This window comes from Prionailurus bengalensis, chromosome C1 (assembly GCF_016509475.1).
Source record: "Prionailurus bengalensis isolate Pbe53 chromosome C1, Fcat_Pben_1.1_paternal_pri, whole genome shotgun sequence".
Lineage (NCBI taxonomy): Eukaryota > Metazoa > Chordata > Mammalia > Carnivora > Felidae > Prionailurus > Prionailurus bengalensis.
The window spans coordinates 151,276,280-151,420,458 of NC_057345.1; the positions used below are offsets into that span (position 1 = coordinate 151,276,280).

The window sequence follows — 144,179 nt, forward strand, 5'->3', positions numbered from 1 at the left end:
GCCAACCACACTTACGTGGCAAAGACATCAACACTTTTCTCATCTCTAAATTCTAGGGCGGAGCACAATTCTATTGTTCCAAGACCATTTTCTTTTGCGAGACATTCTTTGTTGATTAAAGCATGGCTCGGGGCGCCTGGGTGGCGCAGCCGGTTAAGCGTCCGACTTCAGCCAGGTCACAATCTTGCCGTCCGTGAGTTCGAGCCCCGCGTCGGGCTCTGGGCTGATGGCTCAGAGCCTGGAGCCTGTTTCCGATTCTGTGGATCCCTCTCTCTCTGCCCTTCCCCCGTTCATGCTCTGTCTCTCTCTGTCCCAAAAATAAATAAACGTTGAAAAAAAAAAATTTTTTTTTTAAATAAATAAATAAATAAAAATAAAGCATGGCTCAAATGGAAAAGCACAATCCATTTTACAAAAACCCACTTTTATCTTTGATTCACAGGAGGCATTATGATGAGAAACAGTTTTCTGTATAAATACACAGGTAAGTACAATCTGGAGCAGTATATGCTATGGAGCATTGACCTGAAATGGCAAATACACCAAATACATCGCCACCACAAATATGTCCACTACTTCTCTTTCAGATTCCTTGGCAGATATCAATGACCATTCATAACATTCTATTTCTTTGAGCCCATGTTTAGCCTTAGAATTGTTCCAGAGCAGTGACCTACCCAATATCCAATATTGGCATCCCTGATAGGGATATAACATAATGGGAGTTCAGAGGAGGAAACCATGGGCTCCAAGTAGGGGCATTTCCTAAAGGGAGCTGATTTTGTTCAGCCTTGACAGATAATTCAATAGCATCTCTTTCTTTGTGACACTAACCAATCAGTGATGATAAACTAGTGTTTTTAAGTGCTCACACACTTATGATAACATTAACTATTCATTTTATCTGTAACTATAAAATCATAATTTGTACTTTATCAATACTTCTTATAAAATCTTTGTTGTCTTCCTGATTTACTGTTAATAATAAGAAAACAACATTTTCAAATGGTATTCAGAAATAGCATTGATAGGAAACCCCATAGGTGACATTTATGACAGGCTCAGCACCTGCTGCTGACTTAGGGAATTGGGTCTGAAATTTGATGCCATTTTTGTCCCACACTCTGTTTGCCACCATCCAAAGAACATGGTCTCTTCCTGATTAGGTTTCCTGTTTCTTTGTCAAGGGTATTTCACTAGATAGTGTTGTGGCTTATCTCAAAACTTCCAGAATGTTTCAATTTTATAAACTAGTAATATTTTCAAAAACATTTTGGGGACCAATATAAGGTTGTTAATCTTTAATTTGCTAAGCAAAGATATAAAAACAAAGAACTGCTATTCACTCTGTTGTTTTATTTTTAAAAAAAAACACATATTGATACCAAAAAAATAAACTAAGAGAGAACAAATCTCAGAATAAAAAGCAGTTCCTTAAAATAAATAAATTTAGGTTTAAAGAAAAATCACTACATTATCCTTCTCATTTCATATGGCCTGGTTAAAACTTTATTATAGACAACTGTCCTTTGGGTACTATAGTCCTAAGTGACTGGAACTTTTGACATCAGGTAATGTTTTTCTCATCAATGACACAGACTAGGGTCTTTGCTCAAGGCATGAGTAGGCTCTTTCTGAACCAGGTTTGAAAATAAATACCTGCCCAAACCACTCATGTGCATATCGTGCTTTTTGTGCTCTGTGTGGTCGACACCAAGCTGGTCCTGGAGGTCCACTTTCTATGTTTTTCCCAACTCCACTGCCTTCTCCCATCTGCTTGTCCATATTGATAAGTTCTATCACGTCCAAGCCATGGCAATCTTCTAACTATTGAGGAAATGCCAGGTTATGGACAAAAAGAGCTTTTTCCTTTTTTCAGTTTTTCCAGGAGTAGAATCTCTGATTTCCATTAAGTTGCTGCAGACTGTTTTACACTTTTGGGCTGCATTTATGAGCCCATTTATGATCAGCTCACACAGTATAAGTACCTAGAAGAGGGACAACAGTCTGAGTCTCTGTCAGGATTTAATTTTCTCATCATTTTTCAAAACTTACATTGTCTTTGAAGAGAAGGCAAACCTATGTCTTCTCCCATCTTTTAAAAATGACTTCAATAATAATAAAGATGAAATCGAAGAAAAGGCTTTTGGAATTAGATATATTAACCTTTGAAATCTTTATTAGTTAGCAAACTGTGAAAGCACTGGCAGGATCTTTCCTTCTGCGTCGTGACAACAAGATGAATCATAGTGAAGCAAATTCAAAGCCCCAGACACCAGATCCCAAGCAAAGGAGAAGCAGAAATCAGGCCCAGGTTGTAATCAAGAGTAAAGCAGAAATAGCACAGGAACACAGGTTGTTTGAGTCTGGTGGTCATGCCAAAATTCAGAATACAGTAGATCAGAATTAGGCCATTAGTTGAGGATCAGGAACACAAAAGATCAGACATCAATGGATGCTAAGTGAAGCCTCTTCATTCCAGCTTTCTGGGAAAGACGCCTAAGAGACCTTAAACAGGGCTTCTGGAAATGGTCTCCTTGTGAACTGTAGCCTGCAAAATAACTCCAATGTGCTCAGTCTATCCATTTGCCTGTATGGAGGGAACCACCCCGAAAGAATGATGAAAGGATCTGAGACTAATCCACACCCTAAACTGGTCCAACCATATTGACGGAAGCAATACTCTGAGAAGACAGGTCCGGAAATTAAGCCATCTTGTTCTGTTTTAGATGTACACTACGTCTAAACTTTGTGTTTAAATGATCTCAATAGTAAAATTACTGACTTATATAGCAGTATAAGTAGGCGTGTTCCTGTTGCCTCTGATTCTCCTCTAAAGCCCCAGAGCAGAGAACACTATGAAGAGCCACATTACCTATATTTTGCTTTGGGGTCACCCAAAAAAGTTGATCTAGAAACTCAATCCCAAAAATAAAAGGAGGCAAAGTGATGAATAGTGGAGAGTTGTTCAGAGAGAGTAGTCAGCACGTAGTGCATTCTCTCTACCCATCTCATGGTAGAATTCAGAAAAGTATTCACAAACACACAACCCTTCAAGCTAGATAAGGAGGAGAGCTTCCAGAGAATCTGTCAGGGGCCTGGCTTGTATCCACCAAAGTTAATGGGGTACAGAGACTCTTACCTGGAAAAGTTTAGAAGCAAGAGGCCAACCTGGACCTGGCCTTGAAAACAGAGCAAGGAGAGAGGATCATTGTGGATCCTAGAGTTGAGCAGAGCAATGATGGTCCAAGTGGGCACTGTGGGAGGTAATGAGGTTAAGTCAAGGTCCCAAAACAGAGTCTCTGTAGGATGTACTGTTGAAGCAGGGACTGAGGAGTCATAGTAACAAGGCAGATAGAGATTGAATTTTTCACACCTGGGACATGACAAATGTCTCAAGACAACCGGGTATCTGTCTTACAAGAGGCACCCAGAGTCAAATGATCACTCCAGCCAACCAGTAGTACGTCTTCTGTCCCATACCTCTCCTCCCTCCTCACAACCCTGCACCCATGTCTGGAAGATGCAGAGGTAACATAGACAGGAGACTGGGAAATGAAAGAGCAAGACAAGAAAATAATGAAGAGGTCTACATGTCCTCTTTTGCCCCTTTTCTTACTGCAGGTCCTGAACTAAAGCTGGGAGAAAAGTTTGTTGTTGCTGTTGTTTATATAGAATAATACTATTTATTTATTTATTTATTTATTTATTTATTTATTTATTTATTTTTATTTTTGAGAGAGAGCACAAGTTAGGGAGAAGGCCAAAGGGTGAGAGAATCTCAAGCAGGCTCCATGCTCAGCATGGAGCCAGATGCAGGACTTGATCCCATAACCCTGGGATCATGATATAAGCTGAAATCAAGAGTCAGATGCTCAACCAACTGAGCCATCCAGGCACCCCCTAGAAAAAGAACTTTTAAAACCTAAAAGAAGACTTTGCATTAAATATGGCAAGGGGACTGGATACATTTTAGGACTTACCCAGACTTCATCAAGGGTCAGAGAAAAATTCAAATAAGTACAGATAAAAAGCAGTGGTGGGAAAAGAAATTAAGTTCAGTTCATATAATGTTATTAGCTATATTATGTCCCATCAAATTCATATGTTGAAGCCCTCATCCCCAGTACCTCAAAATGTAACTGTATTTGGAGAGAGGGACTTTAAAGAGGCGACTAAGTTAATATGAGGCTCTTTGGGAAAACCCTAAGTCAACCTGACTGGTATTTTTATAAAAAGAGGACATTTGGACACAAGTCAGGGGCATGTCTGCATAGAGAGACCACTGTGGGAAGAGGGCAGCCATCTACAAGCCAAGAAGAGAAATCTAGAACAGTTTTCTCCCTTATGGCCCTCAGAGGAAACCATCTCTGCCAGCATCTAGATCTCCATCTTTCAGGTTTTCTCCAGAACTATGAGAAAATAACTTTATTATTTAAGCCACCTAGCCTCTGGTATTTTGTTTTGGCAGTCCTAGTAGATTAACATCTCTAAAATACCAGCTGGTGGAGGGAAAAAGTTCTTCTGCTTACTAACTTAAATGCTGTAGGTCTTGTAGCCACACAAAACTTCTGAACCACACCTCTAATCAAATTTAAAATTAACCTAAAAAATCAAGTTAAAATTCAGTTCCCTATCTTTTTAAGAAATTTTACCATCTTGCTAGAAAAAGGAAATAAAATTCTCTATCTTCAAATCTTCACATTCCATAATATCTGAAATATTGCAGCCTCATACTGCTTCTTATCATGTGTCAGAAAAATAAACACTTACCCCCACATAAAATAAGTGAACTTTTCTCATTAACATAAGTGCATGTTTAGAAAGGAGTACTACTTGTGAGGCTTTAATTGTGTTTCTGAAGCTAGAGAAGAAGAGAGACTATTGAAAGCTCAGTCTCATACCATTTGTAGAAAAGTTGCAAAAGAGAATGGTGATTAAAGATACAGAGCTTCAGTTAAAGTCTCCTCCTCAGCCTCTTGGTAGGACTTACCTCGTTAATACTCAGTGGGTGGATGGAAATCCTGATAGATCTCATGCCCTACTACTTACTGGATATCTCCACACAAATGCTCTACTCACTGCTGAATAGCCATGTCTATAAAACTGAACATCTCTTCTCTGCCACCATGATCCTGTTCTCTCTACATCTTTTCATCTGGGTTCTGGCATGGTTGGGAAGATTCTGCAAAATGACATATTTGTGTGTGGCAGCTAAAATGGTGCTTGGACAGCAGCTACACTCACAGTCACGGGCATTACCAACTTCCCAATCACCCTGCTGGAAATCCAGTAGCCTTATCAACGACTCCCTTTCCCTGGTTTCCCACATTTAGTCAGTCCCCATACTCTGCCAATTTTACAGTCAGCTAATTATTCCTAACTGATCTTGCCTCTAATCTGTCTCCTCTCCACTAGATTCAATTATGTTATTCCTCTCTGTATCTCACATAGTAGTACAACATGATTTGCTCTATTCAATTAGAGCTTTCAGCTATTAACAAACCATTCGCGCTAAAGCCTCAGAAATAGTGTTGTCTACACAAGGTGCCTCCTCTAGTTGACAAATATAAAAATATAATGGGAAATTCCAAGAAATAAATATTTAAGTTACTTTTATCTTCAAAAATTTACCAAGCTCCAGAGCTAGATGAGCTGTGACACTACCTGTTTCCAAACCACACCCCCTCCCTCTGGCAAGGAGCACCCCACTGGAGAAAGTACCAGCTCACTGCCCCCAAAACCTGCTGGGCCACCAACTGGACTAAGACTGTGGCTCTTACCTAGGCAGTTTCCTTGACAAGCTCCCACTCTATTCCAGCCAATCTCATTCAAAGCTACAAACCCAATCCCCACGGAAATGTTACCTGCTTTTATGTTTTTTAAATGCCTATTTACTGAGGGAGGAGCCAAGATGGAGGAACAGCATGAAAGTTGTTTTGTGTCTCGCATCCATGAAATACAGCCAGACTGACACTAACCATCCTGCACACCTAGAAAACTGACCTGAGGATTAACGCAACAATCTGCACAACCTGAACCACAGAATTCAGCAGGTAGGTGGGGTGGAGAAGTGAACTGGGGGAGGGAGAAGCCACGGAGGGCAGGGAACCATTTTTGCTTGCAGACAGAGAGAACGGAGACAGGGGTAGGGGGGAGAATACAGGAAAAGCACCCCCCCAAAAGCAGCTGGAGAGAAAGTGGACAAGTGGAAACATCTGCAGGGACTGAACTAAAAAGGAGAAAGGAGAAAGGAGAGGGTTTAAATTCCATTAAGACTCGATAAACAGGGAGAGTGCAGAGTCTCAAACTCCGCGGCTCGATACCTGGCAGTGCTCTGGTGAGCGCGAACCCCCAGGAGCAGAGTGAAATCCGGAGGTCTTTGGGCCACGCGGGGAGAGCTGGTGGTGGGAGGACACCTAGTTGAGGCTGTGTGGGTCCCCCAAAGGCAAGGCCCTAGTGGACCCAGGAGAACAATCACTTTTGCTGGTGCTGGAACAAGGTCGCTGGGGGTGAAGCCTGGTGCCAGATGTGTGTTGCGATTTTCCATAATTCCTGAAACGCTGCTGCTACTCGGTCGCGTGAACTTTTTCTGGAGCGGGCTGGCACCCGCAGTCTCTGGAAGTGGGCACCAGCGTGGTTCCGCACACATTACCGGATGAGGCCAGCACCCAGCCATTGCTCCGTGAGACCCTTCCGCAGAGGGGCTAAACGGGTCAAAGCCATAGTACCTCAGAAATAGGAGGTCAGGAAAAACAGCTGCATCTGAGATAAAGCCCAGGAGGGAGGTTCTGCCTGGGGCTTGGTCACAGACAGTGTAAAAGCAGGGAGTGGACGGAAGCTGAATACAAAGGACAGGTGCGCAGTTGCTGATGGGGCAGATCAGAGTCCTGATACTAGAGACTGGATAGATGGGTAACTCCATTTTCATCACTCCTGCGCATGCACACACATCTACAAGGGCCAGAACAATCCACCCCAGTAAGCTAAGCAGCGCCATCTAGTGGAGAATGGAGCCATTACACTAAGCCCCGCGCAACTGGGCCAACCTTGCTCTTCAGGAACACAAGTCTCTCCGCTTGCTTAGTTGATGGACTATAAAGAGCTTCATAGTATGACTTCTAGGGGAAAACGAAGTAATTTCAGTCGTATTTCAGTCTGTTCACCAGTCCATCTATTCAATTTTCTTTATTTTTTTCCTTTTTCTCTTTTTTGTTTCTTTTCTTTTTCTTGAATACAGAAAGAGAAAAAAATTCATTTTTATTTTCAACTTTTATTAAAAATATTTTCTTTAATTTTTTCTACCATATTTTTTACTTTTGTGTAATTTTTTTCAAAGTCTATTTTACTTCCATCATTTGATTTTAATCTACTTCAGTGTATTCACTTTTTCAAATTTTCAAATGATTTCCTTTTTTTTCTCTCTTTCCCCTTTTTTCTCTAATCTATCAAGCCCCTTTCAACACCCAAGCCAACACACATCTAGGATCTAGCATCATTTATTCAATTTTGTGTGTGTGTTTGTTTTTAATTTTTTAATTGTAATATTTTTTTAATTGTAATATTTTTTTAATTTTAAGGTTTTAACCTCATTAATTCCTTTTCTCCCTTCAAAATGATGAAATGAAGGAATTTACCCCAAAAGAAAGAGCAGGAAGAAACGACTGCCAGGAACTTAACCAACACAGATACAAGAAAGATGTCTGAGCCAGAATTTAGAATCATGATAACAAGAATACTAGCTGGAGTCGAAAATAGATTAGGATCCCTTGCTGTGGAGATAAAAGAAGTAAAAGCTAGCCCGAATGAAATAAAAAAATGCTATAACTGAGCTGCAATCTCGAATGGGTGCCAGGGCAGCAAGGATGGATGAGGCAGAACAGAGAATCAGTGATATAGAGGACAAACTTATGGAGAATAATGAAGCAGAAAAAAAAGAGGGAGATTAAGGCAAAAGAGCACAATTTAAAAATTTGAGAAATCAGTGACTCATTAAAAAGGAACAACATCAGAATCATAGGGGTCCCAGAAGAGAAAGAGAGAGAAATAGGGGGAAAAGGATTATGTGAGCAAATCATAGTGGAAAACTTTCCTAACGTGGGGAGAGATACAGACAAAGACACAGATCCAGGAAGCTCAGAGGACTCCCATGATATTCAACAAAAATTGACCATCGACAAGGCATACCATAGTCAAATTCATAAAATACTCAGGCAAGGAAAGAATCATGAAAGCAGCAAGGGAAAAAAAGTTCGTAACTTACAAGGGAAGACAGATCAGGTTTGCAGCACACCTATCCACAGAAACTTGGCAGGCCAGAAAGGAGTGGCAGGATATATTCAATGTGCTGAATCAGAAAAATATGCAGCCAAGAATTCTTTATCCAGCAAGGCTGTCATTCAAAACAGAAGGAGAGATAAAAAGTTTCCCAGACAAACAAAAATTAAGGGAGTTTGTGACCATTAAACCAGACCTGCAAGAAATTTTAAGAGGGACTCTCTGAGAGGAGAAAAGATAAAAACAACAACAACAACAACAACAAATAAATAAAGACCAAAAGCAACAAAGACTAGAAAGGACCATAGAACACCACCAGAAACTTCAACTCTGCAAGCAACATAATGGCAATAAATTCCTATCTTTCAGTACTCACTCTAAACGTCAATGAACTAAATGCTCCAATCAAAAGACATAGGGTAACAGAATGGATAAGAAAACACAATCCATCTATATGCTATTTACAAGAGACCCACTTTAGACCTAAAGACACCTTCAGATTGAAAGTAAGGGGACGGAGAACCATCTATCATTCTTATGGTCAACAAAAGAAAGCCAGAGTAGCCATACTTATATCAGACAATCTAGAGTTTAAAATAAAGACTATATCAAGAGATGAAGAAGGGCATTATATCATAATCAAGGAGTCTATCCACCAAGACCTAACAATTGTAAACATTCATGTGCCAAATTTAGAAGCAACCAAATATATAAATCAATTAATCACAAACATAAAGAAACTCATTGATAATAATACTATGATAGTAGGGGACTCCAACACCCCACTTAGAGCAGTGGACAGATCATCTAATCAAAAAATCAACAAGGAAACAATGACTATGAATGACACACTGGACCAGATGGACTAAACAGATATATTCAGAACATTTCATCCTAAAGCAGCAGCATATGCATTCTCCAGTGCACATGGAACATTCTCCACAATAGACCACATACTGGGACACAAATCAGCCCTCAACAAGTACAAAAAGATTGAGATCATACTGTGCATATTTTCAGACCACAACGCTATGAAACTCAAAATCAACCACAAGAAAAAATTTGGAAAGGTAACAAATACTTGGAGACTAAAGAACATCTTACTAAAGAATGAATGGGCCAACCAAGAAGTTAAAGAGGAAATTAAAAAGTTCATGGAAGCCAATGAAAATGATAATACCACAACCCAAAACCTCTGGGACACAGCAAAGGCAGTCATAAGAGGAAACTATATAGCAATCCAGGCCTTGCTAAAGAAGGAAGAAAGATCTCAGATATACAACCTAACCTTACACCTTAAAGAGCTGGAAAAAGAACAGCAAATAAAACCCAAACCCAGCAGAAGACAGGAAATTATGAAGATTAGAGGAGAAATTAATGCTATCAAAAACAAACAAACAAACAAACAAACAAACAAAACAGTAGAACAGATCAATGAAACCAGAAGCTGGTTCTTTGAGAGAATTAACAAAATTGAGGGGCACCTGGGTGGCTCAGTCGGTTAAGTGTCTGACTTCAGCTCAGGTCATGATCTCACGGTCCGTGAGTTCAAGCCCCGCGTCGGGCTCTGTGCTGACAGCTCAGAGCCTGGAGCCTGCTTCAGATTCTGTGTCTCCCTCTCTCTCTGACCCTCCCCCATTCATGCTCTGTCTCTCTCTGTCTCAAAAATAAATAAAACATTAAAAAAAAGAATTAACAAAATTGATAAACCACTAGCCAGTTTGATCAAAAAGAAAAAGGAAAGGACCCAAGTAAATAAAATCAAGAATAAAAGAATAGAGATCACAACCAACACAGCAGAAATAACAACAATAATAAAAGAATATTATGAGCAATTATATGTCAATAAAATGGACAATCTGGAAGAAATTGACAAGTTCCTAGAAATATATACACTACCGAAACTGAAATAGGAAGAAATAGAAAATTTGAACAGACCCATAACCAGTAAAGAAATTGAATTAGCAATCAAAAATCCGCCAGAAAACAAGAGTCCAGGGCCAAATGGCTTTCCAGGGGAATTCTACCAAACATTTAAAGAAGGGTTAACACCTATTCTCCTGAGCTGTTCCAAAAAATAGAAGTGGAAGGAAAATTTCCAAACTCTTTCTATGAAGCCAGCATTACCTTGATTCCAAAACCAGACAGAAACCCCACTAAAAAGGAGAACTATAGACCAATTTCCTTGATGAACATGGATGCAAAAATCCTCAACAAGATATTAGCCAACCGGATCTAACAATACATTAAAAAAATTATCCACCACAACCAAATGGGATTTATAGCTGGGATGCAGGGCTGCTTCAATATCTGCAAAACAATCAATATGATTCACCACATCAATAAAAGAAAGGACAAGAACCATATGATCCTCTCGGTAGATGCAGAGAAAGCATTTGACAAAATACAGCATCCTTTCTTGATAAAAACCCTCAAGAAAGTAGGGATAGAAGGATCACACCTTAAGATCATAAAAGCCATATGTGAAAGACCCAACACTAATGTCATCCTCAATGGGAAAAAACTGGGAGCTTTCCCCCTAAGGTCAGGAGCAAGACAGGGATGTCCACTCTTGCCACTGTTTTCCAATATAGTATTAGAAGTCTTAGCCTCTACAATCAGACAAAGATATAAAAGGCATCCAAATCGGCCAGGAGGAGGTCAAACTTTCACTCTTCGCAGATGACATGATATTCTATATGGAAAACCCAAAAGATTCCACCAAAAAACTGCTAGAACTGATTCATGAATTCAGCAAAGTTGCAGGATATAAAATCAAGGCACAGAAATCGGTTGCATTCCTATATACCAACAACGAAGCAACAGAAAGAGAAATCAAGGAATTGATCCCATTTACAATTGCACCAAAACCCATAAAATACCTATGAATAAATCTAACCAAAGAGGTGAAAAATCTATACACCAAAAACTATAGAAAGCTTATGAAAGAAATTGAAGAAGACACAAAAAAAAAATGGAAAAATATTCCATGCACCTGGATAGGAAGAACAAATATTGTTAAAATAATGATACTACCCAAAGCAATCTACATATTCAATGCAATATGTATCAAAATAACACCAGCATTCTTCACAGAGCTAGAATAAATAATCCTAAAATTTGTATGGAACTAGAAAAGACCCCAAATACTCAAAGCCACCTTGAAAAAGAAAACCAAAGCAGGAGGCATCACAATCCCAGACTTCAAGCTGTACTACAAAGCTGTAATCATCAAGACAGTATAGTACTGGCACAAGAACAGACACTCAGATCAATGGAACAGAATAGAGAACCCAGAAATGGACCCACAAACGTATGGTCAACTAATCTTTGAAAAAGCAGGAAAGAATATCCAATGGAATAAAGACAGTCTCTTCAGCAAATGGTGCTGGGAAAACTGGACAGCGACATACAGAAAAATGAACCTGGACCACTTTCTTACACCATATACAAAAATAAACTCAAAATGGATGAAAGACCTCAATGCAAGACAGGAAGCCTTCAAAATCCTCGAAGAAAGCAAGCAAAAACCTCTTTGATCTTGGTGGCAGCAACTTCTTACCCAACACGTCTCCAGAGACAAGGGAAACAAAAACAAAAATGAACTACTAGAACCTCATCAAAATAAAAAGCTTCTTCACAGTGAAGGAAACAATCAACAAAACTAAAAGGCAACCAATGGAATGGGAGAAAATATTTGCAAATGGCATATCAGATAAAGGGTTAATATCCAAAATCTATAAAGAACTTATCAAACTCAACACCCAAAAAACAAATAATCCAGTGAAAAAAATGGGCAAAAGACATGAATAGACACTTCTCCAAAGAAGACATACAGATGGCCAACCGACACATGAAAAAATGCTCAACATCATCAGGGAAATCAAAACCACAATGTGATACCACTTCACACCTATCAGAATGGCTGACATTAACAACTCAGGCAACAACAGATGTTGGCGAGGATGAGGATGCAGAGAAAGAGGATCTCTTTTGCACTGCTGGTGGGAATGCAAACTGGTGCAGCCACTCTGGAAAACAGTATGAAGTTTCCTCAAAACATTAAAAATAGAACTACCCTACAACCTAGCAATTGCACTACTGGGCATTTATCCAAAGGATACAGGTATGCTGTTTCAAAGGGGCACATGCACCCCCCATGTTTATAGCAGCACTATCAACAATAGCCAAAGTATGGAAAGAGCCCAAATGTCCATCGATGGGTGAATGGATAAAGAAGATGTGGTATATTCCTGTGTGTGTGTGTGTGTGTGTGTGTGTGTGTGTGTATGCGTGTGTGTGGAGTATTACTCCACAATCAAAAAGAATGAAATCTCGCCATTTGCAACTATGTGGATGGAACTAGAGGGTATTATGCTAAGTGAAATTTGTTAGTCAGAGAAAGACAAATATCATATGACTTCACTCATACAAGGACTTTAAGACACAGAACAGATGAACACAAGAGAAGGGAAGCAAAAATAATAGAAAAACAGGGAGGGGGACAAAACATAAGAGACTTAAATATGGAGAACAAACTGAGGGTTACTGGAGGGGTTGTGGGAGGGGGGATGGGCTAAATGGTAGGGGGCATTAAAGAATCTACTCCTGAAATCATTGTTGCACTATATGCTAACTAATTTGGATGTAAATTAAAAAAATAAAATTTAAATTTTAAAAAAAATGCCTATTTATTTTGAGAGAGAGAGTAGGGGCGGGGCAGAAACAGAGGGAGAGAAAGAGAATCCCAAGCAGGCTCTGTACTGTCAGCGCAGAGCTTGACGCAGGGCTCGAACTCACGAACCACGAGATCATGACCTGAGCCAAAATCAAGAGTCCGACATTTAACCAACTGAGCCACCCAGGCACCCCTGTTACCTGCTTTTAGAGGATACCCATGTCATGGGCCTAACGTATGTCCATTTTCTACTGATTCTGATTATTAAAGATTCTCTTCTTAAGAGACACCGCGTCATGTGGTGGTAACAGCATAGGTTCCAGAGTTGGACCAGACTTGATTCTAATCCTGGTTCCAGATTAGTAGCTATATGACTCTTGTACCTCTGTTTTCTCATCTGCAGAATGAGAATAATATTTACTTCATGGTATGGTTGAGATGACTCAGTAAGGTAATGTATTTGTATATTGCCACCAATGTGGTAGCTGGCATAATGAAGTTACTTAATAAATATGTTTATTTATATTCTTTATTAATTTATTTTTGGCTCTCTCATCATATACCTTAAATTACATTGAGGATCTTGGAAGAAAGCCTGGAGTCCTGCCAGCAATGACTTCACCTTATACTAAGTATTGTCATAAATTTCTTTGTTTAATGTCTTGTACTATAATTCTTATAAGTGGGTTGGGCCAAGGTATTCAATTGGGTAGTTTCCTCAAGTTTCTGGGTAGAAATCAACTCAAGAGAGGAGTAAATGAAATCCGTTAACTTCTTATTTCTTTGAATTAGAGTCTTGCTACCATAAAAAGTTTTTCTTAATGTATAATGCCAAAGAGGAAATTCTTCCTTCAGTAATATAAACTCATTCTGTGTGACCACCCATTCAGCAGTAATAAAGAATGTCAGGTTGCAAACCCAGTCTTATATTTCTCTATGCCCCAGATATATCATGGACTATCAAGTGCCTAGCAAAGGCATAGCACTTCTAGCAGTTTGTGAGGGTACAAAATACACACAAGTCATGGCCTCTGCTCTCAAAATACATAGGACAGTTATAACAATGAAGGAATGTATAAAATAAGCTAACCTATATGCCTCAGAGTCTCAGTGCTAGAAAAGTTCAGAAGAGAAAGGAAAGTTTTCTGACTAATGGTAGGGGAAAGTTTCACCTTTGGGCAAAAAGGACAGCTAATTCAATTAAATAGAATGTCCCAAATGAATGTGCCATCAAACACTAAATACATTGTATTTGTTTCTGGATAGCTTCACTTTTTTCTTCTTAAAAACCCTACCTCCTCCTTTCATACTGCAAGAATGCAAGGAACCCTCTCTGTGCAGCCATCCTGAACACAGCCATCCTTCACATTCTTCCTTCTCACGCCCTCACCCTCACTTTACCTGCTTTTCTTCTCTATTATCTCCTGTGTCCTATCCCCTAATAAACAAGCTCTGTGTAAGAAACTCAATCCTGCCAGGGGATAGAATCAGGAAGTATTGGTATGTTAGAGTTGATTGACATTTGAGGCACTGGAGAGTTACTCTTCCCTTCATTCACTGTATGCAGCCAAGGACTTTCCATCTTCTGGTATCATTCAGTCATTTATTCTTTCACTTAAGAGGATACAAGCCACCCTATCATATACAAAGTTCCCAGTAACCGTATTTCTGCCAAATTTCCCTTATTCTTAAAAATCATATCCTCTGCCTCATTTCCATGTAATCAGTTTAGACAAAATCAAGAAATGGGTAAAACTATCTTTTGTACTCATAGACTCCTCATTCTTCGCCATGTTCCTCTTCAGTGATCACCTCCAACCTAGTTGCTCAAATATTTCTCATTGTCCTTATCAATAGTTAGCATTAGAGTCTCAGCCACCTTCAGGTTTAATGGCCCACAACAGTATAATGGTTCTCCTTAATGGATAGATTTAATTGGGTTCAAAGTCTTGTATTGTAAATAAAGGTCAAACCTATTTCAGACATCACTCAAGGACGATTTGGTGAGCCCCAAGATTTTGGTGGGGACCACGCCTGAAGAGACATTTTGTAGTTAACACTGTTTTACCTACCTTCAAGTAATATAGATAATATGCTTAGTAAAAGCTACTGTTAAATATTGACATAACAGAATATAATGAAAACAAATCCCTTACATTCAAAAGTGTGCCAGCTAAAAATATTTTGTCTCCCAGTTCCAAAGCCACGCTTTATTGTCTACTCTGAAAAAAATGGAGCTAAAATATTGAAACAATTCTCCTTTTCAGTGAAGATGATGGTAACCTTTGTCAGTACAGGGATCTGGAGAGACATTATGAGAGAAATAGGGCTTCACTTTCTGAGTCTGGTGTTTCCTATTTGCTTCTTCTGATTCCTATCTCACTGCTTCCAGCTTTACGTTTGGGGTTCACCCAGTGGCACACACCCCCATTGAGTTTCAGTGGCAAACATATGGATGGCTTCCCATCAAGTCTCAGTAACATCTCTATTGACAGTTTCCCAATGAGTCTCATTTGTGTCAGAAGTCAGCATCCCAGTCTTGGCCCACCTACATTTAGGAGGAGTGTTTCAACCTCTTTCCTCAGCATCTGTGGATCAGGTCTGGCAGGGCAACCAAGCAAAATTCTCTGTAATCCAGTGATGTGAAGCCACATCCTTTCCAATGTGGCCAGAATTTCAGCCTTGGAGAGGAAGGCTCTTTTCCACGTTGTTCCTTCCTTAGGTACTCTGCGTCCTAGGGTTTTGTTTTGTTTTTAGTTGTCTTTACCTCTTTATAGATCATCAGCTGCTATAGTTAATAATTCTTTATATTAAACTTTTCCTATTCAAACTACTGTATGTTTTCTGTTTCCTGATTGGACCTTGATTGATATAAGAGGGAGGATAAGAGATGTTTGTCCCTAAAAAAATAAAGGTTCAAAGAATTTGTCTAAAGGGCACCTGGATGGCTCAGTCAACTGAACATCTGACTCTTGTTTTCAGCTCAGATCATGATCTCATGGTTCGGGGGTTTCAAGCCCTTTGTCAGGCTCTGTACCAGTACTGCACTACTGGTGTTTGGGATTCTCTCTCTCTCTCCCTCTCTATCTGCCCCACCTCTGCTCACCTGCACTCTCTCTCAAAATAAATAAATAAACAAACAAACAAACAAACATTTTTAAAAATTTATCTGTGGGAATAGGGAAGAGGGACCCTGGCCAATTAGGTTTCTAAATTGAGGTATAATTGACATATAACATTATACTAGATTCAGGTGTACAACATAATGATTCAAGATTTGTATATATTGAAAAATGACCACCACAATAAGTTTAGTTAATATCCATCACCATATATAGTTACAGTTTTTTTCAATGATGAGAATTTTTAGGAGCTACTCTCTTAGCAACTTTCAAGTATGCAATACAGTATTAACTATAGTCACCATGTTGTACATTACATCTCCGTGACTGATTGATTTTATAACTAGAAGTTTTTACTTTTTGACTCTATTCACCCACTTCACCCACCCTTGACCCCCCACTTCTGGCAGCCACCAATCTGTTCGCTATATCAATAAGCTCAGTTTTTGTTTGTTTCTTTGTTTGTTTGTTTTTAGGTTCCACATATAAGTGAGATTATACGGTATTTGCTTTTTTCTGTCTGGCTTATTTTACTTAGCGTAATGCCCTTGAAGTCAATCAATCCATGTTGTTGCAAATGGCAAAATTTCATTCTTTTTGATGGCTCAACTATATTCCATTGTATATATACACCACATCTTCTTTACCCATTTATCTATTGATGACTACTTAGATCATTTCTATATCTTGGCTATTGTAAATAATGCTGCAATGAATATGGAGGTGCAGGTATCTTTTTGAGTTAGTGCTTTCTCTTTTATCTATAAACACCCAAAAATTGAATTGCTGATCACATGGTAGTTTAACTTTTAACTTTTGGGGGGAAATTTTTTCACCAATTTAAATCCCCACTAGTTACACAAGGGTTCCCTTTTCCCCACATCCTCACCAACACTTGTTATTTATTGTCTTTTGATAATAGCTTTTCTAACAGGTATGAAGTGATTTTTATTTGCATTTCCCTGATAATTAGTAATGTTGAGCCTCTTTTCATGTGTCTATTGGCCATCTGTATGTTTTCTTTGGAAAAATGACTATTCAGATACTCTGCCCACTTCTTTAACCAGAGTTTTTTGTTTTTTGTTTTGTTTTGTTTTTGTCACTGAATTTTATGAGTGTTTTATATATTTTGGATATTAACCTCTTCCCAGATATATAATGTACAAATATTTCTTCTATTCAGCAAGTTGTCTTTTCATTTTATTGATGGTTTCCTTTGCTGTGCAGAAGCTTTTTAGTATAATGTAGTTCCACTTGTTTATTTTTGCTTTTGTTGCCTTTGCTTTTGGTGTCAAATCAAAAAAATCATCAAGACCTATATCAAGGAACTTGCCACCTATGTTTTTTTCTGGGAGTTTTGTGATTTAATTGGACTTTATACATCTGTTTCTTCAAAAATATTAGCACAAAATAGGCCACAAACAGGCCATGTTGGAAATATAAGAACTGCAGTCATAATATTTTGCACATGGTATTCAGACTTCCAAACTTTGAGAGACAGAGAAAGAGAATACCTGTCTCAGGGAGTTGTAAAGATCAGTACCTAGGACAGTGCTTGCCAAGTAGCAAATTCTCCAAAAGGCTATTTTTGTGTGTGTGTGGTTATTGCTGTTATTCATGACTTCTTTCTTACTATATGAGTATTATGTCAAGATTTCAATTATGAGTAACAGAAAATCCAACTCAAACTACCTTAAACAATAGAAAAAGACTTTGGGATTACATAATAACAAAGTCAGGAACTTCAAAGTTGATTGATTCAAAGACTCAGAGATACCATTAAAGATTCATTTTTGTCTATCACTCTTTCTGGACACAGTGGTAGCTTATCCTAAGGCTGAAGCTTTTTGTACAGTTAGGCTGGCTGTCAGACATAACAAGCTTTGTGCATCCTTGTTTACTCTCAGTGAGAAAGTGACCTCTGTATTCCAAACAAGAGTACTGGGATTCACCAAGATCATTGCTTACCCATGTATCAGGAATGAAATTAGCTTCCCAAACAGTACATAGGCTATAAGGGGGAATAAGAAAAGTCAGTATGGATGCTGCATAGATGAACCAAAATATATTGCTAAATAATTTAATTTCCTCTGTCAGGTTTTCCTGCAGTCCTTGTACATATTCACATTATGATTTTTACAGAGACAGTAAATAAAAATATGACAAGGAATAAAGAACATAACAAAAAACCTTTTATATAGTCTTACCATGTGCTCAGTGTTTTAAATGTTTTGCATATACTCACCAATTTGATCCTCAAAAGTACCATAAGATTTAGACAAGAAGCTATTCAAGAATGGAATCAGGATCTGGAATATAGGCAATATGGCTCAGGTATCTATGCGCTTAATGCTTCTGCTATAATGCCTCTTAACAAAGAGGTGATTTTCAATTCCTCTGATGTGTTAAACAAAAAGCTTGGTTCTATGGTACCCTCTCCCCAGAGGTGATCAGCATAGAGCAACTGGTGAATGAAGGACTAATGAATAAATGAATGGCATGGAAAAGCAGTGCTTCTAGGATTTTTTTCCCCATCCAAACAATATTTTAAAACTTGAAACCCAATGACAAGAGGCAAAACACAACACCAATAGGGTAATTAGAAAAAGTTCTCTAATCACATCCCACTCAGCTTTCAAACCTTTACAGCATCCTCAAATTATAAAGTCAGAGATGATCAAGTACTTTGGAACTAGGTTGTCTAATGCCAGTGGAAATCTGTCAACACCATCAATCAGCTGCTTGATATTGACAAAATCAACCTCTTGGAGTCTGTTTCTCCTTCTTTGAAGTGAAGGGATTCAACCAGGTTATATGAAAAACAACATGCACACACACACACACACACACACACACACACATGCACACATACACAATTACTCTTACACTTCCAGCACTACTTCAATCTTTCCTCTTCAAACAATAGCTTGTGATTTTACTTAGAACCATGTTTATTGACTCTTTCGTCATGGCTCTGGCATCCCTCCAAATATGAACAAATTCAAAGGCAACTGGTAAACCAAAGACAAATAACACACAAAGAGCCCTGAAATCTTTCTGCGAGCTTCAACTAGTTAAGCCTTCCAGTGTCCCCCCCGGAATCAAGCTAAACAGTTTCCAAAGGGCAGATGTCTTTGAAAGTTTGACTTATTTTATTAAAGCCATAAAAAAACCCAGAGTTTATGGATTATCCTTTTTGTCTCTCCCTCTTTTCTCTTCTCTCTAATTTCTATCTCATTGTCATTGCGTCTTAGAGGTTACAGATGGGTTAACATGGGTTTTTTTAATCTCCTCATTTGTAGAAAATTACAAGTATGAACTATTAATCCTGCTAATATTAGAAACTATATCAGGACTAAATTACCATACTGTATGTGTTTGCATAGAAAATTATTGACGACCTTAATGACTTTAAGCATCTCGCAGGAATTTCAATTTCATGAATTCATAAATCCAAAAGAAATATGTTTCCAGTAATGCAAATTTGTTTTCTACCATTTATAAATTCTGGATCTCTGTGAAGGAGCCAAGTAATTTTTATTTTCTTTGTTCCAATATCTAAGCCATTTTTCTGGGTTTCTCAGTTTAGAAAGAAAATGCCTGTGAGACTCATTCTTTTGGTCGGTGGTTCTCATTAACCTTGGACAGGAGAAATCCCGGTATATAGATCAAAATAAAAAGGCTATTTGGCAATAAACTAAATGTATCACTACCTTGGCCACTAAAAGAGAAAGTAGGATGCATAACATCAGACGCAGACATTTCAATAGTGAGGTGCATTTATTCCTTGGTGAAATTTTGTCAACTTATAAGATTTTTAATGGAAAGTTAGATAGTTCACGTTGTACCCTGAAGAAAGTACCATGGGTTTTGCTTTTGTGTGTGACTTACCAAATTATACATAACAGATTAGAAAGGAAAAAATTGAAGGATAATTAAATCTTCACAATCAAAAGGTGCACTGTCATTTTTCTTAACTAATGACATTGAATCTGCTCCCAGTCTGCCCTATTTTCCTAAATTGATATTTTAGAAAAGGCATGAAGTCAATTCACTCTTCCACTCTCAGAAAAAAACCCCTTCTGCATCACCCTCCTTTTCATTTCCCATCTTCTTGTTGTCTCTGATTACACCATTCTTACATGCCCTTCCTAAAGCCAAACTAGTGCATATCGAGCAGGGATTGGAGGTGATATACTCTCTGTTCATTAACTTCTTGTCAGTCTGGCAGCTTTCAAAATTAGGCATAAGAAGAAATAAAAATTGGTAGGGAAAACATCTGAACTTCTTTTCACCTCCTCTAAAATTCCATAGTATCAGTGAATGAGAAGATCTGTATTAAATAATGTGCCCTATAATGGACATCAGCCTGCCAGCAAGTGGAGGCTAGAAAATTCTACTGCTTCTACAAATACCATGCCTGGAACAAGGATCCACCCTGAAGTTTCCCATGTGATCCATCATCTGAACCAAGTTGCTCAATCAGATACCTATCCCATGCAGCCCAGCTGTTTAACTAGCTTCTTGGCCAGAGTTGCAGGTACTTGGTGTCCCCTCATGGAGGAGAGAACCTATCCCTGAATCCCAGTCAGCAATGAAGGGCACTGGCCTTCCTGCCCTCCATTTTTCCCAGGGAAGACTTGCTTTCCCAGAATTCTTCTTAGGAAGACCTTTCACCCAGATCTGCCCTGAGAACCCTGCCACCCCAAGGTGGCATTATTCGTTCATTATATGGTCATTATTTGATTAGAAACTCCTTGGCCACTCTCCTCTGCCTGAATGGGAACCTGACTTTTGCCTCTCATTCTCTAATTTGGGCTTGGAGCACCCTCCCATCTCCTCCTGCTCCGGTCATCGTACCCTAACCTTTGCCATATTGGCTTGGTGCCATTTTGCTCCTTCCTCCCCTGCAGTAATCTCCACATTTCTATCAGCCTGGTCACGGGGTTTATGACTCTGAGAGGAAAAAAGGAGGGGGAGGGAATAGGAAAAGGAACTGATAAAGACAACAGAGTTAAGAACTTACATCTGCCTCACATGTTCTGCCTAGAGCCAGAACCAGTCGGTGGCACAGGTTTTAAATACCATGCACTCAAAAAGATTTTCAAAAATCTCTAACTACAGCTTCTCTGTCTTGCCTCAAGACCCTCTTGCAGCCAGTGCCCCTCCAGGTTGAGGCCAAGTACTCAGGACTAGCCTGCTCTGCAGGCGCTTGGACATCAGCCAAGCTCACATGCCAAAGTAAATAGAAAAGGGAAAGGGCACAGAATAGAGAGATCAAAAGGGCATTTCCCAGTTAAGACATCAGCACCACTTTTTTTTAAGGTGTATTTTTAAAATTCTGCTCATGGGAAAATATAAATTTTTGAGGAGAAAATTCTCCTTCCACTGTTTTATTTTGTGGTACTTACAGTATTAGATAGGTTTTATTTTTCCGTTGTATACAAGAGAGTTTAATGTTTGATATCAGTAAGATAATTTGTAAAACACAAAGTGCTGAAAGAAATTAATATTTCACTGTATGTTAGATGAGTAAACGGAATGTTTTTCATTACAAGCTAACTCATCATTTTAGACATTTTAAAAAGTATTTCCTTTTCAGGGGCACCTGGATGGCTCAGTCAGTTAAGTGTCCGACTTCAGCTCAGGTCCTGTCTCCCAGTTGGTGGATTTGAGCACTGGGTCGGAGCCATCAGGCTCTGTGCTGACAGCTCAGAGCCTGTAGCCTGTTTCAGATTCTGTGCCTCCCTCTCTCTCTGCCCCTCCCCCACTCACACTCTCTGTATCTCTCTCAAAAATAAATAAACATTTTTAAAAATTTTTAAGTATTTCCTTTTCATAGAATAATGTCATCATGGGTAGAAATATCTCAGACTTATTTAACATCTAATTTAAGAGAAGGCAATGTTTTAAAGTAGAAAAGAAACTAGGGGCGCCTGGGTGGCTCAATCAGTTAAGCATCCGACTGGTTCAGGTCATAATCTCACAGTTTGTGAGTTCGAGCCCCACTTGGGACTTCACGTTGACAGTGCAGAGCCTGCATGGGATTCTCTCTCTCTCTCTCTCTCTCTTTTTCTCTCTCTCCTCTCTCTCCTCATAGGATTCTCTCTCTCCCTCTCTCTCTGCCCCTCGTGCACTTGCACCTTCTCTCTCAAAAAGTAAATAAAATAAAATAATTAAAAAAATAAAAGTCCTTAAAAAAAAAGAGAGAGAAGAAAAGAAACTAGACTGACAATCAGAAGTTCTAAATTCTAGTCATTCTTCTGACCGTGGAACTTCTGGTAAAGTCTCAAATTCCTCATCTGCAAAATGTAGAAATTGAACAAAGAGACTCTCCACCTTTTGTTGTTGTTGTGATTACGGTCATTTTCCTGCTCAATAACTTGCTGTGCTGAGAGCATAGTACCGTAAAAAAAAAAAAAAAAAAAAAAAAAAGTGCACTTGGATTCAAAGCCTCAGATGCCTCTAACTTTCTTTGTGACTTTGAGGATTTACCCTCTCCTGTTTCCTCATCTGTAATAAAAAGGAAATGGAACATATGGTGTCTCAGGACATTTCCAGCTCTAAAATTTTATAACAAAGAAAAATGTCTGTGGTGCCTATACTGCCTTCCATTTGCATGTAAAACTCGATGTTTTGCTCCAAGTGGCCTGAGAAGAATACACGCATTTGTGGAGCATTTCCCCAGTGTGCTAGAACATGCACTCATCCATATGAACAGGGCACCTCAGCTCCCAAGGAGAAAGCTGAATTAAGAGCTTTTTTTTGCTTCACCTTTTTCATTAGTCCCTGAGATGATGCTCTGGCATCCAGCATAAACTTTATTATTACCAGGCTTCATCCATGTGACCTCTGAAGGCCTTGAAGCAAAGACAACCACCCTCAAGTGTAGTCATTACCTGCTGTTTATAAATATGCCGCTTAGGTTGAAAAATGCCTTCTTAAAAGCCAAAAAAAAAAAAAAGCGCCATTTATCAAATGAACTTTAAAATTCTCTTGCATGAAAATGTGTTTCATACAAAAATATTTTTGTGTTTACAATTTCCGGATTTTTGTTAAAATGCCCTAACTATTCAAGAAAAAGTATCTTTGATTCAGAAGGAAGTCAGGGCTATAGTCATGGGTGGTTTACAGAACATTTTCTGGTAGTCTTTACTTCATTTCAATATCTTGCCACGATTGGCTGTTGAGAGCTACAAATAAGGAAGTCTTCAATTTAGGGGATTTCTCAGTGGAAGTTCCCAGTTCAACACAAGGGAGAGCTCAGGACAGTTTGGGCAGCATTGCTAGAGTCTGCAGATAAAGTTTCCAGACTCTGTAACGGCCTACGTCTTTCAAGAGCACTACTCTGTGAAGGAAGACTTCTAACTTGGAAAAGAGATAAGCCAAATTTGGGCTGTTCCTACCAATTCTCAACTAGCAAGGTGGACTGGATGTCTTAGACTGAAGCGTTGCAGATTTGTTCCGCTCTTGCTTCTGCAAAGTGAGTAATTTATGACATGATTCGATAATGCCTTGTATTCATTGTCATAACTGGAAATTTGGCCTTTAAAAAATAGGGCCCCTAGCCGAGACCAAAGAAAATTTTTGAAAATACTGTGCTCTTTTTAAATTCCTCTCAACTTTTAGGAGCAAATGTATGTCTCTACTTGAAATAATTTTTTAAGTTTATATCTGGAATATAGATCTTCTCCAATGAGTGGTTTTTATAACATAATGTAAGACTTGAAAGATATGTATTTGGCATATGTTAAGGTATAATTAGCTTACTAGATTTAAAAGTAAAATAATACTGTATATATTTGTACTTCTGGGGAGCTAAATTCTTAAAGATCACTTCTGGCCTGATCCAGTGTGTCCATTCAAAAATTAACTCAAGTTTAGTATTTTTTCATCTCCTAAGAAACATATGTTAATGAATATTTCTTTACAGTAAAATATTAACCTTATAGACAACTTTGCATTTCCTATCTTAAAACATTTAAGAGTTCACCATTACGGTAATCCAGGCTTATTTGATTACCAATTGGCTGTTATATTCAAAAAATATTCATTTTTGAATATTTAAGGATTATGTACTATTTCTTTAAGTTTTTTCTTAAGGATAGTCCTAGGAAAAGTTGATAGTTTGGACAGATTAAACATCAGAAATCATTATTAGCATCAATAACTGCCATTTATTGAATGTCTGCTAGAGAAAAAGTTACAGGATCTTCCAGCTAGTAAGTGGCAGACCCAGGGCTTAAACCTGAGCCCTGAGGTTCAGGGCTAGACCTGACTGAGGTTCCTGCAAGCAGCTAGTAGGGCCCTACGGCCAACATCCAGTTATTTCCTTAAACACTTGTGACAGTAAAAGACATGGCCAAGTGGAAACTTTTAAATACATTCGTTAAATTCTGCCAAGAAAAAACAGTTCTAGCTGGAATTTCATGGAACTTAGGCACTAATTGAAGGAAAAGATCATCCTTACAATACAGAACCTTCTTGTCTGCACACATTATTTTTCTTTCCGTATATTAAGGCCTTGGGAAACATATAGGTTCTTTGTTTATTATCAAATGTATTCCAATATATTTTATCTTTTTTGTGTGTAGAGTTAGGGACGCTATTGGAGAGGGATGTTCTTTCCTCTGTATTTTCTAACTAATTACTGCTATCATTTAGGAGAGTTCTTTATTTCATATTTTTATCTTGTATCCAGCTATTATATTGTTCTTCTATTTGTTCTAAATTAGTTAGGTAATTCATATGTGATGCCTGTTTAGGAAAAATATAATTTTTTCTCCTCTTTTTTTTTTTTTACTTCTCTCCAAAACTTCTAGGACAGTGTTTAATAACAGAGGAGATAGCAGCTAACCATGTCTTGTTCTGATCTCAGTGGGAATTTCCCTAGTGGTTAACATTAAGAATGACGATGGCTGTTGGTTTGAGATAAATACATTTATCATGAAAACCAAGTAACTACCAAATCTACTTCTCATTCTATTTTAGTAAAGGTGTATCAGTACTTCATGTTAAACAAATTCAGTGTGATTTTGGTATTATTATGGACAACTCTATGGTTTGTCTACTTTAAAGTATATAGTGCTCTGCTGTTACACAATACGGTAATTGCATTATTTAAAATTTCTATGTTATCAGAGCACCTGGGTGGCTCAGTCAGTCAAGCTTCTGATTCTTGATTTCAGCTCAGGTTGTGATCTCATGGTTCGTGAGTTCAAGCCCCACATCAGGCTCTGTGCTGACAGCGTGAATCCCTGCTTGAGATTCTCTCTCTCTCTCTCTCCCTCTCTCCCTGCCCCTCCCCTGCTTGCACTCTGTCTCTCAAAATGAATAAATAAACTTAAAAAAACATGTTATAAAAAATCATGCCGGGGCGCCTGGGTGGCTCAGTCGGTTAAGCGGCCGACTTCGGCTCAGGTCATGATCTCACGGTCCATGAGTTCGAGCCCCGCGTCGGGCTCTGTGCTGACAGCTCAGAGCCTGAAGCCTGTTTCAGATTCTGTGTCTCCCTCTCTCTGACCCTACCCCATTCATGCTCTGTCTCTCTTTGTCTCAAAAATAAATAAACGTTAAAAAAATTTAAAAAAAAAAATCATGCCTCCATCATAAAGGTAGATTTATAATATAAAGCATATTTAGTTATTGCTTTAGTTAAAATAATAAATTAGTTGATCAAAATGAACCAAACCAAACCTACACATTTCCTCATTTTCTCTTTATCCACATGCTTAGATGCCTCTCCTCTATTATTTTGGCTTCACAATTTAGTTCGCAGCTCAAATTAACAGAAAAGAATGAAAACAATGTAGCATAGCCAAGGAACCCTATCCAGGCAGAGTAACCAGATACTCAAACAAAGCAGCTGTTCCTACAGCTTTGTGCAAAAAAGCTTTCTCCTTATTATGACTGTGCTAGTTGTAAGCCACAACTCTGTTATAACCAACAGTGGTGTGCAAAGCATGTGTCCAAATTAATTAATTTTATGACTGCTTTGGATTCTGTGTCTCCCTCTCTCTCTGTTTCTCCCCCACTCATGCTCTGTCTCTGTTTGTCAAAATAAATAAATGTTAAAAAAAATCAAATTAATTTTATGCCAATTTATATTAAGAAAATGTATGCCAAAAGAGAATTATCTGGGGGCGCCTGGGTGGCTCAGGTGGTTAAGTGTCTGCTTTGGCTTAGGTCACGATCTCGTGGTTCATGGGCTCGAGCCCCACATAGGGCTCTGTGCTAACAGCTCAGAGCTTGGAGACTGCTTTGAATTCTGTGTCTCCCTCTCTCTGCCCTTCCCCAACTCGTGCTCTGTTTCTCTCTCTTAAAAAATAAGCATAAAAAAAATTTTTAATAGAAATTAAAAAAAAGAAATATCTGTAATTTACTGAGAACTTTTGCTTTCATTTTCACAAGTGAAATGAATCTGTATTTTTATTTTCTGATAAAAATACCAAAGTTTTCTATGTTCTAAAAAGGTTTAATGAGAGTTTTCTGTTCCTTGAAATATTTAAAGAGCAAATCTTCCCACTGTTTATCTTTGGCACCCACTTTTGGATGTAGTTCTTTAAAAGCTTTCTGATATTTTCTATGGTTATTGATATTGTTGGATTTTATGCTGTTTTTTTCATGCAGTTTAGGTTGCTTATAAATGATCCTTGTCATCAAATTTTTCAAAGGTATTACCATACACAGTATTCTCGTACTTTTTTATAATCTCCACAATCATGTAGATAACCCTTTTTCATTAGCAATTTTGTTTATTTATGATTTCAAAGGTTTTTTTTTTTAATGTTTATTTAAGAGAGAGAATACATGGGCATGAGCGGGAGAGGGACAGAGAGAGAGGGAGACCGAGGATCCAAAGCAGGCTCCAAGCTGACAGCAGAGAGCCTGATGCATGGCTCAAACTCGTAAACTGTGAGATCATTACTTAAGCCGAAGTCAGATGCTTAAATGACTGAGCCACCCAGGCCCCTCGTTATTTTAAGTTTTCAAAATAAGTTTGCAGTTTTGTTTCCTCTTTGATCCAAGAATTATTTAGGACAACGAAGTCTTTTTTCAGTTAATAGATTTTGTTTGTTTAGAACAGTTTTCGATTTAGAGAACTGTTGAGCAAACACAACAGTTTCCATACACCACCCCATCACCCAGGGTCCCCGGTTATTAACATCTTACATTAGTATGGTACATTAAGGAACCAGTATTCGTACATTCTTCTTAACTCAATGCATAGTTTATTCAGATTTTCTTATTTTCTCCCTTTTTGAAGAATTGAGGTAAAAGCCACATAACATAAAATTAAACTTTACAAAGTGAAAAATTCAGTGGCATTGACTACATTCACAAGGTTGTGCAACCAACCACTTCTATCCAGTGTTAAAACATTTTTATTACCCCAAAAGAAAACTCTGTTGTCCATTAAGCAGTGCTCTGCTTTTCTTGCTCCTCTCAACCTCTGGCAATCCGTGTTCTGTCTCTATGGATGGACCTGTTCTGGATATTTTGTGTGAGTGAAATCATGTAACATGTGACTTTTTCTGACTGGCTTCTTTCATTTAACATAATGTTTTCAAGATTCATCCATGCTGTACCATGTGTCAGTACTTCATTCCTTTTATGGCCAAGCAATATTCTATCATATGTACATACCTCAATTTGTTTATCCATTCATGTATTGTTGAGTAGGATAGTAGGGCTACTTTCACTTTATGTCTATTGTAAATAGTGCTGCTATGACTATGCTTTTACATGTATATGTTTGAGTACCTGTTTTCAATTCTCCCTGGGTATATACCAAGCAGTGAAATTGTGCAGTCATATGGTAATTCTCTTTAACTTTTTAAGGAGCAACCAAACTCACTTATTAGCTCTAGTAGCTTTCTTATGGATTCCTCAGGATATTTTCTGTATATAAAATAATGCCATCTGTAAATATAAATATTTTTACTTCTTTCTAATTTACATGCCTTTTATTTCTTTTTCTCGTTTAATCCCTCTAGCTGAAACTTTCAGGACAATGTTGAATAGTAGTGGTGAAAGAAAACATCCTTGTCTTTTCCTGATCTCAGGGGGAAAACTTCTGTTCTTTCATCATTGAGTATGATGTTAGCTATGGGTTTTCATAAATTCTCTTTTTTGTGTTGTAGAAGTTCCCTTCTATTCCTAGTTTTCTAAGTCTTTTTTTTTTTATTCATGAAAGGAAGTTAGTTTTGTTAAATGCCTTTTCTGCATCAGTAGAGAGCATCATGTAGGGTGTTTTTCCTTTATTCGATAATGTAGTGTATTTCATTGATTTTTTTTTTCTTTAACCATCTTTGCATTCCAGGGAAAAATCACATTTTGTCATGAGGCATAATCTATTTAATATGCTATAGAATTCAGTTTACTAACATTTTGTGGAATCTTAAATCTTTATTCATAAATCATGTTGGTTTTTAGTTTTCTCTTTTTCTGGTGTTTTTGTCTGACTTTGATATCACAGTAATGCTGGCTTCATAAAATGAGTTGGGAAGCATTCCCTCCTCTTATATTTTTTTAAAGCATTTAAGAAGGATAGATGCTAATTCTTTTTAAAGTGTTTGATAGACTTCTCCAGTGAAGCCATCTGGTTCTGGACTTTTCTTTGTTGGGAGGTTTTTGATTACTGATTCAATCTCTTTGTTATAGGTCTGTTCAGGTTTTCTGTTTCTTGTAGATTTAGTTTTCATTGTTTGTGTGTTTCTAGGAATTTCTACATTTCAGCTAGATCATCTTATTTGTTAACAGATAGTTGTTTATAGTATTGTCTTATAATCCTTGTTATTTCTATTTGGTTGGTAACAACGTCTCCACTTTCATATCTGATTTTAGTTACTTATTATTCTCTGAAAAAGTTTTGTCAATTTTGCGGTCTTTTCAAAGAACTGACTTAGCCTTCATTGATTCTTTTGTTTTTCTATTCTCTATTTCATTTATCTCTGCTCTAATCTTTATTCTTTCCTCCCTTCTGCTAGCTTTGGGTTTAGTTTGCTTCTTTTTCTAGTTCCTTGAAGTGTGAAGTTAAGTTATTGATTACAGATCTTTCTTCTCTTCTATTGTAGATGTTTACTACTATTAATTTCTCTCTGAGCACTGCTTTCACTCATTCCATAAGTTTTGGTATAGTACAATTTTGTTTTCATTAATCTCTAAGTAAATCTCATTTCCCTTGTGATTTCCTCTTTTGATTGGTTGTTCAAGAATGTGCTGCTTACTTTGCACATATTTGAATTTTCCAGTTTTCCTTCTGTTAATTGGCATCTAGCTTCATTTCATTCTGGTTAGAAAAGATACTTTGTATGGCTTCAATCTTTTTAAATATATTGAGGCTTTTGTGTGTGTGTGTGGCCTACCATTTGATTTATCCTGAAGAACTTTCCATTGAGAGTAATGTGTCTTTTGCTGTTGTCGGGTGGAGTGATCTATATATGTCTGTTAAGTCTAGTTGATTAATACTATTATTCAAGTTCTCTCTTTTTTCATCTTCTGTTTTCTACCCATCATTAAAAGTGGTAAAGTAAAAAAAAGCAGTAAGTAGTAAAATCTCCAACTGTTATTGTAGTACTGTCTGTTTCTCCCTTCAATTCTATCAATATTTGCTTCATACATTTGGGGGATCTATTGTTTGGTGTGTATATGTGCATAATTGCTGTATCTTTTTGATTAATGGCCCTTTTGTCAGTGTATAATGTCCTTCTTTGTCTCTTGTAACAGTTTTTGATTTGAAAGCTATTTTGTCTGATGTTAATACAACCACCCCCATCTTTCTTTTGGTTACTGTTTGCATGGAAAATCTTCTTTCCATCATTTTACTTTCAACTTATGTCTTTGGATCTAAAGTAAGTCTCTGGTAGGAACCATATCATTTGATCATGTTACATTATCCATTCTGCTAAGTTTTGCCTTTGGATTAGAAAGGTTAATTCATTCATATTTAAAGAAATCACTGCTAAGGAAGAACTTATTTCTGCCATTTTGCTATTTGATTTCTGTATGCTTTATACCATTTTTCTGTTCCTCACTTCTTACATTAATGTCTTCTTTTGCGTTTAATTGGTTCTTGGCTTTGTACCACCTTATTCCTTCTCATTTTATTTTATGTATTTTTTTCAATGTTGTCTTAGTGCTTACCATAAGGATTATAATTAGCAACTTAATTTGTAACTATCCAGTTTGAATTAATACCAACTTAACTTCAATAATATACAAAAGCTTTACTCCTATACAGCTTAGCTTCTCTCTTATGTTGTTGTAATAACAGATTTTTATCTTTATACACTATGTACACATTAATATAGATTTATGATTTTTAAAAGCATTCGTCTTTTTTAAATCATGTAGGAAATAAAAAGAGGAGTTATAATCATGCTGGCTTTCATATTCACCAATGTAATTGCCTCTGTCAAAGTTTATTTTTCGTAATGCTTTGAATTATTGTCTAGTAGCCTTTTATCTGAGCCTTCAAGACTCCCTTTATCTACTAGCACTGAACTCCTTCAGTCTACTAGCACTGAACTCCTTCAGCTTTTGATTATCTCAGAACATCTTAAATTTTCCTTCATTTTTGAAGAATAGTTTTTCTAGATAGAGAATTCTTGGTTGACATCTATTTTTTTTTTTTTTAGCACTTAAAATATGTCATCCCACTGCCTTCTGAATTCCATGATTTCAAAGTGAAATTGGCTGTTAATCTTACTGAGGCTCCCTTGTGCATCATGAGTCACTTCTGTCTTACTATTTTCAAGATTCTTTCATCTGTGGCTCTCCATGGTTTGCTTATAATATGCTTTGGTATAGATCTCTTTGAGTTTATCCTTCTGGAGTTCACTGAGTATAACATTCAGAGTTTGACAAGAGAGAAAGGGAGGCGAACCATTAGGAGGCTAGTATGATACATTAGAAGTGATGGTGTCTTGAACAAAGAGTGGCAATAGAGACAGAAAATGGCTATGAAGACAGTGTTTAACAATGAGGACAGAAAGTATATGCATGCAAGAAATGTTGCAGAGGAGTACTCATGAGTTACCTTATTGGGGGACTGATTAAATGTCAGGAAGTAAGAGTTTTATAGCTTTGTTATATGGGCAATGTTTGCTTTTCATTCTTCCTCTCTTAATGTGAAAAAATAACCATAAAAATTTTAATTCTACTTATAGCTACTTACCTTCACATTAAAAAAGAACCTAAAACAATATATGTTCAATTATTATTGTTAAAAGGACATCCTATTTATTATTTCTTATTCCTACATGTAGAAGATAAGAAAATTAGTAAATTAGAACATTTTACTTCCTGCCACTTCTCTTCCACCCACTTGAGTTTTTGTTTCTATAAACAAGAATTTTAGAATACATTCTTATTAAGCTATTTATTTATACTTGCACCTTATGTCTTCAAAGTTACTTTTAATAGCCTCATTATATTTGCTACAGATTTTTACTTAATCCAATAATTAAATTATTTCCAATATTTAGATATATTTCTTTTATCTCAGAATTTTACCTTTCCTTCTTTTTAAAAGTTTGATTCCCTTCTTGACCAACACAAGTGTATCTTCAACTATTTCGGGAAATGGGTGGTATATTTGTGAGCCTTGAAGTATCAAAGAATATCTTTGTTTTCATTTCCTATGTGAATGACAACTTGGGTGGGTATAGACTTTAAAAGTTAAACCTTTCCCATGCAATTATAGATGTTATTCTGTTCAGCTTCTGAAGCTTAATGTTGAAGATAGTCTATTTTTTTCTATTTTTCTTTCTTTGCGAGTAATTTATTTTTTTCTCTCTGTATTCTTGTTGAATTTTTGCCATACTTTAGATATAAGAAAACTTCCCTCATCTCTCAAGCCTGAACTCAAGCCTCTCCAGTGTGTTTTCAAAGTACCCTATACTTAACCCGTATTGTAATATTGTAATACCACATTGCGGAGCAATTGCCTGCTTCTTCTATGTGTGTTACCCACAACAGACAGGAAGTTCTTTTAAAGTAGGACTGTGTCTTAGTCATCTTTGTAGCCCCAACTTTTAGCACATAGCAAGCACTCACAAAATATTTGCTGAATAAATAAATTGATAGATCATTTAATATCAAAATTTTATCAGGATATGTCCAAGTGTTTGGTCTCATTCCATTAATTAAGTTTCAAAACTTAGAGTCCTTTTCATCTCCAATTGCTTTGGATACATCTTCTGATGTATCTATAGTTGGTATTTCTGTTCCATTTACTCTGATCTTTTCTCCAGGAAGAAGGTAGAGAACTATCTTTCCACTATTCCATTTCATGGTTTTCTTCTGTTTGACCTTTCCATTGACATTTGAGAGAGTTTTTCAAGCTTTTACCCTAATCATTGATTAATATTCTGTAGTATTGATTCCATCCTTGATTATGTTCAAATAATATCTGAATTTTGCCATTGCATGTTTCTATAATCTTAACTTATCCAACTTTGTTGTTATTTCTCCCTACCTCTTAGCTAGGTCCTTCCTTTTCTTCGTCTAATATCCTGTCTAATATGACATCTCTTTTTTCATAGAAAATGCAAAGCAGATTTTTTCCATTTACTTATGCTTCTGGTAAACCATTTTCCAAAGTGTTCATTTTCTTTGCATTTTGAGAACTCTATTTTCTTCCTTTATACAGCATAATCTTTCAAAATGGATGCTTTGTCTTGTATTTTCTCATTCCCAGCATTCTATAGCCCTTACTAACCAGATGTATGGATTTTTCTTGGTTCTTCTCATTATCTGCTCGATTTCTAGTAGTTCCTCAGCACAGATATAGAGCTGAGAGACAAGTAGACATGCACAGGTCACAGCTACACTTTTGCCTGAAGCTGACATTTATCAATTTTGTCACTATAGGTATTTACCTGAGCCCAAATCCCTTACCCTTATTGCCTAGTTATTTCACTATGAAGAGGAGAACTCCTGGTTAATCAGCAGCAATCACTGGTCTTTTCCTTGATAGGAACCATAGATTAAAAATCGAAGTCTCAGAGAGAGCCCAACACACAGCTCTGTCTGCTCATCCCTTTTCATTATTGGCTTCACATACCCTTAAATATGGAACATTTGTCCACTCTCATTGGGATCATGTTGGTATGTAGTCCAAACCACAGCTCCAAAATGGACAACAGAGAGAAGTATTATTGGGTGATATTTGGGCAAAGAATTGTCAAATACTATGTGCAGGTCCCACATAGTAGTGGGGTTATTGTTTAATTGACTAGTAGGTTCCATGAGGCAGATAGTTTTATTACTATTCTTCAGGCCAATTATAACCATTACTATTCTTTATCTTCAAGCAACAAAGTTTATGTCCATTTCAATCCCACGGGTCTTGCAAATGATTGGAAATCCTGTCACATTTTGTTACTAGGATGCTTGTCAACAGGGTTACAGTTTCTCTTTTGACATCTTTTTCTGACTTAGAAAAAGGCACCCCTTTGGGGTATACTCAAGCCCAAGGGGGCAAGGTTTGGCAAGTGACCACCTCTGTCAGCTGGGTGCTCTGTACAGGGGAGAGCCTGCTCAGCCATCTATACATGCTGGATCTGGCCACCAGTTCTTCCTTTCAAAACTATTATGAGTTTTCATATTTCTCTAATTTTTCTTTAGTAATTTAATTTAGAGTCTAAGGCACAAACAGCTAGTCCAGATGTCATCCTAAATCAGAAGTCAACCAGATTCTATTAATAGTGATATTTCACATCAAAGATTTGGCTGAGATCATTGATGCATACCTGGCATTCCAAGTTGTAGTAGGTGTTTATACTGGCAGCTTTCCTTTTCCCTAGATTTATATTCAGAACTCTCAATAAAATATTAAGCAGTTTGAAAATAGAAACTAAAATATATTCAATGAGTATGCAGTTCTCATTTTCCTTAATTTTATTTACTTATTTTTGAGAGAGAGAGAGAGAGAGAGAGAGCAGGAGAGGGGCAGAGAGAGAGGGAGACAGAGGGCAGAGAGTGGGACTCAAACTCATGAACCATGACATCATGACCTGAGCTGATATCAAGAGTCAGGTCCTTACCCTGCTGAGCCACCCAGGTGCCCCCCTTTTTTTCAGTTCTCATTTTCATCCCACTCCACCTCAAAGTCCTGCTTGCTAACCTAAGGTATATAAACATAATATGAATAAAGGAAAATTGTAGGGAAATTATGTCATCCTTTTAAAGGATTAATCCTCAAATAAATGTCTCAACTCAAGTCTTAACCTCAGTAAAACATACTGTATGTCAATTCTAAAAAATTAATCATCATTATAGAAAAAGGAAAATGTTTGAAACTGTTTTAGCATGAAATTCCTCTATCTATCCCAGCATGCATGCATGTTTCACACACTGGAGAAATATGTAGCCATTTCTCTTTATGACTACAATATCATGGAATTGAAAAGAGAGGAAAAAGTATATTTAAGAAATGTGTATGTTTAATTTTTTCTTCCTTATTCAAATTTTTTAGCATCTCCACGTTCAAAATGCTTATGCATTCTAGGTGTATTATTACATTCCACCATTTCAATTAGAAGTCACCAAGCAGCTCTTTCAATTTACTAAAAAGTTGGATGAGTTGGACTTCATTAAAATTAAAAATTTCTGCTCTGCAAAAGATAATGTGAAGAGAATAAAAACACAAGCCACAGACTGGGAGAAAATGCTTGCAAAAGATACATCTGATAAAGGACTGTTAGACAAAATACACAAAGAACTCTAAGTTCAACAACAAGAAAACTAAAAATCCAAATTTTGTATTATTTTTTTTTCAATATATGAAATTTATTGTCAAATTGGTTTCCATACAACACCCAGTGCTCATCCCAAAAGGTGCCCTCCTCAATACCCATCACCCACCCTCCCCGCCCTCCCACCCCCCATCAACCCTCAGTTTGTTCTCAGTTTTTAAGAGTCTCTTATGCTTTGGCTCTCTCCCACTCTAACCTCTTTTTTTTTTCCTTCCCCTCCCCCATGGGTTTCTGTTAAGGTTCTCAGGATCCACATAAGAGTGAAAACATATGGTATCTGTCTTTCTCTGTATGGCTTATAAAAAGCCAAATTTTAAATGGGTCAAAGACCCTAACAGATATCTCACCAGAGAAGATGTATGTATGGATGGCAAATAAGCATATGAAAAGATGCTCCACATCATATGTCATCAAGGAAGTGAAAATTAAAACACAGTGAGATATACTACATGCTTGTTAGAATGGCTGAAATCCAGAACGCTGACAACACGAAATGCTGACAGGGATGTGGAGCAACAGGAACTCTCATTCATTGCTGGTGGGCATACATTGCTGGTGGTCCAGTCATTTTGGAACATAGTTTGATAGCTTCCAACAAAACTAAACATACTAAGGGTGCCTGGGTGGCTCAGTTGATCAAGCGTCCTACTCTTCGTTTCAGCTGAGGTCATGATCTCATGGTTCTTGAGACCGAGCCACTGGTTGGGCTCTGTGCTGACAGTATGGAGCCTGCTTAGGATTCTCTCTCTCCCTCTCTCTCTTCCCCCCCCCCATAAGTAAGTAAACATTTTTAAAAAACATACTAAAAATATATATGATCCAGCAATTCCACTCCTTTGTATTTACCTAAAGGCGTTGAAAACTTATGTCCACACAAAAACCTGCACACTTATGTTATAGCAGCTTTATTTGTAATCACCAAAAATTGAAAGCAACCAAGATGTCCTTCAGTAGGTTATTGGATAAATAAACTGGCACGCCCAAGCAATGTAATACTATTCAGTGCTAAAAAGAAATAAACTGCCAAGCCATGAAAAGACATGGAAGAAACTGAAATGTTTATTACTAAATGAAAGGAGTCCATCTGAAAAGGCTACGTACCTTTTTATTCCAACCATATGACATTATAGAAAAGGCAAAACTATGGAGACAGTAAAAAGATTAGTGATTGCCTGGGACTGGGGGTGGAATGGATGAATAGGTGGAGCACAGAGGATTTTTAGGGCAGTGAAACTACACTACTATAGTATGATACTATAATGATGGATACATGTCATTATCTATCTGTCCAAACTCATAGAATGTACAACATGAAGACTGACCCCTCAAATAAACTATGGACTTTGGATGATAATATTATGTTGATGTAGACTCATCAGTTGTGACAAATGTACCACTTGGTGGGAGATGTTGATAATGGAAGAGGCTTATGCATATATTGTACTTTCCACTCAATTTTGCTATAAACCCAAAACTGCCATAAAAAATAAATTCTTTAAAAAAACAGTGTTTTACTGTCATGTTTAACGCAATTACTACTTACTACAGAAACTTTTCAACTGATCACAATGTTACATACAAGATATTTCTGTTTGTGTAAATGTTTTTTGCAATATATTTTGGCTTTAACTTTTAAAATTTTTTTTTTCAACGTTTATTTATTTTTGGGACAGAGAGAGACAGAGCATGAACGGGGGAGGGGCAGAGAGAGAGGGAGACACAGAATCGGAAACAGGCTCCAGGCTCTGAGCCATCAGCCCAGAGCCCGACGCGGGGCTCGAACTCCCGGACCGCGAGATCGTGACCTGGCTGAAGTCGGACGCTTAACCGACTGCGCCACCCAGGCGCCCCAGGCTTTAACTTTTAAAAGTAAGCTCAATATTTTAAAATGCACTGCAACTTGGCAGGCTTTTAAACCCTTGGACTCGCAGGCTTAAGGAAAATAATGCAAATAACCATGGCTCAGAAGTGTAAGAAGAAAGTGAAGCAACCAGAACTTGATCCTCCTGCTCTAACAAAGAAAAACTACAATCCCAGGGAGCAAGATGCTGAGTTCCCATGAGAAGATACCACCTTCTAAGTTATATGGGACCATGTGACCAGAAAAAAGGGAGCTCAAGAATTCCAGGCCTGGGCTTGAGTCTTCAGAATGAAGAAAGAATCACTGACTGAAGACCTGTTCAGGCAGGGCTTGGCCAAGATCCCTAGGACAAGAAAGTTCTCAATTGCAGAAGATTTTACCAAGTCTATGGATAGAGAACCTATGTTCTAGAGCAGGCTGTACCTGATAACAGCCTATAGTATTCACAGTCATTTTATTTGTTTATTTGTTTGTTTGTTTGTTTTTAATTTTTATTTATTTATTTTGAGAGAGAGAGAAAGAGTGTGAGCAGGGGAGGGGGGGAGAGAGAGAGAGAGAGAGAGAGAGAGAATCTCAAGCAGGCTTGACATTGTCAGCACAGAGCCCAATGCAGGGCCCTATCCCACGACCCTGGGATAATGACCTGAGCTGAAATCTAGAGTAAGATGCTCATCCCACCGAGCCACTCCTGCTCGTTTTAATCCTGTCTATCAAACTGTTACTTCAATGTCCTTAGTATGCTTGTGCTTGATGATGAGGTCTTTTTCAAACAGCATCAACCCATGTAAGATATGTACAAAAGCAGTGAGAGTTCTAAAAATATTTTAAGGGGCACCTGGATGGCTGAGTCAATTAAGCACCCAACTTTGGCACAGGTCATGATCTTTCAGTTCGTGGGTTCGAGCCCTGTGTCGGGCTGTGTGCTGATAGGAGCCTGGAGCCTGCTTCAGATTCTGTTGTCTCCCTCTCTCTCTCTGCCCCTCCCCCGCTCATGCTCTGTCTCTCTCTCTCTCTCTCTCAAAAATAAATATTTATATAATAAAAATATTTTTAAATTAAATAAATAAATAAATAGGTAATTAATATGGAAGCTTCTGAGAGTGCTATATGCATTCAGTCAGATGCAATTATGCTCCAGTCAATGTGGAAAGTCCTAGACTTCAATGCTGTCAGGAAGCTTCCACATGTGCAGTAGTTTCATGCAAAGAATCCCAGGGAAAACCTTGATGGTGGCAAGAAGCCAGCCTGACATGAGGCTGTCAGGACAATATCTTTCATTTGCAGAACATTCTAAAATTTACCATGTGCTTTTGCTTACATTATTGGATTGACCATTCATCCAGCGAAGTAGGTTATCACTGTCTCCATTTGTCAGATAAGAAATTAAGGTTCATTAGGTTAAGCAACTTGCCTGAACCAGTAGGTATCAGAGCTAAAACTGGGAGTTCCAACATTTCTAGATGTAATGTCTAAAATTTCTATCTTGGAGAATATTCAGGCATGCCGAGGAAATGGAATAATGGGGAAGTCTTAATTCATGAGAATTTTCTATGAAGTTCTGCTTGTATTTACCAACTATCCAACTTTAGTAAGTATATTTAGTGAAAGGTGTTACAGTTGGGAAAAAGCCAAATGGGGGTGTGTGTGTGTGTGTGTGTGTGTGTGTGTATGTGTAGTGCTTCTCAGTGTGGACCTTAACCACCTTAATCACATTTACATGAGGATTCGATAAAAATGCAGGTTCCAGGCTTCCGCCCACAACCCAGTTTGCTCTGAACTCTAAGATCTCTAGGGGTGAATTGGTAAATCTACGTCTTTAACAAGTCTGTCAGATGATTCTTGTGTATGCTAACCCACTTACAGGGTGATGTGAAACCTGGTTATTTTCTCTTTAGGAAAAATTCTAACGAAGGCCGGCAGGTGACCTTTAACCTTGACATTGATGGGTTTGGGCTGCCGTCCTTTTTCCTTTCCCCGGTGAGACGGGACGGGGCGGGGCTTGGACGGGCGGGGCGAGTGTGGGTGGGGTGAGAGAGGTCTGGTTCGGCCTGGCCGGGTGGAGGGTGAAGGGTTAAAAGCTCCGCGCGCAGGCGCTGCCCTCTGAACAGGAACGGAAAGCAACTTCCGGTCGATTCACTCGGCCGGGCGCCGCGGATCCCGGGCGCGGAATCCCTGAACTGTGAGTAAGAAACTTCGCGAGCGAGTTCGTCTTTCGGAACCCGTCGAACACAATGGCGGGGAACTTGTGTGTGTGAGCGAGGGCGGTGCGCTGGTAGTACTGGTGCCTCAGGGAAAGAAGCCGAAGAGCTGCGGAGACAACCAGCTCTCAAGAGTGGAGAGGGACGTTGTGCGAGAGAAACCACCCGGGTGTACGTCCCAGAGCGGACCCGGGAGGGGTTTTCCGGGCCCGCGACGTCAGCACTGCAACGCTGTCCCCGCCGTGACGCCGCGTGGGGAGGGATCCTGCCCAACTCCGCGTCCAGCGCTCGCGCCGACTTGACCTATTCGCCGGGAGACAGGGGAGGAAGGGCTTGCGATGTCTGGGTGAGCAGTGGGTCCCGGCACGCGTGTCCCAGACTCCCTTCGGGGCAAGGGTTGTCTTCCGGAAGCTAGTATTATCGTGGTTATTCTTTCTAAAACTTTTAAATAGGTCTTTCTGTTCTTCCCAAGGTTGTTGCATAATTCCGCTCTCTGCTTTCCTGTGGGGTGTCATCATAGCCGTGTCAATGAGAAGTGGGGTAACTTCCCCGAGGGTGACGGAGAGAATGGGTGGGCGAGGCGGAAAAAGCAAAAGCATACCCTACCCGCAGTGGGAACCATGCGTTACTTAGGGTCTCCACTCTCGTGTGAACAGAAACAACGAGTTACAGGTGTAAAACGCTGTGCTTGTCAAGCGAAGAACGTAGGGGGAAGATACTCAAACCAAGGAGTGGGTGTGTCCCTTGTTATACTGTAACAAGCAAAAGTAGAGCAGCCTTGCTATGTAAAGTGTCGTTTATCTCACCGATGCTTTTGACAAGTTATCCTAAGGGAAAAAGGGTAGTAACAGAAGTGAAGTGATATGAAAATGTAGGAAAATAAAATGATCTTCCTGCTTACCATGGTTGGAATACACATTTCAAATGTAGCAGAGAAGCAAGTACTGTATTCTGTTGAAAAATTATTTTCTCATCATTAGGAAGGGGTGGAAAACCCCAAAATGATACAACCATGTATAAAGCCATCAATTTCTAAAGAAAATGAAACGTTCTCAGGCCTTTCTCCAGTCGTAGGTACTCCAAGACCGTCTACATCTCTCTTATGTGCACAAAACATGTTATTTCGTTCTCTTGTGAAAGTGAGATTGTATATACATACTATTCTGTTTTCTGAGTTTTCAGACCAAAAAATATATGGTGCAAGTCTTGCCATGCATAGCTCTATTTTATCTTAATGTCAGCATGGTATTCCTCTATCAGCATGTACCATAACATAGTTAACCATCTCTTAATCTGGTTTGTCCCTATATTTTGCCCATTATTATTCAAAATTATTTATCTGTATTTGATTAGAGGACAGATATATTAATCCTTAATGAAATATATGGCAGATATTTTCAAGAACTGTCAGTCTTTTGGTTTAAAATGCCCAGGTTTTGTTTTTGTTTTTTATCACTTAAGGCAGTTCCTACTCAAAAATTATTAAAATATTTTCCTATATTGCCTGTTAATTATTTTATAGTTTTTTATGCTCTACTCTTTAAAACATCTGAAAATTATTTTTGTACATTATATAAGATAGGGATTTAGCCAATTTTTTCTGAACTCATTTGTTAAAATCAATTCTTCCTGACTAGAAATACTACCTTAGTATAATAAATTTACATGGGTCTTTTATTATTATTATTATTCTGTCGCTTTGTTCTATTTGTCTCTCCCTATACAAATACCAATCTCTTTGATTCTGGCATTTTTTAAGTAATTCCTACAGCAGGTCCTTCTTCATTTATCTTTTTCAAATTTTCTTGAATATTATTGCACTCATTTTGACATAAAATTTAAAGTAAACTGTTTATGTTTCATTAAAATCCTTTGGTCTGTTTTAGCTATTATATTCACTAAATACTTTGTGGCTGGTATGTAGGTGAGTGATTATACATCTGGCCGATTTTCTAAATTTATTAGTTTTAATAAATTGTCCCCCTTGAATTTTCTAGGAAAACAATCATTTAAACATAGTCTTATCTTTCTTTATACCTTTTTTCTTTCTTTGGTTTAATGAATTGCTAGTTTCTTCAGCCTAGTGCTGTGTAATCCAGCCTAGTGATATGTAATAACAGTGATTCTGGCCGTCCTTTTCTTATTTCTTAGTTTTTGGATACTTTTACCATGTCATCATTAAATATGGCATTTACTATTAATTTCCAATAAGTTCTGTTTATCAAGGAAGTGTCTTTAATATTTCTAGCTTACTAGGATTTTTCGAAAGAGTGGATTTTGGACCAAGGTGTGTGTGTGTGTGTGTGTGTGTGTGTGTGTGTGTGTGTGTTTACATTGGCTAGCATATTGCGAGCAATTTTGAAAAATAGATGTTGAGTGTTCATTTGGTCTGTATATTTCTTGTTGTTAAGATGATGTCTTCTCATTACTACTTAACTAAACATTTTTATCAGGAGTGAAAGTTGAGTTTTGTCATATGGCTTTTAGGCATCTGTCGTGACCTATTGTGTGCTTTTCTTTGACCTATTAGGATGATGGGTTATTTTAGTTGATTTCCAGTTTGTGAACCAACCTTACAGTTGATCATGGTGTAATATTTAAGCATATAGGTTCCTTTTTGGTAACATTTTTACTTAAAATTAGTAATTGGGTGTCATCTATAGTCCTCTTCTTCTGTATTATCTTTGCTAAAGTTTGATATCAGGGTTATGATGGTTTCCTAAAAAAAAAATGAGAAGAGTTCCTTCTTTCTCTGCTCTGAAGTAGTTTAAAGAGCATAAGAGCCCTCTATTCTTTGAAGGTTCCTTTTTGGTAACATTTTTACTTAAAATCAGTAATTGGGTGTCATCTATAGTCCTCTTCTTCTGTATTATCTTTGCTAGAGTTTGATATCAGGGTTATGATGGTTTCCTAAAAAGAACTGAGAAGAGTTCCTTCTTTCTCTGCTCTGAAGTAGTTTAAAGAGCATAAGAGCTCTCTATTCTTTGAAGATCTGAAAGAATTAACTCATGAAACCATCTTGGCCTGAAAGTACTATTGTTCTTAAAATAGCAGCATCCACAGAAAAAGGCTCAGAACTTAAAAAAGCTAACAATCAGAAACTCCTCAGAGTAAATCCAAATAAATGAAAGAGTCTAAAATACCCGTATGTTGAGAACAAAGAAGAATTCTGTGTTTATCCTAGTCCTTTCTCTCTCCCACCTCTTTTTTTTCTCATGGTCAGAGAAAATGCTATAGGTAGACTGAGGCTGATAATAAAAGGTATTGCTGTCCTTTCCTCTATTCCAGTTATACTATAAAGAAAGTAAAGGGTGTTGCTTCTACATGGGCAAGTTCTTCTATGCCTTGAAGGAAACCAGGAGTGACACTCAACTGGGAAAGCATCAGTTTCACTTTGTTGTCATTAGCTTCCCAATTTTGTTGGGAAATTTCTTTCTTTAGAGGTAATAACCAAGCTTACATGCTACTGTAGCCAAATCCCATAAGAGGGTTTCAAAATGAGTTGGTGAAAAAAACATACAAGCTCAGCATGCCTGTACTTATTTAATATGAAGTGAAAATTATTAACACAGTCCAGATATGTGTGTGACAAGTGCACACACATAGAACAGGGATGGCTTTTAACAAGTACAAACCACCAAAGGCCACCTTTTTTCTAGACTAATAGTTTATATGTGGATAATAGTGTATTTTGTACTCTTTGGTAGAGTTATTACCTTTTTTTTTTTTTTAAATAGGCTTCACGCCCAGTGCAGAATCCAACACGAGGCTTGAACTCCTGCCCCTACAATTAAGACCTGAGCTCAGATCAAGAGTCTGACACTCAACCGACTGAGCCACCAGGCACCCCGAGTTATTACCTTTTATAAATGATTATTCCAGATACTTTTTGATCACTGTCAAGAATATGACCTTAGGCGGGTAATGTCATATAACAGTATACATCTGTAAACTATGGAGGACTTTAAGACACTCATAAGTGCTGTTTACAGAGAGATGCAGTCATTATCTGAATGCTTGCATATTGGAGTATTTTAACTGACTTTGTATCAATCTAGAAAAAAATAATTATTGACATGATTTGGGAGTGTGCCTTATAACAACGAAAGACTTTGCATGCTTTTTAAAATTGTGCTCATTATCTAAAAGTAAATGGTAAATAAAAATAGATAGCCTGTGGTATAAAACTTCACTATTCTAACTGTTCTGATGTGATGCATTAACTGATTAGCTGTTAACTACTGTTTGGTTTTTTGTTTTCTAACACCTTATAAACATCTGTATTACTGTTTAGTTTCACCTAGTTTGTGTTTCATTATATCAAGACAAGTTTGGGTTTCTGGTTCCTGTAGGATTTATGTTGTGGCTGCCATTCCCTTTTACTCGTGTTCCCCCCCCCCCCCATTCTTCTATGCTTGCTGCTGTGGTTTTCAGTCATAGGTAGAGGGAAAGAAGAGGCTATTATCTAGAATAGGTAACAAAAATCTCTTTATAGTCTGGGACCAAGATTCTGAGTCATCTTCAAAAAAGGCTAGCAGAGAATATAAAATGAACTGCCTTGTGGGTGGATGGCTAATTAGTGTACAGTCTTTTGAACTAGGTGCAATATTTGACACTGTTCAAAAAAAATTGAGAAGGACTGGAACTAGGTTCTTTGAAACTGAAAACAAGCCTTTGAGACCTGTGTAATACATATGTCATAGTTTTTCAATCCCCAGTCTATAAAACATTTTTTTAAATTATGGTAAGATACATATTACATGAAATTACCATCATAACTATTTTTAAGTACAGTTTGGTAGGGTTTAATGCATTTGCATTGTTGTGCAACCAAGAAAAACATTTAAGGGACTTACTCTTTTAAGAAAAAGAGTCTGGGAAGTAAATAATGATAATCATTTATCTCACAACGGAGATGTCCTGTATAGTAACTTGACAGTAACCTGAGTTTTCTTCCTTTTACACAGGGATACTCTCTTTGATAGTAATTATCAATACTAAATTATGAGAATAAACTGAGCAGTGGTAATCTGAAGTTGCTTTCACTTACTACCAACAGTTTTGCTTTGCAAAAAAAAAAAAAAAAGTGTTGAAAGTAGATTGTGAACACAAGGTCTATCTTTTCAAGTCATTTCAGTAAGGCACTAACTGGGAATTGAGTGGACTAAGAAAAATAATGTAAGTTCCATTTTGATTGTTACTCAGGAAGTAGAAGTTATAAGAATCTTTGAAACATTTGCGTAGAATGAGTTATAGAAAATTATTCTCTGGAACAGCAGAACAAACACAACTAGGTAATTTGCTAGGGAGAGTGACTTGTTAAAAGGACAGAAATCAGGGACTGAGATCTTTTTAAGAAAATATTTCAAATTGCTTGAATAAAATCAACTATTGTGGGATATTTAAATGCATTTACTGTTCATGGCCATTTGTTATGTAGCATTTACTATAATATAATTTCATGATTTCATATATTTGCTGTCTCTAAACTAGAAATGTCTTTCCATTGATATTGATGTTTCTTGGTTTTTTAGAATCCTTATCTCCTTTTTGATTAACGTTTAAATCTCACAGATCCTAGGACATTTCATATTTGCTTCTCTTTCCCACACAGTCTTCTTTCTCTTGTAGTTCCCCCATCCAAGAATATTCTGCAGAGCACTGCTTTATATGACTTAAGAAAACAGATTTTTAATATTAAACAGTCATTTTAAACTGCATAAACCTCACCCCCACCCACCATTTCCAGATTTTAACATGGCCCTAATGCAGGAGAGGATACCCCTTAGGAAGCTGAGCAAGCTAACTGAGCAGTGCCATGTTTCTGTTCACATCGGGGTGGAATACCACATGGCATGTCCGGTTTTCTTTTGGTGTTACACTGATTGTACACTTCAACTCACAAAATTTGATAAACAGTCTGAGAGAAAGAAGTACTACTGGAGAAAAAAAAGGAAGTAAAGCAAAGCTGAAATACATGGGTGTGGTCTTTGGCTGTGAAATCTTTCAACTCTTAAAAGATAGCACAAAAAGTTTACCAAGTTTTAACATCCAGCAAAATGGAAACCTGGTCTGGGGAGCTTTTGGTTTGATGAGTAGGGAGTTGTCTTACCTTGTTTATCGTGATGCATTTAGCTAACCACCAGCTTATGGAAAAAATACAAAATCTAAATTCTAACACTGCTGGCTCAATGATATTTAAGTTTCTATTATTTCATCTGCCTGACTGTAACACACTAACAGTTGAGGTACAGCGTGCTATGGGTATATTGGAAAGTGAGACTACAAATGCAAACTGTCATTTTGGGAAATAGGCTGCTTATGTTAGGGAACTCTCTTAAAAGTGGGGAATGATTATAACTAAATGTTAGGAGTGACAGTTCTTATCCATTTCCCTTCTTCAAGTAGGGAAAACACACATACTTTTGCGTGTCTTTAAAATTTTACCCTAACTATGTAAGACAGAGGATGTCCTTTTATTTAAGGGTATGTACTCCCGTTATTGACTCGTACTTTTGTTTCTGATACTAATTGTGGGTAAGGAGGCTAATACAGAACTAAAATACAGAAAAGACAGGGTGTATCTCTCACTAATTTATTTATCTCTTTTGCTAAGGTGGCAACTTTTCTGAAATAGAATGTGAATGCTTATTACTATTCGTACCTCAGAGGGTTGGAAAAGCAGGCGACTTTCTTTTCTAGGACAGAGTGGAAGAGGTAACTCAAGGTGATTTCCTCCCCCTGTCCCGAAACTGCATTGGATTTGAAGTGCCCTCTTACCACAAGTGTGAACCCTGGCAGAACACTTACATAGAAGTAGAATAGTCTCAGCAGTGGGGGAAACCCAGCAGAGGGGCCTTTCCCACCTTCCAAATCACCCATATTGTCTCTACTACTCAACAAAAAATAGACCTTATCAAAGCATTATAAATCATTCTGGGTGGAGGAGGTGGGAATCTGGTACCTATAAGCCGGTGATTCTTTTCAAACTTGAAATCCCAAAATATATAACTAATCAAAGTTAAGTTATTCTGGTTTAGCTGGGCAATTGGTGGTGGAATGTTGTTTGGTTCACATACGCCCAGCCTCAGTAGAGCTCTGGAAGCACTACCACTTTGATTACTATTTTATTTTCTTCAGGATTGGTTAACTGTCACTTAGAGAATAATATTGGTTACCAAAGACAGCAAGCTTAAGATATTTTATCTACGAAGTAAGAAAAGTTCATTTAAAAAGAAGGTGAGTGGGAGGAATTAGAGTAACACTTAAGAAGAATCAACATCCTGATAGAGGAGTCCCACAAAGGAATACAGAAAGAATGAAATTGGCCAAAAAATATTTGAAGAAAATTTCCCAGAACTGAAGGATGAACTTCCAGGTGAGTTAAATATAAGATCAGGAATCAAAATGGCTCTAGACTTCAACAAAAACAAATGGAAGCTAGAAGAGAGCATAGCAAAGCTTTCAAAATTCTGTGGAAAAATTGCTTCCAACTTAGAATTTTTAACCTGGCAAACTATCAGTTAAATCTGAGGGTAGAGTAAAGGTATTTTCAGTGATACAAGGTCTCAAAAAATTTTCTTTGCAAACACTTTCTCAGGAAACTGTTGGAGGGTTTAGTCCACCAAATGGGATGAGTAAAACAAGAAAGATGAAAATTTGGGATACTGAAAATGAGGGATTCAACTAGAGAGAGAGATGAACAAAGGGAATCCTCAAAATCAAGGTGAAAGAAGGTCTTGAGATGAAGGTTTACCTTCAGGCATAGCGATCAACAAATCTAGACTGAAGTCACAAAGCTCAAGGGGAGTTCCTCTAAGAAGGTGAAAATGGTAGAGTAACTGAAGTGTCTGAATGGATTGTATTAGTATGATGGGAAATAAAGTAAATAAAGTTTTTTCAGGGAAAGGTGTTTCAGGGAAGGGAAAGGAGTCATAGTATGGCTTACCAGTGAATAACATTGCATAGTTATAAGAAAGTAAAAGCTGAATGTTTATCTAACTATCCTCTTTTTAGAAGATATAACTATTTTGGGAGAATGGGGAGAGTATAAAGTTGCAGGTCAGGGCCAGGGAGTGGGGGGTTAAAAAGAGCTGAATCCTTACTTTGCATAGTGGGAAGAAAAGTAAAACTGAAAAATCAATAGTAGCAACATTAGTATGTTTGGAGATACAGAGATAAATACCAGAAAGAACCAAAAGAACTGAAAATTGTTGCCAAGGTGAAGCAGGAAATGGGGAGGGGAAAGAAGAGAGCAAGGGACTTAATGTTTTTCTTAAGCCTTGTGAAGATCTTTGACTCATTAAAATATAGATATGTATCTCTGTGGTTAAAAATAAAAACTAAATTAGAATAAGATGAGCTAGAGATTGGACTTTCATATTGGAGAGACCTGGAGTTATCTGGGTCTTGCATTTTCTAATTCTTTGACCTTAGTCAACTTACATAAATTTGAGGCTCAGTATCCTTATGTAGAAAGGGAAGGCAATTTGTGATCCTGCAATAGAAAAATTAAAATAAGGTACTTTATATAAAGCACGTGAGGCAAGCAATATTACCTCAGTAGGTATCGATCCTTACCCCCATCCCTGATGTTCTCTGTGAGGAAATACCTCCTTCATTGTTGGAATTGTTGTCATTCAAACAGAAATCTAAAATTGTCTTTTTGGTCCATGGCTGTGTGCCTTTTTGGAATGAAGTCATGTCATTGAGATCTATGTCCTTTCTCAACTATCTGTAGATAGTTTGAGAATTTAGATAGAATTGAAATGATTAGGGTGTTGGTAGGGGGAGCATTGAGTGGAAAGGGCCATTGCTGCTTGGTGGGAGAAGACTTGGTCCCACTCAAATTTCTCTCTCAAAATGAACCTCAGTGCAAATGCAATCAATGTAGTCTCTTCCATTAATAGTGTTTCCAAGAGGAAACACTTGTCATATAAACTGATGAGTTGTGGAATTTTCACAGAACCAAGATTAACATTAGAGTGCTATTGCTGTGGGCCATCTGCCAAAGTATCAAAATACCTTTTTTCTTTCTTTCTTTCTTTTTCTTTCTTTCTCTTAAAGAACATCTTCTACCTTAGCAACTGCTATTTTTGTTTCCAAATTCTATATGCTTCTTCTGAAACAGTTCAAAAAGCAGATCATTGTGGAACACAAAGACACTTTATCAAAAGTCTGTTTCCCTGCCATGGTGCGTATTTGTACAGTGTTATACAGAATACAGGGCTTTACTAGTTATGAATTGACCCCCTGTGGCAGTGATCCTAAATTTGTCTTACATCCGCTTTTCCCCCTCTCCCCCGCCCCCCAAATTATCCAAGAGGTCTTGGACAGTGTTTACTGATCCGTTTTTTTTTTTTTTAAATCACCCTGGATGATTCTGTCAACCCATGTCCTACAGGATGTTCTACCCCAAACATCCTAAACTGGGGCAGATGAGGGAACTGAGGTCCACAGAAAGGTTAAATGACTTGTTTACTCTTACCTATCAACAAGTTTGTACTCTGTACTCCTACATCTGATTTTATCTTTGGTTGGCTAGGCTTTTTAATTTTGATCTATAATGTTCAAATTGTCTCAATAAAGAAATGAATATATTTTACACAAGATGTTGTCTCAGTTAAAAATTAACTTTGGGGGCGCCTGGGTGGCGCAGTCGGTTAAGCGTCCGACTTCAGCCAGGTCACGATCTCGCGGTCCGGGAGTTCGAGCCCCGCGTCGGGCTCTGGGCCGATGGCTCAGAACCTGGAACCTGTTTCCGATTCTGTGTCTCCCTCTCTCTCTGCCCCTCCCCCGTTCATGCTCTGTCTCTCTCTGTCCCAAAAATAAATAAACGTTGAAAAAAAAAATTTTTTTTTAAATAAAAAAAAAATAAAAATTAACTTTGGAATCTGCATTTTATAGCATCTTTTTTTTTCCAGATACAAAAAGAAGTGAAAGTGAAAAAAGTGAAAATTTTTAATAAGCTCTTGTTTCCTCACAGTAGGATAGCACAGCAAGTGTTACTTGGTCTGAATATTCACATTTGAGAAAAACTGGCCTTGAGGAGAGTGGAGACTTGGGTAATTTGGGCACAAATGCTGGTTTGAGAGGTTGGTTTGTCAGGATATCCAGGGATTTGGGGGTTTTATCTTCAGGAGTATCCAACAGTTGGAGTGAGAGAGTGTGTTGCATGGTATTGTATCTGATTTTAAACTTTTATCATATTATACATTTAAAGTCACACCCTAAACGTCTTGGGAATGACTGGAAATAGAGATCTGGAAATCTCTGAAACCTTATTTATTTTCCCATTGGAGTTCTCACAATTACTTCTAATAAAACAAGTTGTGACTTGCAAACATTTGCCCAGCAGCCTTTAGGTGTTCCTCAGGGAAATTAAAAACAAGGTTATGAAGAGCTGAGGAGTCCTGTGCCCGTGGTTAAGAGCACTGAGTACAGCTTTATAATTATGTAAGCTTTTGCCTTTTTCCATTTATCATTGGTAATATTCTCAACACTAAATGACTGCTCAGCAATTTAAACTGTGATTTAAGAGAAAACAGGCCTTTTTGTGAAAAGGTCCCCTGTCTCCTGAAGTTTCACTGTCTTCATAGAAGAGCTCTTTCATAGTGGTTTTATTTTGTTCTGATACAGTAAATGACTCAGAGATGCTGGAGGGGTCCCTAATCTGTTAACTCATGAGATTTTAGCTACTTCTTTTTCAAAAACAACTTTGCCTTTTATGAATCTTGTGCAGCCTGTGACATCTCTTATATTATTGTGGTCTGTGTAGGGGGACTTTTTTAAGATTACTGAAAATATTTTTTTTCCCCGACTCTTCTGGTTAGCACCAGAAGATAGGTACAAACCATCCTACTCTTGTGAAAGATCATTAGTAATGCTACTTTATTGTCACAGATTTGGCAGAGTAGAAGGGAGGAGACTTAAAAAAGATCACACAATCAGACAGAATTATTTTTCCTGTTACTCAGCAGCATGTAAGGGTTAACAGACCCTTTGGATAACATTCCTACCTATTTGCCTTTGTATAAGATAACAGACTTCTGCTAAAATGCCTTACTATTTTATGCATTCCCTAGTTTATTTACCTTCTGACATGACCTTGTCCAGATAATAAGTGGTCCTATCTTTTTTGCTTTATATTTGGAAGGAAAAGAGTGTACATTTTGTGACATGAAATGATACAATAATGGGCATTGCTTCTTTCTCTTTCCATTATTTTCTTTACAAAAATGTAGGGTTTTGTTTGTTGGTTTGTTTTTGGTAAAAAGATTAGGGCTTGGTTGACTGTCAAAGGACTTACCAGTATCAGAGGACTTTGAAAAGTCCTGGTATTTTGAAAAATATCGCTGGTGAACCATCTTCAACAAAGTCACCTGGGTTGCTTTGCTTATTGAAATGCATATTCCCATCCCAAGCCAGCTGATTTAGAATTGCAGGGACCTGAATGCTGCATTCCTGTGTATTGTGGACATCCATTTGGCCAACAAATCCTGTTGATTCTGACTTTGAAATGTCTCTTGAATCCATTCATCTTTCATTTCCCCTGCTCTAGTTCAAGCCCATCTTTCACCCAGAATACAGCAGTAGCTTCCTATAGATATCCTCACTTTGTCTCCAGGTTTGTATTCCACAGTGTATCCAGTTTACCTTTCTAAAATGTGTTCATCTCCTGCTTGAAAATCCTCCATTACTTCTTTTTTTTATAAAATTTTTTTCTAATGTTTATTTATTTTTGAGAGAGAGAGCATGACCAGGGGAAGGGCAGAGAGAGAGGGAGACAGAGAATCCACAGCAGGCTCCGTGCTGTCAGTAGAGAGCTGAATGCAGGGCTTGAACTCATGAACTGTAAGATCATGACCGGAGTCAAAGTTGGACACTCGACCAACTGAGCCACCCAGGCACCCTAGTCCTCCATTGCTTCTTAATGTCAGCAGGTTAAAACCTAAATTTCTTATAGTAACATTCAGGGTCCACTGCAATCCGGCCATAACTGAGTCTGCTGCATATAGTTAATGCAGTTAGCACACTCTATAACTCTAGGGGGTTCCAATTATGGTCTGCATGAATCCCCTAGGGCTTTTACAGTGCAGCACAATCATACCTGGTAGCCTTGATTTCTGTCTTAACACCCTCACCTCTCCTTCCTCTCTGTACACATCCTAGACTTCATAAATAAAATACCTACAGTCCCTAAATGCACTATACTAGTGGCTTCTCAATTCCTCTGCTCTTTCAGAGTGAATATTCTTTCCTCCCTCTCAATTCTCCACTAGTTGAAATCCTCATGTGTCAGATCCTGTGTGAAGCTTTCCACAATCCCTCTCATTTTAATTGTTCTTCCTCTTGAGCTGTTATCCTGCTTACACCTTTTATTTAGCAGTTCTTTTTTCTTCTTTTGAGGTAAAACTTACATGCAATAAATCTTCAGTGAACTGTTGGGTGAATTCCCACAAATGTTTCCACCTGTGCTTCCCAGACCCCTATCAAGATATGATATGATCATACCTTTTTACACATTTATAATTGGCCTGCTAGTGTGGTTAATCATTTTCATGCATGCCTGCCTTACTAAATTACAAGCTCTAATTAGAGAAAAAGGCAAAGACGATGACTTTGTCTCTTTCCCATGGAAAAAAGGAACATGTACGATGCATTCAGCACTGAACTAGTGTTGACTGTTGTACCAGTTAACATACAGCTCACCTCCTCTCTTAAGGGACCCTCAAAGACAGTGGCTTAAATAAGACAGAAATTTTATTTCTTCCACATACTACAATTTAAAGTATAAGATGTCCAGGGCTGATCTGGCAGCTCCACGGTATCAAGGACATAGACATCTTCATTCTTGTTGTTCCAGCCTTATGAAGTGTTGTCCTCACCATGGTGTTCTAGGTGACTAACCACAACATCCTGTCCAGTTGGGGAAGGGAAAAAAAAGTGAGGAGAAGAGCTCCTTTTGGAAGTTGCACTTACTTGCCAATGACCATAACATAGTCACATGACCATACCAGCTATAAGTCAGGAATACTAGAGAAGAGAACAGATGTTGAGGAACAGATAATATACATACTTCATATTTAATCTGCACAATAACACTACAAACTGTGTATCATAAGAAAACTAATACACAAAGAAGCTAAGTAAATGGCTAGAAAATTGCAGATCTGGGATCTGAATCCAGAACCTTTACTTTTCTTCCTTCTATCTGGTACAATGTTAGGAGGGCATACTTAAATGTTATTAAGTAAATAAAAGTAGTCTTTACGGTGTTATTTCACATTTTTTATATCACATACTTTCACAGTATCCTATCATTTCTTTACTTGCAGGACACCCTATGTAACTTGACTCCAGGCTTCTTGCCATCCTAAAATTAAATGCCATATCAGCTGGTTTGTAACCAAGGCCTAGTTTATAATAAAAATTAAAACAAAATGAATACTTCTTTTAAATCTATATCATATGAGGAAAAATATATCACTGTACTTGCCAAGCAATCGCTTCTGTACTCTTTTTGCTTGGAAATGCTATATAATCATAAAGTTGAAGGAGATTAAATAGTTTAGCTCCTTCATTTTAAAAGCAAGGAAAATTGAGGTCCAGTGAAGGGACAAGACTTGCCTTTTATTTCGTTCCCACTGTTACTTCTTTTCAAGTATCATGGGAAGAGCACTAGCCTAATAAACCCTTTCTGTAAGTAACCATCATTGTTATACTGAAGAATTATCTCAGGTTTGCAGAGTTGTATGATCAGAAAAATCAAGCTGAACAATGCACAAAGAAATGCTTGTTATCCTAGCCTTTTTTAGTGAAGAATAAATATTACCTAACACTAAAAACCTCTTTATAGCCCTTGGGAACCCACTTTAGAAAGGATGACTGCTGTTTGATAATCAAATAAAAGGAATGGGTGAGGTCATTCCTATCCATAATTCAAAACCCTGTGCAAATGTTACCTACCTCTCAAAGCCTTTCCTAAACCTCAAAAATAGATGTGACCACTTTCCTCTCCAAATTTTGTGGCCTTTAGATACCTCAGGGAGTGTGTGTGTGTGCGCGCGTGCGTCCGTGTGCACACGCACTTTAAGTTACAGCTAATGATGTCGTCGTGAGGATAGGTTTTGTGTATGTTTTGTTCTCACTGTGTCAGTGGTGCCCAGTACAGGCTTTGCTCCTCCTTGGCAATGTTTCATCAAATGAACATATCCACCATGGCACCCTGGGAGAATACTTTGCAGTTGCCTTTAATAAACAGTTCTTGAACTAAGAGTTTCAAATCTTTATTCCCAGTTCGCACACTTACAGCTTTGTAGCTCTAGGCAAGTCATTTAATGTCTCTGAGCTCTTAATCAGTCAAATGGCAATGTGAATAATAAGAAATAAAGAATTGGTGGGAAAACTTTGTAAAAGGAACACAACTCTAATGTGGTACTCTCTGAAGCCCCTTGCTAATAAGTAAACTTTTTTTTTAATTGAATTGAATAGTAATGGGATATATTTTATTAAAATCTAAGTTTGACCCTAGCAGTTGGCAAACTTTTGTTGGAGCTTGGAAACTTTTCCAAGGAAAGATAAAATTACCTCCCTTACGTAGGCTACCTCTTTATTATTGAACAGTTTCATTATTGAACCAAGGGATTCATGAAAGAGGAAGCAGCCTGCTGCCCAGGGATTTTCTTGGTGCCTCCTCCTAGTGGGCACACAATGGACCCAGGAGGCAGAACAGGAACTTGCTGTCCTTCATTTTCCCTTCTCACAGGAACCACCCAGGGGAAAAAAGGAACTACTGCCAGAGGGGCAGATGTGGGTGGGTAGGGACTATCCTAGCTTCAGGGGATTGCCCTGAGTGAGTAGGGGTGCTTTGCCTTCTCCTTGCCCAGATGCATTCTAGGGCATCAGTGACTTAATCTTTTCCTCATAGAATGGAGGGGAGCCAGCAAACCAGACCATGGATGGCTTTCCTAAAAATACACTTAAGAGAGAAAAACCAGGGGCGCCTGGATGGTTCAGTTGGTTGAGCGTCCGACTTCAGCTCAGGTCATGATCTCATGGTTTGTGAGTTCGAGCCCCGCATCGGACTCTGTGCTGACAGCTCGGAGCCTGGAGCCTGCATCGGCTTCTGTGTCTCCTTCTCTCTCTGCCCCTCCCCCACTTGTGCTCTGTCTCTCTCTCTGTCTCTCAAAAATAAATAAATGTAAAAAAAAATTAAAAAAAAAAAGAGCGAAAAACCATAACTGTAAGAATGTTTCCAAGGCAGAGGTTGCTCTAGCTTGGATCTCCTGGGTTTAGGTGATGAGATTTGCGTTTGAGCATGTTTACTATAAATAAAACCATTTCCCTGGAGCCTGGCAAGTTTTGCAGAAGGCATACCAAAATGTAATTGAAATGTGACTGCCTCTTAAATTGTGAAATTAATTTTACACTTAACAAATGCTTTAAAAAAATTGAGGAACAAGTAGCTTTAAAGTTCAGGGTGTTAATATTTGAAATCTGTCCAATTTAATTAGTTGGGTCCCAGCGACTTTTTCTGTGGTCAGTGTCACTGATCTAACACCCAATTCTCTTCTTGGTTGTGAGATAGAAATTAAATGTAACATTTATTTAGTTGTATTGACCTGAATTGTATCTCTCCACCACACATTCTTATTTCAGGAAATAGGATGCATCCATGTGGAATTTACTCAGTAACTCTTCTTAGTGACATTTGTGTGATCTAATTCAAGGACCTGAAGTAAAGCCTCCACACTATTTACTTGCATATGATGCAGCTATTTTTAGTACTGCATTTACATTTTTAAAAACAAGAATGCACCTTCTTGATGGAGCAGACCTGCATTTTTAGACTCACAGACTCAAGAACTGTAGAACAAATAAGTTTCTTAGACATCAAGTCCAAACATCTTTTTTTGTATTGGAGAGAAATAAACTTGGGTTCAGAAAGATTTAAGGGCTCCTGGGTGGCTCAGTCGGTTAAGCAACCAACTCTTGATTTCAGCTCAGGTCATGATCTCGCTCACAGTTTGTGAGTTCAAGCCCTATAAATTTTAGGGCTATGTGCTGACAGCATAGGACCTGCTTAAGATTCTCTCCCTCTCTCTGCCCCTCCTCCATTTGTGTGCATGCTCTCTCTCTCTCTCTCTCTCTCACTCTCTCTCGCTCTCTCTCGCTCTCAAAATAAATAAAACCTAAAAAAAAATAAAAGATTTACTTGCCCTGAACTCAGGTCACAGACTTATTCAATGATAGAACAAAATAAGAAACTAGATGGATTCCCAATTCAAGGCTCCTGTTTGTCTCAGATTTTAAAATATAAATGTGTTGTATGTTGACAATTTGTTAACAATATGCAGGTTTTTAAGACAGTGATAGGTAACTTAGTCACTTAGTTACTTAAAACCTCTAATTTCTGCGTTAGCATATTACAGTATATTATAGTCTCTATAGCTGCCTATCCTTGTTTTCTTTCGCTTCTTGTATACTTATTTTTATCTTGCTTGTATTTTTATAAGCTGCCTTAAATCCTTCTTTGAATGATATGGTGTCCAAAGTACTCAAAGTGATACTTTGTGTGTTAATATTATTTATTTTTCTGTAGTGTCTATGGCATGTCAGAGATCCTGGCAGTGTTAGTTATCCTAACAGTATTTTGTCCTTTGTATCTATCAGAGGTGGCAGTAGAAACAAACTTCCTAAGTGGAATGCCAAAAAAAATTACCATTCTTTTATTTATTCAGAAAACAATAACATTCTGATTCCCATAACAAACCCTCAAAATTGTTTTTATTAAACCTGAAAATGACTTAGTGTATTTAGTATCTTAAAATGAAAAGACCATCTGATAGGATTGAAATATTACCTAGGTATTTAAAAAAGCATTGTGATTTATGGTCAACTAATTTTGATAAGAATGCCAAGGCCATTCATTAGGAAATGGCAGGGCAGCTGGATAGCCACATGCCAAAGAAAGAGTTTGGACCCCTACCTCATGCCATATACAGATAAACTCTGTGTGGATCAAAGATCCAAATATAAGGCTAAAAGTATAAAATTCTTATAGGGAAACATAGATGAAAATCTGCATGGCTTGTATTAGGCAACAGTTTTTTAGATATGACATGAAAAAAAGCAAGCAACAAAATGAAAAATAGATAAATCAGACATCATCAAAATTAAAATCAAGGAGTAGAAAGACAATCTACAGAATGGGAGAAAAATTTGTAAATTACATATATCTGATAAATCTCTAGTTTCCAGAATATATAAAGAACTCTTACAACTCAGCAATGTGAAGGGCCACCTGGGTGACTCAGTCGTTTTGAGCATCTGACTCTTGATTTCGGCTTGGGTCTTGGACCTGGGGTCATGGGATCAAGCCCTATGTTGGGCTCCGTGCTGTGTGTGGAGCCTGCTGGAGATTCTCTCCCTTCTCCCTCATCCCCTTCCCCCCACTTGCACGCTCTCAACAATATGAAGACAAATAACCGAATTAAAAAGTGGACAAAGGATTTGATAGATTGGCATTTCTCTAAAGAAGATACACAAATGACCAGTATGCACTGGAAAAATGTTCAACATCATCAGGGAAACGCAAATCAAAATTGTTGAGGTACCACTTCACACCCACTAGGATGGGTGTCCATTTAAAAAATGAACAATAAACGTTGGTGAAGATGTAGAGAAATTAGGGCTCTTATATATTACTAGTAGAAATAGAAATTTGTACACATTCTGTGGAAACAGCTTTGGCAGTTCCTTAAAAAGTTAAAGAGGATTATCATCTAACCTAGCAATTCTGCTCCTAGGTATATAACCAAGAGAATTGAAAACATATATTCACACAAGTATGCATACACAAATAGTAACTTTCTTCAGGATAATCAAGAAATGGAAAGAACTCAAATGTCCATTAACCGAGGAACATATAAACAAATGTGGTAAATTCATACAACGGAATATTAGACATCAAAAGCAGTGAAGTACTATTACGTGCTACAACATGGGTAAACCTCAGAAATTGTATGCCATGTGAAAAAAGCCAGACACAAAAGCCATATATTGCATGTTTCCATTTATATGAAATGTCCAAAATAGGCAAATCCATAGAGTCAGAAAGAAGATTAGTGATTGCTAGGGGATTGATGGGAGGGGGGAATTGGGATTAACTGCTAATATTACCTTCTTTGTGTAGTGATAAAAATATTCTGCAACTAGGGGCTCCTGAGTGGCTCAGGTCATTGAGTGTCTGACTTCGGCTCTGGTCGTGATCTTGTGGTTCGTGAGTTCGAGCCCTGCATCATGCTCACTGCTGTCAGCATGGAGCCTGCTTCAGATCCTCTGTCCCCCTCTCTCTGCCCCTTCCCCGCTTGCACGCTTTCTCTCTCTCTCTCAAAAATAAACATTGTAAAAAAATGTTCTGGAATTAGGTAATGGTGATGATTGTACAACAAAAAGCCACAGAAGTGTATTCTTTAATGTGGTGGATTTTATGTTATATAAATTGTATTTTTAATTTTTTTATGTTTATTTATTGAGAGAGAAAGAGCGGGCAGGCATGAGCAGGGGGGTGGGTTGCAGAGAGAGAGGAAGAGAGAGAATCCCAAGCAGGCTCCACACTGTCAGCACCAAGCTCGAAACAAGATTTGATCCCCCAAACCATGAGATCATGAACTGAGCCGAAATTAAGAGTCGGAATCTTAACTGACTGAGCCACCCAGGCTCCCCTATGTGATTGTGTTTTAATGTAAAATACTGAAAAAAAAAATTTTTTTTAAAGCATTGTGTACCCAAAATAAAATGAAAGATGTTATGAAAGCTTAAAGTGTAAGATTAAGAAGGATTTCCAATCATTAAGAAGTGAAATAATTTAATACCCTCAAGCCCCCTAGGACTGATAGAGAATTTTATCTATTCTCTGGCTTTCAGAGGATTAAGAGAAAAGTCCTGTGGTGTTGTTTTTTACAGCTGGACAGGAGGAATCAGAAGCATTATATGGTCCTCTGCTCAGAGCCAAGGAATGTGGTTAGAGATGTTATGCAAATTGAGATGATAAAACCAAATTACCTCCACGCAGTAGATCACCTGTAGTTCAAAAACAGCAGGGAGTTTGGAAAACTAATAGAGAGTGTGGGTAGGACTGAAGGGATGTGATTTTTTCTTTTTTAATGTACAATCCAACAGCAACTCTCCCTAGATTTTGTGCTAAAATAAGAGCATTTTCACACATTTTAATTGCTCTGCGATAACAGCAGTGTGAACTCCATCCACAAACATTTATTATCTATTTAACTTTGCTCTAATTTCAGTGTAGCAAGAATTCACCTTGTAAGTGGGAATAACTGTCCGTTTAGTAAAAAGAAATCCCTTCCCACGTTGTTAATCCTGTTGTGCATTTCTATAATAAAGTATTAATAACAAATGGCCTTTTATATTTCTCCATTTTAAGGTTGCATTTATAGATTACTGTTTTCAAAGTAGCATCTTTGTGAATTGGAACCCCACTTGCTCCTTGAACATTAGTAAAGAATATTAAAAATTGTAGAAGTTAAGGTTTCTTAACATTTCTAATCAGGATTTTAGATGAGACCCATATGCCTTTATATACCTTTATAGTACTTGGTGCTATAACGTTCATGATAAACTGTATGGAACTGTTTTTAAGATGTGTCTTAAAAATGAGATTTGTGTAACTTCATAGCTATCTAAATTGTTTTATTTTCCAGACCTGTCATTTACTCCATCCTTTATAGTGATGCTACAGAACAGAAAGGAATGGATAAAAATATTGGCGAGCAACTCAATAAAGCTTATGAAGCCTTTCGACAGGCATGTATGGATAGAGATTCTGCAGTAAAAGAGCTACAGCAAAAGGTATATGGTTTTGGTTTTGAAAGTTATTTCTTCTGGTAAATGGAATTTGAGAATCTTTTGCAACTAAAAAATATGGTACTGTTTGAAACTTTCTTGAAGAACTATAAATAACTAAAACATGGAGATTTATATTAATGGATGGAATTTAAGATTGTTATTGTTTTTTTTTTAAAAAAAAACATTGTGACCAGAGGGAAGAGTTCACAAAGAGTATTATCTTCCATGAATAATTTTTAATTTTCAGTTGCAAAAGAGGGTAAGTTGGAGGAAAGGTATACTTTCTAGGCATAAATTTACCTTAGTAGTTCCTAGGCACATGTCTGCTATTGGCCCATAATTAGGTCTTCACTGATCTGTAGCAAAATGAGAAAAATAAGAATGTAATGAACTTCTTGTAATGCTAAATTTATCCAATTCAAAAGTCTGTCCTTTATTCTCATATTATGTTTCCATGTTTCCACACTATCAGAGTATAGGGCAGAATTGTATTAACACACACTTTTGTGGGGCACCTGGATGGTTCAGTCGGTTGAGCATCCATCTCTTGACTTCAGCTCAGGTCATGATCCCTTCCCAGAAGATCAAGCCCTGCATTGGGCTCCATGCTGAGGATGGAGCCTCCTTAAGATTCTCTCTCTTTCCCTCTGCCACTCCCCCCTGCTTGTTGTGGGTTCTCTTCTCTTTTTCTATCTAAAAAAAACCAAACAAACCAAAAACAACAAAAAAATCCGCCCCCCACTTTTGTGAGATGATAATGATAGAGTTTTTGTTTATTTATTTAATATCACTATTTAGTAGTGTCTTGGGGGTCCCCAATAGCATATATACATTCTGTGTTTCTAAAGGGACTCACAGGACTTAGCATACAGTAATGCTCACAGCCAAGATTTATTACAGTGTCATGATAAAGATACACAGCCAGATCATTAATATAAAAAAACCATCAGGCAGATTCTAGAAGGATCCACATGCAGGCCTCCTATGCTCTTTCCCACCTGTGAGGAGTCACACAGAGTGCACCCTGCCTCCAGTCAAAAATTTAGTCACACATGTGCAGTGCTTCTACATAGGGAACTCCATTTGAGACGCAAGAGTTAAGGGTTTTTATTAAGAACTAGTCCCATAGAACATCTACAAAGGCAAGGTAATTAAAAGCAAAAATGAACTATTGGGACCTCATGAAGATAAAAAGCTTCTGCACTGCAAAGGAAACAATCAACAAAACTAAAAGGCAACCAACGGAATGGGAAAAGATATTTGCAAATGACATATCGGACAAAGGGCTAGTATTCAAAATCTATAAAGAGCTCACCAAACTCCACACCTGAAAAACAAATAATCCAGTGAAGAAATGGGCAGAAAACATGAATAGACACTTCTCTAAAGAAGACATCCAGATGGTCAAGAGGCACATGAAAAGATGCTCAACGTCACTCCTCATCAGGGAAATACAAATCAAAACCACACTGAGATACCACCTCATGCTAGTCAGAGTGGCCAAAATGAACAAATCAGGAGACTATAGATGCTGGAGAGGATGTGGAGAAACGAGAACCCTCTTGCACTGTTGGTGGGAATGCAAACTGGTGCAGCCACTCTGGAAAACAGTGTGGAGGTTCCTCAAAAAATTAAAAATAGATCTACCCTATGACCCAGCAATAGCACTGCTAGGAATTTACCCAAGGGATACAGGAGTACTGATGCATAGGGGCACTTGTACCCCAATGTTTATAGCAGCACTCTCAACAATAGCCAAATTATGGAAAGAGCCGAAATGTCCATCAACTGATGAATGGATAAAGAAATTGTGGTTTACATACACAATGGAATACTACTTGGCAATGAGGAAGAATGAAATATGGCCTTTTGTAGCAACGTGGATGGAACTGGAGAGTGTGATGCTGAGTGAAAGAAGTCATACAGAGAAAGACAGATACCATATGTTTTCACTCTTATGTGGATCCTGAGAACTTTAACGGAAGACCGTGGGGGAGGGGAAGGGACAAAAAAAAGTTAGAGAGGGAGGGAGCCAAAACATAAGAGACTCTTAAAAACTGAGAACAAACTGAGGGTTGATGGGGGGTGCGAGGGAGGGGAAAGTGGGTGATGGGCATTGAGGAGGGCACCTGTTGAGATGAGCACTGGGTGTTGTCTGGAAACCAATTTGACAATAAATTTCATATTAAAAAAATAATAAAGGTAAAGACAAAAAAAAAAAAGAACTAGTCCCATAGATACCCTATGTCAACCAAAATTTCAGACTCTCAGAAGGAAAGTAGGTCTTCATCATAAATCTCATAGTCTCTTGGTATAGTCTAAGTAAGCTGTCATAGCAGTCAACTTTATCACTTAGGAAATGTTCTCAAAGTTAGGCTCCCAGATGCTAGACAAGGGCTAACCTTAATTAGTTTCAACAGGTAGTTGAAAGTGGGAGATCTAGGGGCGCCTGGGTGGCGCAGTCGGTTAAGTGTCCGACTTCAGCCAGGTCACGATCTCGTGGTCCGGGAGTTCGAGCCCCGCGTCAGGCTCTGGGCTGATGGCTCGGAGCCTGGAGCCTGTTTCCGATTCTGTGTCTCCCTCTCTCTCTGCCCCTCCCCCGTTCATGCTCTGTCTCTCTCTGTCCCAAAAATAAATAAAAAACGTTGAAAAAAATTAAAAAAAAAAAAAAGAAGCTAAAAAGGAAGAGTAATAGTTCTTATCATAGGATGCTAAGTGCTAAAGTGGAAATCTGTGGAGGATAACATAGGAGCACAGAGAAGAGGCACCTCAATCAGTCTGGGAGGATCAGGTGATAAGCCAACTCTCACACCCCTCACTTAGGCTAAGATTAGGAGTTGGGTAAATTAAGGAAGAACAGTCCTACAAGCAGGGGGAGCAGTGTATGTAATAAAAACACAAAAGGAAGGGAATATATGGTACGTTCCACACAATAAGGGGATTCTATGGCTCCAACAAGAACAATAGAGCAGTACAGGAAAAGAAGCTGTGAAGGTAGATTAGGGGCCTATCATGAGGAATAGTACTAAGTAGTTCATACTACATTCTTAATCAAAATGTACTGAAGGATTAATATACATGCTTCAGAAAAGGCTTCCTGACATTAGGATATAGGATAGAGGACAATGTAGAATTCAGCTCAACAAACATATTGATGATAAACAGTGTTCTAAGAGCTAGGAATATAAAAATAAGTGGTAATCATCAAGGCACTTTATCAACTTTAATATATATATATATGCATATATGTTTCATGTATTATGTGTATGTAAAGGTATACATATATAAATGGTATGATTATATATAAGTATCCATTAATATGCATATGTTTCATATATATACAGTTGACCTTGAATAACGCAGGGGGTTAGGGGTGCTGACCACCATCCCCGCCTGCCCCGCCCCCCCCGCGCTGTCAGAAATCTGCATGTAACTTTTGATTCTCCAAAAACATAACTACTGTTAGTCTACTGTTGACTGGAAACCTTACCAATAACATAAAACAATCGATTAACACATATTTTGTATGTTATATGTATTACATACTGTATTCTTTCAATAAAGTGAGCTAGAGAAAAAATGTTATTAAGAAAATTATAAGGAAGAGAAAATACATTTATATATAGTACTGTACTGTATTTATTGGGGGGAAAAATCCACATATAAGTGGACCTGTGCTGTTCAGGGGTCAACTGTGCATATATTATACTTCAATGTAAAAAAGAAAAAATGAATCATTTTAAGCAGTCAGCATGCAGACTTAAGCATTAGGGATGAATTAGGGAAGCAGTCTAATGTTTATTTAGAAAGCAGAATGGAAAGTAGGTGGCACCTGAATGCAGGCCACTTCTGAGTGTGATAACATAGATTCTAGATGATAACTAAGTATCTGGAATAGAAGACTGGATTGATGGTGGTACTGATGACTGAAAGGAACAGTAGAGAAGATGCAGATTTACAGATGGGGAAATAAGATGTGTAATTAGGTTTTAGCTATCGAGTTTAGTTACCTGTGGGACATGCAGGTGAAATTGTATAATGGATGGTTACAAATACGGATTTAGAAGCCTAGGTAGAATTGTGAAGAAGAGATTATAGTTATAGATTATAGAATAACAAATTTTTTTATAGCGTTGTATAAAATAGCATTTCCAAGTTAGAGTGTATAGAGCAAAGGAGTATTTGAAGGATAAGAGGGTGAGAGGATGGAAATAAGACCAACCAGTTGGTCATTGGAGATTTAAAGCTAAAGAATTGACTATGAAACAGGAGAAACACCTATTCTTCAGAACTGGAAGGGATGAGAAAAAAAAAAAAAACAGGTTCACACGAAGATAAGTTTGCAGATAGGAGTTGGTGGTGGCAGGAAGTTAGCAGGGTTATCATGTATCACTTATATGTGGAATCTAAAAAAGTCAAACCTATTGAAAACAGTAAAATGGTGGTTACCAGGGATTAGGAGGTGGGCATAATATTGATGGTGTTTAAGGGTTTAAACTTGTAATGAGGTAATGATTAGTGAATAAGCCAAAGAGATCTAATGCACAGTATAATGAATATAGAAAATAATATCATACTATAATTATATAATGTGTAAATACTGCTACAGGGGCAGTCATATTACAATATATAAATGTATCAAAGTAACACACTGTACACCTCAAACTTACACAATGTTACATGTCAAATTTATTCAGTAAAAGAAAAATAGGGTTATAATGTAAGAGTCTATTTTTTTCTGTGAAATACATGGTGAGGTCATCTGAGTGAAGTGACTTTAGGATATTCTGAGAGTGGTAGTAAAGAATTGAAATAGCTTCAGTTAAAAAATGGGAGAAGAAATATGTTGCATCCAACATTTACCATGAATTTTTGGTGGTATCAATCCATGTTTGTTGGTCATTTTTTTCAGCAGCTTTCTTCGTATAGAAGTGGAATGAGCAGATGGCCAAATCCAGGATTAGGAGATTGCAGAGTTAAGAGTAGAAGAATGTGGATAGTGGTGGCCAGAAAGTGGGAACAAAAGCAATTGAAATTGTGTGCTTTGAGATACAAACTAACATCAAGAAGAAGTTAATCTAGCAGTCTAATAGACTAAAACAAAAAAAGAGGGTTTATGTCCGAAGTTTCCATGAAGTGAAAGAACAGATCCAGAAGGAGTAAAAGAATGTGAGAAGTGAAAGGATTGACTGTTTGCAATGAGTTTGAATTGATGTTTAGGATTTTCTGTTTTCATAATGAGTCATGAAAGTGGGTAGCCGGAATGGGATTGAGAAATTTTAAGAAACTCAGATTAGAGCACTTCTCCTTAAAGTGGTGACAAGATTAGGAGCATTTAGAAAGACTGTGTGAGAGGAAGAGCTGAAATTCTTGAATGTGAGAGAATGACTAGTATGTTGTAAGATAAACAGTTTTGAGGAGAGACTGGTATTAATTGCATGCCTTGTGGATGGCCTTTTGCTTAAGTTTAAAGGAATATGGCTCAAAAGTGGCAATGATGAGGCGAGATAGTGTTTATCTTCTTGTTCTCCCGCTTCCTATTTCATTGCCCAACCCCTGTGGTTTGATAGGACATTAGACAGCTTCATATGAGGGGACTGCAGAGGTATTTGTATCCTCCAGAGACAACATAATAATTCCCATTTTAAAGTGAGGTGTGCCTAGGTTACTCAGTCGGTTAAGTGTCCAACTTTGACTCAAGTCATGATCTTTCAAGTTCATGAGTTTGAGCCCCACATCGGGCTCTGTGCTGACAGCCCAGAGCCTGGAGCCTGCTTCAGATTCTGTGTCTCCCTCTCTGTCTCTCTACCCCTCCCCTGCTCACACTCTGTCTCTCTCTGCTCAAAAAAAATAAATAAACTTCAAAAAAAATAAATAATTAAGTGAGATACAGTCTTTTTGAAATTCAGTTGTTTTTAGCCATTACACTTCCCTATAGTATAATGAAATAGTTCTGACATTAGGTTTTATGCTTCGATCTCATTTGTTATGCTTTTTTAAGTTAACAATTTTCTAAAATATTTTTGTGGGAAGGCCTGTATACTTCCTCTTGACATTTCTTGGGATTTTATTTTATGGAATATTTATTGTTTTTTGAATTACAGACTCAAAGATACCAAGTGTAAATCACTAATTTGTTCTCATCTAACTACTCCCAGAAATGAAATTGAACTTTGAAGTAAAACCAGCTAAATATTCCTCATTTAGAATCTTTAGTAATAAGATGATACATACAAGTTCTCAAACTTATAGTATGAAGATAAGAGCAAAGGTTCTGAATGCTGATTTTGGTAAAGGAAATTATTACTTGATTTGATCTGGATATTTTGAGTTCAAGTGTTGGAAGATTAGGTGAAGATGATCAGCAGGCAATTGAAGTGTGCATCTTTGAAGTAAAGCATCAGTTGAAAACACAAATTTGGGAATCATCTTCACAGAGATATTTGGAGCAATGGGAGAAGGAGCTACAAATGGGGAAGAGAATCGGGTGAGAGAAGAGAAGCAAGAGGACAGCCTTGCAGAAGTTGCCTGGCATTCTGATGTCAGAAGGGCCCCAAGGGATGTGCTGTCAGTAAGCCTAGCGCCCTTCCTAACACTGTGCTTGAAAAATTGGTCTATTGAGTGACATCAGCAAGATGGCAAACTAGGAAGTTCCAGGCCTTGTTCTTCCATGAAAACGTCAAATAAACAACTACAGATTGATTGAAATAATTTTATAGGAGTTCTGGAAATCAGTGATTATCAGCAACCAAGCAAATGCCTAGTCAAGGAAAAGCCATATTCAAAACTGTAGGAAATTTCATGGCATTTCTACTTGCCCTTGACCCACTACCTGCCCGGTGTGGTATGGTGCATTTGGGAGGAAATAGCCCAATTCCTGGTTCCCTCCCTCAGGAAGGAAGGAGAAGAGTGAAACTTGTTTGAAACATCCTGACCTGTCTATGGACTATCCAAGGGAGTGTGTTCTGTCTCATCTGACTTGGAGCTCAGAGTTGGGAATGGTAGCATAAGTTTGGGTCTCAGGCTAAAAGTCATGGAAGGCAGTGGTGGGCAATTTAGCCTGTGGAAACTGCAGAGGGACTGCAATGGACAGCTGAGTGCAAGAGATTGAAGGAAGAAGACTATAATAGAACATCTAAGATCCTAAGAAGCTGGGGTAAGACCTTTTGAGAAGCTAAGATACTTCCAGCCAGCCAGGGAAAATCAGAAACAAACAGAAACCTACACCCACTGGCCCAAACAGGATACACACTCGGCAAATACTGAGGAAGACCTTAAGGCTTTACCCTGAGCCAATCTCAAGGCTAAGGGGCCTGCTAATTAGTTTTTGTTAGTTTTCTTTTCTTTTCCTCTGACTTCTTCTTTATTATTATTACTAAATATAATTTACTGTCAAATTGGTTTCCATATAACACCCAGTGCTCATCCCAACAGGTGCCCTCCTCAATGCCCATCACCCACTGTCCCCTCTCCCCCAACCCCCATCAGCCCTCAGTTTGTTCTCAGTATTTAAGAGTCTCTTATGGTTTGCCTCCTTCCCTCTCTGTAACTTATTCCCCCCCTCCCTCCCCCACAGTCTTCTGTTAAGTTTCACAGGATCCACATGTGAATGAAAACATATGGTATCTGTCTTTCTCTGCCTGATTTATTTCGCTTAGCATAATACTCTCCAGTTCCATCCACATTGCTACAAATGTCCAGATTTCATTCTTTCTCATTAGGGGCCTGCTAATTAGTGAAGATCTTCCACACCAGGCTTTAGAGACTGGAAGAGTTTATTCACATGCCCCAGTTTTCAATAAATTACAAGGTCTATGAAGAAACAGGGAAATGTGGCCTTTTCAAAGAATAAAATAAATTTCCAGAAACAGTTGCTGATAAACATGCATCAGACTTACTAGACAAAGACTTTAAAACACTGTCATAGGGGCGCCTGGGTGGCGCAGTCGGTTAAGCATCCGACTTCAGCCAGGTCACGATCTCGCGGTCCGGGAGTTCGAGCCCCGCGTCGGGCTCTGGGCTGATGGCTCAGAGCCTGGAGCCTGTTTCCGATTCTGTGTCTCCCTCTCTCTCTGCCCCTCCCCCGTTCATGCTGTGTCTCTCTCTGTCCCAAAAATAAATAAACGTTGAAAAAAAAAAATTTTAAAAAAAACACTGTCATAAATATGCTCAGAGAGCATACAAAATAAACAAAGGAGGGATGCCTGTGTGACTCAGTTGTTAAATGTCTGACTTCAGCTCAGGTCATGATCTCGTGGTTCGTGAGCTCAGGCCCTGCATCAGGCTCTTTGCTGACAGTTTGGAAACTGCTTGAGATTCTCTCTCTCCCCGTCTCTCTGCCCCTCCCCCACTCGTGCTCTGTCTCACTCTGTCTCTAAAAAATAAATAAATGTTTAAAAAATAAAATCAGTGAACTCCAAGACAGGCCATTTGAAATAATGGAGTCTGAAGAGCAAAAAGAAAAAAGTAAGAAAAGTGAGCAGAGCCTAAGAGACTTAGGGGACACTATCAAGTGGGGCAATATACACATTATAGAAGAAGGTGAAGAGAGACAAATTATTTTTTTAAAATAGAAAAAAAGAAATAGGTTATTTAAAGAAATATTAAATGATGACTTCCCAAATTTGGGGAACAACATAGATATACATATCCAAGAAGCTCAACAAATTCTATGTAGGATAAATTCAGAGAGCCCCATGTCAAACTCCATTATAACCAACTGTCAACAAAAACAATCTAGAAAGCAGCAAGAGAAAAGGGACTAACTCATTATATTCAAGGGAGTCCAAATAAGACTGTCAGTGGATTTCTCAGCAGAAGTCTTACAGGCTAGAAGGCAATGGGATGACATATTTAAAGCGCTGTAAGGGGCGCCTGGGTGGCTCAGTTGGTTGAGCATCCGACTTCGGCTTAGGTCATGATCTCATGGTTTGTGAGTTCGAGCCCTGCATCGGGCTCTGTGCTGACGGCTTAGAGCCTGGAGCCTGCTTTGGATTCTGTGTCTCCTCCTGTCTCTGCCTTTCACCTGCTCATGCTCTGTCTCTCTCTGTCTCTCAATAATAAATAAACGTTAAAAAAAATTAAAAAAAAATAAAGTGCTGTAAGAAGAAAACCTGTTAACAAGAATTCTGTATATCTGGTAAAACTACCTGACCTAGAAGACCTGACCACTAGACCTGACGTAGAAGAAATGCTGAAGAATTGAAATGCCTTCAAGTTGAAATGAAAGGATGCTGCATAGTAAATTGAAGCCATATGAAAATGGGTTTTCTGTAAAAGTAAATATACAAATATAAAAGCTAGCATTATTGTAATTTTAGATTGTAACTCCCCTTTTTATTTTCTACAGGATTTAAAAGACAAATGTATAAAAATTACTTTAAATCTTTATTAATGGGTGAACAATATATAAAGATGTAATTTGTGATATCAGTAACAAAGTAGGGAGGTGGAGCTATAAAGTTGGAGGGTTTGTTGTATGCAGTTGAAGTTACTTTGGTATCAACTTAAGATACTGTCATAACTTTAGGATGTTGTATGTAGTCTCAGTGGTAACCACAAAGAAGATATCTACAGAATATGCACAAATGGAAAGGAGAAGACATCAAAATGTGTCACTACAAAATCCAGCTAAACACAGAATAATGGAGCAAATGAAGAACAAAAAGCTGTAACATGTACAGAAAACAAATAACAAAATGGCAAAAGTAAGTACTTCCCTATTGGTAATTACTTTAAGTGTAAATGAATAAAACACCCTAATCAAAAAACATCAATTTCCAAAAACCGTAAAATACCTAGGAATAAACATAACCAAAGAGGTGAAAAATCTCTACACTGAAAACTATAGAAAGCTTACGAAAGAAATTGAAGAAGATGCACAAAAATGGAAAAATATTCCATGCTCCTGGATTGGAAGAACAAACATTGTTAAAATGTTGATACTACCCAAAGCAATCTGCATATTCAATGCAACCCCTATCAAAATAACACCAGCATTCTTCACAGAACTAGAACAAACAATCCTATAATTTGTATGGAACCAGAAAAGACCCCGAATAGCTAAAGCCATCGTGAAAAAGAAAACCGAAGCTGGAGGCATCACACTCCCGGACTTCAAGACATATTACAAAGCTGTAATCATCAAGACAGTATGGTACTGGCACAAGAACAGGCACTCAGATCAGTGGAACAGAGTAGAAAACATAAATGGACCCATAAAGGTATGGCCAACTAATCTTTGACAAAGCAGGAAAGAGTATCCAGTGGAATAAAGACAGTCTCTTCAGCAAATGGTGCTGGGAAAACCGGACAGCAACATGCAGAAGAATGAACCTGGACCACTTTCTTGCACCATACACCAAAAAAACCCCTCAAAATGGAAGAAGGACTTAAATGTAAGACAGGAAGCCATCAAACTCCTCAAGGAGAAAGCAGTTAAAAACCTCTTTGACCTCAGCTGCAGCAGCTTCTTACTCAACACCTCTCCAGAGGCAAGGGAAGCAAAAGCAAAAATGAACTATTGAGACCTCATCAGGGTAAAAAGCTTCTGCACCGCAAAGGAAACAATCAGCAAAACTAAAAGGCAACCAACAGAATGGGACAAGATATTTGCTAAATGACATAGATAAAGGGTTAGTATCCAAAATCTATAAAGAACTTATCAAACTCAGCACCCCAAAAAAACAAATAATCCAGTGAAGAAATGGGCGAAAGATATGAATAGACACTTCTCCAAAGAAGACATCCAGATGGCAAACAGACTCATGAAGAGATGCTCAACATCACTCATCATCAGGGAAATACAAATCAAAACTATACGGAGGTACCACCTCACACCTGTCAGAATGGCTAACATTGACAACTCAGGCAGCAACAGATGTTGGCAAGGATGCAGAGAAAGAAGATCTCTTTTGCACTGCTGGTGGGAATGCAAACTGGTATAGCCCCTCTGGAAAACAGTATGGAGGTTCCTCAAAAAATTAAAAATAGAACTACCCTACGACCCAGCAATTGTACTACTAGGTATTTATCCAAGGGACACAGGTATGCTGTTTCGAAGGGGCACATGCACCCCAATGTTTATAGCAGTGCTATCGACAATAACCAAAGTATGGAAAGAGCCCAAATGTCCATTGATGGATGAATGGATAAAGAAGATGCGGGATATGTGTACACACACACACACACACACACACACACACACACACACAATGGAGTATTATGCAGCAGTCAAAAAGAATGAAATCTTGCCATTTGCAACTATATGGTTGGAACTGGAGGGTATTATGCTAAGTGAAATTAGTCAGAGAAAGACAAATATATGACCTTATCATATGAGGAATTTAAGATACAAAACAGATGAACATAAGGGAAGGGAAGCAAAAATAATACAAAAACAGGGAGGGGGACAAAACATAAAAGATTCTTAAATATAGAGAACAAACAGGGTTGCTGGAGGGGATGTGGGAGGGGGGATGGTCTAAATGGGTAAGGGGCATTAAGGAATCTACTCCTAATATCATTGTTGCACCATATGCTAACTAACTTGGATGTAAATTAAATAATAAATGAATTTTTTTAAAAATGGGTTAGCAGAATGGATTAAGAAATGGAATCCCACTGTGTTATCCTACACAGATAACACTGTGTGTTATCTACAAGCCTCACTTTAGATTTAAGTACATACATAATAGGTTGAAAATGAAAGGATGAGAGAAGATTCTATGCAAGTAATTACCAAAATAGAACAAGGGTGTCTGTATTGACATCAGACAAAACAGACTTTACATCAGAGATTTTTATAGAAGATAAAGAGGGGCATTTCATAATGGCAAAGTTATTAATTTGTCAAGAGGATACAGTAATTATGCACTAATCATCAGAGCTCTAAAACATATGATACAAACATTGACAGTATTAAAAGAAGAAATTATAGTTCTACAGCAGCCATCAGAGACTTTAGTACTCTATTTTCAACACTTTCAGTAATGGATAGAACAACCAGATTAGAAGATTAATAAGGAAAATGAGGTCTTGAACAGCATTGTAGGCCAGTTGGAACATATACAGAATACCCTACTCAACAACAGTAGAATTCATATTTTTTCTCAAGTTCATATGGAACAGTATCCAGGATAGCCCATATGTTGGGCCATTAAAAAAAGACGCAATAAATACTGAAAGATTGGAATCATACAAAGCATCTTTTCTAATCACAATAGAATGAAACTAGAAGTCAACGACAGAAGGAAAACTGGGAAACTAAAAATATGTAGAAATTAAATAGCACAGTCTTAAACAGCTAGTGGGTCAAAGAAGAAATCACAAGGGAAATTAGAAAATATCTTGAGACCAATGAAAATGAAAACAAAATACCAAAATTTATGGGATGCAGTGAAAGCTCTGCCAAGAGGAAGGTTTTTAACTGTAAATACTTATCTTAGAAGAGAGATCTCAGGGGCGCCTGGGTGGCGCAGTCGGTTAAGCGTCCGACTTCAGCCAGGTCACGATCTTGCGGTCCGTGAGTTCGAGCCCCGCGTCAGGCTCTGGGCTGATGGCTCAGAGCCTGGAGCCTGCTTCGGATTCTGTGTCTCCCTCTCTCTCTGCCCCTCCCCCATTCATGCTCTGTCTCTCTCTGTCCCAAAAATAAATAAACGTTGAAAAAAAAAATTAAAAAAAAAAAAAAAAGAAGAGAGATCTCAAATCAATAACCTAACTTTACACCATAGGAAACTAGACAAGAAAGCACAAACTAAATCAAAAGCTAGCAGAAAGAAGTGATTAATAGTAGTGATTAATAGTAATTAAAAAGCTCCCAAGAATGCCTAGTACCCAGTGGCTTCATAGTGAATTCCGCCAAACATTCAAAGAGGAATTAACACCAGTCCTTCTCATATTCTTCCAAAAATTGAACAGGATGGAACATTTTCTGATGCACTCTATGAGGCCAGCATTACCCTCATACCAAAGCTATATACACAGACACTGCAAGAAGACTGCAAATTTTCTTAAGAACATTGATATAAAAATCCTCAACAAAATACTAGGAAACCAACTTCAACAGCATATTAAAATGATTTTACACCTTGACCAAGTGAGATTTATTCTTGCAATGCAAGAAAGGTGCAGCATACAAAATCAGGTAGTACATCACTTTAACAGAATGAAGGGGGGTTACCACATGATCATTTCAATTGATGCAAAAGAAGCAGTTGACAAAATTCAGCATCCTTTTATGATAAAAACACTCAATAAACCAAGAATAGAAGGAAGTATTTCAACATAATAAAGGCCATTTATGAAAATCCCACAACTAACATAATAATCCATAGTAAAAGACTGAAGGCTTTTAAGATCAGGAATAAGACAAGGATATCCACTTTTGCCACTTTTGTTCAACATAGTACTGTTTCCAGTACTACCCAGAGCTATTAGACAAGAAAAACAATATCCAAATTGGAAAGGAAGAAGTAAAATTATTTGTTTGCAGACAACTTAATCTTATATCTAGAAAACTCTAAAGATTTCACCAAAACTGTTAGAACTAATGAATTCAGCAAAATTGTAGGATACAAAATCACACAAAAATTAATAACATTTCTATAACATTGACATTAAACAGTGTGAAAAAAATTAAGAAAGCTTCATTTGCAATATCATCAAAGTAAATAATATACTTTGGAATAAACTTAACCAAGTAGGTGACGGACTTTTACAAAACATTACTGGGAAAAATAAGACATCAGCATATGGTGGAAAATTCCATGCTCATGGATTGGATTTACCTTTACCATATACAAAAATGATCTCAAGCCAGGACCTAAATGCAGGAGCTAATACTATAAAACTCTTAGAAGAAATCATAGGGGGAAAGCTTCATAACATTGAATTTGGCAGTGATTTTTTTTGGATATGACCCCAAAAGATCAGGCAACAAAAGGAAATTAGGTAACTTGAACTTCATCAAAATTGAAACTTTTGTGTATCAAAGGATACTATCAACAGAGTGAAAAGGCAACCCAAGGAAGGTGAGAGAACAGGCGTGCTTGGATGGCTCAGTCAGTTAAGCATCCAACTTTGGCTCTGGTCAAGATCCCACAGTTCATGGGTTCAGGCCCTGCATCAGGCTCTGTGCTGACAGCACAGAGCCTGGAGCCTGCTTCAGATTCTGTGTCTCCCTCACTCTCTGCGCCTTCCCCACTAGCAGTTGCTCGCTCGCTCTCAAAAAAAAAAAAAATGAATAAACATTAAAAAAGTATTTGCAAATTGTATATTTGATAAGGAGTTGATATCTAGAATATATAAAGAACTCCTACAACTGAACAACAACAACAACAAAATAATCTGAATAAAAAGTAAGCAAGGATATGAATAGACATTCTCCAAAGAAATTATAAAATGACCTATAAGCACATGAAGTGATCCTCAACATCATTAGCAGTTAGGGAAATGCAAATCAAAACCACAATGAGATACAACTTCATACCCAACTTCCTTCAAAGATGTGGAGAAGTTAGAATTCTTATACATTGCTGATGGGAATGTAAAATGGTATAACCACTGTGGGAAATGTATAGTATTTCCTCAAAAAAATAAACATAGGATTACCATATGACCTAGTAGTTCCACTTCTGGCTATGTACCCCAAAGAATTGAAAGCAGGGACTCAAAGAGATATTTGTACATCCTAACATCCGTGTTCATAGCAATCTTTGTAAGTCAGAAGGTGGAAGCAACCCAGATGTCCATGGATGGATGAATGGATAAACAAAATGCAGTATATACATATAATGGAATTTATTCAGCCTTTAAAAAGAAGGAAATTCTGACACGTAGTATAACATGAATTAACCTTGAAGATATGCTAAGTGAAATAAGCTAGTCACAAAAGGACATGTTTATGTATGATTCTACTTACATGAGTTACCTAGTCAGATTATAGAGATAGAAAGTAGTAGGGTGGTTCCTAGAAGCTGAGAGAAGGGAATGGGGAATTAGTGTTTAAAATATACAGAGTTTCAGTTGAGGAAGATGAAAAAGTTCTGGAAATAGTTTGTGGTGATGATTACACCACATTGTGAGTGTTACTTAATGTCACAGAACTGTACACTGAAAAATAGTTAAAATGGCAAATTGTACATATATATTTTACCACAACTTTAAAAAATCTGTTGCAAAAAAAGAAAAGAATTGGTGTGGCCTAGATTCTCTTACTAGATATGTTTTATTGCTATGCTATTCATCTATACAAACTCACCAGCCTTGCACCACTTAGTTGTCCATACTCCAAGCCAGTTTTTCTCATAGTGTTTCTGTGAAGAAGTACACTTTAGGGCTCTTCTCGGGGCCTAGGTGGCGCCATTGGTTGAGCATCTGACTCTTGAGTTTGGCCCAGATCATGATCGCAAAGTCGTGGGATCAAACCCCACATCAGGCTCCATGCTGAGTGTGGACCCTGCTTAAGATTCTCTCTCTCCCTCTCCCCTGCTCATGCATGTGCGCTCTCTCTCCCTCTCTGTCTCTTACATTAAAAAATAATAAAATTTTAAAGACTCCTCTTTAAGAAGTCAGTGTGCTACATCCATTTAAGAGCATTCGGTCAAAAAAAAAAAAAAAGTATTCGGTCAAGCAAAGACATCCAACTATTACAAATTAATGAAGGAAACAAAGACAAATAAGGGCAAGTCAGTGATTTTTAAAATATTACTGGCGGAAATTACAAAAGCAGCACATGCTTATTGAAAAAAATGCAAGTAATTCAGGATATACAGAACGTAAAGTGATTGTCTTTTCCCTTACTCTCCAAGGGTAAGCATTGTTAGTAATGTGATATATATTCTTCCAGAACATGTGAATCATATTTTTTTAAATGGAATGGTGCTGATCTGAAAAAGGTTAAAATTTTTCAAAAATGTCTTTATCTTCACCATCATCATCACTAAGATTTATCAAAGCTATGTTTACCAGAGTGCTTTATACAGTCATCTAATTTAATCATTATACAAATCTGGTGAGGAAGTATTATTTTCATTTTTTCAGATGAGGAAAAGAAAGTGCAGAGAGGTGAAGTAGCTTGCCCACAACCACACATCTAATGAGTAATAAAGGTGGTAGAACTGTGATTTGACCATAAATTTTACAAGTATCAAACAACTTTGTATGTAAATCCCCCTAGCTCTGCAAAGTTAAACATTGTTAGCCCATTTTCAAATGAAGAAATTGAGACTCAGAAATAAGTTAATTTTTTTATGCAAAGTGGCAGAATGTGTACTGAAACTAGGTTTATCTGAATCCAGAGGCCACATTTATTTTACTAACCTAGCAAATCACAGCCCATTCCAGGTACTCAAAGTGTTCTTCCCATTACTATGAATAATCTAATTTGGCTTCCTATTTTCTTGGATAAATCCTTACTTTGTGTTTTATACATCTCTTATGAAAAGAAGCTGGGGAGTATAAGGCTTACTGTTCGTATTTCTTTCATTCATTCTACAATTTATGATGTGCCAGGTACATAATAAATGCTAGGGATTACAAGATAAGTAAAACAGATCATACACTTAAAGGGTTCACAATCTGATATTGCTTCTTCTATTTGTTGCCTTGTATAAGCATTCATATGTACCCATGCTAAGAGGTCTTCTGATTTTTTCCAAAGTAGAGTGATGTTTTAATCATAGTAGCCCCTAACATGGGCAACTTTTAATATGCTTACAGAATAAGAGAAGAAACTATTAAATAGAACAGTGGTAGAGTTGGCTTGGTCCTTGAATCAGTTACTGTACAGGGTAACTAATTCAAGAGACCAGGAAGTACTGTGTTTAAATAAGATAAAAGTTTGTCCTCTCGTGCAACAGTCCAGGGTAGCCAGGGATAGTGGGGCAGCTCTACCATCCTTAAAATACGGTTTCCTCCTCTGGAATCACAGCGGCCATTCTACTTGTTAACATTTCCCTGCCAGTGAGAACAGAAAGAAGCAGTGAAAAGCAGACAGCTTTCTTTTAATAATGTGGTCCAAAATTTGTACAGGTCACTTCTGTTCACATCCTGTTAGCCAGAACTTAGTCATATGGTCATATGGCTAGTAAATGTATTCTCTAGCTGGATGACCATGTGCACAGGTAAAAGTCTATATTACTAAAAGAAAAACCAAGAATGTATATGGGGGAATAACTAGCAGTCTTTGCCACACATTTTGACTAACTAGGCTAAGGTTTCAAATATCACAAGAGTCTATAATGTGGACTTAAATATTTAATCAACTGTATTACTTATACCAAGTTGCTTCTGATCCATTTCTGCCACTGTTCTGTGGAAGAAACCAAATATATTTAATAAAGACTTAAGTACCCTCTATTGCTTATTTGACCATCTTTCCGAGAGAAGAATCAGTAATAAGTAATTTAAAAATCTGAAAATTTTAAAACTGATTGCCATTTAAAAATCAGATTACAGTATTCATAAATGATTAAGTTTCAGAAAACTTCCTAGAGCGGGTCTCCTGCTTTTCCCAAGATCTTTGCATTATGTAAAAAGAAAATATAAATCTCCTTTGTTGAAAGAGAAATGTGGAAAAAAATGTATTTGTCTTTTCTTGCCAGTTCTTGGTTAAAAGTGAAAAATCAACAATGTCTTATGTGGGAAGGTAAAAATCTCCTTAATTATAAGATAGTTCAGGTGCTTACAAACAAAATTTCCTTTCTTTGTACTGCTAAGAAAGGTGAAGGATACAGAATACTTAAAACCATCCTGTTTGCTAAGTAAAGATCCTCACTAACTAACCAGTGAGTCTATGATGAAGGCCTCAAATAAGACTAAATTTGACTGTACACTTTTTGTCATAAATTATAGAGCCAAACATTTTTCCAACAACAATGTTAAACCATTAAGGACTGTGTTGTCAGATTGCTTTATTCTAGAGCTAGTCTTGACCCATCTGAAATGTAAAGTGTCAGACTTATGTTACCTGTAAAAGCTGGTAGACTATGTTTACTAAAGCATAATGTGCCTTTATTACAGGTAGTACTTTATTTAAAAATCCTTTATTTTCACTTAAGATGTGAAGGGCCTCATTGTTTACCACCCTTCTTTTTTTCCTTTCTTTGTTCCCCAAAATCTCTGTGTAAAGTGTCAGTGGAAATGGAGCAATTTACTCTTCTTTCTTTCTACAGAAGCTACTGGTATTAGAATAAAGGTGCTTCTGCTGTTTCTGACTGAAGTTTTATTTCTTCTATTGTACATCGTCAGTACGTTGCCATAGACTAATTTTCTACCTATCAAAATTTAAAATATTTGTATCCTTTGTTCCAGGTTTTTATTTCCAGAAATACGTTCTGTCAAAACTTCTAGACAGGCATGCTAAGGTAGAAGTTCAAGAAGTTATGTTAATAATTAGGAATGTTTAAATTATGATATCCATTCAAAGATACTGTGAGCACCTACTCAGTATATTGTGTCAGGAACTGTTCTAAGTACTGGGTCCACCATGATAAGCATACACGCTGTCTGCTTCGTGGAATGGTGGCACATCTAGTAAAGAATAGACTAGCCAAATAATCTCATAAATGTGAATTTTCGTGGTGCCTCAGTTGGCTAAGCAGCCGACTTCAGTCAGGTCATGATACTGCGGTTTGTGGGTTCGAGCCCTGCCTCGGGGTCTGTGCCAACAGCTCAGAGCCTGGAGCCTGCATCACATTCTGTGTCTCCCTCTCTCTCTCTCTGCCCTCCCCCTTCTCTCTCTCTCTCTCTCTCTCTCTCTCTCTCTCTCTCTCAAAAATAACTAAACATTTAAAAAATTATTTTTAAATAAATGTGAAATTTCAAACTCTGGTAAGTATTAGGAAGAAAAGTAAACTGTTGATAGAACATCTGTTAGGGAGTTGACCTAATCTAGGAGATCAGAGAAGATAATATTTATGAAGTGATTTTTGAAAGGACAGGTTTGAGGTACTTTCCAAGTAAACAAACTGTGTTACAATGACTCATTGGCCTGAAGAATTGAAAGTATAAGAGAAAAGTGCAATAAGAATCAGGGGCAAAACTATGTAGGCTCTTTAGAGGCCCTGTTGAGGATTTTTGATTCTTTATTTTGAAAACAGTAGGAAACCATTTAAGACATTTATGAGGGAAGGGTGAGAGAACCCAGTGGGTGTTATGATTATATTTGCATTTTGCAAAATACATAATGGCTACAGTTTAGACAGTGGATTGGCTGCTACACTTAGGGAGAGCAGTAAGGCTATTGCAGTAGTCTATTAAGGATGTGATGGCTTGAATGGTGATGGCTACATTGAAGATAAAAAAGTGGACAAATTTGAGAGATATTCAGTATTAAAATTGACACTTGGTAATGGATTGGCTATAGAACAAGTAGATGTCAAGGATGGTTATAGCTTTCCAGATGGATAGTAGTGCCCTGTACTGAAAGAAGGAATGCAAAGGACCTGATTTTCCCAGGGGCTGGGGTGGTAGGAGGGAGAAGGAGATGTTGGAAGGAAAAGATCATCAATTTTGAATATGTAAAATTTAAAATGCTTTCCCAGCAGCACTTGGCCACATAGATCTAGAAGAGAGACCTAGAAGTCCCAGAGAAGTCTGGGCTAGAAGGAGATATTTGAGAGTCTGGAGTATAACCTGCCACTTGGGATGATATTGCTTAAGGGGAGCCTATATAGCAAAAAGAGGACCTTGCTAGAATATACTAGCACAATATACTAGAATATACCTTGCTAAATATACTCACGTGATCTGCCATGGTGGTTATTTAGGGTCTTGGGCTTTGGTGGTCAGGCAAAACCTGGATTAAAATCCCAGCTCCACTGCCTACTAAGAAACTTTGGCCAGGTTTTTTTGTACCTCTTTGTGCTTCAGTTTTCTCACCTGTAAAATGTAGGAAATAACTGCCTCAGAAGATTAGTCAGTTTAACAGCTAAAATGAAATAAAGGTCTCTGATTTTGGTGCATAGTAAGTATTCGGTGAAACGATCATATGATGATCGTGTATTGTTGAAAATTTTGATTGCGGAACAGTTCACAGTTTTTAAGAAGTAGAATACATAAACATGTGCACAGAAGTTCCCAAAGGATACAGACCAAAGTATCAGTAGTTACCTCTGAGGAGGAATGAAAGGCATAGTAAAGGGAAAGACTTACTCTTTACCTTGTACATGTGGGGTTTTGTGGTGGTAGCGATAGTAGACATTTTGTTTTGTGCATTTTCTCAACAAATGTGCCACTTTTGTAATTTTTAACAGCCATTAATGGTTCCGTAATCATTTTTGACTATTTTTTCTCTTTGTAAACTTTGAACAACCAGGGCTCTTAGTTTTTTTGCTTGACAGAATGTTTTTGATTCAATGGAGGTACCATACTGCTTTCTCAAAAAGAAACTTCTGAATCCTGGGTTACAATGAACTAGAAGAAAGACTGAGAAAACTGGCTTAGAGCATGGGGAAATTGTGTGGTAAGTCTGGTGACAAATTGTCCGTGTTCAGGGGTAATAGAGCTACATATTATGGTAACAGGTATTATGTAGATACCTTGCTCATTATTAAAAGAAAGAACTAACATTTGCAAAGAGCTTAGTATGTACCACATAATTTATACATGTCATTTCCTTCAGTCCTTCAAGTAAATACCATTTTCATTTCAGGAAGAGAGAAACCAAACCTCAAAAAGGCTAATAAGTAATCAGAACCAAAACACAAGATTGCAAAATAAAAATAGCTTGTCATAGTTTACCATTTGGCATGCTGAGAAATTGGTGGCAGCACTGAGTAGTAGATAATTCACATTGATAATTTGGTCTGTCAGATTGCAGGTCTAGGTAAGACTTGATGCCAGGAGGATGGGGGAGGGCAGGGTTTATAACCTAGTTATAATAAGAAAATATAGCAGAGAATGGTTGAAGAATAGGCTGTATAAATCAGGATCTCTGAGTTGCTAATCCTATACAATCTTTTTTTTTTTTAACTTGAAGTTGATGTTTAGTTTACCAGAGTTTCAAGATAAAACAGTTTGTGATCAAAGTGCTGTGTATTGAGACAGTTATTATTTGTCTTCCTTCAAGAACTGTGGAGCTTCCGTATTGAGAACATTTGTGGTAGCGTTCTACAAAGCTTTTGTTCTCTCTGTTAATCTTGGAACAGTCTGAAAGATTTTTACATTGAGATTCTTTTTTTTTTTTAATCCATTCAATTTATTAAATTCCTATTCTTCTTATACCTGGAGGAAAACAGTGGTATTTTTCAGAATATTGAGATTAGTTTTTAAGGATGAAAAGAGATAATGTTTGACCTTTAGCAAGTATCATCAATGACGTAAGGGTACTTGAACTTTTTTTCCCTCATCTAGGAAATAAGTGCTTTGAAAGATATTTAAAAAATGAGAATTTTCAGTGTCAGCAATAGGGAAAAAAACAATTTATAGAACTCTTTTAATATTTATAAAACACATGAAAACTTGAGCAGCTGTATATCCAAAATTATAGAGAATATGCTGCCTTAGCTTTAAAGGTGGATTGAAATTTCCCGGGATAAAGGGACAGTTCTAAAGATAATCTTTTTGCTTTGTTTATGATAATCAAGGAAGGCATGTATGGACAACCATTTATAATAAATTTAAAATGTATACCATACTTGATCAGCATTGTTTTCAGCTTTGCTTTTGAACACTAAGAAAGAATAAAGTGCATTATGGCACAAATACCTAAGTACCTGTTTACCTCTTTCAGATACTGGTAGACCACTTGTTTTGCTAGTCTTTGGAATTGGAAGGAGTGTCAAATACACAGAAGCCAGAGTCATCTTGGCCAGATGGTGTTTGATACAGATGGATGGTTAGTTGTCATGCAGATCTCCTAGTTGGTAACTTGTTGCTGCCATCTGACTCAAAGAATCATTCACACACACTGGCTGTCAAAAGCATCTTCTCTTCTGTCTGTTTTAGCTGTCATGTCTGTGCTCTGTACAGACGTGTTGACAAGACATTGCTGTTGTACATTTTCAATGTGGTTGTTAGTGATTTTTCTGTTTTGTGGGATCTTTGATCGGGCTGGAATGTACTTGGTTTGTAATTGTGTTGTTTTTTAAAAAATACTGTGACAGTGCAACAATTATCTGACCTTTTAAAAGGACTTTTCAGGTTATAAGTTTATTCAGATCTGTTCAGTGAACAAAAAGCATTTAATAAAAAGGAAAGAAACCTTCTTGTTTCAGTTTCCAAATATAACAAATAAACTGAATTCTACTGGTTATTTCTGAATTTGAATCAATATCTTCTTGTGGACTCTCCATCTTATAGCCTTGTGGTCAAAATCTTTATACTATTTTCTGAGTATATATTTTCTTTTCTTGAAATGGTACCTTTTTTTCTGACGGTAAAAGCTTCCCTTTTTCTTCCCCCGCCCCCCCCCCCAAAAAAAAGAGAAAGAAAAGATCTTCAGACATTGCCTATCTTTTGCACCCATTTTCTCAAACTTAATTTCCTTTTCTCTTACTCACCTAGTGACCTGTCTCCTATTTTTCCTGTTTCCCTTATAAAATATAAGCAAAGCCTTTCTCCATTCTTTCAGATAGCTTCTTATTTCTGAAGTCTATTTCTCTGATAATTAACAACTTAATTAACAACTTAAAGTCTATTTATTCAGCTAATACTTAGCATCTCAAAATGTGCCACTCTGCTATACTCTAGAGATACCAGAAGAAAATAGTCTCTGCTCTTGAAGAGATCATAGTCTAAAGTGAAATCACGGGGCGCCTGGGTGGCGCAGTCAGTTAAGCGTCTGACTTCAGCCAGGTCACGATCTCGCGGTCCGTGAGTTCGAGCCCCGCGTCAGGCTCTGGGCTGATGGCTCAGAGCCTGGAGCCTGCTTCCGATTCTGTGTCTCCCTCTCTTTCTGCCCCTCCCCCGTTCATGCTCTGTCTCTCTCTGTCCCAAAAATAAATAAACGTTGAAGAAAAAAAATTAAAAAAAAAAAAAATAAAGTGAAATCAGAAGTATAGATAATGAGACTAGAATACTACAATTGCTTTAAGTATGTGGAAAAAGCAGTAAGAGAACAAGGGCCATTGCTCTTCTTTTCCCCCGCTGTATTTCCAGAATATCAGTTTTTAATTTATTACAGAATTTGCTTGAGTTTACAAAGTACTTTATTAAGTGGTTTAAGAAATAGTTCAAAACTTTAACTTGAAAGAGTTGTTGATTTTTCCCATCCAGTGACTACATTTTCAGCATTATTCGTTTATTATAATATTTTATATGCAGGTATGCTAAAGTATGTTTTTAAGCCAGAGATAAAAGATGAATATTACCTGGCAGAACCTTCTGACTTGGTTCCAAAAGAAAATACGAGTCCTTTGGTTTTCCATGCAGGTGGCGAAAAAATATATAGTAGAAAGAGAATAGGCTGAAGTTTGAATCACTTACACACTCATTCTGGGCCTATCTCTAATTTGCTAAGTTTTTTATACTGGTTACTTAGTGTCTGGATAGTAGAATATTTTTACCTATCAAAACATAGTGATGAAAGAATGGGCAATTATTGGTTAGTATTTATGAAGAGCTTTGAGTTCTTTGGAAAAAGCCGTAAATACACAGAAGTAGATAGTGAGGAAGTAACATCAGCATGTTTGCTGATTCCTCAGCCTGGTAGCTCTGTGCAGCCCAGGTAAATTTAGGTATTACAGAATTTGCTATAGACATTTAAATCCTCCTTTCAGTCAGCCAACTCACTCTTTCTAGGGACTTGGGTATAAATTTATCTAGGAAAGAGATGTCTTGTCCTGAGAGGCATGGCCCTAGACTGGATTTTGGTATTTAAGGTTTAGTTCTGAGACTCATAATTGTAGGATATGTGACCCATATGGATTAACAAGATACATTCTTCTATTTGCAATAATAAAGTTTGGATTCCTTTTTTTTTTCAACTTGGATTCTTTATTTCCATTATTTTTTTTTCAACAAGCATGTACTAAATATCTCCTATGTATAAGTTACTTTGCAAAATTTAATGGGAGTATCAAGTCCTATAACACTACCCTCAGGCAACATGCAAAGAAAATGAACCACTTAAGTTACTTATCAGCTCTGTCAGTTACTCTTCTTTGAAGTGTATTACTTATAGAATTTCACCTTTTGTTTGGCAAAATGTGGTATTTTGCTGTAATTTCCTAAGCTAATGTGTTTTGGGAATCTAGGAACCGGTATATAATTTATAAAGAACTTTAAGCTTACTGGTCTCTGAAAAGAATAATTTCATTAATTTTGAACTCTGAATTAAAAAAAAATTCAAAATCAAATACTTAGTATGTACTGAAGGACATTCCAAGATTATTAGGACCTTCTTTTATATTCAGGGAATTTACAATTTAGTCATTTATTGTTGCACCAGTGATAAAAATTGATAAAGAATTCTCTGTTATTTGTTGGTGATAATTTTTAAGACTTGTACTAATTTGGTAATTGTAATGTAGCATTTTCAAATTTGCTTGAAGGTTTGTTAACATCTGTATTCTCTAATGCAAACTGCTGTCTTTTTTCATTGCGTAATTCTCACAGCCACTGCAATAAAATAGCAAGATGAATGGATTAAAAATATAAGGGAAATTATGATATTTAAGATATCCAGTAAGGATTAAGCACATATTCTCTTGACTTCTTAAAACTTAATCTGAGAAAATAAGGTTTTGGTCAGTATAATTTTGTAATTTGTACTCATCCCTTTAATTTTCATAGGGTTTTAGTCAGAGCTACTTTCTTTGTGATTTTATACCCTAAGTATAAATTCAAAAGTGTTTTTACTTAAGAGACGTGAAATGTTAACATTTTTTAAGTTACAGGTATTTTTATACAGTAGCATAGAATGATAGAATGAATCCATTTTGTCATTCATGCTTTTTTTGTTGCTGCCATTAAGAACTGAATTCTAAATTACAATTTTTATCCTAACTGAAAGACCAAGAGTTGAACTATTAACTGAAATTTCTCTAATTAAAGTGACTTTTTAAATTTTACAGTGTTTTATGTCAGTGATGTTTATAATGATTATTACTGTATTGTTGGATCTGGTTTTTGGCTCACAAATAACATGCTCACTACCTGGGAAATGGCAATAGGGCAAACCATATCTATATGTAATTCTTAATGGACAGTAGATGTATGTACACACATCTGTTAATAAATATAAGGCTGAATGGTTTTTATGTCCACAGACTGAAAACTATGAGCAGAGAATACGTGAGCAACAGGAACAGCTGTCACTTCAACAAACTATTATTGACAAGCTGAAATCACAGTTACTTCTTATGAATTCCAGTCAAGGTATCTTCATATTTATTTTTTACGTATTTCTTAAACCTCTTGAAGAACAGAAAGATGGAAATCAAGTTTTTCTATTTTATTTCTCCATTGTTTCTCAGTAGTTCTGATATTTTAATGATTGCGGTGCAGTTACATGTTTTCATTTATGAAATGAGTACTTGCCAGGGTGTGGGAAAATGAACATTCTTGTAGAACTCTGTGTTGATAAAACTTCTTAGAGGGCAATTTGCCAGTAAGTAGTGAAAGCTTTCTTAAATGTCTGTGCCTTTTAAACAAAAAATTCAAGTCCTAACCGTATGCCATAAGAAAATGTTTGTTCAAATACTCAAAGATACATATGTAAGGATGCTTATCACAGTATAACTTCTAATAATGAGAACTCAGATATAATGAAATGTTCAACAGTTAAATTATAGTCTTTCATATAATCATCAGCTGTGTAGAAAAAGCGATGATAATAGATGTTAACTTACTAACATGAGACATGTTCATTATATATAGGAAAGAACAAAACAAGATTTTATATATATACATATATATATATATAATTTTATTTTTTGTGTGCAACAAAAAAGATTCTTGTATGAATTTATATGTATTGGAAAAGAAAAACTGTGATAAAATATAAACTAAAATTTTGACAGGAATAATTCACAGGTCATAAAGGTTGTGAGCAGCTTTTATTTATTTATTTATTTTTGGTATGTCTGCATTTTCTAATTTTCCTATAATAAGTATGGAGTAGTTATGCAAATGATTGTCTTAAACAAGAAGTGCACACCTGAAAATACTGCTTATTACAAGTTTCACTGCTATTGTTGATGGTCGGCCTCAAAGAGCTTCTAGTTTTCTAAATTCTACATAGTTTTTATACCACTGATTTGGGAAGTGTAGTTTTGTGGGAATGGAAAGAAATCTAAATGGGCAAATTTAAGTTGTCAAGGTAAGTTTTATCTTAAGAATTTCTGAAACTCATAGTTTAAAATTTCTTTAAAATTAGGTTTCTGATTTGTTGTTATTTTTTCAGCTGGTACCAAAAACAGGGATATCCTACTTATATCCAAGAGGTTTTTGTCTTGCAGATAACAGTTTTGGCTATGTTCCTCTGCTTGAAGACAGTGAAGCAAGAAAGAATAATTTGCCTCTTGATCAGCCACATGATAAAGTAAAATCAGGACTACCAAGAGAAAAAGAATTAAAGGTAGACTGCACTGCTGGTTTATTCCCTAAAGGAAATAAGAAGTGATGGGATGCCTGGGTGGCTCAGTCTGTTGAGCGCCCAACTTTTGCGTAGGTCATGATCGCGCGGTTCGTGGGTTCAGACCCCGCATCGGGCTCTGTGCTGACAGCTCAGAGCTGGGAGCCTGCTTTCATTATTAGATTTTATGTCTCCTTCTCTCTCTGCCCCTCTCCCACTTGTGCTTGGTCTCTCTCTCTCTCTCTCTCTCTCTCTCTCTGTCAAAAATAAACATTGAAAAAAAATTTTTTTCAAGAAAATAAGAAATGAGAAATTGGGTTCCACAGACTTACTGAATTATTCAGTCAGTATTCTATCGAATTTGGGTGGGCGAGAGCAAGGGAGAAGGTGGAGGAGATTTTTTTCACTCCTACCATTGCTTCAAAAAGCAACATTCAAATGCTGACACATAACACATGTGCCTCTTTGTTTTGTTCTCCTGCGGTAGATCCACCACTGGAATTCTAAACAAATTGTAGATGTACACAAACAAATGACTTACATATTTCAAATAGAAGCACTATTTCCAGGTAAAATAAAGGCTTAGGGTTCATGTTTCCTAGTATTCTCTTTTCTATATCACAAAGAAATAAAACATTTAACTAAAGTAGGTAGTAAGGCACAGATGATTCTGGATTAGAAAATAACATTCTAGTTTGTTCTTAAATTTCCTGTGCTTAATTTTTTAAAAAATCCACCTAACCAGTTCGGCAAAAGTCTTCACTGAAACAATATAAGAAGGAAGGTTCCATATCTCTGCAAGGAGACATGTATAAGGATGTTGGTTAGAAACAAATTAAACATCCATCAGTGGCAGAACAGTACACCTTTACAGGAAACACTTTAGAAAAATTAAAATTAACCAAACATTTATAGATTAGTATGCCTAGATTTCAGAAACAGTATTGAACAAAAAGTGGAAATTACGAAATGATAAAATGGGAATGACTTATGTAAATTTTTTCAGATATAAAATATTATGACACTGTTTCTAAAAACACAAGTATGTAGTAAAAGTATAAAAACATGGACAAGAACGTTCCACAACTTTCTTAGAAAAATGATCACCTCCATAGTTGGGGAGAGAAGAGTCTCTGATTCTGGGAAGGGAATAAAATAAAAGATCAGTTGTATCTATAACTTTTCTTTTTTTAAAGAAAACTACTGAAGTGAAATGTTAACACTTGTTCAATCAGGGTACTAGATACATAGATGTATATTATTTTCTATGTTTTTATGAATCCTTGAAATGTGTGTTTAAAAAGGAATTTTTTAATGAGTTAGGTTTTAGAAGGATGAAATAGCTTTTCAATAAAATAAGATTTCCTAACTAATGAGGACTCTTAACATCCACAAGACCAATTAAGTCAAGAATGCTATATTTATTTCTTTTCTTCTAAATATGGTAGAAGATTTTAGCTTTGTGTGCCAAGGTTATTCATTTATCGATCCCATAACTAAGACTGTTGTAATTTGTTTTTATTTAACATGAAATATGAGAAACCCAGTTTAAATACTTTTCTATATATAAAAATTTATAAAATTTATATAATATATAAAATATATATATATAAGTATATATAAAAAATAGAATGAGAAGTTCTCTAATGTATCTCCCCTTTCATTTTTTTAAAAATCAATCTTGGTTTTTTATTTGAATCATTCAGCTCTCTTCACCCTCACTCCAATTTCCATTTATCTAAAAATGCTGATAAACACAAGAAACTCTGGCACTGGAATATGTTTCAGTTTATTTTGCAAAAGACAAAATTCAGAAACAGTGATTCTGACTTCTGAAATACAATTTTATGATTGGGTCTATTATAGTGCATTATAAAATAATTGAATTACTGTGAAATGGCAGCACATAAACTTAGTGCTTAAGTAAACAATATTTACATTCCATTTTCATGTTTTGGGGACTTCTTTTTTTTACTTAAAAAATTTTTTTTTAGTATTTATTTTTGAGAGAGAGAGAGAGAGACAGTGTGAGCAGGGAAGGGGCAGAGAGAAAGGGAGACACAGCATCTGAAGCAGGCTCCAGGCTCTGAGCTGCCAGCACAGAGCCTGGTGCAGGGCTTGAACTCAGGAACTACAAGATCATGACCTGAGCCGAAGTTGGTTGCTTAACCAACTGAGCCACCCAGGTGCCCCTTGTTTTGAAGACTTTGAAATGTGATTCTTTACCATCAATTTTTAATCAAAATTCCTACATATATTCCAGTTATAACATTTCTTTGAAGATAATAAAATATCTCTAGTTCAAAATATACAGAAGGCATTTTTGAAAATAATTAATCTTGGTTAGAACAAACAGGATGGTGTAAAAGGCTCTTAGATATGTTAGTAATTTCATTTATTTTAAATTTTTTTTTTTCAACGTTTATTTATTTTTGGGACAGAGAGAGACAGAGCATGAACGGGGGAGGGGCAGAGAGAGAGGGAGACACAGAATCGGAAACAGGCTCCAGGCTCCGAGCCATCAGCCCAGAGCCTGACGCGGGGCTCGAACTCACGGACCGCGAGATCGTGACCTGGCTGAAGTCGGACGCTTAACCGACTGCGCCACCCAGGCGCCCCAGTAATTTCATTTATTTTATATTTGGGTAATTTGTCATTGTTTATGAAAGGTTTAGGGTTTATTTTTCAGTCAGTAAGTGTTCAGTGGGAACCTTCCTCTGAATTATTTTTTAAATTACATTCGTTTTATTTTTATAAGATGTCTTTTGTCTACAAAATATATACTATCTGGATATCTGGCCTACATTAAGTGTAAGTAATAGAAATTATGTCAGAGATGGCTTATTTCCAAAGAATTAATAATGTTGCACAATTGTAACTTTATTTGTAAACAGACAATAGAGGAAAAAATAAAGTGAGAAATATAAATCTAGTGAGTTCTCTTAATGATCTTTACGAATAGGGGAAACATTTATGTGACAGCCACATATTTAATACTTGGAATAGCTCATCAACTCAGTCTTCTTATACTGTAACTATTTAATAAAAATAAAATTAACTCTTATATTTCCGGTTTCTCATCTTTATCTAGAGTCAAAGTGCTAATGAGCACTAAATATGCAACAGATTAAAAGAAAGAAATATATTCCAAAAGAAGGAAGGAATTGGATTTATTGAATATTTGAGAGCTGGCTGTATATTGTAAAAAAATAGGCCTCATTTAGAAAAATACTGGCCAATTAAGCAGTTGAAACTCAATTCAGTTTTAGTTAATACAAGTGAAATCCTTTCCTAAAGAATTTTGACTTTGGATGTATCAGAGTTTTTCCAAAATGAAAAATTGCATATTGGTTGTCAGTTGCAGCTTTGTAAAAGTGTGCATGTACGTGTAGAAACTGAAAGGCAGCATGTACAAATGGCTAAGAGAATGCTACAGTTCACTTTTTTTCTGTTTCCAATATAAATTTATGTAATTAGTCTTTTTAAAAACTAAACAATTTCTAGAAATCACGTTCCCAATCAGTTGGCCTAGCCTCTGTAAAGAATAAGTTAATAGAAATGCTTTGAACCAATAACACAAGGAAGCTACTGCTAACCGCTCACAGTCCTTTCCTCCTTCTGTTTGGTGAGTTGTTTGAGGATTTGTTTTCTTTTGACTATTTATTTTGTTCAGGATTTGGTTAGGATATTTGACAGCAACAAATGACATTATGGCATTATGGCAAATGATGTGGCTTTTCTTGTTGCTCTCTTCTCTTGGATCTCTTACTTTCTTACTTTGAGGAAATAATGCCATAATGCCAGGCTGCCCTGGAAAATGAGACAAAAAGCAGAGGAAAAGGGTATTTGAGGGGAAAAAAGCCCTTTTAGAAAATTTTATTTGAGAAACATGAAATTTGTAGATCGGCCTCTGTTCATGGTACTCCTCCACAAAGAACATGCAAGAATTCTTCGACTTCTAAAAGGACATAAGGAAGTCACAACAGCAGAGCTTGTATAATTGGGTGGCCCTTAATACTCTGCTTTAGTTTAGAGACATTAGAGAAAAAGTACTCAGTTTAGTGGAAAACCTGAATTTCACTTCTCATATACCACCATAGTTTGCACAGTCTTTCTTGAGGAGATACGGTTTTGGCAAAGGGGTCATTGCGTTATCTATCATACAACAAAGTACCCCGAATTTTATGCCCAAACTTAACAACTTAAAACAACAAATATTTATTATTTCAGTTTCTGTGGGTCAGAAATTTAGAAGTGACTTAGCTGGGTAGTTCTGGTTCAAGATCTCATTTGACTGAAGTTAGGATGTGGGCAAGGGCTTCAGTCATCTGAAGGCTTGGCGTGGTTGGAGGATCCACGTCCAAGATGGCTCACTCAAATGACTGTTGGCAGGAGACATCTCCATGGCCTTTTCTCACAACCTGGCCAATAATTTCCTCAAAGTAAGAGAGTAAGAGATCCAAGAGAAGAGAGCAACAAGAAAGCCACAGTGCTTCACATGACGTAGTTTCTAAAAATCACATACCTTTACTTCCACTTTATTCTGCTCATTAGAAATAAGTCACAAAGTGCTTCAGAGGCAAGGAAATACGCTCCTCGTCTTGAAAGGAGGAGTACCAGAGATTTTGTACATGTATTTTAAAAGCATCACGGGATGGTAGATTGTGGCATACAGAGAGGGTACCATAGATCAGGGTGTGGTGTGTAGTATTTGATTTATATGATAAATACTAATGAAAAGTCAAGGACCTTGGCAGAATTTAATAGTAAATTCAGCTTCCTGAATCCTATCAGTGTTAATCTCAGAAGAAACAAATATCATAGCTTCTCAAATCTTAACAATTTGAAAAATTCTGGGGCGCCTGAGTGGCTCAGTCGGTTAAGCATCCGACTTTGGCTCAGGTCATGATCTCGCGGTTTGTGGATTCAAGCCCCACGTCGGGCTCTGTGCTGACAGCTCAGAGCCTGGAGCCTGCTTCAGATTCAGTGTCTCATCCTCTCTCTGCCCCTCTATGCTCGTGCTCTGTCTCTCTTTGTCTCTCAATAATAAATGTTAAAAAAATTTTAAAAAAAAAAAACAATTTCAAAAATTCTGACGTGAATGTAGACTTTCCAGAGAACAGCTGAGCAGTGTTTTAGAGAACCAAGAAACTATTGCCTCTTGTTACGTTTTCTTTTTTTATAACCAGTTTTGAAAATTGAAAATATTTATATGTAGAAAATCAACACAAAAATGCACACACTTATTCTTGACAAAACTATCTCTTGTTTATAGAACACCATTGTCAGACACAGTAGCATATGTCATGAGAGCAGTTATTTAAATAACAAATTGTGTTTCTTAATGTAGATATAAATTGGCATTGTTTAATTCACTTTTTTAAAAACTAGGATTGTAATATACTGGATCATTTTTAAGATCTTGGAAATAAGAGATTTTTATAATACTGCTTCTGAGAGGCACTTCAGTTGCCAAACTGAATACTATTCTAGGTGTCCAGGGTTTGACAAAAATTGTTTGCCCTCATCTTTCTATCCTACAGTATTTTTTTTTGGAAGTTACACAAGAGTCTAGATAGAATGTTGGGATGCAAGAAAATGTATAGGGAGTGATGATATTGAATACATAGAAGAATTTGGTGATACTGGTAAATTTTCTTCGCTCACTCGTCCAGTGACTGAACTGCTATGTACCTGACACTGCCAGCCGCTGGAAGAACAAAGAAATATTGTCGATGCTGGCTTAAAGTTTTGATTTAATAACCAAAATCAACGTTACTGAATATTGTAAGGTAATTTCAGAGTCTAGGATCCAGGATACAAAGTGTAATATGAGTTTATTTGAACTTCTGTTTTTTAACATAGAGATCATGTGTCCAAAGAGCTGATTTTCTGCTTTGTTTCTGATTTTATGTATGTATTTCTCATTTGTTCTTTATACATGTCTTTTTTCATCTGAGTTACATGCTTTAAGCAAAAGTGTAAAAATACAAAGAATGCAGTTATTACGGAAAGATGCCAGTTAGACAGTTGGCCCATCCCTCATGTCACCATTCTTGTGATTAGATCAGTAGATAGACGGTAGCATCAAGGAGCAGCAAAGATTTTGTGGGTTTTGAAGAGTAAAACAGTGATGTAGCCGTGGAGCTGCCATCAGTGCTAACATTAAGGAAATAAGATGTGCTGTACCTGGTAATTCTAGTGAATATAGAGGCTCTGACATGTTTGAAGAAAGCTGATGTCTAAAAATTCACTCGTCAATCACTTAGACAAGAAGTATTTGTTGAACTCCTTCTATTTGCCTAGTCTTGCTAATCATTGACAGGAGTACAAAAGAAGAATGAGACATGATCCATCTCTAACTTTAAGGAGCCATGTAGTCTGATTGGAGAAACAAAGATTTGGACCCCAAAGCAATTAGCAAACATTGTAAGTCAATGTGAAGTCTTAATTATATGATAAAATGAAATGCTAATTATAATTTTATGGTACAGATAAAACATATAGGACCTTAATTTAAAAATAAAATTCCCAGTGAGCTAAAAGGTAGGCTTGAGCAGGGGATCAACATTTAGTTCAAGGAGAGAAAAGAAAACATATTCTTATGTGCCTATGTTTTGGTACTGTGTGCATAGATATGAAAACCTAATTTTCTGCAAGATTTTAATGGGAAAAGAATAATTTCTAGATACGAGCTGAGATTATTCAAGACCACTTTGGAGAACATTATGTAAACTGAATCTGGGTGCCTGGGTGGCTTAGTCAGTAAAGTGTGTAACTTTCGATCTTAGGGTCATGAGTTCATGCCCCACACTGGGTGCAGGATTACATACATATATACATAATACATACATAACTGAAAGGTAAAACTGATGATTTTGAAAGATCAATTTCATTTACTATAAGCTTTTTTTTTTTTAAGTTTATTTATTTATTTTGAGAGAGAGCACACACAAAGAGAGGAGGGACAGAGAGAGACAGGGAGACAGAGAATCCCAAGCAGGTCCCATGCTGTCAGCGCAGAGTCCAACACGGGGCTCGAATTCACAAACTGTGAGATCATGACCTGAGCCCAAATCAAGAGTCAGACACTTACCTGACTATAGTAGGTGCCCCTACTATAACCTTTTTAAAATGATATAATCATGGCTTCAGAAGACAGAATGCTCCCTACTATTTTGTTACCTTATTCTATGGATGGTCCTTGAGAGGCATTGGTGTGTTCCTCCAGTTGTTATGCATGACAGTTTCAACAGACAGTGTATGAATTTTAATGCTGCTTTACTTTCTGAACTTTTGTAACTTATAAAACTGGCCTCACAAGTCTAGGTCTTAGATGATATCCCCATCCTTGCAGTGTTCATTTGTCATATACTATGGATTTCAGATGCAGCTCCCACTTAGGGATCTATATCTGAGTTTAGGCCCCCTATAGTTTCTCCCTTTTTTTTAATGTTTATTTATTTTGAGAGAGAGTGCACGCACAAGCTTGCACAAGTGCGGGGGAGGGACAAAAGAGGGAGAGAATCCCAAGCAGGCTCCATGCTGTCAGCGCAGAGATGCAAGGCTTGATCTCACAAACCCGTGAGATCATGACCTGAGCTGAGATCAGGAGTCAGATGCTTAATCAACTGAGCCACCCAGGTGCCCCAGCTTCTCCTTTTTTCTATTGCAGGTCTTTTCAACTAAGTTTGTTGGCCAACTTGCCATATATTGCCCAAGTACCTGGTTTTATAAGCATTATAAAAGCTTTATAATAGACTGTCATATTATGAATACCTTGCCACATGTTTCTGTCAATGCATATAGCAGTTTTTGTGAAAGTGTAGCTGATAAAGCCTCTCATCTCTAATTTTGAATACTGCTCTAACAACAAAACCATAATATGAAACCAGTTAAGTTTTGCACGAAGAGCTCTTACAATAGAACTTGCATACTGTTTCCCCCTTCCTTTAGCAGTTTACTGTCTTCAACCATTAATAATTTGTGTTTTTTTTAATCCAGAAGGTATATAGGAACCTTTTCAGCTTTTTCTTCTCTTATTTGTTCATGTGGATGTAGTTCTATTCAAATACCTTATTTTACCTTACAGATATTTGTTACATAAGCAGACACTACTATATTTAGAAATGTTTATTTTAGTCCATTAAAAACTGTAAAACCAATCTGTATCATGTACCAAACTGATTTAAAATATACATATTTATTGGAAAAAAATAGACTGCCATATACAGGTATATGATAAATATTTTTTCATCATTTGAATGAAAGTTAGACATTAGACCATTAGTCAAGATACGTAACCATCAAGTGATTTCTGTGGGAAAAGTCAGATTTGGTTACATTGTCTAAACACTACCTTTTCTAAGAGAGGAACTTGAAATAAATTCACTTAATGTTCATTACTCAACTTTGTTAAAAAAATGACTATATTTTAATGCTCAAGCTTCTCTTTTTATCATCTTTTATTAGATAAAAATAGGGATGTACCCTCTATACAATGGCACATGCCAGCCTAAGCTGAGGCTTATGTAGTATTGGAGAAATGTATGTGAGCACCCTGTCTTCTCAGTCACAGCAAATGTCCTATTCCCCCTAAGTTGTTTCTAGAGACTGGATTGAATATACCTTTTTTCAAAGTATTACATTTCTGTATTACTCCTCTTTGGAGACGGGCTTTTTATAGATTATCTGGTAGAATAATAATTAGAAGGCAGAAAAATCCTCTTGAGTCAACTCATTCATCAAAGTTCAGAGTTTTTTCCCAAAGTGTTATAATAAATATATCACAGATTTTAAGAAACAAAAAAATATATATTAATATCCAAAACATTTCAATATTTTGAATATTTCAATATATTGAAACTTCTGTTGCAGTTTTGATTGTCTCCAAATCTGAGTTATTAATCCATCCTAACCCTTTCCTGTTCTGGGTCTCTTTTTTAATTCAATACATCATTTTAGAGTTTTTGTTTTTATAATACTGGAAATAATTTTTAAGGGGAGAAAAAAATGAGAAGTGGCATATCACTTCTTAAATTCTCTTCCCAGGCTTCTAAGCAGATTTGATTATTTCTGGTATGGTTTTTCTCCCCTCATTTCCCCCTATTAAGCTCTTCCTCGCATTTCCCGTTTTTCTTTTCTCTACTCTTCTCCGGAGGCCACAAGCCAAGAGTTAGTATATTCTGTTCAGCCCTGATTTCTCTTGACCCAAGCATGAAAGTCTGTTCTCTCAGCCTCAGTAGGTTAGGACTAGCCCCCCAAAACAATCTAGTTTCTCTCATATTATTATCTGTCATCCTAATTTCAAAATCTGTTTTGAAGACATTTGTTTTTCAACATTATAAAATGCTTCTGCATTGGACCTGGTGTGATTTGTTGTGTTTTTTTATTGTTTTGGTTTTTTTGGTTGAATTATCTGAAGAAAATCTTGTTTCATATAGATACGTAGTTAGGAAAGAGAATAATATTTTAATAACCTTTTTAGAAATTGTGGCTGTTCTCCTTTGATACTATACCAAAATTCAGTAAGTAGTAGTTTAAGTGTCAATTGCAATATAAAAGCTGAACCAATGAACTTTTCTACTGCATTAAAAGCCAGAGGTCTATCTTGTCTATCTTTAGGTCTATCTTTTACCTATATGATTTTGTAGCATCATAAATCGGTCATTTGAAAAATACTGGTTCACTGTGCTATGCAGATCTTGCAAATGTTGACTTATGATATTTAAAAATCACATTTAACATCATCACTGATCTCATCATAAAAGTCTTTTTAAGTATCGGGCAATTGTCAAGCTTACTATAAGGGGTACATAGTTCCCAAGATTTTAATTTTCACTTTCTAAAATTTTTTTCATGGACAACAAATCTTGTCAGTTTTCTATAAAGTGAGAGGCTAACTTCATTTGCTTTTGAGAATGTCTGAATAACCATAGCATGCATGTCAGTCATTCTTTCAAGTGAAAATGGTGTTCCATTAAAAAAGTGACTAGTTCAGCTTGCAACTCTCAAACAGTTGAACCAGTGCTTTTCCCCAAGACAACCCTTGTAGTTTGGTATGAGATAGAAGTCCTTTGTGTGTATTTCCTATTTTGTCTCACACAATATTTAAAAGCTATTAACTTGGGATCAAAATTTAATAAAATTAATAATTTTTACTATCTCATCAAGGAGACATTTCAGGACCCCAAGGATTTTTTTTTTTTTTTTTTTCACTGAGTATGTGGCATTAAAGAGAACGGTAACTCCAGTTTTGTGTCATGGCCTTGATATGTTCAGGCACTAGCAGTTTTACTCACCATTGCTTTTGCATCATCAATATAAATATCAAAAGAGTAAAAAAAACAAATAACATCTAATAGTACTGTGATAATAGCTGACGCCATATATGTCAGGGTCAGGGATTTGATTTTACGCTACCCACGAGCTAGTAAGTTAGCCAGTTACTGCTTCACAGATGCTGTAATAAGACACAAGGCTCTTGAATCAGAAAAAAATCTTTGTTATACACAGCACATAAGCAGCAAGAGCATTATTATTTGTGTTGGTCCCTCCAGGGAAGAGGGAAGGGTAACATGGTAAGACCCAGATGGATGCCTACATCTGTAATGGGTTGCATTAAAAGTGAGGAACACTGAGCTTGGGAGATGGGTCATTTTACAGCAAGCAGTAAGTAGCATGCTCATTGTCCAAGAGAGACATTAGCTTTCATGTTTGCCCTCTGCAAACACAGTCCTCAGAAATATCCCAGGTAAAGAACAATCAGAGCCTTATATTCTTGGCATACACAGCAAAAATGTAGGGACACTCAGGGCCCAGGCAGATTTCTTTCCCAAAGTAGATCCCTTGAAAGAATCTCAGGACTTCCAGGGATCCTAGACCTTATTTTGAGAACCACTGTTTTACTAGATTATAATTTACTGTTAGAAAAATATTGCCGTTTTCTCAGTAAGTTACTTACTTTTCCTTCTATTGAAAAAAACATCATACTTTAAGAATACTCTTAACATCCCCTCGGGAACCCTTATTTATGTATGGAAGTCATACTGCTTGTTCATCATTTTCACATTTATTAGATAACTAATTGTTTTACATCTTTATACTTTATTTTGTTGTTGTTGTTACATAAATTACCCATTTATTATAGGCTAACAATGTTTCAAATGGTGGAGCTTTTACCAGTCTTCCAAAACCTTAGTCTTTTGATGGCTGACTTTCCTGTAATGGCAGAAGTGATGTTGGTCCAAACACCACCAGCTACCGTTTTTATGTAAGAACCACAGTGCCAGATGCCCACAGCTCATCTTTTCATCTTGGTTTTGCCACAGAAGGAGCACGTGTATTTGGCATGCTGGTTTATTTCAGTCTTCTTCACCATTTTCCCAAGGGAGGCACCATAATGGGTCCCATATTTACCGGTGATTCCGACCTTGGTGTGTTTAGCCATGTCACTGCAAACTAGGTCTGAGCCCAGAGAGCTACATCTTTATACATTAAGTCATGATATCTGTAAACTGCTCCCAGTTACTTACTATACCTAATATATTAAGTCTGGAACAAACTGAATTTTGACTCTCATCTGTTAAAAGATAGTGTGGTGCCTGATACATTTCCTGAAGTGTTCCACAGAACCCCAGACCTGTAAAGTGCTGCATACTGTGTACTCTTTCTGATGAATTTTAAAGGCATAAGAATGTATTATAGGATCTGAAATCAGCAGTAAGAAAACCACTTCGCTTCATCTAACCGCAGAATCTCTAGCTAGCATTTTCCCCAATATTGTATTTTAACAACTTCTTGCCAGATTTGTAGTCCCCTTTAAGATATTTCTAGAATTTGGTGGGGGAGAGGCAGGGAAGGCTCACCCAATTTTTCATTTGTACCTAATATGTTATACTCTCTGAACTCTGCTGCTTACTTGCTATGTTATGAAACCTGACGTTTTCTCTGAAAAATTTTTTTTTCTATCAAAGATGGGTGTCTTTTATTTTCTCTCTCCCATTTTGTCAGCAGTGGTGTGATTTTTGTATTCCAACTCAGTTTTCCTCTGAGTAATTCCATAACGGCCATATTGGATGGGTTTACTCAGTTCTTCTATCCCTAATTGCTCTTCACTATTTAACATTAAGGACAGTGTGTTTCCCTATACGTTGCATCCACATTATGTTGCTCACTGACTTGTCCATATTCCCCAGAAGTGTCATTTGAAATTAATTTATGCTGGATGGCCAAATAGCCACAATAACTCTTGCTTTCCTTCTTGCTGTAGCTGTTTAAACATTCTCTCCTCCTCTTTTTCCATGCTGCAGCCTTGGAGTCCCAAGTCCTACCCCTAGCTCTTGCTTCGCCTCTTGTCCTAAGGACAAACTGGTAATAACTTTTTTTCTAAAGCTGAATCTAAAACTCTCTCCTTCCTACTTTTTTGATAAATGTCTATTCTTTTTTGACATAAGAAAGATAATAGATCTTGGCATTTTATTGCTCTTTGTCAGACCTACAGTTTTGTTTTGGATTTTGCTATGTCAGGAAAGCCTTACCTCACTTTCTTTAAGATTTTATCTTGCTCTAAGATTTTTGATGCTAAGGAGAACAGCCTTATATTTAAAAAAAAAAAAAGGGGGGGGGTGATGAAGATTAGAGATAGGAACTATATTTGAGGAAAAGGTAATTAGGTTAGGTTTTAAAACTTGGTCTACAGTAGATAACAGAACAAGTGAAAATCCATTGGCTCAAAAGAGATGAGAGTGGTTATCAAGAGAGAGGATAGGCCTGAAAATACAGACTGTAGGAAATGAATACTCAATAGAATTGACATGAGAATGAATGATAAGAAAAGTATATAATGAGAGAAGAACAGTGTACCCATGTCTGAACCTTAGATAATGTCCACATTTATGGCCTAGGAAGAGAAGCCAATGAAAATATCAAACTTTAAATAGAAAACCTAAATAGCATGTTATACTGGTAGCCAAAAAATGTTTCAAGGAGGAGGATATGGTCAGTAGTGTGAAATACTGTCAAATGAGCAGTGAACAAAATGAGAGTTTTAAGAGAAGCCATTGGATTAGTGATGAAGACATCTCTGGAAAACCATGGTAAATCTCAGAAGAATGAAGGGATAAAAAAAAAACAAACCCTGAGTTTGCTAGTTGGAGCTTCTGTTATAGAAGAATGAGTACTTAACAATCCCTCTACAAATAACAGTATTAACTCTAGCAACATATACAAGAACACTCCCTGAGAAACTGGACATTGAACTTTGCATATTTTAGAGAGGAGTCAAAATGTGGAGCAAGTAATCAGTTCAGAGTAAATTCCCAGTTTTCTATAGTTTTGTCCTGAGAATGGCCATAGTTGCAGTGGCTGAAATTCCAATAGAAAGCCCAGCATCCTTCAGGTTGGAAGAATCAGGAAAGAGAATGAGTTCAGAAGAAGCGTAGCCACCAGGGAGAGGGAAGGAGCCCCAAAGAGGAGAGAGTCAGAGAAGGAAGGAGAACCATAAGCTCTGTGTTTAGATTCAGCTCAAGTTTCTGGCTGTTCCCAGAGCCCATGGATGTGCTGAGCAAATAAAGCAGTTTGCAGCTAAAGTTTAAAAAGGACTGATCTGAAATCTGAACTACCCTTCTTGAAAGGAGTGACAGTTTGGAATCTAAGCCTAACCAAGTGCCTGCAAAAACAAAATCATCACCACTTTTGGCACCATGTAGCATAATGTCTCCACAACGTATTCAGTGTTCAGGGTACAGTCCAAAATTACTCAACATGTGGAGAGTCAGTAAAACGTGACCCAGTTTCAAGGGAACACACCAACTCTGAGTAGATCTAGATAGTGAAATTATCAGGCAAGGGTTTTAAATCAGCTACTAAAACTATGCCTAGTCCTCTACTGGGAGATGAGAAGTCAGGAAGAGAGTTCAGGTTTTGAGAGGATAGAATTAACAAGAAGATACCTCATTGTCATTCTTTGTCAAATGGCTAACTTCTAATAGTAAGTTTGAGAAATATTTGAACTGTGAAGTTTTGGTTAAGAAAAACTATTGCCAGATTACTTCTGTCAGCAAGTGAACTGGTTTGACAGAACTTGGGTAAATCTATCTGGGTTATTTTTAAATGTAAATTTCTACTTGGACATTCTTGAGCACACACACACAGACACACACAAAAAAAAGCCATACCAAAGGTTTTTTCCCAGGCAAAATTTAAACATCAAAACTTGGCTTATCACTACTCAGTGAAAAATGTATTTGTTGTATGACAAGTTTTAGAAGCTTAAAATTAGTTTGCATTGGTACAGTGTGTAAATGTCACCATTCTATATCTACCTCACCATGCTAGATACCCACTACTGAACTTCTCTGGCAGCCAAGCCCTCTCTCAACTGGAGAAGTTAAGATCATACAGTGATAAGGGTTCCAACTGCAGCTACCCCACGTACCGAACTGTAGGCAAATCATTTACCTCTCCAAAGCCTTATTTGCTACAGCAAACTTTAAAATTAAAGTACCTAATTTACAAGATTATGTGGATTAAGTTAAATAATTAATATATACAAGTTGCTTAAGTAACAGCTACTTTCACGAAGGTATTTTCTGTTTACCATGACAATGCTGTAACATTAAACTTGTGGCTAATGAAGAGGGTTTTCCCAAATCAGTTTGTTTTAAATGTAGTGTTTGGAGAAGGGGTGAGGGGATGGGTTATCTTATTTTTTTTTAATTGGTCGTTTAAGGTATTCATTTTCTATTTTTCATAAAAAGGCATCCCCACAATTCAATATTTCTTCCTATTAAGAAAATAAATTCAGGGGTCCCTGGGTGACTCAGTTAGTTAAACATCTGACTCTTGATTTCAGCTCAGGTCGAGATCTCACGGTTCGTGGGATCGAGCCCTGCGTCGGGCTCTCCAAGAAATTCAGAAAGATGTGTGCAGAAGGAACCTAATACACAGTGAAGACTCCAAAGGCAGATGATAGGAAAGTATTAATCTCACTCTGCTTCAAACTAACATAATAGAATTGAAACCATAGTCGTTGTGTTACTACTAGTAAAGGATTTTAACTTTTTTAAAAGAATACTGTAGAATTGATAGTGATTTGGGGGTATTTATATTAAACCAGAATCCTATAAAGATCTTGGAAGTAATTGGGGTATTTAACTTCATGCTTATATTGTTTATTTTCTTGCTGCTTCCTTCAGAACTCTGGAATGGATCCCATTTTGCCTTGAAATTGTTCCTGCACTGGCAGTGGTTTTACCTGGCATACCTTGCCATGCCAAGCAGATGAGACTCATAGGATTTGTGTTCCTCTTGCTTTGCTAGATTTTCAATAATATTAATGAGGGTGAGAGAACCATAGATTTCACACGGCCGCAAATACTCATAAATACAATTTTCTTGTATTTTTTGTTTACCTTTTACTATGCTTTTGTACTCTCATCAGATCTCTTTTTTTGTAATTTTTTGTTCGCGTTTCCACCTTAATCTCTTTTGTCATAGCCCTATTCTCACTTTCTCCCTATTTAGATCATATTCAGTGCTTGACTTTACCATATCTTTGTCTAAATATATCTAAAACTGGTAAGAAAATACTCAACCTTAGTTTCTCCTTTCATTTCATTCTTACTTTCAGTAACCTAAGTGATAAGTAAATTATTTTCAGTTTCTTTTTACGCTGCTCACTTATTTCTCCTTTTTCTGTAGAAAACTTTATCAAGCTAGTATTTATAACTATTCCACAGTTTATATTTCCTTTACTAATCCATCCTATCTCACCTTGGCTCATTTCTTGAATTATATTGTTCCAAGTAAGAGCGTAGTTCTCTTTTCTGTTTTAAAAGCATAATTCTACTGGGGCACCTGGGTGGCTCAGTAGGTTAAGCATCCGACTTCAGCTCAGGTCATGATCTCACAGTTTGTGATTTCGAGCCCGGCGTGGGGCTCTGTGCTGAGAGCTTGGAGCCTGCTTTAAATTTTGTGTCTCCCTCTCTTTGCCATCCCCCTGCTCACACTCTGTCTCTCCCTCTCAAAAAAAAAAAAAAAAATGTGTGTGTGTATGTATATATATATATAAACATTTTTAAGTTAAAAAAATAAAGTAAAATAAAAGAATAATTCTATTAAGCCTCATCCAGAAACAAAATCCAATAGTGGCTACATACAGTTGCTTGAGCCACCTAAAAATAAATATTCCTTCTGCATCTTAACTAAATTTTAGAGGACATCTTTGGTAGGAACACTGGAATAGAATGATAGTCATTGCTGTAGTTTAAATATGTATCATTGCAAACTTACCACCTTTATTCAATATTATCCTTTTAAAGTTTAAATTCCGTATGAGAAAGTATACATTGTATTAATGAATTTAGTATTGTCTTTAAAAGTTTCATAACAATTTAATTCTGACTTCAGTTGCTTAAAATTTTTAAGAAAAAAAATGATTTTGAGTCTAAATTTTATTGCATTTTCCCCCCAGCTTTGTAGAGGTATAATTGACAAATAAAAATTGCATAGGGGCGCCTAGGTGGCTCAGTCAGTTAAGCATGCAGTTTCAGTTCAGGTCATGATCTCACGGTTCATGGGTCCGAGCCCACATCGGACTCTGTGCTGACAGCTTGGAGCCTAGAGCCTGGTTCAGATTCTGTGTCTACCTCTCTCTCTGCCCCTCCCTCGCTCACACTCTCTCTCTCTCTCTGTCTCTCTCTCTCTCTCTCTCAAAAATAAGTAAACATTTAAAAAATTTTCATTGTATATGTTTTTAGTATATATGGTGCTTTGATACATATATACATTATGAAATGATTACCATAGTCAAGCCAACATATCCATCATTTTACGTGATTATCTTTTTTTCCATTGTGATGAATACATATAAGATTTATTTTATTAGCAAGTTTCAAGTGTACAATGTAATAGTATTAACTATAATCATCATGCTATATATTAGATCTTCAGAACTTATCCTGCATAACTGAAACTTTCTACTCTTTGACCAACATCCCCCCCATTTCCCCCACCCCGAAACCCTGGCAACCACCATTCTACTCCCCACTTCAATGATTTTGGCTTCTTTAGATTCCATATATAAGTGAGATCGTGCAAATTTGTCTTTCTGTGCCTGCCTTATGTCATGCAGCGTGATGTCCTCCAGATTCATCCATGTTTTCTCAAATGACCTGATTTCCTTCCTTTTTTAAGGTTGATCTATTCATTATGTATGTGTGTGGATATAGATATAGATATAGATATATATAGATATATAGTTAGGGACACTGACTCCCCACATAGTTGAAAATCCACATCTAACTTTTGGCTTCCCCAAATCATAGCTACTAATAGCCTACTATTGACCAGAAGCCTTACTGTTATCAGTTGACTAACACATATTTTGCATATGTATTATATATTGTATTCTTATAATAAAATAAGCTAGACAAAAGAAAATATTAAGAAAATCGTAAGGAAAATACATTTACAGTACTGCCCTGTATTTGTTGAAAAAATCTGCATAGAAGTGGGCCTGCACAGTTCAAACTGATATGGTTCAAGACTCAACTGTACTATATATATATGTATGTATACACACACATACACACACACACACACACACACACACACACACTACATTTTCTTTAGCATTCATCCATTTACAGACACTTAGGTTAAATCCATATTTTGGTTATTGTGAGTCATTTCTTTATTTTTCAAATCAGTTTATAAAAGGAATAAAATACTTTCACTTTTGTGCTAAATATTTTATAAAGGCAAGAATTAGGGAAAGCGTACATTTCTTTCTTTAAGATGCTGATATCTGCCAGATCCCAGACCAACACAAAAATGTTTTCCATTATCTGTGCATTAAGAATAAACCTGGTTTTCGACTAACAAAAATATTAGCCACTTTTTCTTTTTCCTTCTTAAGTATCATTGCATATTCAGCTGGCCCTGGAGCATATATTTTTAATATGATACCCATCTATGAGAAACTTAAATTGATTTACACTAAAACAAAATTCTCCCAATTCACATAAGAGGCAATTTAAGGAATCATTTCACAACATCTTTCAACTGTTTCAAATGGGTTTATCGTAATGATTTAGTTGAATGACTTCTCCAGCGCCATAGTGGAAGTGTAAATGAAAAGTACGACGTGTAAAGCTCTTATTTCAGTATTCATTCCACAACTTCGGCATTTCCAAACTAGTACTTGGAACAGTTTATAATGTTAAGTATTTTAAGTTTTAGTACCTCAAAATAAACTCATTTGTTGAATGATTTAACGTTTAAAATCTCCTAAAATATAATGTTCAAAGTTCCCTTGCTTTCTTATTTGAAGTCGCAGTAACTTCAGCTTCCTGCAGTGCAGGGTCCGCCTGGATAATATTTGAGAATAGAAAGAAAACTACAAGTTACCTCCTTTAATGTTTGTTTACTCTCTGGGATGTTCAACAAACTGCATAGTCTTTATTAAGTAAATTAACTTGGCATTGAAAAGCAAGTCTTGAGTTTCTGGGAGAAATGTTGGAGCTGCCATCGACTACACTAATTCTACATCCTTTGAGGTATAAATGATTGTTTTCAGAAAGTTGTGTCAGATAGCTACAATGGAAAATAGCATTGACATGCTACACCCATTCTAGATAAAACCCTGCTTCACAGTGTCGGAGAACTGTTTGCCAATTTTGTTGTTTGTTTGCAGAGCTAACATGTTAAAAGGCCCCTTTTAAAATTTTTTCTTAGGATGCTGGAAACCTAAAATTTTCATTTGAACTATATCAAGAGATTTATTTGGTGTGAATGATAGAAGATGCAGTGTATTGCCTAGTACAATCGTAGTATTTTTCTTCAATAATAGTAACAAAGATAACAGTAAGCAGGGCTGTATTCCTAATCCCAAAGAAGCTGAAGACCTTAAGTTTACATACTTTGTGGAAATTTCTTAATAAGAGAGTCCTCCCTTTACCCCCTACCAATACACCTGAGGAGTCTTTTCTGGATAAATTAATTCACCCACACCAGTTATCAAATCTAAACGACAAACAAGTAGGTTGTCACAGGTTATTTACCAAACCATACACAAGTTTATCATTCTTTTCCTGTCTTTTCCTTCACCTTCTTCTCATCTCCACCCCCACCCCCTCAATTTTTAAGGTTTCTTTTTAACATAAGAAGCAATCATTCCAAGTACTGATTCCAAAATCAGTACTTTGGAACTGGAATGGTCTTCACTACTTTATGTAAATATCTTCATTTTTAGGTTTAAAATTAGAGTACAGTTAATCCTTGAACAACACAAGTTTGAACTGATTGGGTCCACTTATATGTGGATTTTTCCCCATAAATACAGTACACTACTGTAAATGTAATTTTCTCTTCCTCGTGATTCTTGTAATAACATTTTCTTTTCTGTAGCTAACTTTATTGTAAGAATACAGTATGTAATATATATAACATACAAAATATGTGTTAACCATTTATGTTATTGTAAGGCTTCTGGTCAATAGTAGGCTGTTAGTAATTAAGTTTTGGGGGAGTCAGAAGTTATACATGGGTTTTATACATGGGGGTTGGCATTTCTAACCCCATAGTTCAAGGGTCAACTGTGCTTCTTTTTGGTTCTTTCTGGCTTGTGATAAAATAATTTTGTTTCATATTCAGGATTTCAAGTAGTAAATTTTAAAAGAAGATTAGTCATTTTATTTAATCACATATTATGATTTGTTTAACATTAAATTGCCAAGTGTTTCTATTCTCTTAATATTACCTCTTCTCTGATTTTGTTGATACAGATTTAATATAATATCTTTATTTTATTTTATTTTTTTAAGTAAACTCTACACCCAACATGGGGCTTGAACTCATGATCCCCACGATCAAGAGTCTACATGCTCTACTGACTGAGCCAGCCAGGCACCCCTTAATATAGTATCTTTTAAAAGTTTGCTTTCCTACTTATAGCATCCTGAATGATTGGCTATCTTTAAAATGTCGCCTCTCTTCCTAGTACACACTAAAATCCACTGAGTGTTTTTTAATTGCACATAACACTAAAGAAAAACCTTGTCTACTGCTTTTAAAAACAAACTGTGAATGTGAAAATGTCTTCTGATGTGACTGCTTTGTAAGCTCAGTAAAACACTTTTCATCCAGAAGAGGACCTGGCCTAAGTGTTTGCCAGACAAAAAGTATGCAGCAGCAAATGATCTTTTTGTTACCTTAGTCTGACAACATAATATATAAAATCACAAATTGTTTGGGTTGCTGAGATTTCATTTTACTAATTAAAGGAATACTCTATTTTAGAAATGTTAAGCCAACACTGGTATTTAGAAAAAGCTGGAGAAGTAGAGCAATAAACTGAAATAAATTGGAGAAGATACTAATTTAAAAAAACAAACTGGAATCAAGTCTTTTTCTTAAAGAACAAATGAGACTCCTAAGAAACTGAAGGAACTTTTCGAAAAGCAAGATTAAAAGAGTTATACTCAGATGACAAGAAACAATGAAGTAAAATCATCCACTTTAATAATGGCTACAATGACCTTAAATCTTAAAAAGTCACTAAATATAAATGACCACTGGTTTCATTTGAACTTAAACAAGACCTATGCAGGTTTGGTAGAATTATAATTTATGATTGTATAATATTAAGACTTCTTCAAATCTTTGTATTTGTCAATTTGTGACTTTAGAACATACACAGAGTTTTCTAGGTATGATTAAAGATTTTTTTAAAATCTAAACCATACAGTGGATGTATTACATGTTTTTTAATGTTGACTTTTAAATGTCAGAATGAATGTAATACCGGAATAAGCCACAGGGTGGGAGTGAAAGGCAAGAACTTAGCTTCAGAAAGTAGCTTAAATACATCATTGCACTATCTGTAAAATGCTTGTTAAATGCTAAGGTGCTGAGCCTGGTTTTCTTTCTTCCTCTCTACATAGCTGCATTCCTCAGCAAAGAATCTATAACAAAATACAAAGACATTAATTTAAACCTATAGACCAATAATGGAAAAGAAGTAAATACACACACATACACAGATTTTTTTTTTTTCCTGGTTTCTGGTCATATCAGGTGCTTCTTAAATTGTCAGTACTGGAAATAGTAATTACAGAAGTTGCCTGAAATACTTCTTGTCTCCATCCTGTTTTTCTGCCTCAGTTTTCCTTTTTCCCTGATGATTCTTATTTAAAGAAAAGAAAGATATGTATCTGTAAGCTACCTACATATATGTTTCAATGACGGCAGTGAATTTTCCATTGTATTTTCTGTTAACCTATTCTCATTTGAGTTTAGAAGCAATTTAAATTGGTGATTATTTTGTATCTTTAAGGTAAGAAGACAAGAGGTTTCTTCTCCTAGAAAAGAAACTTCACCAAGGAGTCTTGGCATTCCTTTATTCCATGAAAGGTATTAATATTTCAATAGACCAAGTATTATGGCCATATTATGTTATATGGACAGATCTTAACGTAAACATTATCAAAATGAGGAACATTTCATTTTCTTCTATTTAAGATGTTTACTGAGAACAAAAATCCATGTATTAAAATTTCTAATGTGAGAATGAGACAGCCAGCAAAAGTGTGATTTATAAATAAGTAGATATGCTAGTCTGTGCTACATCTATGTATTAGAACTTTTAACTTACTGCTTACTTTGTGCCTTTGTGCCTGGCTCTCCAAACATTAGAGTAGTTCTCTGGGACATTTTCTAGGATTTTAAAATAATTTTTTAACTTTAACCTTTCAGTAATTATTTTGTGGTACATAAAATGGTGCTATGTAAATTTAATGACAATAGAAAATATTTAAACATAAAGCTTCATATTTTAAAATATTCATTTCTAGGGCTTATATAGAGAAGACTTTCCAGGATCTAAAAGAAGAATTTCACAGAATATGCATGCTAGCAAAAGCACAAAAAGACCACTTAAGCAAACTTAACGTACCAGCCACTGCAACTGGTAAGGTTTGATTTAACACACAGTACTATTAACTTGATTGATTTAAATATATTTCTTTTTGATCGTAAAAATATTTCTAAATGCTTGTTAAGTGCTAAGGATCTGCAATTTGCGCCTCCTACCACTTATAATGGGTAAGTGCTGTTAAAGTTCTGTACTGTATTACATTATCTAATGATTGGCTTTTTTCTCTCTTTATTGTGTGTGGGGCTATGTAGAGTGACTTGAGTGATGTAATTACTAATCATCTTAATGAGAAGTCCCACCTTGCAAAGGGTACAAAATAAATATGGGAAATATGTCTCAAAGTTTTCAGTTGCTATTTGGGGGAGTTAATTAAACATTAACTCATGTATTAGTAAGCAGCCTTGAAGCTGCACTACCATATATATATAAGCTAAGTAAAATTAGAACATCAGGTTTGTTTTTAACTTCTGCTTGAAAGTTCGTTGGACACTATGGATTTTTATAATTTGGTTCAAGAAATAAACATTTCACATTTCGTGAGGCTAGCCTGTTGGAGATACAAAGTACAAATTTAGTATAAAATATAACTTAAAAGGAACATCTGTTTTTACACGTGTTGCCGTGTGTTTTTTAAAGCCTGTACCCTTTCCTAAAACCCCAGACCAGGGTTTGCTTCAGCCGTTCCATATGAATAGCAAAACACCAGAGATTGAATCTGGCTACCAAGCACTTCCATAACAAAAGGAAGGTAAACTGATCATTTAAAATGATAAATTCTCCTTTACCCTTGTGATTTGAGATATTCTGCATATGGTTCCCTAGAGATGTGATTTACAGTTTTCACTCTGAAAGATGTTGCGGCAGTGCTAATGCCCCTTTAATTAAAGATCACTTTCCATCTCTTCCATCTCTTATATCTAGACTATTTAAAAATCATTTTATAGTGTAAATTCACTTTTTGCATACTACTCCTGTTTTATCTTCAGAAAAGGTACACAATATGGTGGGGAAACAAAACAGTCTTTGTAGACAGACATAATTTATTTCTTCCCCTTTTCCCCCTGCAGCTACCCAGAAAGAATGCTAATTCTTTCACCTGAATTTTTGTCTTTTTCATGAGAAATTGATCTTTTGTGTAGGCTAAAGACACTAAGTACCTCTGGAGTAAAAGAATTATTTTTATTTAAAATCTACTAGCTAAAGAGATGTAGTACATAGAACTCATAACCATGATTTTTTTTAACATCAGCATCTTATCAAAACATTGTAATGGTGATATATTCATCGTTATACAGAGAACCTACCCCATTATCAGTGGCTTAATACTTTGACCATTTTTAAATTGTGCAGGTCTAAATCTGAGTATGTATCTGTCAACTAGGACACTGAGTGTTTAGCTTCATTTTCTTCCCCACTAAAACCGCTTCCTAATGTTATTCTTATGTTTTATAGTAAATGTGTCACAAATAATAAGTACAGCATATTCTTGAAATGTTTTAGATCTGTTGTGCCATAGACTACAGTGAAGTTTTGCTGGGTCTAGACAAAACTCAAAATATTAAATATTATTCTGGTAGTAGTAGATCAAAAAGGGAAAAAAAGAAAAATGTTTTGGGAAAAGATGCCTATTCAGACCTTTTAAGGATGAACATTACATTGAATAAAAATATAAGGAAAATATTTTAAATGTGGCTTGCATAATACATCTGGAAAGAGCGTATTTAGCAGTATTGTCCCCATGTTATTTTTTTTGTTAAAATTTGACTTTTACCTTTAGATAAACATATAATTCATGAAAAATTGCTGAGTTAGTAGAATTGTACATTTCCTTTTTCTTTTTTCTTCTCATCCACTTATGGCAGTAGCCTTGAGAAGGGATAAAGATAAAATGTATGTTTAAGCAAATGTGGCTTCATAAAAAGTGCTATTTGGTCCATAAAGGAGAGTCCTATTTCAGGGAAGATGAAGAGAGTAGAATATAGGATCGCAACTTACAAACAACCATCAGATCTTTTTCTTTTGTCAATATACGAGGTAATTAGACTAAGAAGTAATCTAAATGGACAGCCTGTACTTAAAATTTAGAAACCTAAAAATGTTTCTCATTGTGTTTTTTGTGTCCTTGCGAAAAGAAGTGTTCTGAAAATGAACAAAATAGAAAGGCAATTTGCTCCACCTGATCATGTTTCTCAGTATAGTGTCAGGATCACAAGTGCTTTTATGCACCTCATTTAAATCTTTTTTTTTTAATGTTTATTTATTTTTGGGAGACAGACAGGGTTGGGGGAGGGGCAGAGAGACAGGGAGACACAGAATCTGAAGCAGGCTCCAGGCTCTGAGCTGTCCGCACAGAGCCTGATGCAGGGCTCAAACCCACGAAGCACAAGATCATGACCTGGGCTGAAGTTGGACGCTCAATTGATTGAGTCACCCAGGCACCCCAAATCTTTTTTTTTTATACTAACTCATCGCTTGAACAGATTAATTCCAAAAATTATTTTTATGTGGCTGAGGTATGCCTGCTAGCTATAAAAAAGAAAATATCTGCTTTATTATAGGTGTTTTGAGTTTCCCAGGTTTTGTTCACAAGGGAGATAGGTCATCTATTGGAAAAGAAAATGATTTCGGGGACTGTGTGTGTGTGTGTGTGTGTGTGTACATGTGTGTACATACATATACACACACATACAGTATGTTTGTCTTCTGTGTCTTCTACATGTATGTGTGTATATGTACAGCATACAGTATGTTTGATTTAACATAATGGTTCAGAGCACAGGATCTAGATTAGGTTGCCTGGGTTCCAATGCCAGATGTACCATTCATTCATTAGCTGTGTAGCCTTGGAAGTAACTGCTCCATGTCTCAGTTTCTTCGCATGTAAAGTGGGGATAATCTAATGCCTACCACAAGATTATTTTGAGTATGAAATGAATTAAGACCCATAAAATGATTATGGTAGTGCATGACACATAGAAGTGCTATTGATGTTAATAGTTGTCATTAGCAGCAGCAGCAGATTCTTCATCGTTCTCCCTGTTCTCCTTGTGAAGATCATTTTGATAAGCATTTCCTCCTCAGGTGTTATAAAATGTAGTTACCTCAGCAGTTGATTTTCCTGATTTGTTACCTGCAGTTAGCAAATGTAATCTGCAAAGAAAGTACCGTTGCCTAGAATTCCTGCTACTGTTAAGTCTACTATCAGGAAAAACGACTACTTGAGAGTTAATGGACTTTGAGAAACCTGCAAGGACAAAGAAATCCTACCAGACAATTGAGCTCGGTCTTTGTTACTGTACTACTTCTAGTCACAGACAGATTATCTAGTGAATGTGGATTATTACACTGGGCTGTCTTGGGAACAGAATACAAATGCATTCAGAATACATTTATTGAGGGCATACTATGTGTCAGCCACTGGGCAGGGTACTGGGGTTAAGTGGGAAACAAAGCATGGTTTAAGACCTTAAAAAATGTACTTCAGTGGGAGAAAGAACAAATACAGTGCAACATGTGTAAGCCTCGGGACACCTGTGAGTCATGCCTAACCCGGTCTTGGGGAGCTAGAGAGAACTATCCAGAGAAATTAAGTCTACATTAAGGAATAAAGGACAAGTAAGACTTTGGTAAAGAGTACTTGGAGAGGGCATTTCAGGCAGCCTGCACAGCTTGTGCAAAGGCCCAAAGACAGGAGAGCCTGGCTGTTTTGGAGAACTGTGCAAAGTCCATTATAGCTGAAATAAGAAGTGCAACAGTTGGGAAAGATGAGAGTATGGACAGGTGACCAGGGACCAGTCATGAACAGTTTTATATGACTTTTCTGAGGGATGAGGCTTTGGAGAGCCATGAAAAGGTTCTATGAGGAAGGTAACATGATCAGATTTGTGCTTTAGAAAAGAAATAGGGAGCAATGTAGAGAACGGATTGGCTATGAGCTAAGTTTAAAGGGCAGAGAAGCAGTTCAAAGGCTGTTGTAATAATCCAACAAGATAAGGTGGTGTGTACTAAAGAGAGGCAGTAGATATGTAAGAAGGTAAACTTGAGGATTTGGTTGCAATATACTGCAGTTGTGTCCAAACAGAAAATACCTTGTGTTGGAATGTGCTGTGGCAAAAGATAGGAAGGTGTCATGAGACTGCAAGGACCAGAAGGAAAGGAACTGACGTTTGTCAGGTGCCTCCTAACTTTGACAGACACTACACAAGGTGTTCTGTGTACCCCGTCTGCTTAAATCGGCATCCTTGGGCAAGTCTCCTTTTGTGAAGATAAAACTTCTCTGATGACTACCTTTTTAAAGTGCTGATTTCGTTTTTAATCTCTACCTTCTGTCCGCTTAATGAAAATCACACATTACCAATCTCCAACCTACTGTCTTCTTAGGTAAGATTGTGGAGCATAATTTAGTGTTTTCTAATGTCTCAGGATTATCAGCATAGAGAATGCTTTGATCATTGTGTTTTTGCATTGAGAAATGTAGCCCTTATTGGCCCTACACCAGACTGTAGTGTTTTGTGAGTTCTTATATCTGCTATTTTGTTTTTCTCGTCTCCTCTCATGCTTTCAGCTCTTGTTGATATCTATATCTGTCTTCAGCAACTCCTATCCCTACCTTTTAATTTGCTGCTTCTAACCAGCTCTGAGCTAAGGGAAATATCATCAAGCTTGTTAGAATAAATCTAAAATGAGAGTAAGAGCAAAATACATATATCTGTGGGCCTTTTGGCTCTAATTCTGACTCCTCAGAAGCTCTGTTTACTTACTTTCTAGCTTTTGCCTGTGTCCTAGAGAGCTGAATTTGTTCTGGAGCTGAATTTGTTGGATGAGCAGCTTCCAGATAAATGAGCTGCAGGGGCCATGGTATCTACCTGATATCCACCTGCTATCTTCATAGGCCTTTTATACGTGTGTGTGTGTGTGTGTGTGTGTGTGTGTGTGTGTATAACGGGAGAATTATATATTCATATACAGTTTTCTGAACATGCATCCCAAAATTTCATCCTTCTTTTGCCTTTACTGTCTTCTTTCTCTCCAACCCCCACCACTACTACTCGCTCACATGAATTATTGAGAATACCCAAGGGCTAGACTGATTGCTGATATATTTTGTGACACAGTGATATTAGGGCTAATAAATGGCCAAATTCATGTAGATTCTTAACCTGTATAGTGTTATATATGCCTAGTAAGGAATTTTCTTTTTAACAACTTATTTGTCTAAGCAAGCTCACAGTTGTAGCTTCCATTACTGACAAAATGTTTAAATGTATACACTACAAGCAAATGTTTTTTAAGCATAGAGCAGTATAACTGTGAACAAGATGCAAGGCTTACAGCAAAAGACCTAGGAAAAGACAAAGTGGTTTAACTGCAACTAATAAGCTACGTTCCAGTTCACCCACTGGAGACTGCTAATATTCCGTGGAAGGTGGTAGCAAAGGTAAAAAGTACCAGTTGTCTTCAGTTGCTATAAAAAGGAATTGTAAAAATAATATTCATCATTTTTAAGAATGATTGGAATGCAACCATTTTCCTTTTGTGTTCTTTTCCCTGCAGAAACACAGTGCTCTCTTCCTGTACAGTGTACGGATACAACAGATAAACAAGAAGAGCTGTTTAAGCCTCAGGCTAAAGATGATATAAATAGAGGTGCACCATGCATCACATCTGTCACACCGAGAGGACTGGCCCGAGATGAGGAAGATACCTCTTTCGAATCACTTTCTAAATTCAATGTCAAGTTTCCACCTATGGACAATGACTCTACTTTCTTACATAGCACTCCAGAAAGACCCAACATCCTTGGTCCTGCCACATCTGAGGCAGTGTGCCAGGATAAATTTAATATGGAGTTCAGAGACAACCCGGGAAACTTTGTTAAAACAGAAGAAACTTTATTTGAAATTCAGGGAATTGACCCCATAGCATCAGCTATACAAAACCTTAAAACAACTGACAAAACAAAACCCTCCAATCTTGTAAACACTTGTATCAGGACAACTCTGGATAGAGCTACGTGTTTGCCACCTGGAAACCATAACGCATTATATGTAAATACATTACCACTTCAGGACCCATCCGATGCACCTTTTCCTTCACTTGATTCCCCGGGAAAAGCTATCCGAGGACCACAGCAGGTAACTGTTTTGCATTAAAAAATATATTATGCATGAACACATATTTTACCATACATGCACAGATATGCATCTTTTTTAGGTTATCAGATATTCCTTTTAAACTAATGACTGGTTAAAGTTAAGACTTAAAAAAAAAAAAAAATCCAAGTCCTATAATACATGACATGAAATTATAGAAGATACTCGTCTTCTATAGTACATCTCTATTATAAAGTACCTTAAAATTTAGGGAACATTTTTAAAAAATACATGTCAGCCTAATCCATAGCTAGTATGTGTCACTTTCTTAGTCCCTTATTCAAAGCTTTTTACTCAGCACCAGTGTCACAATAGGATTCTTTGTTAAATTTCATACTGGGAAACAAATGGCATTTTTTAAATTAAAAAGTTTGTGTATATCATACTCATCTTTAAAAGAATGCTTTTCATAAGTAAATAATTGCATTGCATATTTTTATATATGAAAATAAGTGAACTGTCTTTCGTCTAATACTCTGTTACATTCTCAGTTATACAGTACGCAGATCTGTAGGGTTTGGTTTCTAATCTGGCAATGAATATGCAGCCTAATACATTTTTTAAATGGCCTCTGCATATGTATGATTTTAATCAAACACTTCGATGTTTTTAAAGCTTGCAGCCCCCCAGTCCACTACTACCCTCCCATTTATTCAGGTTCTAGCAGAGAATGGTGCTTTTATTTAAAAAAAAAAAAAAAAAATTAATGCCTGAAGGCAAATGAAAAATATATCATTGTTACAATAAGCAAAAGCCTGTGAAAATACTGACTGGTGTAAATATCTATATAATTTGCAAACATTTGTTTAATTTCTTTTTGCCTTGAGATACTTATTTTAAAAAAATCCAACACCTTGATGGATACCTTTTGGCTTTATAAGTGCTGTATAGGTTACAGACTTACATCAGCATACAAAGGAGGCAGTAGTCAAGCTGTGGCATATTTTAGTAGTGGGGAAAAACTAGGCATCTCTGACAATCAGCTTTAATTATAAACTCACTTATGTTCTACATTGTGCCTTATTTCACATCATAGTCTCAGTTATAGTTACTACTAAATGAAACAAATTAAACAATTTCATTTATTACAAGTAGAATTCCTGTGGAGCTGTGAAGTGCATCAGTTCTAATGCTTGTTACTTTTTTCTCCATTATATCTCCTGCTTGTTCTTTTACTAGTTAGTCTGTGTGCATTCATGTTTCAGTAGATGGCACCCTGCATTGTGCATTTGCTTTCTATGCTACAGCAAGGGAAACAGCTGGTATGTGATTACAACTTGATGGAAAAGTATTCAGCTTAAAAAATGCAGGAGAATTGGTGTTGAGCTGTCACAAGACATGGGGCATAAGGTTAGATAATTGATATTTTGGCAGAAAAGGCAAAGAAATTCGTTTGTTTGAAGGCCATGTTGCAGTTTAGGATTGAAAGAATATTTCTTAATTTTTAAAAACATTTTGTTGTTTGATTTGTATTAATAAAGCTAGTATGATAAATACAAAATTCTTGAATTGTTGGTAATGACAAAGAGAAGTGAAAATTTGGGATTTCATGTTTCCGATTTTTATGCTATATCGATTACCACTACTTAACACCTTTTTAAACCTTCAGCTATCATAACAAAGCCTAAAACTAAAATATGTCTGCTTGTTTTTGCTCTGTGTGACTTTATTTTCTTCATAGTTTTGCTGAGTCAGTGAGTGGGGTCCCAACTGAATTCTCTGAAAAGATCCAATCTGAACGAATAACTCCTAATAGAGAAGGATAAGGATGGACTTTGAAGATAAACTGGCAGTGGAAGATTGGCTCACCAAATTTAGAAGCTAAATTGCTTCTAAATCTATTTCTTACTGTTTTATAGATCTTAATAAGAATCATCTTTATTTATAAGTAATCTTTTATTTATATCCATATCAGTTTCCCATTAAAGAGATGCATATTAATCGCTTGTACTTTTTGTTTAAACTGCAAACAGTAAAATTTAGATCTGGCTGACTCTAACTTATTTTGGCTTATATACTCACATTTATTACCACTGCTTTTTAATCATACCTTTTCTGAAGAAAATTATCTTACCCCAGATTTTAAAATAAACATATTAAATATTCCTATTTTTTTGTGATAAAATTGTCACTCCTCTAAAAAGCAATTGAGTCAATGTTATCATAAACCCTCTGTTCTGATATTTGAACGTATCTCGGTCTAGACAGACTTTGTATATTTACACCAACTGTACGCAGCTGTCCAGTAAAATGTTTATAAGACAGTGATGTCGTGAAACTTAAATGCTTCAATTAGTAATACACTGTTTATTGTAAATGATTGGTTAACTAGAATGAAAGAGATTGGTTAAGGGAATGAAAACTTAACACTGTATCAGGTGTTGGACTAATAAAAACATATTAGTAATAAGAGCCCAAAAAGGTCTCTTTAAATTGACTTTTTAAGTGATTTTCCTCAAAGTATCAGAAATCAGCTGTGTCAAGGTAATTTACCTATGTCAAGGTATACCAGAAAGCAAATTTTAAAAATAATTTGGTATGCAGTTCAGGAAAATAAGATATTCCAATCAAAAAATATTTATTGAGCACCTACTATTGAACTAAATGCTTTTTCTGCCCTGTTAGATATTTTTTTAGAAAGAATAAATGCAGTATTTTCACGTATTTATGTGCTGCTTATAATGGAGTTAGTTCTGTTGAATTGTGATTTTCCATAATTATTTAATTGGGCAACTGTTGACACTATTCAGTCACAAGAAAGGGGAAAGAAGGCAAAACTACGCACTATATAGCAGGAGCAAAATAAGCCAAAAGAATGCATCCCGTGTTAGATTTTGTTAAATGATTAAATATTTGAGGTTTCAAAAAAACAACTGATCAGTGGAATTTGTTTAGTACTTAAAAATTTCGTTCCGAAAACCAAAACAACTTATTCCTATGTGTTTTATTCATTGTATATTTCCTTATAAATAGTGAAATTTAAATTGCTCTTGATCAACCTGCATGTGTACACACATCATGTCTAGTGCACTTTGTATTAATCAGAGCCCTATAACTTAAGGTTTCTGTTGTAAGACAGAAAAGATAGAATTCAATTTTTAAAAAGTCTTAATGATTGACTGTTGTGCCAAACTACTGCTGTTATGATAACGAGCATTAAAATTTGCTGGTGGTAAAACTGGAAAAATTTTAAATATGTGAAGATAAAGTGCATGTATGTATTTTAAGTGACTTAATCGAAGTTTAGCTGGGCCCTTAATGAAAGGAAAATTGAGTTAGGTCTTCATGCTAACTCTGTAGAAAGGTAATTTGCTTTCATAGAAAGGAATTTTGTACTTATACACAAACCCACTCAAAAAATTTGAATTTGAAATTTATTCTAAGTTGATTTTACCTACAAATAACAGAAGATATTTTTGTTTGTTTCCCATAGCCCGTTTGGAAGCCCTTTCCTAATCAAGACAGTGATATATCATCGGTACTAAGTGGCACAGGCTCAGAACTGCATATACCTCGAGTATGTGAATTCTGTCAAGCAGTTTTCCCACCATCCATTACATCCAGGGGGGATTTCCTCCGGCATCTTAATTCACACTTTAATGGGGAGACTTAAGATGCATTTGAAAACAGCTCCGTGTAATGATTCTATGTGATCGTCAGGTTCTATGTGATGATCTTGGGTTTGTAATACAATAAATACTTGATTGAAAACTTAGTTCAAGATCGTTCATTGAAAAATAGCTATGTCACAGCTATTTGAATTTTTTCCTAAACTTATATTGTAACTTTCTTTTATTAACTTTTATGGATCATTCTGTATAAAACTGTAATTCATTGCATTCATGTTTACAGTGTTTATTACCTTAATTTATGTTTGTTTCAAATGTCTAAGCTTATTGCTTGGATTTCTAGTTAAATTTATTAAATTTGGTGATGTCAAATGTTTATAGGGTGTTTCACTTAAAAATTAGATTATTTATGCTATCGGTGATTTTTTTTTTTTTAATAAACCTGTAATACAGAACAGCAGACCACATAAATGTCTAAGTAAATACCAAAACCTAAGATTTGTTACCCAGTGATAAAATCACTGGTAGGATTATTCAAACACTTCAGATTGTTTTTTCTTTTAATAATATACATGGTTTTAAATTTTACTATGTGTATAGCTACATGATGAAATGAGTTAAATATTTAAAAAGTTACTTATGTCATGATCATTAAATATGTTCTCTGTTCCTGAGTTAAAAAAAAAAAAGGAATAAATCACATTTGGGGGAAGTTTAAAACATTCATGTTTTCTAATGATAGAAGGGTGATATCAGATCTGGTGACATTTAATTACAAGTAGTCGATCACTTTGAATTTAAAAATTATTTTCAAAGTAAACTTGCTAAAGAAACGTATTTGTATTTATTGGGAGCAAATCTAAGACCCTGTAGGAACTATCCACATTTATTGATTTGTATTAGAAATGTTTACATTGTTATTGAGAAATTTGGTACTCATTGTCAGCAGCCTGACTGATGGCCACTGGAAGACATTTGCAAGAAAGGCTACCAAATCAGAATGCTGCAAAATTTTGTTTAAAATGAGACTTCCCTTTCATTTTTCTTCCCTATGCTGCTTGTTTTTTAGGTTTCCCTTTGCCCTCCAATTTTTAAAATGAGGCATGGCTTCCGTTTTATAAAGTGAACACTGATTTGCAACTCTCAAAACAGAAATTTAAGCCTTCTTTGGAGGAAGTGTTTTTAAAAATTGGAAGGTTTTAGGATGGGGGAATTTGAGAGGCCTCTGTGCTGCAGTGAGGAGCCTTAACTGGTGGAAGCATGAGAATGGTGCCTCGACTGCTCAGGGTGCCAAGCACGTCAGGTTGACATCTTCCTCACCAAGGTGACATAGCGATTATTAGGTATTCACTGTGAAGGTTTCTGAGACAGACGTGTACATCTTTCCTCCACTGCCACTGGGGCTGAATGGAAATACCTAGACAATTACCCATGTCTCCTCCCTACCTCCCACCCACCCAGCCTCCCCTCTCACTCACTTCTCTCTCTCCCTCTCTCTCTCTCTCTCACACACACGCACACACACAATTAAAAATAAAAACTTCTCAGCCTGTACCAGCCAGAATATACCACTGTACCTATCTCGTAAACGGGGTTTCTTTCTCCTTCTCCTTTTCTAGAAGAGAAAGAGCCCCTCTCACACAGTTGACATCTACTAGCCTGCTGACAGCCAAAGGAAATTATAGCCCACAAAGTGACTCGAATTAAAGTGTTATCACAGACTCTTCCCCAGTCCTCCCTTTTCCCACCTCCACCACCGTTAGTAAGAGCGGGAAACTCTCCTTTGCTTTTGGGTTCCAGGGCTCCAACTTCCGAGGGACAAAGGCCCTCTTGGGCCACAGGAAATGCAGCCTGGGGAGCAAGCTCCAGCCCCGCGCCGCAGAGGTGGCGCTGACTGCAGCTTTCAAGGTGGAATGGGCACCCGCCAGGTCTCTCCCTCTGTCTCTTATTACGGAGTCGTGCAGGGGCCGCATCTTGGCATCTGCTAAGCGTGGCCGGGTAAGAACAGCTCCCAGGTAAAAAAGCTGCACACGCGAAACGCTGAGTCTGAAAAAACCACCCCCGCCGAGACGAGGCAGTTGTGAGCGGGATGCCTGAGAAGTGGGAGGTGAATGTCCTCGGGAGGGCCCCCCCCCCCCGGTGCAGCTTTCCCCGGAGGCTGAGGCTGCTGCCAGCGGGGACATCTGCTTTCTTACACTCCAGCCTGGCTCACCCCGCCCCCTCAGCCCGGGTTGCGTGGTTATTTTACCAACACGGAGGGAGGGAGAGCTCGAGGAGGTAGAAAAGGGGTGGATGGGAGCTCAGGAGATGTTCTTCCCACTCCCCCACGTCCCCTCCTTTTTTTTCACATCTTTTAACCTTCAAGGTAAAGACTTTATAAATATGAAACGGATAAACGCGTCCGCTGGCTCCCAGGCCCGCCTTCTGCTCGCGGGGCTCTCGGGTGCGGGGCCTTGTCCTCTCCATCCTGCATCCTCCACGGAGCCGGGCCGGTTTGGGCGGCTGGGCCGGGCGCAGGGGCCGGCCTGGTGCGCTCCGCCTGTGGCGCCTTCTCTCCCGGGCTGCTGCCTCGACAGCTGCTTGTAGCTACAGTAATTAGACTGTCAGTGCTTGTTAGAGGAGAGCGGGGAGAACACGCTTCTGACAGCAGATTCCGAGACTCCCCAGTTTGTTAATTTCTGAGAGATCTTTAAAGCATTAATTGAGGTCTCCCCAAGTCTCCCCTCCGGTCCCTCTCCCCAACTCCTCCCTTCCCCAAAATATCTTCAGGAGAAGAGAATTCTCTCCCCGTGGAAGCAGTGATTCCCGCAAAGCTGCAGGGCCGCCCGCGACTCTCGCACAGACACCCTGTTTTACATATACGCATATATGCGCACACGTATACGCGTGAGGTGAACTCCACGGGGGCCGGGTCCAAATAGGAACCAGGATTGCATTTAAAATAATAATAAATAAATAAATAAATAAATGGGGGTGGGGAGGGAAGCAGAAGTCGGGAAGAAAAGAGAAAAGCAGCAGGCTGATTACGAGGTGTCAAAACTGCCAGGAGCAAGAAGGTGATAGCAATCAGGGGTGAGAAGAGTGCGGCATTCGTGCGGGGCAACTAATTATCCGTCTCATTTGAGAAGAGCAGCATTTGAGGCAGCAGCGTTCGCCTGCTGAACGGTGACAGATTGGCGCGGAGGAGAGGGGAGGTGTTAAAACAATGGAGCCGGGCGCGCGAGCGCTGCTGCATGCTAATCAGCCCTCCCTCCGCCTGCCTGCCGCGCTCCCTCCTTCCTCCCAGCCTCCCTCCTCCGCGCTCCCTCCTCCCGCCTGCGGCGCTCCCTCCTTTCCAGCGGGCCCGCCGCCGCCGCCGCCGCCGCCACCCGCTTCCTGCTCCCTCGCTTTCCCGCGCGTCCTTCCCGCCGCTGGCAAGTGGAACTCAGCCACAGCTATCGCGTCCCTCGCGGGCCGGGAGCCCCCTCGCAGCCCGCCGCGGGCATCCTCCGCTGGGCCCGGCCGCAAGCTCGCCGAGGGCCAGAGCCACCCGGCGCCAGAGAGCCCGGGACCGGCCTGCGCCCAGCGCCCACCCCTGGGCGCCTCCTGGGGGTGGGGCAAGCGCCCGCGCTCTCGCACCCACCTCTTGGAGAAGAGGCCGAGGAGCCTGCACTCTCCTGCCCGCCTTGCTTTCGGCTGGTGGACTGAACGCGTTGGGCAGCGAGTGGGAACCCAAGCGAATTCATGAAGGGCAAGGGCCAGGAGGGGCAGACAGGAGTGGGAAGAGAGTTGAGATCAGAAAGGCAAAGACGGCCCCGGGACAACCTGCAGATCTGATAACCGGCCCTAGGGCAGCCGCCACCCCCAAAGGCCTCCGGCGGCCCGCAGCCTGCCCCGGGGCAGCCGCGCAGCGAGCGAGGTCACACCCTAGCGAAGGCTCCCTCATTGTGCCCCGCAGACCGCCCACCCCCCCGCCCCAGCACCTTCCACACCCCACCAAGCCAGAGCAGCGCTCACGACTTAATAATCAGAGTGAGGAGGACAAATAAAGGACCTTGGCATTAGTTGCGTTTCCAAGGCCTGACCTCCTGACCCCAAGGCTAGACCGGATCCCCAGAGACACACCATCACACTGTTGCTGGTGAGAGAAAGCCATTAAAAAAACAGCCACCCCACCCTCTGCCGCATAGCCTGGGAGGCAAGAGGGGGCCGGGCATTTCCGGAAGGACAGGTCTCTGCTTGGTTGCTCCTCTCAGTACTCTGACCTGAGTGAATTTGGTCTCTCGACAGAGAATCCACCAGAACCAGAGTCCACTGGAAAAGGTCTATACCTGTTGAGGCAGGCAGGCCTTGGACCTGAGGTTTTGCATCAATTTCCTCCTACTTTTTGAGTTTAAAAGCTGATTGTTGAGCTTGAAGCTTTTGCTTAAAATACACTTTTACCCGTACCCAACACTTTTATATTTGCATATGTATTAAAGCGTTGAAACACTGACTGACGTACTCGTGCCTTGAGAGGGTTAACCGAAACATAGCTTCAGAGAACTGGTAGGAATTTGGACTGAATGAAAATGCAATTCCTTCCAACGAGTTCCGTGCTATTTAGCTAAGCAGGTGTCTAAATTAACATCATAAAACTTCCTTCCCCCAAAACATAGATGGAAAAGGAAAGCCCCTGAAAGATAATCCAGCCATTATAATTTTTTTTCTGCTGACCTTTACCATTGCATTAATTTACACACACAACTGTTCATTTAAAAAAGATCAATTTAAAACGTGAAGGTTTGATAAAGCTGTCATTTATACACAAGAGTTTCATTTATATTAACCTCTCTACCTTTATCTGTTTGTAATGTTTCATAATAAAAGTACAATATGAAAAAATAAAATAAAAATGACTTGAGTAAATTTTGCGATTTTATACCATCATTGATCTAGTCGTATGAAAACCTACACAAACACAGAGTGAATCATTTTTCCTTTTAGAAGATGCCCAGGCATACCAATACAATAGGTGAGTGCAAAATTGTTGGGATCTACTAAAATAATAGAGAATGTTTAAAAGTTTTAAAATTGAGAATTTTTTAAAGGCGTTACATCAATAATTTTGTATACAAATAATGGGGTTTTTTGTCGTTTTTTGTTTGGTTTGGGGGTTTTGGGGTCTTTTGTTTTTTGGTTTGGTTTTGTGTGTGTGTGTGTGTGTGTGTGTGTGTGTGTGTGTGTGGTTTCTACTCCTTGGAAAACCACTAAGCAGCACTCTCTGCACTTAATGCAACACAGACTTTTCAGTGCTAAAGTACTATCTGGTATTTGGAAACTCCCTAGCATCTGAATCTATTAAAATATCTCACAGAAAAAAAATTAACCTTACGTTTATTAATGTAAATTTGGAGGTTCAGACGCTTCATCAGCATCAAAATTAATCAATTCATTATCTATTCATCAGTCTTTTCTTCATTAACCAATTCTATAGAACCAAAACCTCTCTCCCTGAAGTGGTAAACCAATAGAGTTCAAACATACATTTAGTTCAGTTCCGTGTTGCATTATTTATTTCTAGTATCTAATATCTAATCAAATTCTTTACCTTCCAATATCTTGGTTGGGATGACTTTAATGCAATTTCTTCTCAGTCTGCAGACTTCACAAATTTGCATGGTTGTTCTAATGGTGTATTTACAGATAAGTTTTTATTTGCACATAAGGACAAAAAGGTGAAGTGAAATTTGGTCCCAACGGAAACCTGTTAGGTTCCCTGAACATATGGCTCATTGGGCTGTTACTTCCTTTTTGAGATCATTTCCAAGATTTTTTAATATATACATCAATTTGACACCAGTTATAAAGAAAATATATTGGCTTTGGAGATGCCTCCACCTGGGGCATATCTCTCCTTAACAAACCATCTAGTCAAGTGGGCCTCTGAATGTACAGGTTTCCAGTGTCCAAGAACAGGGTACAATTTGAAAGCAGTCAGAACTGATAGTTAATTTACACTGTCTTTGAAATTAGGTAGTTCTTTGGATTCTTAGAATGCCACAATGATTTGATTAATACAGTTTAGGGGAGACTGCTTAAAACCCTTTTTACAGAGGCTGCGCATTTGGAATCTACAGTATCACAACGATTCCTCTCAGTAGATACAAGTGATGTAAGTCTCATTTATTGAAAGTGTGTGGTGCCAGCTTAAGACTTAAGGGGAAAATCACAGCACTTTGAAAAAGATGTAAATGTTCAATTGGTAAAAAAAAAAAAAAAAAAAAAAAGGGTGGGGGGGGACCGTGCTAAAACATGTGCCTATTTCCATTATGCTTAATTTACTATTCAAAACAAGTTTTTCCTAATAAGCTCTATTGTTTCTTTCTGTTTTGTAAAATTTAATATGTGTGAGACAAAAACCAGATTCAGAATGTGAATGAAGTCTGTTTAGCGAAAGCGTGTTGGAGCTTACGGTACCAGGAGGGCCTCAAATTAAAAGACCTATCACTTTATAACCCTGATACGATGTAAGGAGGTGAGTTCCTTGGGTCTTTTCAAGAATCAGTTACAACTAGATTGCTAACTTCCTCCAGCCTCAGAGCTCTTCATGGGTGAAGAGCACTTCATACTTAAAATGCAGCAAATGCTAGAATATTCACGATAGTGATATCATGTATATTTAGTAAATAGTTTTAGCTTTCTCTTTACTGCAGTCTTCTTTTTGAGGTCTCAATCCCCAAATAGGACTCAACCATAAGTTCTAGAACATGTTATGCCCTTGTCCTGGGTATATAGGGTTAAGTGGCTCACATGTCTCCAGACTTTTTGCACCTGTTTCTGGTATATCTTGATGTTGAACTGGTCTCCCTTGTTTGAAGATCCCCTGGGAATCTGGAATGCCTGGATAACCTGAAGTGCGCCCATGCTTCCTTTGTTGTTTAGAGCTATAGCATGAATAAATTCTTTAAATATCTTACTTATATCTTTTGGAAGCAGTGTACCAAAGATAAGTTACCACTTACTAATTAATTCAAGGAATAATTGTTTTCGAAATAACAAAATCTTAAAGATTGCCTAATCCAACTTTCTTTTTGTTTGGATGAAAAACAAAAATAAAAAACAAACCAAAAAGAAAAATGCAGCTAAAGAGAATGAATGAGTTCTTCAAACCCACTCAAATAGTTAGAACCTAACTCAAGCTCTCCTGTCTTTCAATCCACTATTTTTTCCATTATAATCCTTTACCTCAAAACAGGTATACTTTTTCACTGGCTTTGTACTTGGCTTCATAGAAAGCTTTAATCATTCTATCAGAAGTCTTTTATACACAAAGAGACTAACCATTATATTAAACCACAGGGACAGTGGGGAGCCTGACATTAACCTGACCAGGGGTGGGATGTATTATTTAGGGATTATCCATTAATCACCCCCCTAACACAGGCCTCAAAACATTTCTACTGGGAGGAAGAAGCACCTCCGTGCACTGAGTGTCAAGAATTTCTCTTGCCTTGCTCCAGGCAGCAAGTGTTGGGATGTATTTTTATAGCTTGAGACACAAACTAAGGTAGGAGAAAAGGTTAAAAAGATTTGTACCTCTAAAGCTTAGAGTTAAACCTCACTGTAACACCCACACCACTACACTACCTTTAATCATCTAAATTCTAAACCAAAGGCTATAGTTTGTATGGTAAAGGGAAAAAAGTGAACCAGAGGCACCTGGGTAGTTCAGTGGGTTAAGTGTCTGACTTCGGCTCAGGTCATGATCTTATGGTTTATGGGTTCAAGCCCTGCATCAGGTTCTGCACCGACAGTGCAGAGCCTGAGATTCTCTCTCTCTCCCTCTCTCTGCCCCTTCCTGACTTGCATGCCTGCTCTCTCTCTCTCTCTTTCTCTCTCTCAAAATAAATAAACTTAAGAAAAAAAGTAAACCAGTATGAACTGGAAGTGAGCATATATATTTTCTAAAACTATCAAACTGGAACTAAAACATTCTCTAAACCAAACAAATGTTCCGTTGGTTCAAGAGTTTGCCTTCACTTGTCTCAAGATGGCCCTGAGGCTCGTGAGGAGGTCTTGGCATTGTATTATCTTCCCTTACATGTTGGTGAATCAGCTCTGAAAACAGCTCTCATTAGACAAATAGTTTCTCCCTTCGCAGTTGTTAAAGGGGCATCCTGTGTGGGTGTATTCAGACAACTTCAAGCAATTGGCTTAAAAGGAAGGCACGCTCCCTGGGAATCCAAAGTATCAGTGAGGGTGATAAAGCTCCCTTGAAAAAGCTCTCACTAACCAGAACTGAGGGAGAAACTCAACCAGCAGGCTTCTACCGTTCAGCTTTTGGTTTCTCTCTCTCTCTCTCTTTCTCTCACACACACACACACACACACACACACACACACACACACACATTCCAATATGCAAAGACTCACTGTTTAGTTTCTCCTGAGGTTTTACCACTGGCATTCTGAAAGTCTTTTCTTTCAGCATCTGTATGGCCTGGATGAGATCTGTTTTATTGGTTTAGACCACTTGATAAATTTCAAAGCAGATTTTGCTCTTCCCTTCCACCTTTAACGTTTTCAAGTCCCAACTTTGTCTCTTTCAAAGTAAAATAAATATCAAAGAGTAGTGTGGCTCTATAGTAAGAGATTAGAAAATGTATATAATCCTGACATGGGAACACCACTGTAACTGACACTCTACCTTCAGACATGCTATGGTTACCCTGTACTGGCCTGGAAAGGACCCAATCTCACTGAAGGAACCCTGGCCCATTTTCTGTTCAAATCAATGACACTGCCACTTCCTCTAAAATATAAGAACATTTCCAAGTGTTTTCATCATTTCTTCTTCCTCCACCCTACAATGTGCTTGGAAAAGTATCCTGTGAAAGTAACTCATTTCCTCTGAAAGGCAAAGTCCTATTGAAAAGTCTGAAATATTCTGATTAATATATACATCAGAGAATGAGCCTTGCTTCTTGTATGGTTTCTTCCAAAAAAAGGTGGGGGGGGGTGTTCAGTTAGTATTGCCAGACTTGGCAAACAAAAATACAGGAAGCCCAATTAAATTTCAGATAAACAACAAATAATTTTTTACTGTAAGTATGCCCTATGCAATATCTGGGAATCCTATTTTTAATATTTCATTGAATATAAAAATGTGAAATCAGGTCTTAACAGATTTTCCTCTTGGTTTGTTTTTTTTTTTGGTTTTGGTTTGTTTTGGTTTTTTTTTTTTTTTTTTTTTTGTTTTTTTTTTTTTTTTGCTTTTTGCGGATTTGGAGGTGGGTGATTAGGTTTGAGGCAATTACCCCTTTTTTGTGATTGGAAAGGTCTTCTTTTCTCACTCCTCAAGGAAAATCTCAGTGCCTCTTAAATCTCTCTCAGCATTTGTTGTACATACTGCTCCCCTCGTTTTCGATTATACAGTGTTTTGTGTTGTGTTTAAATGTGTTTATAGAGCCTCCCCCATGATCCTGTGAGCTTCTCCAAGAGAGAGAATCCGTGTCAGGTAGCTTCCTCCCTCCCAGAGGCCGCAGGCGCCTTTCTAGCCTCTCCCTCCAGGTGGGTCAGGTGGGTCCGGAGGCACAGTGGAGGGCTCCACTTTCGCCGCTGACCCAGAGCCGGAAGCTCTGGGCCAGGGCCCTCGTCGGGGCGGACCGAAAGGGAAAGGAGAGAGCCAGGAGGGCTTTTCGATTCCTGCAGCCCAGCACTGCGAAGGGTGGAGGGCCTAGGCAGGCCCTTCCCCGAGGCCTGCCCTGGAGGCCTGCATAGCCGCGAGGGCCCGCGAGGCCTGGAGGCCCGTCGCTGGGCCCGGGGTCGGGGAGGCCGGGGAGCGGCGCGGGGGGCCGGCCGCTGCGGGCCCGGGGTCGGGGCGGCCGGGGAGCCCGGCTCCGGGGCGGGACGCGCCCAGGCCCTTCCCCGCCCGGCCGCGCCGCTCGGCGCCTCGCTCCAGCCGGGCGGTTCTTCCCCTCATTTGTTGCATTGTTTGCATTAATATGAATATCTTGTTCTGTTTGTTTTGTCTCCTGGGAGCCAATAAAGCTGTGAGTTTTTTCTTTACACCAAATGCAGCTCAACGGGCGATCAATCAATGGGTAGTCTTCGGATAATCTGTGAGAGTGAGAAATCTAATAAAGCTAGCGACTAAAAAAGGAAAACAATCTATTTTCCTCTTAGGTGAACTACGTCAGGATGGGTGTGTTCCACTTCTGCTGCTTGAGGTGGGTTTACCTCTTGTTCTTGTTTTGTTTTGTTGCTGTTTTTTAAGCAAATGGATAAAAATGTCAAGGCGGGAGGGGAGCGTGTGGAGAAGAGGGGTGTTCAGGGGCCTCATAACGTTTTTCTCATGATTGGTGGGTTCTTGCAAGAAGAGGAAGGAAGGGACTTTCTAATGTCCCAGAAAAGCTGCGAGAGGTGTAGGATTCTATGAAGACGCACTTTGGCGACGAGGGCCTTCCTCAGTGTTCCAAGCAGACAGGAAGTGTAAATCAATAACGAAGTAAACCAAGGACTCATAATAAATCAAGGCATGATTAGTGGCCCTCGCCCCCGTCACGTGTTCCCTCCTGCTAGACCCGAAGCTCCCCAAATGCATTTTGGGAAGTGCCCTCAGCCGTCCTGCGCACCGCAGTAAAGACGAGGAAGATCTTCTGCCTCGGCGGCTGCAGTTCGCCTCCCAGCACAATGCAACCTAAATCATTTATAAACAGATCAAAATAACAATCTGAATTATCTAACATTAACAGCTGAACTGAAGAGCCCAAGATTACGTGATGAATTGTTAAATTGCAGTAGCATTGTTTTGGATTGCTAATTAAAAAAAATAAGCAAACCCCATGACTCTAGATATGACAACTGAAAATACCCACAAATTATTTAATAAATGAAGCGTCTAACAACTTTAACACTTCCTGGTCGCCTTGTTAATAAATGTAATTTGAGGTAGATTTTAAAAATCTTCAATCTAAACAGTGAATTCATTACGCGCCATTCAGATCTCTGGATGCCTATGGACTTCTTGGAATTAGGTGTTAAATAGACAAAAGTGAACCAAACTGCCTTTAAAAGCACAGCATGACCATGTAATTCTTTTTCCAGTTTGTGGTAAAAAATGATGAAACTTCTTTCCAAGTAGCTATCACCCAGATTTAGTGTGAAAAGTAGTGTAATTGTAATTCACGCCATCAGGGTCTATGGCTGATAGACGATCAGCTGTTCTGTAGTGGGGAGAGGCTTTCTTTTCAAATAGGAAAGCTGCCAAGTGCTCTGCGATACCTCCAGCAAGCTTATCGGATTGAGTTCAGAGCCAAAACAGCAGCTGCACACATATGCAAATTGGCAATTAATAGTATAACATTCTGTAAAAAAAAAAAAAATGTTTAAAAAAATTTTAAAGAAAATAGAAAGAAGCTACCTGAACATTAACCTCCACTGTAACTGGGACTTCTAGGATGAATGACTAAGGATTAATTACCCTCTGGAGAGGACTTGCTCTTTATTACCTTCTCTCCTGCAGATCAAGTCTTTGTTGTCTTGCTGAGTTTTGTCTGTTTCATGGAACACAGCAATGGACTCTACAGGAAGAAGTTTAAAAATAACTAAAAAGCCCTTATAGTTTGATTCCAGAAAAGGGGGAAAATTAAGTCTTCTCCATTGATCATTCTTTCTTATACACAGAGATCACAAAGCAAGAGCTCTAGCATGCTCGGGGCAAAAACATTTTGTTCTGGATGTCATCATCTCCTTCCACTACAGCTTGCAGTAGGAACAAGCTTCACATCCTGGGGGTGCTGCCTGTCTCTGTCTTGATTTCTGTCTGTCTCTTCCTCCCATTGACAGGAATGCCGTTTGTAGGCTTCAAGCAGCAGTAGCAGAAATCTAGCAAGATTTATGATTTACGTTGCCCAGCGTGTATAAACACAACACGCTCAAATGATGAAAGAAAAAAAAATCATATGAATTTGTTAAATGTCTTGACATCCTGGCCCCACCCCAGTTCTCACATACACGAGTACACTGTTTTCTCTGATAAGGTCATGTAATAGCTATGGCTGGACTTAGGTGGACAACCTGAGGCCCTAAGAAGGGCCTGGCATTTTCACAGCAGGCCTTCACCAATGCTTGGAGTCTTCCTCTCCCTCTAGCCTAGGGGGGTGGGGTGATTAGCAAATGTTTCAGATAATCTGTGAATTCTTAATAGTCATATCTCCATGGTTGAAGAGCTGCCTACTTCTGGGATGTGGCAGGTTTCAGAAACCTTGGTGTTGGGGTTTTTACAGATATTTCCAAGTTCCAGGAGTTTGAAATTTGGGTGAGGATCCTGATTGCCTTCAATGTGTGAAAGTGAAAGAAGTTTTATTTTGCTTTATTTTTCTGGATGTTTTGGGGTGAGATTGTATTGGTCCTGGCTGTAACATAGACCATCGATACAGAGTTGTGACCGTTACCTCTGCCTTTTTCTCCTTTTATCACCAACACTTCTGACGTTATTACTTTCAGTTTTATTGCAAATCACGTGTGCCTTTATTTTAAAAATATTCGTTTTCCTACACCCATAGGGAAACCGCTGTTATAATCTGAGATAAATTTGGGATTAACATCCCACTTGAAAGCAGTACTTTCATTGCCAACATGGGCTTTGAAGCTTGAAGATCAAAATTTTAATAGAAAATTCACCCACATACAATTTAAATGTATTTGTTCATATTTCTTGGAAAAGAAAATTTTTGATAGCTATCTATTAAGCATCCAATCCCATGTTAAGTTCAAAAAATTTTGAGCTCCTAATAAGGACAAAATTTTTTTCCATTAGTGATTGACTCTGGACCAGTAGATTGTACTTTCTAAATATTTATGATTAACTGAACTTTTTTATGTCTGATTCCAGTAGGGGTATCCTATGTGTTGAAGATTTGAGGTACAGGAGAAAAACTGTCAAGCCTGTATTCTGTTCATAAGTAAGGTATTATTTTTCTTGACTTGTGATCCAATTTGAATGCATTGTTAGGCTTTTCTGTTTTCTTATGACTGAATGAAAAGTGATTTAAAATGACATAGTGAGTCAACTGAAAAGTTGCTTTTGAATAAAACAGAAAAATGGGAACGCCAACTTTCCTTCTCTATAACTTCATTAACATGGTTGTATAGACATTTGCATGCAAAATGTAGTTAACAAAAATTACACAGAAGTAAATTTAGTCCTTTAGTGCCTACCTCTATGGTAAAATCAGACCATTTGGCATAGTTTGAAGTCTTCCAAGAAGCCTGGTTTCCACCTGGAAAATAAATTACTAAATTTGAATGTGTTACTTATACTATGGTGAGTTGTCTATCTGTTAACATTTTATTTTAGTGCATATACTAGAAGTTCTATTTAGGTTTTTTTCTAAAATTGTCATCTGTCAAGGTAGAGAATTATAATAATATAATTATATCCAAGGAAGGTGTTCTGACTTTAGATTATTTTGATGCTGTTATAAATATGATGCATTTTTCAAAATTCAGAAAGTCACAAGTTTATATGTTTCATTATCAGATTTTGAGATTAACTTAGATTAGCTATAACACTTATAACATAGTTTATTATTACATAGGGGTTCATTGTAACACATATACACTATTGGAATATTTAGCTGTACTTACTTTGCTCCATCTTTAAATGGAAGTTCATTTTAAAAATTCGTCTCAAAAATTTCTAATATAGCATATTAATCAAATCATTGTTTTAGTCTCAATTCAGGATATCCTACTGTTTTAAGTCATAAACAGTTTGTGGTGTTATAAGAACCGTTTTGATTCATGAAAGATTCTGTGTCATATGACACAAAGTATCATAATGAGGTGATTGGTGAGATGTCATGGACAGTGAAGACAACACTGGATTAATATATCTAGAGAGAAACTATGTTTTGGAATGCTGTCGGCTTCCACAGTGGGAGCAGGTGAAGATGTGGGACCATGGCTCAGTAAAAACTCATTACCACAGCTAGCAATCAGGGGAAACAATGTGTCTTATTAAAATGTGTTTGTAGGGTTTTCTTCATCTGAAAGGGGAGCACATTAATCTCTTAAAGGAGGCAATATTTCTTTCTGAAGTGTATATTTTCTGAGTTGAGTAAATAGCCAGAACACGGGTATACTCTCAAGACCAAAGACTTCACGATTCAGGCCAGTGTACCCAAATATGTCTAAATCCTCTACCACTTTCATCATAATTATAATTCTTATGTTTGTCAATTTTAAAATTCTGAAGTGCTTTGTGAATCCAGGTGAAAATATAATAGATACCATCTTCTGTGGGATTGAAACGAAGAAAAACTTTATTCATATAAAGATGCTGTATTTGAGCCGTATGACATTAATATATTTTATCTTAGCGCAGGGCATTTGTTTTGGAGAAGTTTTTGGAAGGACTCAGGACAGCTTCTATATATTAAACTGAATGAGGGGACTTTACTTAAAATGGTACAAGAGTAATAATTTTAGAAAATCATGCCTCTAGGATATTTACTTGCCCATTGATTTAATAGTCTAAGCAGTGATGGTGATTGTGACGGTCATTATTAACTTTATCCACTGATGAGGAAAATGAGGCTAAGTTTAAGTCACAGAGCTGGTAACGGATGAGCCCCTAGGGCTGTGGGACTCTAGCCCTTGCTCTTATGCAAGGTACTAACATTCTGGTGTCTGAAGGATAGACACATGGGAGGTTAGGATACCACCTCTCTCCTCTTAAAATTCCATTTTTGCTTTTCTAAATCCAAAAGACTCAATGAAGTAGTCCAAAAATTTAGCAGTGTAATTGAGGTCCATTTGATTAGGAAGACTCTATATGACTAGAAACAGGATTGCTTTGGCACAGGCATAAAGACTCAGGCGATCTACACATCCATCTTCAAATTTAGCAATTCGAAGCAGTTAGCTACACGGACAGTTTTGTATGCATTGCTAAATGCAGACACAAAAACTGCATTTGCAAAAAGAGGAAACCCAGTTAAACTAGGTTGCAAATTTGGCCCTAATTTAGCGTAGCATTTGTGATACATATAGGTTAGAGTGACATTTATATAATGGTGTGAAATATGAGAAACTTCCAATGCTAGACACAAAGACTTTTTAAAATTGCTTTTGCCTACTTTGGTTAGTTTAAGAAACAGGAGGAAGAATTTGGTTTTTCAAGTGATGGGAAGCCTTTAAGGATGTTGGAACACTGTTCAGTCCCCTGGGGTTCTGCCTGCTGTACAATTTTAAATGTCTTTTAGCTAAAAAATTGGCCAACAAGGGAAACATAGAGATGAAATCTCTTTTTCCTTATCTGGGAAGTGAGAAGCATAGGTGGCTAACATAATCCAATTGTGACTGTCAAATGAATGGTCAGCTTTGGGGGTCAGACAGCCATAATCATTCCCCCTATCTAATAGGACTATTTAACTGGAGTCGCTACTTGTAAACTAGAATTTACTTCAGAGGTTTTGTCCTTATGCTCAGTTGTAGACATAGGCTTCAGCTTAAGAAATATAGCCAGAAATGAGACTAGATACATACACAATGTTTTATAGAAGTGCTGCAGTCATGGTACCTGAAACTATTTCCATTTCTCCAGGGAAGACCACTGGAGGGCAGTATTTTCTCCTTTGGGAATAGCACCTGGTTTCAGATGGAAACTGCACAGATAAATTAAAAAGGCATCTGGCTCATGGAAAAAGAATTGGACTTCTCATTCAGGCTGTGCTTGGAGCTTACCCCTCTATGTCATTCAGGTTGCTGCTTATCATACTGCTGGCCGAATTAGTCAGACCTAAAATTAGATCCTAAAATAATACTATGTGTAATATTTGCTACTTGGGAGTCTTTTAAAGGTTTGTATTAATTAACCATTTGAGGAGTGTGCAAAGTGTGTTCTATGAATTTAAATAGCAAATGAAAGGATACATGAGCAAGAATGGGTAGTTTTAACTAGCTGCTTTGTGCTTCACAATTTTAATATTAAGTTTACATTAATTTTTTTTCTTTTCAAATGTTATTTTTGAGAGAGAGAGTGTGGGTGCACGCAGGGGAGGGGCAGAGAGAATGGAAGACAGAGAACCCCAAGCCTGCTCTGTGCTCTGAGCGCAGAACCCCAGCGCAGAGCTCAATGCAGGGCTCCAACTCATAAACCATGAGATCATGACTTGAGGTGAAATCCAGCAGGGCCCCTAATTTTATTTTTAATACAATATGTATACATATATTTATCACCAAATCAACAAATTAGCATATTCCAGAAAGAAGAAATGAAGAATTTTCCCTAGAGTTTATTTTGCCATATTCTGTGGTATGATTTGTTCCCTAGGGAAAGTATATGGAAAAATATTTACAAATTTTTTATTAAAAAAATGATCTGGGGGCCCCTGGATGGCTCCGTCGGTTAAGGCTTTGACTTTGGCTCAGGTCATGATCTCATGGTTTGTGAGTTTAAGCCCTGCTTGGGGCTCTGTGCTGACAGCTCAGAGCCTACAGCCTGCTTCAGATTCTGTGTCTCTCTCTCTCTCTCTCTCTCTCTCTCTCTGCCCCTCCCCCACTTGTGCACATGCTCTCTCTCTCTCTGTCTCTCAAAAATAAATTTAAAAAAAATGTAAAAAAAAAAAAGATCTGTTGCTGAGTATCAAATTTTAAAATTATGCTTTTTTGTGTTACCATTAATTAAAAAATGAGATTAGATTACATAACAAAATTTAGGGAGAAGCCATTTAATCTTTATTTAAAGGCATATAATGCTAATTGAATTCTTTTAATTATGATAGTTGTTTGTTTCACTTAAAAATAAAAATGTAACATATATAAACTGTGATTTTGTCTAACAAAGATCACGATTTTTTTGCAAAATCAACCTCTAATGTTATTCTCATGATTTACTTGATATATTTTTTCAATAAAATGCCAACAAGCTGACCTGGGCTTATGCTTAAACAAAGTGACCCAAAGCAACAAGTCACTTGAGAAAAAACATAAATTTCAATGTCTGCATCATAAACATTTGTTTAAAGTATTTTATTTTTATAACATTGCTGATTATAAAGCTAATAAATGTTCTTTAAAATTATGGAAATAATATATAATAGTATATTATATATTATATATAATACATAATAATTAAATAAATAATAATATAATAAACATCACCCATAGTCCAACCAGTTAGAGATAGTCACTGTTAATATTTTTTTTGTATTTTTTTTTAATATTTATTTATTTTCAGAGGGAGAGAGCACGTGACTTAAGCAGAAGGAGAGGGAGAGAGAAAACCCCAAGCAGTCTCCGTGCTATTATCACAGATCCCCACATGGGGCTGGATTCCACAACCATGAGATCATGACCTGAGTTGAAATCAAGAGTTGGGCACTTAACCAACTGAGCCACCCAGGCACCCAGTCACTGTTAATGTTTTAATGTATATTGTTACAGCACATTTTTCTGTGTACTAACACATATTAAAAATAATTAGAAGGGTGCCTGGGTGGGTCAGTTGGTTGAGCATCTGACTTCAGCTCAGTCATGATCTCACAGTTTGTGAGTTCGAGCCCCACATAGGGCTCTTTGCTGTCTGTTCGGAACCCTCTTTGGATCCTTGGTCTCCCTCTCTCTGCCCCTCCCCTGCTCACACACTCTCTCTCTCTCAAAAATAAAAAAACACTTAAAAAAATAATTAGAATACATGGCATCTTATTTGTGAGCTACCCTTTTCATTTAGGATATATCACAAATATTTCCTCATGTCATTAAATGTTTGTCATCAACATTATTTTGGATGACTATATAGTACACCATAGTTTAACAAATCCTTTAACACTATCTGGTGGTATCTAATTTTCCTACATTATAAACAACACTAAGATGAACATCTCTGTACACAAAATTTGCGTACATCTATAATGATATCCTCCATACAAATTCCCAAAAGGGGAATTTCAGCTCAGAAAATTTCTTTATAAGCTTTAATACGTAAGGACAAAGTGTCTTTCAAAATGGAAGGATATGAAGGTGTTCATTTGTCCATTCTACACCAACACTAAATGTTACCAGGTTTTAATCTACTCTGATGTTTAAAAAACAATTCTGTTCTTCTAGTTGTTATTTTGGCTTAAAAATTTTAATGTATTTCATATGTTTATTTGCCACTTATGTTGTTTCAGAGTGGCTTCCTTTTTTCTCTACATCATCCATTTTTTCTATTGAGATGTTTTTATTTTTTAATTAATTTATGACATTTTTTATATAATAGTGATAGTAACACTGTGCCATACATTATAGAGTATTTTTCCAAGGTAATATGATATTTTATCTTGACTTTCTCATTTTTAAAAATTTTTTTAAGTGAACTCTACACGTAACATGGGGCTCAGACTCATGACCCAGAGATCAAGAGTCACATGCTCCACCGACTGAGCCAGCCAGGCATGCCAACATTTTCATTTTTATTTATTTTTTTATTAAAAAAAAATTTTTTTTTCAACGTTTATTTATTTTTGGGACAGAGAGAGACAGAGCATGAACGGGGGAGGGGCAGAGAGAGAGGGAGACACAGAATCGGAAACAGGCTCCAGGCTCTGAGCCATCAGCCCAGAGCCTGACGCGGGGCTTGAACTCCCGGACCGCGAGATCGTGACCTGAAGTCGGAAGCTTAACCGACTGCGCCACCCAGGCGCCCCAACATTTTCATTTTTAAATGACCAGTTTCTCAAATGTTTTCATTAAAACTTCTACCCCTGCTTATACATTTAAAAAATACTTTTTATGAAGATCAGATATTCACTTATATTTCCTCCTACATATTTGACAACTTTGGTTTATTTTTATTTTTTGTTTTCATTTCATGCATTTAATGTTTTAAGCAATCTGCAGTTTATTTCAGCTTATCATGTGAGGCGAGGATTTGATCTTTTCTTTCCAGTTGTTCAGCAATTGTCCCTGAATATTTATTGAATGCTATACTTCTTTCCTATTGATGTAAAAAGACTTTTGAATCAAGCAAGCCAAAAGACTTTACATTCCAGAGTTCACTCCTGTGATTAACTTCTGCCCCTCTGATTTCTCTATTCTTCCACCTTAATCACGATGTATTAATTATACATTCTTACATCCGATGTTGCAAATCTCTCTTTAGTAGTTTTTTCCCCCCAAAGTCATCTTTGTCATTCTTGAGTACTTATTCTTTGTATGTTTCAGAATTACTTTATCAAGTTAAAAAATTCACTTGAGAACATATGTTTTGCTATGGAAAAATGCCCAAGATATATTAAGTGGAAAAATCAAGTCGTAGAACAGTATGTATGATATTATCTCTCCTATAATTAAAAAAGTCAGAAAAAAAGCTAGAAGTGTGTGTGCATGCCCCTGTATATGTGAGCATGTGCCTTATAGACACATGAAAACTTACTGAAGGAATAAAGAAGAAAAATTGTTAACAACAGTTACCTTTGGAGAGTGGGAATGGACATTGTGGGGAAGAGGGACTTCTCCTTTTTACTATAAAGTAGCCTTTTAGGCAGATTGGATTTAAAAACTCACCTGAAATTCTAAACAGAATTGGATTCAATTTATAAATGAATTGGGACACCTTTATATAATACTGTAATTTTCCCATATGGGAACAGTTTATAAAAATTTTTGTGTTCCTAATAAAGATTTTTAATTGTTCTCAGATGGGTCTTACACAAGCTGTGCAGTTTTTTATACCTAGATTTTAACTATCTATAAATATGTGAATTATATATCTATATCTATATATTGATGTACAGAAATATAAAGACATACAACATCATAAATATATATATTGCATAACTGCTATTGTTTGTAAAGTTAATTTGTCTCATTGAAGACTATTTCCTAGTTGTTTTTTTTTCCTTTAAAAAATTGATTTTTTAGTTTTCTTGACTTTAACTTCAAAAATAATCCTAAAATAATTGGCCAGCTCAAGTTGGTCAATTTAAGTTCAGGCTAAAATTATTGGCTTATGTAGAAAAATACTCTAATTTTACCCAATGTAATTGTTTTTATTTATATGCTTCTTTTTGGAATCATGTAAATATGCCTTAAGAAAGTAGCAATTATGAGGAATATTCTGAAATATAAATGACTGTAGAAGACAATACCTGTCATTTTTTGAAAAGAAATGCAAAGGAGTAATGAACAAAAATAATTATTAGTATAGACAGGATTTCCATGAATAATTTATGAGGACCTAGACAAGGAAGAAATAATAGATATGACCTATTTTGAATCCTATGGACTTGTTTCCATATTTGTAGTAGAAGATACTGCTATTTTAAATGTTCTTTTCAAAAAGGAAAGTGTTTTATTGCTCTTATTCCTGGCTATAAATATGTAATATTCTCATTGTAAAAAGCATTCAAATATTATAGAAAAAAAGGGCTTCCTTATATGAAGTTCAACCACAACCCTATCATTCAGGAAAAAAAATACTGTTAATAGTATTTTGCCTATTCTTCAAGAATTAATTCTTTTGTTATTTATTTATTTAGTTTATTTATTTATTTTGAGAGAGAGTATGAGCAGGGGAGAGGTAGAGAGAGGGGGAGAGACAGAATCTCAAGGAGGCCCAATGCGGGGCTTGATCTCATAACTGTGAGATGATGACGTGAGCCGAAATCCAACTGAACTACCCAAATTCCCCTGTATTTCACATATTTATAAAATGAGACCATACTATGCATACTGTTTAATGGCTTTCTTTTTCTTTTAGTGTGTAATCAGTACTGTCTTCTAATTTTCATAAATGCAGATCTTCGTAATTCTTAATGGCTACCATTAAAATGTTTATTTTTATGATGTTTCACAATTTGATCAGTCTTCCAAGTTCTTTTAGGTACTTTCCAGTATTTTACAATGAATATTCTAAAACATCTTTTCACATTTGACACATACTTTCCTTAAGAAATGCAAATGCTGGAGCAACAAGTTTGAATAATTTTAAGACTTTGTATACATACAACCAAACTGGCCCCCCAAAACTCCATAGTGACTTTTCTCTCAAACCTTTCCAGTATTGAGCATTGACATTATTTCTTAAATCTGTAATCTGACAGGTGACAAATGGTATTTCACTGTTTTTTTAATTTCCAGAACTTGATTACCAAGGTTTTTTGTGTTTTTGCATGTTTATGGTCTATTGTTATTTCCATATTTGTGAGTTAGCTATTCTATCCTTTCCAGTTTTTCTTCTGGATTATATATCTTGTTGTTATTGACCTGAAAATGGCTCTTTAAGGATTAAGAATGTTAATCCTTTGTTTGTTAGATCCATATATTGCAGTGTATCTTTGGTCTTCTTACCTTGTTTGTGTCATTTACCATACAAATTTTTATGTGATCAGATTTGCAAATTATCACTTAATTTAATATCTTTGGCATCATTCTTAGACATTCTCTATGACAAGATTACTAAGAAAAGATTCTCATATGTTTTATGCTAACTATATTTATGTTTTCTTATTTTGCATTTATATCTTTAACTTATCTAGATTTTCTTTTCTAACACGAAATAGAGATCTAACCATATTTTTTCCACACCATTAATGTTACCACACCATTTTTGAGCAATCCATAATTTTCCCTAAATTCTTAGATATGTTGTACTCTAGTTCCAGATTTTATTTTTATCTTCTATTTCATTTATCTGTATTAGCATGATCTGTATTAGTGAGATTCTGAGAATATTGTTCAGGGTTTACAGCAATAGTGCTGTGTAACAAAGACTCCCCCAAATCTCAGGGGATTACAGCAACAAACCTTTTTTATTCTTTTTCTTTCTCATGGGTATCTGGGTCAACTGTGACATTGCTGGGTTCTGCTAGATATAAATGGACTTAACTCCAGGCTCCAGGTCAGGCTTATGAATGTTCCACAGGCCTCTTTTGTTTTCAGTAACAATAGCTCCTTAAAACATACTCTTCTTACAATAAGTGGCAGGAATTCAAGAGGGCTGGCAACATTTTGGCCATACTTCCTAAATCTCAACTCAGCACATTCTCTTTTCCATCCACATTCCGTTGCTCTGGCCATGCCCTAGGTGAGTGGCAAAGGAAAGTATATGGCCTAGCCAGGAAAAGCATGTTAAAACGATGAAAACTTATAAACAAATAATACAATCTACCTCACTGAACCAGTTATATTTTTAAAGCCTCAGGTTTTTAATGATTAAATATAATTATAAAGATTCAATAATATAAATAATAAATGTAAAACACCTGGCATCTAATAATTCAATAAATGTGTATCTGCTTCCTTACCATATACGACAGATTTACAACCTACTTTAATATGTGAAAGGGCAGATTAGCTCCTACCCCATCACTCTTTCTTCACATCATTTTTCTAACTATACCGTTTTTTTTCCAGGTAAATAAACAAACTTTTGATTCCATCACATATGTTCATCTCATTAATAGCTGAAAAAAAAAATCTTCTCAGTCATGCTACTTTTAGAATGATGAGCAAGTTGTTTCAAGGCCTTACCAAAAAGGGATTGAGGGATTACTTGTAAGACCCATAATAATCAATGTTTTTTTCTGTGTATTCAAAAAAGTCAAAACAATACTGCACTAGTTTTCAAATGATATTAAATCAATTGAGGTGCTTGGTATCTTGAAAAAAATAAACTATAATTCAATTTAGGAGAGTAATCATATTTTTTAAAACTATGCTCAAAAGAAATAAATACAAGTCACATTCATAATTATTCAGTGCAATATAGGATCGTAATCAGTGTCAGGGCAAAAGGACAGAAGAAAAAGGCTTTAAGATCTACAAAGTACAATCTACAAAGTACAAATTGTCAATGATATGGGAGAACACAAACATAATTTTTATGATTTCCTAAATATTCTTAAACAGACAAGGGACAATTTCTCCTCTGTATCATACATATGTTAATTTGCTTGAAAATCACTCCCAGTTTAGGATCACATTTTTAAAGGATGTGAAGAAATTGATGCGAGTTCAAAGAACAGGAAAATAGCTAAAGAGATCTAATTTAGGTCCTCAATTGGGGGAAAGCTAAAGGAATTTGTATTATTTAGTTGTAAAAGGGTAAGGTGTGACTTGACTAGTATTCAAATGTAGAATTTATTTTCAGAGAAAAGATACTGAGCAAGAGACCTCTTTGTCTAAATAAGAACAGAAATTTTCATTAAAACAGTTTGATGTGACTTTTTTTGTTTTTTTAAAGATTTTATTTCTTTTCTTTTTTTTTTTAATTTTTTTTTCAACGTTTATTTATTTTTGGGACAGAGAGAGACAGAGCATGAACGGGGGAGGGGCAGAGAGAGAGAGGGACACACAGAATCGGAAACAGGCTCCAGGCTCTGAGCCATCAGCCCAGAGCCCGACCCGAGGCTCAAACTCCCGGACCGGGAGATCGTGACCTGGCTGAAGTCGGACGCTTAACCGACTGCACCACCCAGGCGCCCCTTAAAGATTTTATTTCTAAGTAACCTCTAAACCCAACATGGGGCTTGAACTTGAGATCAAGAGTCTCATGCTCCACTGACTGAGCCAGCCAGGCACCCCTGATGTGACGTTTATAAGGAAGCATTGATTGTTAGGTCATGGAAACACTAGAGATAAGTAAATATAGAAATCAAATTTCTATATGTAAAAAGAGAATTTTTTTTTAACTAAGAGAATAGACAATTATCAGTTGGCTAAAACTGTCATTTGAAGGTCAGTGACAGACCAGATGAACCCTTCCAACAGTGTTAGCCTATGAGTTTGTCTCAAGATGTGTAACACATTAATCTGTATTATTCATTAATAAATTAACTCAAATATTTATTGTGTAGTTTAATCATAGCAATATATTGACATATTTATATGCATTTTGAACATGAAACAAAATAGCATAGTTGCCTAATTGACTCTTATTTCTTCCTAATAAATAGCAATAGATATATTAGAAATGCATTTGGTTAGTTATGCTCTGTGGATCATTTTAGGCTATTATTCACATGCATCCAACAAAATGTTGCCAAAACTATACCCATTTATTCTTGATTATAACAGAAGTTCAGAGTTTAAACTGTATTTTTAAGTGATACTTTAAGGCTTAATTTTAGAGTCGGATATTTCAGGTTGTCCTCCAAAGACCCAGGTTTTAGAACTAAAATGCCCTTTTAAATGTTATTTGTTAGTGCTGTAAACTGATTTCTCAAAGAGGGCATCTTTAATGCATTTAAAAAGGGGTCTGTAACATAAAAACCAAGAAATTCTCAGTAAAAGGGCAATTGGGAGGAGCTGAGACATCCTTTGCTTTCAGTCTTATGAGGCACTGGCTGTTTCTTGTGTGTGTGTGTGTGTGTGTGTGTGTGTGTGTGTGATGAGAATTTTTAAGAAAGAGTAAATGTCAGCTTTCAAAAATATAATGCAAACCTGTCAATTAATTTAGATCTAGTCACAAGAAATGTGTTTTGGTAGAAAGCAAGAATGAGGTACGGTGATTTTGTTTTTATTTAATCACCTGCCAATGGTTCTGAGAAATGTGTGTGTGTGTGTGTGTGTGTGTGTGTTATGGAAAACACATTAGTTTATTCCCAGATCTCAGCTCAGTGGAGGAAACTTTGTGTAAGAAAGCAGTGCATTTGCATATTATAAATAGGTCAGTTAATTCTGCCCAATTTTTTTATAAATATTCTTTTTGAACTGCTAATATGATTAGCCCTGATTGCCTTTTGAACCAAGTGAAGGCCTATTCTCACTTTTTGATGCCTTACTCATCATTATGTGGTTAAATAGCCTTTGTTGCTTGAAAGCTTCCCGTGGGTTCCACTTTTTTAAATTGCATTGTTCCAACTATTGATAATTTCATGTTTGTATTATTAATAGACTGTCAAAGCGTATTGATGTCTGCATTAGTTTTGAAAATCCTTTAATGTTTTCTTTGCATTGGGTCTAGAGAGATCAAACCATTTGGAGAAGAGTGTGATCAAAAGTGGTAGCCCTGCTCTCTTGGTGATGGAATCACCAATGCATGCACATATATGCACAGGTTGCAAATTAAATAGATAGGATGTCTACTTCAGTTTCAAAAATCAATTTATTTTTATTTATTTTTATAACTTTTTAAATGTTTATTTATTTTTGAGAGGGAGAGAGTGAGCAGCGGAGGGGCAGAGAGAGAGGGAGACACAGAATCTGAAACAGGCTCCAAGCTCTGAGCTGTCAGCACAGAGCCCGACACAGGGCTTGAACTCACAAACCACGAGATCATGACCTCAGCTGAAGTCAGACACTTACCCGACTGAGCCACCCAGGTGCCCCTAAAATCAATTTAGTTTTATATTATTTTGTCTTTTATTCATTTATTCCTTTTTTTTGTAAAACAAAAGGAAAATTGCATCCTAAGACTCTGCTATCAGGACTATGCTCTTAAGGATGAGAATAGTGTTTATTCTGCCTTGTAGCTGACTGACTGTCCCACCACCAAACAACACCTGAGGCATGACCACACTCCATACTGTTTCTCAGTTTGGTGGTATCCAAACTGGCCCTTTGGTAGGTTCTTTGAACTTGGACACAACTTTGCTGTTTTTAAAGCTACAGTTTAAAAGTAGTTAGCTGGCATTTTCATTCCTTGTAGTTGGCAATTTGGTAGTGTTCATCAAAATTTAATACATACACATTTGGCCCAGTGATTCCAGTTTTTAAACCTATCCCATAAAGTACTCAAACATACAGAGGTTGGTATACAAAGCCACTCACTGCATTATTGCTTTCAACAGAAATATTTGAAAGTAATTAAATGCTCATCATTGGCAGATAGTTAAATAAATTGAGGTACATCAATACTATACAGCAGTTTTGACAGAAGGAGGTAGGTGTATGCATTAGTACATGGAAAGATCTCCAAGATGTATTGTTGAGAGTTAAAAAAAACCTCTCCAAATAATTTATGTGATGTAAATGAATGAGAACATGTTCTAAAATGATAGGCACAACACTTTTTTTAATTTTTTTTTAATGTTCATTTTTTTAAATTTATTTTTGAGAGAGAGAGAGAGACAGACAGAGCACAAGCACGGGAGGAGCAGAGAGAGAGGGAGACACAGAATCCGAAGCAGGCTCCAGGCTCTGAGCTGTCAGCACAGAGCCTGACGCGGGGCTCGAACTCACAAACTGTGAGATCATGACCTGAGCCGAAGCCAGACGCTCAACTGATTGAGCCACCACCCCAGAACACTTTTAATATTATTTACCTTTAGAATACAGAGGTACACTGATAAAATCATGTGTTTGAAGGTTCTGACATGGGCTTTTATACTCTAATGTATTGGTATTGTGTTTTAATTTTTAACAACAGCATGCATTTATGAATGAGATAATTAAATAAACCTGTGAGTTTTTTAAACAATACTATTTTATGCAGAGAAACTTTTCCCTGGTAAATAATTGTTAAAGTATAAGTTCAAACATTTATAATTATTCTCCACATCTCCGTCTTTTCTGCCGTTCCTCTCTTCACACACTCTACCCATTACAAAGCTACAAAAAGCCAAAACCTCTTTAAAAACAGAAAAAAGGAAATAAAGATATGCCTAGATAATGCCTCATTTAGATTATATCCATCTCTTTGTTCAGTGGCAAAAAAACCAAATTTCTATTTAACCTGGTGAATACCATTCATACACATGGTATTAAGAGCATCAGAACCTGGCATGTTGGCCTCTTGGTAAATTTCCAGGGAGATTCAGCTGATCGTTTCTACCAAAAGTTAAAGACAGAACAGTTCTTAAATGCTTTTGAATCAGTAGATACATCCTGTTAGTATTTTATCTGATTGTCTTATATTGAATAATATCAGACTGGTGTTAATGTTTTTCTCTAAGTACAGGTTACATTGCTTTAATCCTACTAGGTATTAATATTTATTAATGTATGTTCTGTTGTGATAATGTGTGTTCTATTGCCTAGTTGTCTACCTCACACATGACATTATTGATGGTTGAGACTAAGTCTTGTCTATGCCTTTGTAAACCAAAGAGGGGTACCTGGCTGGCTCAGTCAGTAGAACATCTGACTTTTGATCTTGGGGTCCTGAGTTTGAGCCCCATGTTGGGGGTAGAGTTTAATTAAAAAAAAAAGCTTTTTAGGGGTACTTGGGTGGCTCAGTCAGCTGAGTATCTGACTCTTTATTTGGCTCAGGTTATGATCCCAGGGTCATGGGATCGAGGACCAAGTCAAGGCCTGCATCTGGCTCCACACTCAGCATGGAGCC

General features: G+C 37.1%; 1 protein-coding gene and 1 pseudogene across 3 annotated transcripts; one reads left to right on the forward strand and one right to left on the reverse strand.

The window, feature by feature from the left end:
* The first annotated feature begins 23,359 nt into the window (after positions 1 to 23,359).
* Positions 23,360 to 117,091, forward strand: TANK (TRAF family member associated NFKB activator). 3 transcript variants are annotated; one of them, XM_043576890.1, is made up of 8 exons: positions 23,360 to 23,560; positions 58,625 to 58,772; positions 83,981 to 84,089; positions 85,172 to 85,290; positions 106,625 to 106,701; positions 107,142 to 107,257; positions 112,778 to 113,358; positions 116,810 to 117,091. In XM_043576890.1, exons 2-8 carry the CDS (start codon positions 58,674 to 58,676, stop codon positions 116,987 to 116,989), a joined length of 1,281 nt encoding a protein of 426 aa, XP_043432825.1. In that variant the 5' UTR covers positions 23,360 to 23,560; positions 58,625 to 58,673; the 3' UTR covers positions 116,990 to 117,091. The 3 variants fall into 3 exon arrangements, with proteins under 3 accessions (XP_043432825.1, XP_043432824.1, XP_043432823.1); XM_043576889.1 differs by lacking the exon at positions 23,360 to 23,560 and adding an exon at positions 38,750 to 38,878; XM_043576888.1 differs by lacking the exon at positions 23,360 to 23,560 and adding an exon at positions 38,914 to 39,243.
* LOC122482035 lies at positions 96,449 to 96,736 on the reverse strand (annotated as a pseudogene).
* Positions 117,092 to 144,179: the final 27,088 nt, after the last annotated feature.

What these genes read in the sequence shown, in the direction of transcription:
- TANK (XM_043576888.1), top strand. An exon ending in TAAAAGAGCTACAGCAAAAG is followed by an intron (nt 58,773 to 83,980) that starts GTATATGGTTTT and finishes TTATGTCCACAG; the next exon opens with ACTGAAAACTATGAGCAGAG. An exon ending in CTATCCGAGGACCACAGCAG is followed by an intron (nt 113,359 to 116,809) that starts GTAACTGTTTTG and finishes TGTTTCCCATAG; the next exon opens with CCCGTTTGGAAGCCCTTTCC.